The sequence below is a fragment of the Bos indicus x Bos taurus genome, chromosome 26 (genome assembly GCF_003369695.1).
Source record: "Bos indicus x Bos taurus breed Angus x Brahman F1 hybrid chromosome 26, Bos_hybrid_MaternalHap_v2.0, whole genome shotgun sequence".
In the NCBI taxonomy this organism is placed as follows: Eukaryota; Metazoa; Chordata; class Mammalia; order Artiodactyla; family Bovidae; genus Bos; species Bos indicus x Bos taurus.
In genome coordinates, this window is record NC_040101.1 from 21,435,465 (window position 1) to 21,579,643 (window position 144,179).

The 144,179-nt window shown below is 44.3% G+C and overlaps 1 protein-coding gene across 6 annotated transcripts; it reads left to right on the forward strand.

The window, feature by feature from the left end:
* Window positions 1-4,593: 4,593 nt before the first annotated feature.
* On the forward strand, window positions 4,594-56,507 carry XPNPEP1 (X-prolyl aminopeptidase 1). 6 transcript variants are annotated; one of them, XM_027528594.1, is made up of 21 exons: window positions 4,594-4,711; window positions 11,179-11,267; window positions 16,495-16,619; window positions 27,882-27,945; window positions 29,332-29,436; window positions 32,723-32,815; window positions 33,138-33,281; window positions 34,955-35,050; window positions 37,165-37,246; window positions 38,707-38,917; window positions 40,977-41,066; window positions 41,347-41,397; window positions 42,649-42,707; window positions 42,845-42,922; window positions 44,802-44,873; window positions 46,961-47,021; window positions 49,293-49,362; window positions 50,224-50,397; window positions 51,283-51,359; window positions 52,600-52,698; window positions 55,943-56,507. In XM_027528594.1, the coding sequence occupies exons 1-21, from the start codon at window positions 4,680-4,682 to the stop codon at window positions 56,069-56,071; spliced, it is 2,001 nt and encodes a 666-aa protein (XP_027384395.1). In that variant the 5' UTR covers window positions 4,594-4,679; the 3' UTR covers window positions 56,072-56,507. The 6 variants fall into 6 exon arrangements, with proteins under 6 accessions (XP_027384395.1, XP_027384396.1, XP_027384401.1 ...); XM_027528596.1 differs by having other exon boundaries at window positions 4,709-4,806; XM_027528597.1 differs by lacking the exon at window positions 4,594-4,711 and adding an exon at window positions 6,281-6,385.
* The last annotated feature ends 87,672 nt before the right edge of the window (window positions 56,508-144,179 follow it).

The window sequence follows — 144,179 nt, forward strand, 5'->3', positions numbered from 1 at the left end:
TACTTTTTATTGTAAAAAATAAATCTATATCAGTATTAAATAGGTGTGCATGCTAAGTCACTTGAGTCATGTCCGACTCTTTGTGTGACCCTATGGACTGTAGCCCAGCAGGCGCCTCTATCCATGGGATTCTCCAGGCAAGAATACTGGAGTGGGCTGCCATGTCCTCCTCTAGGGGCATGGGACCCCTTCCGACCCAGGGATTGAACCTGCATCTCTTATGTCTCCTGCATTGGTAGGCTTTTTTTTTTTTTTTAATTGTTAGTGTCACCTCGGAAGCCCAATATCTTAATTCACAATTGTCAATATTAATACAATTATACCCATTTCATACATAAAATCCAGTTGTACAGAAGGAACATAACTTACTTAAGTGATTCAGTGAGGGCTCTTTGATTGCAAGTGACAGAAAATTCATGTCAAACTGACCTAAACACAAAAGGAAACTTTCTGGCTGAGATCTAAAAAGTCCAGAGGGAGATCTGGTTTCAGGCTTTCAGGATACAGGGCACAAATGATATTATGAGGTTTCTGCTTCTCTTTCTCTCTCTGTGCTCTGCCTTCTGCTGCTTTAGTGCCATTCACATGTTGCATGGAGAGCCAGCAGCTCCAGAGTAGGTGCTTCTGGGTTCTTGCCTGGCAAAGGAGAACAAGGCTCTCTTCCAGCAATTGCCTCGGAAATTTTCTTGCATTGGTCCTGTTTCTGAGCCTGTCCCTGTGGCTTGTCCTGGAATCCAAGTGTTTCACCAAATAACTTGGACTGAGAGTAAGAGAGGGAAGGATGGAAGCAAAGATGGATCCTCAGGGGGAAATGCAAGAACGGTTACCAGAAAGATAATGGGTGAGTGCTGTGTGGCCAAAATAACAGTTCCACAGTTCATATACTTGAAACGTTTAGAACTCACTTTGTATTGTTTCCTAGGGCTTTCGTAACAAAATACCACAGACCGGGTGGCTCAAACAGAAATTTATTAACTCATAGCTCTGGAGGCTGGAAGTCCAAGACCAAGGCGCCCTCAGTATTGGTTCCTTCTGAGAACCATGATGGAAAATCTGTTCCAAGCCTCTCTCCTAGCTTCTGGTGGCTTGCTGGCAGTCTTTGGAGTTCTTTGACTTATAGAGGCATTGCTCTGATTTCTGTTCTCATCTTCACATGGCATTTTCTCTGTGTTCAAATTCTCTCTTATAAGGACATCAGTAATTTTGATTAGGGATCCACTCTACCTGAGTACAATCTCATTCTAACTAACTATATCTACACTGCTCTACTTCCAAATAATGTCACCTTTTGAGGTTTTGGGGTTGAGGCTTCAACATATGAATTTTGGTAGGACACAATTCAAGCCATAACATATATCCATAAAATGTTTCTTTGTTGTTGTTGTTTGGTCATTAAGTCGTGTCAGACTCTTTGCAACCTCAAGGACTGCAGAATGCTAGGCTTCCCTGTCCTTCACTGTCTCCCAGAGTTTGCTCAAATTCACTTCCACTGATGCAGTGATGCTATCTAACCAACTCATACTCTACTGCCCTCTTCTCCTTTTGCCTTAGATCTCTCCCAGCATCAGGGTCTTTCTTTGCTGGCTTAGATAGTAAAGAATCTGCCTGCAATGCAGGAGACTCAGTCTCAGTCCCTGGGTCAGAAAGATCCCCTGATGGAATGGCAACCCACTTCAGTATTCTTGCCTGGAGAATTTCATGGACAGAGGAGTCTGGTGTACTATAGTCCATAAGGTCGAAAAGGACTGGACACAACTGAGCGACTACAATGTTTCTGGTTACATTTAAAATCCATCCAGTCTGAGTTGGAATGATGAATCCAGTTGCTTCCTGCTTTCCACTGTATGGACTAAAAGACTGTATGAGGTGAACCCTAGTCAGTTAGTTCAGTCATTTACTTGTGTCCAACTCTTTGTGACCCCATGGACGGCAGCACACCAGGCTTCCCTGTCCATCACCAACTCTTGGAGCTTGCTCAGACTCGTGTCCATCGAGTTGGTGATGCCATTCAACCATCTCATCCTGTGTCGTCCCCTTCTCCTCCTGCCTTCAATCATTTCCCTTCTCCTCCTGCATCAAGGTCTTTTCTAATGAGTCAGTTCTTCACAACATGTGACCAAAGTATTGGAGCTTCAGCTTCAGCATCAGTCCTTCCGATGAATATTCAGGACTTATTTCCTTTAGGATTGACTGGTTTGATCTCCTTGCAGTCCAAGGGACTTTCAGAAGTCTTCTCCAACACCACAGTTCAAAAGCATCAATTCTTTGGCGTTCAGCTTTCTTTATGGTCCAACTCTCACATCCATACATGATGTGAGACTAAGAGATTGTATGAGGACTATGAGATTGTATGAGGTGACCTCTAGGGTTCCTTCCATATAACCTAGTGATGATTCAGTGTCTGAGGGCGAGGAATCCATCCTGTCGCCTGAATGTACATCTCAGTCCAACCACTTACCAGCTTGTGGACTTTGGGCAAGTGACTTAACCTCTGCAAATCTGTCTCCTCAACAGTAAGATGAGGATGACAGTCTTTTACTCCTTGGGTTGTTGTGGTCGAGGCACAAAGTAAGTATTAGTCAACGTGACTGTTCAGACATGTGCGGACTTCAGAGATGGGAGGAGAGCCTGACATAACCCCAGTGTTCTCACCCTCTGCTGGTGATTCGGCTCAACAATTTCTCCCTGAGGTTCTCCTGAAAGAAATTCAAGATGGGGAGGGATGCTTTGTTATCCTGCAAACAGAAATTCAAATCCGGTTCAGAGAACACAAAGCATTTCTCTTTCTCCCCTAAAGCCAGATGCGATAAATCTTGAGCAGACTCTAGGCGATGTGATTATGAAATACCTGCTCCCTTTAGGTTCCACTTAATCTGTCTCTCTGACATCTATTTTTTTTTTTCCCTTACAACTTGATCTTTCCCACCATCTTTCAGATGTGGGCTGGAACCAGTCATTTTATTTACAATCTTTTTTTTGGCTTCATAAATTTGGGGAAATGAAACAGACATCTGCTACTTTCCAAGGCGCCACATCTTTTAGTTCTTTTATACTTTTTCTGCAGGCCCTAATTTAGCTTGTCTAGATGCTGACTGAATAACAACTAGGACTCCAAGCTCTTGCTGCAGTGTAACTGCTTGCTACAGATGTATCAGGGCTTCACCAAGGTCAAAGGAAGAGGTGTAGATTGCTTTCATTCAGCAAATGTTTCTGAAGTGCTGACTTTGTTCCCAGTGTTGGTTTAATCACCAGGTTCATAACAATGAACAAGAGAGCCACCGTCCCTACCCTTGAGTACTGCACATTCTGGGGACATTCATTCAAGCAGAAAATATGTAAGGAGAACTTAGGACACGTCAGGTATTGTTCATCGTTAAACAACACAGACACCATTTCTGCACTAATGGCTATGATGTGTGTGTGTATAAGGTGGGGGCAGAATACAATATACACATACATATATTTTTTTATCATGTTAAAAGGTAGTAAGTGCTGTGGAAAAAAACAGAGCAGGGTAAGGGGATTAGGAATTTGGGGGGGAGTTACAATTTTAAATAGGGTGAGCATGGTAGGTCTGTTGAGAACGTGATGCTTGAGCAAAGACTTGAAGGCAAGAGGACGGGAAGGTGAGGAAGGGAGCCTGGATATTTGGGGGAAGAGCAAGTCCACGGGCTCTGGGGCATGAGTGTGCCCAACTTTTTCAAAGAAAGCAAGGAGGTCAGTTTTGCTGGAGCTGAGTGAGCAATGTGAGATCAGAAGGAAATGGTTAGGGACAAGTCAAGCAGAGTTTTTACCCTGAATGAAATGACGAACCAACAGAAAGTGCTAAGCAGAGCAAGGACATGATCTCAGACGTGAAAGGGCTGACCTGGCTGGTAAGTTTAGGCTCGGCTGTGCAGATGCCGGTGGTATTAGCGAAGCCAGAATAATCAATCACAAGGGTGAGAAGGTACGACACAGACCTGGAGGGGGGACAGGTTGGGGTAGTGAGAAGAAGAGGCTGGATTACGGATTTGTATTGAAGACAGGACCAACACGATTTTCTGACACACTGGATGTAGGGTGTGAAAGAGGAGGCAAGGATGCCTCCAACATCTATCCACTGACGGCGGGAGCACGGTTCTGTTTTGGTGCGTTGGGCCAGGAGTGCCGTTCGGACATAAGTTTGAGATGCCTATTAGCTATCCAAGTGGAGTGAGCAGCTGGCTTTTGCCTGTAAAATTGATTTTGGGAATATGCTTACGCTTCAGGAAGTGAGATCGTGTTGAGGCACTTTCAGAACTGGGCACGTCCTCCTCCTAAAAGCTAGAACGTCCCTGAAGGGCAGCTCATCGCGCCGCTGCAGCCCCTTCGGCCGACAAAGCCCTTCTTTTTCCTCTTTGGGGAATGGCGAGAAAAATGAACCGAAACCACAAGCCACGGCACGGCCTCCATTCCCTCACTAGCCGCGAGGAAACAAGCTTGGGGATCGGGATGGGAACGCAGATGGGTTCAGAGGAGTGGGGCGGTCCGGGGTGAGTGGGCGGGTTCTGGGGTAGGCGGGGCCGCGGCGCGGGCGCACGCCTCAGAGAGGGGCGTGGCCGGCCTGGCGCGCGCGCCGGCTTCCTTTGCTCCTGCAGGTCCGCCGGCGATCAGCTGGTCTGCGCTCCACTGACGTGGGCCCGGCACGTCACCGCCGAATGGCAGCCTCCAGAAAGGCACCGCGAGTAAGGTGAGGGCGCTCTGCCGGGGATCCGGCGTCCGGGCAGCGCGCGGCCCCCCGGGCCTGGGCACGCATATTGCACCCCGGAGGGCAGGGACAAGCGGGTGAGGAGCTGCGTGCGGCCCACCGCAGTCGGGCGCCGGCTGGGGCTGGCTGGAGCCCCCCGAGCGAGGCCACAGGGGAGGGAACTATGCAGCCGGGCAAGTTCCGGTTGGTTTCCAGCGGTCGCGGGCACCCCCAGGCAGCCCGAGCCAGGTCCCCGGACGTGTGTGTGTGCGGAGCTGCGGCTATCGGCCCGAGGGGGCGGTGGCCATCGCCGCCCCTTCCCCGGCCGGGTGAGAAGGCCCGCTCTGGCAGGAAGTTGACCCCTACTGGCTCTTCTCGGGGTTCGGGAAGGCGGGCGATCCCTGCCCTCGCCCCTCTACCCTGGGAATCTAATCCTCAAATTACAACCCTGACAGTATGACACCTGCAGTTCGCCTTACTGATCTGTCACCGCCACAAGGATAGGCAACCGCGGGCCCTTCCCCACCCAAGTGTTTTCAGAGGCTAGGGAATAATACTTGGGCATAATCTCCAGGGAAGTCCCACCGGTAACCTGCCCTGGGTTCTCCCTGGATTCAGGGAGGTGAGAAGGATAATCCCCTGGTCTCACATTAACAGGTTGCAGCCTGTGCTTCCCCTATACCCAGGGAATACTTATCAGAGCAGCTAACAAAATGGGAGGAGGCTGCTAACAAAATGGGGGAGAGATAAGTTGAGGGTCACAAAGGTCAGAAGCCAAGCACCCTGGCAATCCACAGGATTGCCATCCTCTAACCAGCTGAAACTTGAATGAATAGGCTTCGCAGCCTGGGCAGACTCACTTGCTGAACACAGACCAAGGCTTGTGCTTGTGTTTGTGAGTGGAGGGATCCCAAGCCGACCTTGAGTTGAACTTGGCCTTGCCACAGCGTGTTAGAGATGAGTAGAGAACCTGCCCACCCTGTGAAAGGATGTTTGATGTGTGGCTAACCTGCACAGGGAAGGAGCTGCCTGTGTGTTAAGTGCTGGAGGTGGGTTCAGACAAGTGGATCCTGAGTTAGGGCCCTAGGCTGAGAAGTAGCCTTTGAGGACCAAGTTGGTCTTTGCTGGTTTCATAGACTCACAACATTTTAGGGATAGAAGGGTTTTTAGGCATAACTGAGAGAGCCTCTTTACCTCACACAGGAGGCCACTGAGAGCTGAGAGAAGGGGGCCATTTGCCCCATGTACTTCCCCTAATGGCAGAACTTGAGTGCTATCACTGTAAACATGACTCGGTTTAGATGATGGAAACTGAACTCAAATTGACTTAGTTAAGGGGTTGAGCCAGCTTCTAGTGTAGCTGAGTCCAGGTAACCACACCAGCTTCAGCCTTGGTTTCTCTCTTGTACTTCTTGGCTCTGATTTCTTTAGTGTTGGCTTCATTGTCAGGCAGACTTTCTCCTTTGGCAGATTATGACAATTGTAGTCTGACAGCCCCAGCAGAAATAGGGTCTTTTTACCTAACGGTTGGAGCAGAAATTCCAAATTGATCCTCACTGGACCGATTTGATCCTGTGTTCATCACTGGTTTGGAAGGATGGATTGATCCTTTGTCCTTCGCTGCTTTGGAAGGATGGATTGAGCGGGCCTGGATCCCAGAACTTGGTGGGTGAACAGGTGAAACTCTTCCAACGCTGTGGGCTGAAAGTGGAGAAGAGACATTTTCAGAAGGAAAACCAAGGTGCTCTGACCAAAAGAGGGAGGGTTGGATTCTGGGTAGGCAAAAATAACATTGCCCACTTCACCCTAGAATCTGTTCCATTCTACCCTTGTCTCACCTTACAGGACATGACTGAGCATCTTGGTCCTTGTTTTGCCCCATCCTGAGTGATATACATGTGTGATTCTCATCCTAGACTGGGGGCATGGGGAGGGTAATAACACTGCTGGGATTTCTTTAAAAAGAGAGAGGGAGAAAAATGTGCCATAACCATCTTATAAATAGATTGAATAGGAAGTTCTCTGCATGCTTCTTTCCTCTTACTCACCTTATGGCACATCATGACATCGAGAACGTGTTGGCTGGAGAAGGGGCTTCCCAGGTGGCTCAGTGGTAAAGAATCTCCTGCCCAGCAGGAGACATGAGTTCGATCCCTGGGTGGGTAAGATCCCCTGGAGAAGGAAATGGCAACCTGCTCCAGTATTCTTGCCTGGGAAATCCCATGAACAAAGGAGCCTGGCAGGCTGCAGTCCATGGGATTGCAAGAGTCAGACACGATAGTGACTAAACAACAGCCACAGGCTGAAGAAGTCCTGGGCAGGAGAAGAGCACTGAAGTGAACCTTGGGAGGCCTAGACTCTAGTTCTAGACTAGCTGTTTCATCAGATAGCTCTGAGGCCTTGAGCAATTTGTTGATCTCTGTTTCTCAGTTTCTTTCTAGAGGTGGGAGCTGAGTTGGATCATCCCTGAGGTATATTCTAGCTCTAATATTTAATGATAACCTTGCTCCGAGAGCCTGAGAATGTGTCTGTCCAAGTTAGTGAAGGGTGGATGGATTTTGGACTCTGCAGAGACCAGGATATGACAGGAGCATGATTGTTTTAATGTTTAGCTGCTTTGTGGCTCCTTTGATCCTTACAGGAATATGGAGTTGGTGATGCTGACAGAGAGTGCTTGAACTCAAGTTCTCTGGGAACATCACCTGTCAGACTGATTTCTCGTCTTGTCTTTGCAGCTCCTAATGTTTATGGCCTGTGGCGAGTTGTTTCGTCTCATGTAAAGTGAATAATAGGGCTACTTTTGAATAGTTTCCCTCCAGCTCTCTTGTCCTGTGTGTGAACCAATCAGTTGAGTATGTAGAGAAATTGACTTCCTTGGCTCACCGTCTTTTAAATGTGTATATGAAGTCAAGGGAAATCAGGTAAGAATGTGACTTGTTTTCTGTCCAAGGAAAAGAGGTTTTTTACTTTGTAAAATATTATAACAACTTTATTGAGATATAATTCATGTACCACACAATTTACCTATTAAAAAGTACAATTCAGTGGTTTTGAGAATATTCCCAGAGTTGTACAACCATCACCATGATCAGTTTTTAGGACATTTTAATCCTCCCTGGAAGAAGCCCTGTACACAGTGCAGTCACTCCTTATTTCCAGCTCCATCCTACGTCTAAGCAACCACTGCCTACTCTCTCTCTATGGATTTGTTTCTTTTGGACACTGCATATGAAATCATACAATATATGATCGTCTTTGGCTTTTTTCACTTAGCATAAAATGTTTTCCAGCTTTACTACGTTGGATTACTACTGATTACTACAGCATATATCAGTTGGAGAAGGCACTGGTGACCCACTCCAGTACTCTTGCCTGGAAACTTCCATGGATGGAGGAGCCTGGTAGGCTGCAGTCCATGGGATCACTGAGTTGGCACGACTGAGCAACTTCACTTTCACTTTTCACTTTCATGCATTGGAGAAGGAAATGGCAACCCACTCCAGTGTTCTTGCCTGGAGAATCCCAAGGACGGGGAAGCCTGGTGGGCTGCTGTGTATGGGGTCACACAGAGTCGGACACGACTGACGTGACTTAGCAGCAGCAGCAGCATATATCAGTAATTATTCCTTTTTATTGCCAAATAATATTCCATTATATGTTTAGACCACTTTTATTTATCCATCAACTGATGGATGTTTGGGTTGTTTCTACTTTTTGAATATCATGAATAATGCTTCTGTGAACTTTGTTGTTAAGTTTTTAGGTGGACTTGTGTTTTCAGTTTCCTTTGGTATGTACCTAGGAGTGAAATTGCTGGGTCATACGCTAAGACTGTATTTAATCTTTTGAGGAATGCTGGACTGTTTTCCAAAGCTACTGTACTATTTTACATTCCCACCAGTGAATTTCTGGTTGTTCCAATTTTGCCATGTCCTTGCCCATACTTGTTACTGTCTTTTTTTTTTTTTTTTTCATTATAATCTTCCTAGGGGGTGTGAAGCGGTATCTCATTGTGGTTTTCATTTGCATTTCCTTTATGAATAATGATGCTGAAAATCTCATGTTGATTATTGGCCACTTCTCTATCTTCTTAGGAGAGATGTCTATTTGGAGTCTTTGACCATTTAAAAGTTTTAATATTTTTCTTTTTATTGTTGAGTTGTAATAGTCCTTTTTAAAAAAAGTTTTATTTATTTTTGGCTGTGCTGGGTCTTTGTTGCTGGGTGCCGCCTTCTCTAGTTGTGGTGAGTGGAGGCTGCTTTCTAGTTCAATGTATGGGCTTCTCATTTTAGCGGCTTCTCATTTCAGGCTCTAGGGCATGTGGGCTTCAGTAGTTGCGGCTCATGGGGTTAGTTGCCCCTTGGCTTGTGGGATCTTCCCAGACCAGGGACTGAACCCCTGTGCCCTGTATTGGCAGGTGGTTGCTTAACCACTGGACCATCAGGGAAGTCCCTATAGTAGTTCTTCATATACTCTGGATACCAGAATCTTATCATATATTTGAGTTGCAAATATTTTATTTTATGGGTTGTCTTTTCACTTTCTTCATGGTATCCTTTGAAGCATTAAAGTCTTTAATGAAGTCCTGTCTGTTTTTCTTTTGCTGCATATGCTTTTGATGTCATATCTAAGAAATCATTGCCTAATTCAAAGTCAGGCAGATTTATGTCTATGTTTTCTTCTAAGAAAACATTTATGTCTGTGATCCATTTTGAGTTAATTTTTGTATATGGTGTGAAGGTGGAAGTTCAGCTTCCTTCTTTTACATGTGGATATCCATTTGTCCCATCATCATTTGTTGAAGAGACTGTATTTTTCTCCATTAGATGTTGTTGTTGTTGCTCAGTCCCTAAGTCGTGTCCTCCTCTTTGCAACTCCATGGGGGACAGCTTCCCTGTCCTTCGCCATCTCCCAGAGTTTACTCAAACTCATGTCCATTGAGTTGGTGATACCTTCCAATCATCTCATTCTCTGTTGCCCCCTATTCCTCTTCCCCTCAGTCTTTCCCAGCATCAGAGTCTTTTCCAGTGAGTCAGCTGTTTGCATCAGGTGGCCAAAGTATTGGATCTTCAGCTTTAGCATCGGTCCTTTCAATGAATATTCAGGGTTGTTTTCCTTTAGGATTGACTGGTTTGATTTCCTTGCAGTCCAAGGAACTCTGACTCTCAAGAGTCGTCTTCAGCGGAACAGTTCAGAAACATCAGTTCTTTGGCACTCACCTTCTTTATGGTCCAGCTCTCACATCCATACATGACTACGGGAGAAACCATAGCTTTGACTATACGAACTTTTGTCGGCAAAGTGATGTCTCTGCTTTTTAATATGCTGTCTAGGTTTGTCATAGCTTTTCTTCCAAAGAGCAAGTCTCTTTTAATTTTGTGGTTATAGTCACCATCAGCAGTGTTTTGGAGCCCAAGAAAATAAAAGTCTGCCACTGTTTCCATTCCGCACACGCCCCTCCCCATCCGACCCCACCCAAACTTTTGCTATGAAGCAGTGGGATCAGATGCCGTGATCTTCGTTTTTGGAATGTTGAGTTTTAAGCCAGTTTTTTCACTCTCCTGTTTCACCCTCATCAAGAGGCTCTTTAGTTCTCTGCTTTCTGCCGTTAGAGTGGTATCATCTACATATCTGAGGTTGTTGATATTTCTCCTGGCACTATTGATTCCAGCTTGATTCATCTAGCCCAGCATTTCCTATGATGTACTCTGCATGTACGTTAAATAAGCAGGGTTACAGTATACAGCCTTGAAATACTCCTTTCCCAATTTTGAACCAGTCCATTGTTCCCTGTCTCGTTCGAATTGTTGTTTCTTGACCTGCATACAGATTCTTAGGAGGTGGATCTGGTTGTTGTTGTTTAGTCGCTAAGTTGTGTCCAACTCGTTTGTGATCCCATGGACTGTAACCACCTGCCAGGTTCCTCTGTCCGTGGGATTTCCCAGGCAAGAATACTGTGGTGGGTTGCTATTTCCTTCTCCAGGGGATCTTCCTGACCCAGTGGTTGAACCCATGTCTGTTGAACCCATGTCTCCTATATTGGCAGGCATATTCTTTACCACTGAGCCACCAGGGAAGCCCTCATTGATACATAAGGCTATCTTTATGCCAGTACCACACTGTCTTGATAACTGTAGTTTTATTAATTTTGAAATCAGGAAGGGCTGAATCCTTCAACTTTGTTCTTTTTCATGATTGTTTTGGTTATTTTGGATTATTTGCATTTCTGTATGAATTTAGGATCTGCTTATAGTGGAAGAAAATTCATGAATTAGAGACTGAGATTGAGATTTACCTGCCATGGTGATGTTTTATCTGAAACTTACTTATTTCATCACTGATATTGGGGTGAGAGATTTTCCATCTCATAAAGGAAAATTGCTTAGTCAAGTTGATGTTCCTCTCTGACTAAACCTTGCCACGTTTACTGAGGTCAAAGTCTGCAATAGCCTATTCTTTCTCTTCCTTAGGGCAAATTACCAGGATTTTCAGCTGAAAAATTTAAGAATAATTGAACCTAACGAGTTGACATACTCTGGAGACCCAGGTGTGGAAACAGGTAATAATTTTGCCTCTTACTTTAGATGGAACATCTCAGAAGGATTTTAGATTCCTCTACTTCAGCACCAAGTTGAGAGAGAAGGGAGGGTAAGCGATTAATAATTGATCATGACTAGGGCTGAGGGGATGTATGCCCAGAAATTAAAAACCATTTTGTCTTTTGGCTTCCTGAGTTGTTGCTTATTGTGTGTATGTATGTATTTTATGTATATGTATGTGTGTGTGTGTGTGTGTGTGTGTGTATGTATACACATATATATGTTACTTTTTTCAGTAGAAAGTAGAGAGAGATGGTTTTTGAATTCATTGTTCTTGGCATGGTGGTGATGGTGGTGGTAGTGGTAGAGATAGGTTGTTATTGAAAAAGTTCTAGTCTGATTTTTCTAATTTCTAATATAATTTATTGACATCCTTAGAGATTGGCTTTCAGTTTTCATCTTAAGACTATGAAATAAGTTTATAATGCATTACTGTGCTTTATAAATTGAACAGGCATTCAGGAAAATCCTCTGGGGAAAAATTTCTGGAACCATATCCTCTTCCCAGAACTGATTAGTTATATTGTTGGGTTGCCAGAAACCCAAATTCCAAAAAAAAGTGGTATATTTCTATATTTCCAGTCCCTTTTCTTTGGACTACCCAGGAGAACTACAGTGTTACCTTGTAGTTTACTGAAAAAGATCAATCCCACGAAGCACATTAGAAACTATAACTGATTTCTCTTTGGAAGATCAATGCTGTAACTATATGCAGTTTTAGGTCCTTTTTCTTTAAAAATGTAGCTGTATCCAACACATTTTGGGCCATGTTGGAGGAAGGAGAGGAAGGAATGAGAAGAAGAGGAAGTAGGAAAGGGAAAAGTGATAGAACCATTGGATTTAGAGTTTGGTGAGAATTTCTCTCTCTTTTTATTACGTATGAAGAAATAGAGCTTCAGGGAGCTTCAGTTGTCTGAGGTTGTAAATTCCAGCTGGAAACTGGAGCCCACTTGTTTTGACTCCTTTGGTTTTAGAGTTGCTTTAAGAGAGCTGCCTCTGTTATGTTCTCTAGATAAGATGATGTATCAGTGCATGGGCTTGGTATTTGAATCCTTGGGTCCTTATCCTGATGACCCACTTGACTTGGGTCATCAAGTATTTGACTTCTGTTTATTTATCTGTAAAATGGGAAGAGTTGAACCTCCCTGGGCAGGGATTATTATGAGGATTAACCACTAATGTATGTAAAGTTCTTGGCCCTTCCTCAGCAGTGGGACAGAGCAACAAACTCTAAAGCTCTGGGTGCTGGAGGAGCAGCTTGGCATCTGTGAAAATGCTAAGATGCCGAAATTGGAGTAAACCAGCCCCTTCTATTCTCGTAACAAGACGTGTAGGAATCCCAGCTGGTGCTTCAGATTCAGATTGAAGTAATATTTCTTGAGCTTCTACAGCGTATCCGTTGCCGTGTATGGTGCTTACACACAGGCTGTCATGTTAAATTCTTCTAGCCACCCAGTGAGGTAAATAGGGGGTGCTCTTCATGTAATTCCAAGCAGCGAAAAGTCTTTTGTTTGTGATAAAGGTTGAAGGCTTAGGAACTTATTTCTAAAAGCAGATCCACATATGCAAGAGACTTTCAAATGAGTCATTCTTTTTAGAGCATGATTTAAAAATACCTGGCAATGTATGCGCTAATTTTACATCATGCACTAGGTTTGTTGTTCTTGGCTCCCCACGTCTCTGCACACCCTGATTAGCTCTTGGCTGCTTCTAACGTTTCTGAAAAGTAATGGGATGTGGAATGAGCAGATGCTAAAATACGGCATCTTCTAGGATCCTAGCTTTTTTTCACAGAAGATTCATCGCTGTTATGTTGAGTCTGAAAAGATAGGCACAGAGCTGTGACACTCATTCAGCCATCTTCGAGTGAGCTTATGCGTGTATGAGATGCTGGGCTAGATACATGGATTCAGGGATGAAGATGACATGGCCCCCGCCTTAAGGAGAAGCAATATAGCCACCATTTCTCACCATTTTTCATATTGCTTTCATAGTTACTGTAGTTAATTGTGTATCTACCTCTAGTAATTGCAAACACAACATTTACTATGTGCCAGGCACTGCTTCTAAATGCTTTCCACATGGCAGTCCATTTAATCCTCATAAAAACTAGCCTATGAGGATCACAGCCATGGTTTTCGTTTCCTCCATCCTGACTGTCATTTCAGCTGCCTGCGCAGTGGTTGGGTCTCGTGATTATACCTGCTTTGTCTCCTCCGCAACTCTAGCTGCTCACCCGTTCACTCACTTGTAAGGCCTGCTGTCCTGCAGCCACCTTTTCTCATTGTGTCCATCTCCATGATAGCTGCCTCCATGGCCACAGCCCATTTGTTGCCTCAGCCACAGCCATCCTATCTTCTGGCTGTGGTATTGGGAATCTTTGCATTGAGTCTCATACAGGTGACAAAGACGTGTCTGCATCAGACCGAGGACACTGACCAAATGTGAGGGGCACGAAGGATGAGGAAGGCAGGCTCAGGGGAGATGTTAATAGTGGTGAGGGTGGCAGGGGGCATTGTGGAGGAAAGAGTGAAGATGCCCCTGTAGTGGAGTGAAACTAAGGATGCTGATGATCCTGAGGGAGGCCAGTCTGGAGGAGGAATGCATTGATGAGGCGAGAGATGGTGATGAAGGTCAGAGTGCGTGCTGAGGAAGCAGGCTGTGTTGACCAGGAAGCAGAGATGTCCTTGACTGGCTCCATCTTGCCTTTGATGGTTTTCAGCGTGTGCTTGCCGTGCTAAGTCATGTCAGTCGTGTTGGACTCTTTGTGACCCTATGGACTATAGCCAGACTCCTCTGTCTGTGGGATTCTCCAGGCATAAACACTGGAGTGGGTTGCCATTCCCCCAGGGGATCTTCTTGACCCAGGGATTGAACTCATGTCTCTTGTGTTTCCTGCATTGGCAGTCGGGTTCTCTCCCACTAGTGCCACCTATAACTGAAGACTTTGTGCTTGCCATTGGGTCTGTTGACTTTACTGATGAAGTTAGTAACTGATACTATTGATCCGTACTACAGTCAGCTCAATAAACACCTAGTCAGTGCCAGCAAAATCCTTAAATCAGGATGTGTCCAAATAGAAGTCACATTCTTCTATTTGGAAGAACAGAGGAAATTAATGATGTCAAAAGAAAATACACTGGTTTCTATCATATAGTTGCTTTCTAAAATTCCAGATGCTCAGGCTGTACTCCTCCCTAGGTAGCTCTCATGTGCCACCAAGGTTGGAACTGTTCCAAAGGATGTTTATGTTTTAGCTTGACTTTTAAAAATATTAAATTGCTCAGAAATATGATTCAGAAGCACAAATTTATTTTGAAACCCCGAAAGACATCATAATAAAGTTTTCGGATGCTAGCAAGCTTGTGAAGTCACAATAGGTTTTATTTTGAACCCATTGGAGGTATTAATATATAAGTTTAGGTCATTAGATACTTCTGATCCCTCTTTTTTATGTACATAAGAAATTATAGGCTCAGTAGGACAGACAAAAGGAAAGGATGTCCCTCTGAAAAGTATTCAGAAGGAACTGTAATGCAGGGATCATGGACATGTTTGATTCATGAACAGGACTGTTTCTGGTGTCTCTCTCTTTTGGAAACTTCTGTCTTTTGGAAACTTCTGAGTGGGAGCCCTAAGGCCAGTAACTGAAGCTGCCCTTGCAGATTATGAATAAGATGGGGCACTTTCCCAGTGAGTCCCAAGATTAGTATTATACCCTGTAGGGGAATCTATTGGAGATAACCATAGAGACTGAGGCTTTTATAGCCCAAGGTGGTGGTGGTGATGGAGAAGCACCAGATAAAACTGTTAAAGAAAAAGAACCAAAATAAAAAAAGAGATCCATACCTAGCAGACTATAAGCTACAATGAGTCAGAGTATACACTTTTTTTGGCAGATTTATTGATTTATTTTATTTTTGGCTGTGCTGAGTCTTCCTTGCTGCACTTGGGCTTTGTCTAGCTACAGCAGGAGGGGGCTGCTCTTCATTGCAGTGCGTGGGCTTCTCATAGCAGTGGTTTCTCTTGTTGCAGAGCATCGGCTCTAGGGCGTGTGAGCTTCAGTGGTTGCAGCATATGGGCTCAGTTGTTGTGGCTTCCAGGCACCAGAGCAATAGCCCAGTAGTTGTGGCACACAGGCAGGCTTAGCTGATCTGCAGCGTGTGGGAGCCTCTGCAACCAGGGTTCGAATTCATGTCTCCTGCATTGGCAAGTGGATTCTTAACCACTAGATCACCAGGGAAGCTCAGGGTATAAATTCTTAAAGATAACCTGTAGTACAATGGCCTCAATATAACTCTCCGTTATTTACAGGATGGTGCATTAGGATGTTTTTGGTTAAGCCAAGTATTTTTTGTTTGTTTGAAAAATTGGTTGGTAAAATCCCAAAGTCTGAAAACACCAAATGCTGCCTAGGATGTGGACCAGTGAATTTATTAACGGTGACAATGCAAAATGGTACAGCCACATTAGCAGACATTTGGTAGTTTCTTACAAACCAAATATCCTCTTACCATATGATCCAGCAGTCATGCTCCTTGGTATTTAGCCGAAGGAACTGAAAACTTACATCCATACAAAAACCTGCAACATGGATGTTTATAGCAGCTTTATTCAAAATTGCCAAAACTTGGGAACAACCAAGATGTCCTCCAGTTTGTGAATGGATAAATATTAATAAGCTGTGGCACATCCAGACAATGGAATAATAGTCAGCAATAAAAAGAGATGAACTATTAAGTCATGAAAAGACATGGAAGAACCTTAAATCCACATTGCTAAGTGAAAGAAGCCAATCTGAAAAGGCTTTATACTGTATGATTACAACAGTGTGACTTCCTGGAGATGGCAAAACTATGAAGGCAGTAAAAAGATTAGTCACACCAAGGGATTGGAGGAGAGAAAGGAAGGATGAATAGGCTGAGCAGAGAGGATTTTAGGGCAATGGAAACTATTAAACTCTTAAATCATAATGATAGGTACACGTCAGTATACATTTGTCAAGACCTATAGAATGTGCAGCACCAACAGTGAACTCCAGGGTAGACTATGGACTTTGGAGGATCATGGCGTTTCAGTGTAGATCATCAGTTTTTATACCACGTACCTCTCTGGAACTCGGCTGGTCATTGAGTTACGTGGGGGCAGTCTGACTGGTTTTGGAACAAATTCTTCCTGTTGTTGCAGACAGCAGAATGGCTCCAAAGATAACTTCAGAGCTGCTTCGGCAGCTGAGACAAGCCATGAGGAACTTGGAGTATGTGACGGAACCAATCCAGGCCTACATCATCCCGTCGGGAGACGCCCATCAGGTACTGACTGGAGATGGGCTGGTGATGGGATTCATCAACCCCTCCTTTGGTTTCCTCCTTTCCCCCCTCAGCGTGTTTGTACTCTAGGATTCTAGTTGTCAAACCACATCTTAAGTGTGTCCTCCAGGGCTCGGCACAGGGAACTGTGTCCATTTGAACAGTTTCTTAACCATAGGATTTCTCAGAGCCTTTGATATACTAGGGTGCACTGTGTAACTCTAAGAAGCAGATGAAATACTCAGCATTTTCCAGATTTAAATGTCTGTGGAATTTCCAGTCATCTCAGAGTGGAGTAGGGGACTCCATGTTCCAGGGAATTCCTTTGTCTGTTGATCTTCAGTAGCAGTTTCTATACAATAATGGGTTCGAACTTGCTCCTTGAAGAGGGGAGAGAAAGGGGAGAATAGTATGTAAAGAGGAGAGGCCGCTGAAGAGGAGAATCTGGCAAGTGAAAGTGGTTGAAAGGTTGAAGGAGGAGGTGGGAGAGCAGGTGTTAAGTGTAGAAGCAGAAGATCAAGCAGGACAGGGAGTTGTTGGATGTGGGAAGACGTGGTGGCCGGGTACATTAATGTTAAGTTTAGTAGGCAGTGGGGAGATAGAGAGAGACGTGGGATTTAGGGTGGGGGTTTGGTAATGGAATTCTTCCATTCGCCTCTGTTGTTTAGATGAACAGGATTCAGAGTTTCATCTTTCGTCTTGACTGAGGACTGAACGTGAGTAGGTAGCAGAGCTAGCACAAGTCGGGCCTCAGGAGTGTAGGTAGCAGAGGAGGCGGGCATCCACCATTTAAGAAGGACAGACCTTGGCCTTATCCTCAGGGAACTCCTTTCTTCTTCCCCTGCCTGGGTACTTCTGATGGGCCCTTACCTGCTTCCTGTCTGTCCCAGAGTTCAGCCTTTGGACTTGGGCTTCAGGTCACATGGATTCTCTGCCGGATTCATCAGTGGTGTTTTTCATTCTCTTGCCTTTTAAGCATCAGGCAGTTGCCCTGGACTGATATGACTGTAACTGTCCTATCTCAGTATTGGGTGGGATGGTGGAGCACATCAGGTAGCAGTTGGTATAGGGTCTTCCGTAAGTCCCTGTATCAGTAAGGTTCTCCAGAGAGACAGAACCAAACACATGCATATGGGGAGAGAGGGAGAGAAAAGAGAGAGAGATTATGATATTTTGAGCAGTGGCTCACACAACATCAGCTCCCTTGGTTCTCAGGCTTCGGTTTGAACTGGAGTTACACCTCTGGCTTTCCTGGTTCTTCAGCTTGCAGAGGGTACCAGGGATGTTTTCACATCAAAGGCCTGAGAACCAGGAATGCTGAAGTCTGAGAGCAGGAAAAGATGGATGTCTCATCTCAAACAGGAGAGAGCAAATTTGCCCTTTCTGCTCCTTTTTGTTCTTTTTAGACTCTCAACGGATTGGATGCTGCCCCTGTATATCTGAGGGTGATCTTTATTGGGTCTGCCAACTCAAATGTTAATCTTTTCCAGAAACAACCTCACAGACACACCCAGAAATAATGTTTTACCAGCTTGCTATCTGGGAATCCCTTCACCCAGTCAAGGCCACCTAATATTAACCCTCACAGCCTCGCACACTGTTGTCTGAAATCGGGTCTGTCCTTTCAGAGTCTCACAAGCTGTCATGGAGCCCCAGCCAAACTCCTAATAGCTTTGCTTTATTTGTGAACCTTCACCTCCAGGTGAGGCCTCATTGTATGGAAAGATGTGACCTGTTAGTATTACTTGCTTCAACCTTTGAAGATTTTTTCCACTTAAGAGTGTATGGAAACTTTGTGATGTTGGTGTTTCAGTTTTCTTTTGCCTAAAGTTAGGATAAAATCTGCCTGTTTACGGACAGAGGAGCCTGGCAGGCTACAGTCCATAGGGTCGCAAAGAGCCGGACACCACTTAGTGACTAAATAACAACAAATAGGCCCAAAGTAATTTCTTATTCAACTTTGGGAATGGCAGCGACACTGGCCAAACCCCAGGTGATGTTCCAGGCTTCCGCTTAGTGTTTCATCTCCTATAATGGGTCTGGAATTTCAGAATTGGATGGCCCCTCCATGGATAAGAAAGCTGAATCTCTAATCGTGGAAAAATGTCCTGAAAACAGAAAGTTAAGCTTGCTTGATATTAGCTGTGATTTTTCACTGCAGAAGTTACTGTTTAGGCTCATAAACTTATATTCTTGGACTCTTGCTGTCCTCTTCTCTTTCACCACACCCGCCCCCCATTTTTCTTTTATAATCTTTGACTATCATTTCTATTGCTGTAGCCTAGCCATCCGCCTTGCCAGGCAGGAGAAGCTATGTTTTGTGTGTCTGATGCATGTTTCCTGACTGCCATAACAGGGCTAAGTATTGGGTACTGGCTAAGTAGAGGGCCAGCAGTTGGCATATTGGTATGTGTATGGGCTCTAGAAACTGTCTGGGTTCTGGTGCCAGATGTGTCACTTAACTAGCTGCTTGATCTCAAGTTAGTTACCTCAAATTCCTAAGTGGTAGTTAAACTCTCTGGGTCTCAGTTTCCCTATCAGCAAAAAAGGGATAGTGACATACCTATCTCATAGGGCTGTTACTAGGATTAAATGAGTTAAAAGATATAAATGCTTAAAGTGTATCTGTCACCTAATAAGTCTCTTTATATTTGTTGCTATTATTACTATTATAGCGATGAATGAAGGGAAATGTTCCCTTAAAGAGTAGATAGCCCCTGTCACAAATATAACACAAAGTTCAACTAGTAAATCTCATAGGGAAGAACCCAGTCAGTCCAATAGAAATATGTGAGGCATGTATGTAGTTTAGCAATTCTAATATTTATGGTGGAAAAAAGGAAAAAGAAACAGTGAAACAATTTTTTTACCCCAGTATGTCTAACATATTGTCATTTCATCACATCATCAGTATAAAAATCATCAATGATATAATTTACATTCGTTTTTTTACACTAGGGCTTAAATTCCGGTATCTACTTTATTACAGAACATCTCAACTTAAGTGTAGAGTGTAGACTGTTCATTGGAAATATTTGATCTGTATTTAGATTTCATAAGATCTACAGTTGAAAAGTGGACTTAGGTGCCAAAGTTTTTCCAAACATAGTTAAAAAAATTTATAATAATAGAGTCTTGAGCATCAGTTTTAAAATTTAAGTTAATTGAAATGAAATAAAATTAAACATTTAGTTTCTCAGTCACATTAGCCACATTTCAGGTGCTTGGTAGCCACATGTGTCTGGGGGCTACTGTAATGGTCAGCACAGATTTAGGTAAAGTGCAGACTGAGCTCATTGGTCAGAGAGAATATTTGAAGCTGGCAGGGTAAGGAAGGCTGCATGATGGAATTGCATCATGTTCACATTCCTATTTAAAGGTAGCGGGGACCCACTGTGGGTCTTTGGACAAGAGGGTGATGCGATCAGTCAGTGGGAGCAGTGTTCAGTGTAGATTGGAGAAGGGAGACACTGGGAACTGAGAGCCCTATTTGGAGGTCATTGCGGGATCCTGGAGTGAGGGTGCAGAGGTCCTGGACTTTGGTGCTGTCCTTAGGAGCAGCGAATAAGGGAAGGATTTAGAGGAGAAGCAGTGGATAGACTCGGAGAAGGCAATGGCAACCCACTCCAGTGTTCTTGCCTGGAGAATCCCAGGGACGGGGGAGCCTGGTGGGCTGCCGTCTATGGGGTCGCACAGAGTCGGACGTGACTGAAGCGACTTAGCAGCAGCAGCAGCAGATAGACTGAGCACGAACCTTGCAGGCAGATGAATGAGGGAATGGGGAAGTTCGGAGACTGGGAGGGTTTGTGGTGCCATCCACAGAAAGAAATGAGAAGACCCACGTTCTTGTTTCGGGTCCGTGAAGAGGAAGGGCAAAGCTGGGATGACTGTGAAGTGGGGCCTGGGTCCGCGCCAGGACTTTGAGGCCAGGAAGGAGGGCTGGCTTTGCTTGTGACCTGCCGCAGCAGCCTCCTCAGTAATAGAGGGGCTGCTGTTCTCTGGGGCTCTTGTCCCCGGCTGTTTCCTTTCAGGCTGGATTCTGGGCTGATGGGATTTCTCCTCTGGGTCAGGGAGGGAGGGTGTTGGAGAAAGGAAGAAGAATCTTGAATTCTGTCCTTTGTGTACTTTCCAAACCAGAAATGCAGACACCCACACACTGTTGCTGGAGAGAATATGCATCCCAAATGCATGATTGTGCAAGGTCTGGGCGCTCCAGGGGTCTGCTCTTCTCTGTCCTCTGCAACTCTAAGGGTTTTTTCTTTTAAATTCAGAACAAGGGTTTTGGTGTTAATGAGTTTGGGCCCTGAGGGACTTTTACAGCAAGGCTGTGTCCTTTTTCTCTTGTAATCTTCTTGTACTGTCGAAGTCAAATGCTGGGATTTGTGGGCACCGCTGGCCCCAAACCAGGAGAATCATTGGTTGGGGCCAGAACTGCCCTGGCACCACCTTTGAGAAATCTGAACTCTTCATCCCCTCCTTCTGTAAGGCCCCTCATTCTGCTTTTGGGCACAGCTTAGTCAAAAGATCACGTTCTGGCAGGGCTGACTCCGCCAACTTGAGTTTTTGGCTGTGTTTATGGTTCCTCCTTCTGGAAGACATGAATCAGATTTTCCTAGACTCTTTGGATTCTACTCCCATTCCTCCCGGAGTTGGCTTCCTGTTTTTTATTTCTTAAATAGGCTCTCTCCTGGGGTGGAGGTAGTGATTTTTATCCCACAGTGATTTCAGCCACTGTCTTAATTGGAGTAATGTTTGCTGTGGGAACACATCTCAAAGTTGCAGTGACTCGGTGCTGTATATAGAGCCTTATTTCGTTCCTTTGGCAGTCCAGAGTGGGTGCTCCTGGTTGGTGGGTGACTTTCTTCCACTAGAAAGAGGGGTGATTCAGGGATCCAGGCATTTTCCATCCTATGATGCCACCATTCCAGCTGGCGGAAGGGGAGTAGTATGGACAGGGCACATCCGTCTTGCATTGCCCTGACCCAGACAGCACTTCCCAACCAATCTGCATTGGTGAGAACCAGTCACGGGACCCCACCTAGCTGCAAGGGGGTCTGGGAAATGAAGTCCTAGATGGGAAACCAACCATTTTCAGTGACTGTACAGTAGGGAAAGGGTATCTTTGACTCTTTGGACTGCTATCCAGTGTTTTTCCTGTTACCTTGACTTCAGTTCAGTCAGTTCAGTTCAGTCACTCAGTCGTGTCCGACTCTTTGCGACCCCATGAATCGCAGCACTCCAGGCCTCCCTGTCCACCAACTCCCAGAGTTCACTCAGACTCACTCAGAGTCCATCGAGTCAGTGATGCCATCCAGCCATCTCATCCTCTGTCGTCCCCTTCTCCTCCTGCCCCCAGTCCCTCCCAGCATCAGAGTCTTTTCCAATGAGTCAACTCTTCACATGAGGTGGCCAAAGTACTGGAGTTTCAGATTCAGCATCATTCCCTCCAAAGAAATCCCAGGGCTGATCTCCTTCAGAATGGACTGGTTGGATCTCCTTGCAGTCCAAGGGACTCTCAAGAGTCTTCTCCAACACCACAGTTCAAAAGCATCAATTCTTCGGCACTCAGCTTTCTTCACAGTCCAACTCTCACATCCATACATGACCACAGGAAAAACCATAGCCTTGCTTAGATGGACCTTTGTTGGCAAAGTAATGTCTCTGCTTTTCAATATGCTATCTAGGTTGGTCATAACTTTCCTTCCAAGGAGTAAGTGTCTTTTAATTTCATGGCTGCAGTCACCATCTGCAGTGATTTTGGAGCCCCCCAAAAATAAAGTCTGACACTGTTTCCACTGTTTCCCCATCTCTTGGTTTCATTTAAAAGAGACGAAAATACTGAGGACGGGATGTTACCTCAGTGTTTGGAGTTTGGTGGTTCTCATCTCTGTTCACAGTCTGAACTCGGGGACTTCCTGTGCACACACAGCCATTTAGTCTTTCGGTTTCATTTTTTTTGAAAGCCTCATATATCTGAGGCATTGTGCCAGGCTTATGGCTTATGGAGGTGAAGGGCCAGTGGGGGGCACAGATGTCACCCCGCACAGGCTCACGTAACTTGAGTCATGCTTACCATGGCACCCAGCCATTGCCTTGCTTGCCCTGTTCAGTCTGCATGTGTCCATGTTGCTCACTCTTCTTAAAACCCAGCTCTGGTCACGTCACTACCCACTCTTGAACTTTTGTTCTCTATCTAGAACTTGCAGGAGAAAGTTCAAGCCTCTAAGTGTGGTGTTTGAGGTCCTTGACCATTGTCTTCAGCCTGCCTTTCCCGGAATCTCTGCTGCCACTCCCTAGAACGTTCTGCCTCAGCAGTCAGGCTAATCGTTCACTGTCCTGCCACAAACCTCTGCTTCTGGGCCTTCTTGAACTTTCTCCCTCCCTGTGTTACCTTCCTGCTTCTCCTCACCTGTCTGTGGTGGGCCAGGTCTAACCTCTGAGCTTGGCCTGAAGGATTCAGAGCACATCTGAGTTTGAAACTATAGCAGATACCATACTGCATATGCAGCATAATTCATGTGCTGATTATTAGGGCTGATGTTTCACTGACACCTGTCTTATTTTGTTTGCTGGACTGTCCACTCTGAGAAGATATTTTCTTATGTTTCCCATAGGGTCTAGGTCATCATCTGGTAGTAATAAGTGCTGTAGTTTATCAAAAGCTTAGCATGTGCTAGTTTCTTTATGTTACACCTCAACCCTCCCACATGGGTGTTTTTATCATCCCTGCCTTACAGATGAAAAATTGAACCTTAAGGTTTACCCAGCCAGTAAGTGCGGAAGCCAGGCTTGAACACAGGTTTGATTCCTGGGTGTGGGAGTCACCTGTCACATGGTTGATGAAAGAGGTGAATTCACATAGAGGTGAATGGGGGGCATACCTGTGTTCCTGGTTCCCTCAGAGTTTATAATCCAATTGTGCAGACCAGATGTGCAGTCTCTATACAGAATAAAAGATGTTGCTTGGCAATGTGGCAAGGGCATGGACTTTGGAATGTCAGACCTGAGATCAGATCTCAGCTCTGCTTTTAGAGCAGTGGTGTCTTGGGGAGGTAAGTAGGTAATTTACTTCTCTGAGCTGCTGTTTCTTTTCTTTTTTTTTTTAACCTATAAGTAGGTAGGATGATACCTTCCAGAGCTGCTGTTAAGATTAGAATTAGGGGGAATGAAGATAGTTACTGGCAACTATGCAGTCTTAGCCAGTATTATTTGTTATCATCACCCAGGGTGGGGGGCATGGATCAATGCCAATGTGGATGGTTCTGTGAAATTCAGAGATGTGGGAGGTCTCTGAAAGCTGGGTAGGTCAGAAAGCTTGTGGAAAGGGGCAAGTGTGAGCTGGATTATGAGATACGGCTGAGGCTTTCTTTCTTTTTTTTCCTGTAGCTTACTGATACGCTTTATTTGGCTGTGTGTTATTTCATTGTTTGAATTAGATGCCAACATTTAAAAATGGGATGGTATCTCACGAACATACATCTATTTAGCCTCTCCTGAAATACTGAAGGTGGAGCCCACACAGCAGCATGACAGGAATCAGAGCTGAGTAGGAGCTGCTCTCTAGAAAAGGCAGTCCCTTGTCCTGCTTTACTCTTTTAGTTTACCTGCCGTACCCTACGGCTTATGAGTTCAGAACCCCAGTTATAATCCCTTCTGGTCTTCTTCCTGTTGGACAAAGCATTAGCTTCCTGTTGCTGCTGTAGCAAACTTAGTGGCTTATCCTGGCACACATTTATTATCTTCCAGCTGTGGAAGGCTGGAATCAGCAGGGGTTGGTGACTTCTGGAGGCTCTGGGGACAGTCCATTTCCTTGTCTTCTCCAGTTTCTAGAGGCCACCTCCATTTCTTGCCTCGGAGCTTTTCCCCCATTTTCAAAGAGGTGGCTAAAGTCTGAAGTATGAAGAAAGGTTCATCTTTCTTCCTGCTTGTTTACTTATTCCACAAGTATTGGTTGTGGGCCTGTGCCTTGTTCAGGGACAGTGACAAACAAGACAGACAAACACCCTGATCTCCTGGTGTTACATTCTGGTGGGCAGGACAGTGCAGTAACAGCATGAAGGAGCCATGAAGGAGAGCACGTGCTAAACCGAGACACAGAAGAGGCTGCGTGGCTCCTGGAGCTGGATAGTAAGCTTCTCTTTGAAGGCAACAGCTGACCTGAAATATAAGGAGCTAGCCGTGCCATGATGAGAGGGAGGCTTTGACAGGCACAAGGAAGAGCGTGTGCAGAGGCCCTGAAGGAGGAGTGAGATCGGAAAGTGCAAGGAGCAAGAAGCAGGTGGTGTGGCTGGAGTGCTGTGAATGGGTGGGTTGTCGGAGGACCGTTCTGGGAGGAGAGCAGGGCTTGATCAAGCCATGTTCTGGGGACTGTGCTGGGGTCTGAATTTTACCCCAAGTGTGTTGGGAAGTCACTGACGGGTTGTAAGTATGCTGCTAACAAGATGTGATTTCCCAGGTGCTGCCAGTGGTAAAGAATCCGCCTGCCAGTGCAGGAGATGCAAGAGACATGAGTTTGGTACCTGGGTCAGGAAGATCTGCTGGAGTAGGGAATGGCAACCCACTCCAGTATGCTTGCCTGGAAAATCCCATGGACAGAGGAGCCTGGTGGGCTACAATCCATAGGGTCACAAAGAGTCAGACATGACTAAGCATGCATCCCCTTGAAAACCATAACATATACACACACACACATGCTATTATGATGCACACACATATACACACACATGCTAATATATACACACACACACATAGACACATGCTAATATGATATATACACACACACACAGTTTGAAAAGCTCGCTGTGAGTTAAGAGTGGATTGCAGGGGCAGTGGTCCAAGTAGAGATGAGGGAGGCTTGGATGGGGGTATTAAAGATGGAGAGACATTATAGTTTTGGAGAAAAAGCCAATGGCTGTGTTTCTTTGAGCCTTTTCCCTAGTATGCTAGGGCTTTGGCGTATTTTAGGCATTTTGCTGCTCTCTAGGGAGAATGTTCCCAGGCTTTGCCAGCCTCATGGCTGAGGAAAGTGGGGGAGGCCTGGGCCAGTGCTTGTCTGGCATCTGCTTAGCCTTGTTGGTGTGAAGGTGACAGCTTCGGTCAGCGATGTCTTTCTGGCATGTTGACCACTTAGGTCATGTCTAGACATTCTTACCCCAGCCCTCATCTTGATCCCAAACCAAACTCGTCCACCTGCTGTTAATTCCACCTCTCTTCAGAGAAACTCTAGGTAAACCCCTGGGGGCCCCATGCCTCCTTCCAGGCTTCCCCAGGTTGGGAGCGGGCACTCTTCTGTCCCTGTGTGCCAGAGCCAAGCCAGATCAAGGTCAGCAGTTCTTCTCTGCCAGCCCCTCACCCCAGTCCTTGCTGTGTGTCAAGCGGGAGAGCCCCAAGCCAAGGGGACCTGTTGTCACTCACGTGTCCGTTCCGGGTCTTCTCTCTTGTGTGCTGCGTCCTCTTGTGTGCTGTGATTGTTAGCACAAGGGTTTAGTTTTCCCAGCCTCTCTCCTGCTTTTTCAGCACTCAGGAAGGAGACATTGGTATCATCTCTTCTCTTGTGTATGTGCAGTACCCTCAGGTTTCTGGTGAGTTGTGCGGAACCTGTACTTGCTATTCCTCACAACAGAACTTGGACAAGGGTGGGAACCCACTCCCCCATCTTGGCCTTTTTTTTTTTTTTTCTAGTCTTGCACTCAATAATTACTGGGTTAATAAACAAAGGACTCTACAGTTCATCATTGATGCTGGTGGCCATTTCTTTCTGTGTGCTTAGTGCTATCTGGTCAATGTTCCTTTGTGTTTCGGGGATCAAACATTTGCTTGCCGTTGCAGTCAACCATCTGAAACGACCCGTTGTGGAAGTGAGGACTGAGGCTGAGAGAGCCGGGGAGATGCATCAGAGCACGTAACTGGGCCTGCTGGAGGGCAGCTGGGGCTCAGAGATCACAGAGCTCCTTCATGCTGCCATTGTGATTCTCTGTGGCCTTTCCAGCACCTCTGTGGGTCATGGTCTGTGACTGGTCTGAGGCTGCAATTATGACTGCCTTGGTGAAAGGGGAGGCTTTCATCTACGTGGCAGGAATGAAACCCGGGAGCCAGTTTTCCCCCTATGTTGTGTTGATTGTCCCCAAATGCCCTCGGGTCCAGCCAGTGCCTACCCTCCCCGCCCTTCTCTATCCTGAGCATTCTGGTTGCACCACTGGGGGTCTTAGTTCTCCCACCAGGGATCAAACCTGAGCCGCCTCCACTGGAAGCACAGAATCTTAGCCCCTGGAGCACCCTCTCCTAAGCATTCTTAACCCTGCCAGGTCCTTTAGCTCAGGAACAACCTGCTGACAGAAGCAACAGCAGCTCTGGGCTCAAGCAGATCAGATCCTGGCCCTGCTGCTGGCCTGTTAGTTACTTAAAGATTCTGTCTTTGAACCTCAATTTTCTAATTTGCTATTGGTCTTATCCCGGAGAGTCATTTTGAGGATGCAAGATGATGTATTTAGTGGGGCAGTGTGGCACAGGGCTTGAATTGAGCTCTGGAGCTGACTGCCCAGGTTCAAATCCTGACTCTGCTCCTTTTGAGTTGTGTGATTTTGGACAAGTTCCTTGAGTCTCTGTGCCTTACTGGCACAAAAGTACACACTGTGGCCTCGTACCCTCTCCCCAGGAATGGAACCTCTTACTTTCTTCTCCCTGATCCCATTCCATTCAGAGGCTGGGGAGGACCTGGATTTGAACATGACGTTTTATTTTGCTGAAGCCTTCTGGGTTGGAGGAAGCATTTGTTCCCTAACAGGAAGGGACAGGGTCTGCGTGGGAGAGATTGGTGACACTGCCTTGGATGGGGGATACAGACAGGAAGTTCAGAAATAAGCTGATAGCTAAAGAGAGTTAAGTTAGAGAGTTATTGGCACATAAAACAGAAATTCAGGCTTTTCAGAAAAATAACAGATGCCTGAATGTCAGTGGCAAGGAAGGGAGAAGGCTATCAGATTGTTTTTGAGTAAGATCTCAGCAAGGAAAGAGCGGTTTGGATCTATTTCTCTTGCTTTGTTTTCCAGGTGAAAAAAATCGAGGTTCAAGGGAGCAGCCCTTTTAGCCCTTAATTAATTAGGGTCGCCTATAGCGTGCACTAATCTTTTTTTTTTAATGTTCAGCTTGCCTTTTCGGCTAGATTGTCAGTTCCTTGAAGGAAGGTGCCCAGCTTTTGCCAGCCTCTGTGGTCCTGCTGGGCTGTGACTGATCAAGGTCCACTTTCTTGACCTCTCTGTTTTCCAGAGTGAGTACATTGCTCCGTGTGATTGTCGGCGCGCCTTTGTCTCTGGATTTGATGGCTCTGCAGGTGAGTCACTAAATTCTCTCTCTGTCCTTGTGGTACTTGTGTTCGCCTCCCTAAAATAACTGGACCCAGTTTCAGTCTGTGATACAGAACCAAAGAGAAAATACAGACCAGACGTCCCCATTGACCCTCTGCAGAGGGGGCGTGGTCCCGGCGCCTGCAGCTCCTAAGCTTACGTGTTAGTGACTCTCTTCTCTCGTGTTAATGATGCTTCTTTTTAATGACTCTTTGCTTTTCAAGTCAAAAAATTTTATTTTAAAAACAGTCTTGGGTGATTTCCCTGGTTATCTAGTGGGAAAGAATTCGCCTTCAAAGCAGGGGATGCATGTTTGATCCCTGGTGGGGGAACTAAGATCCCACATGCCTGGGGCAGCCAAACCCTCCTGCTGCAACCAGGGAAGCCTGCAGGCTCTTGAGGCTGCCTGCCACAATGAAGACCCAGTACAGCCAAAAAAAATATTGTTGAACTTTTTATTAAATATAACATACACACAGATAAGTATATCATGAATACCCCTGCGTAACTGGCACTGCAGATAAGAAATGGGACATGAATGGCATCCTCAGGACCCCTTCCTTCGCTTTTTGGTCCTCTGTATTTCTCTAAGCGCTTAACTCTTGGTTTCTCCCCTTTCCCTTTCAACTTGAATAATAAAGATTAATGTTGAGCTACACTGGCACGCTGCATTAATTTTCCAAGAGCTGTTGCGCCCTTGAGTTTCAGGGTGGGTTTCCCCTTCAGGCTCCCATCCTCTTAAGTGGCTGGGTTTGACGGGAGCCTCTCTTCTCACAATTAGCGCACTGCTTCCATTGATGTAGGTGCATGTGTTGGTTGGCACATTCCATCTGGTTTAGGCTGACACCTCTGCTGAAAACCCTGAGTTCTTCTGGGCCTGTGGGAGCTGAGGGTGGGTAGAGGTGGAGATATAAACTCCCTGCATCTCCCTGAATGCTCACAGCGCCCAGGTGGTCTCTCTTGGGAAAGGCAAAACACCTCCCTTGGGGCGTTTGTTGGAGCAGGTGGCTGTGATTGCTGAGCAGGAACCATTTCCAGCTCACTCCTGGCCCTCTGTCCACAGACCTCTGTCCTCCTGGCCTTGACTCACGTCATGCACATGGGGTCCTTTCTATGCAGGGACCAGTACCCGGGCTGCCTCCAGACTGCTGCTTTCAGCGGTTGGGCCACAGCTGGTTGTCAGTGGTACCATCTTCTCTTGCCTGGAGGTTTCCTTGGAGTCAGAGGCCTACCTGCTCCCCTCAAAGTGGGGGTGGGTGGGGGGCCAAACGGAGTCTGGGGCCTCTCACTGTGCTCGCCTGCCTGCTGCCATTCTGGGCAGCTTCTAGGTGTTTGTCAGGAACCTCTCTCATTCCTTTGCTCCCCTCCTCCAGGCACAGCCATCGTCACAGAAGAACATGCGGCCATGTGGACTGACGGGCGCTACTTTCTCCAGGCTGCCAAGCAGATGGACAGCAACTGGACACTCATGAAGATGGGTGCGTAGAGGCACAGCCATCTCAAGCTTAGCTGGCTGGCTCAGGAGGAGACCCTGGAGCTCCTCAGGGCTTCTGGATCTTAACCCTTTTATGGGATCAGGGACCGCTTTTAGAATCCAAGGTGTCTTAGTAACAAACTACCGTAGATGGGGTGGCTCAAACAACAGAAATTTAGAGAAGGGATACGTGTATATGTATGGCTGAGTACCTTCACTCTTCACCTGAAGCTACCAAAGCATTTTTAATCGGCTGTTGTTGTTCAGTTGCCCAGTCGTACCCAACTCTTTGTGACCCCATGGACTGCAGCTATACCCCAATACAAAATAAAAAGTCTAAAGTTTTGGCGGGAGAGTTTTTTCAATGGAAATTTATCTTTTCATGGCTGGTGGTTGGAAATCTAAAAGTCTAAAGTTTTGGGGGGAAAAATTATTTTTTCAACAGAAATTTAATTTTTCATGGCTAGTGGCTGGAAGTCTGAAATGAGGGTGCTAGTGTGGTCAGACTGGTGAGAGCTGTCTTCCTGGCGTGCAGACAGCCACCTTCTCACTTATCCTTACATGGTTCTCTCTCTCTCTTCCTCTTAGAAGGTTACCAATCCTACTGGATTAGAATTCTACTGTATGACTTCATTTAACCTTCAGTATCTCCTAAGCCCCTGTCTCCAAACATTGGTCACGTTGTGAGGTAGGGTTTCAATGTATGAATTTTGAGGGGAAACAGTCCAGTTCATGGTACAAGGAAGAACAAGGAAGTGACAGGCTTCTATATACATACCATCACGCATTCAGTTTTGGAAGGCCCTGGCTCAGAACCCTCGTTTCAGTGAGGAGTAGCTGAGGGCCAGAGAGGACCTTGTGCCTTTGACTCATGCCCTGGGGGCCTTCCCACTGCTCTCTGCTGCCTCATGATTTTAAATGAGGTGAAGGTAAGGGGCCCCTGGCAGCCGAGCTAGGAAGCTCTCCCTCTGAGAATCCTGGCAGCTTAGCCACAGGGCAAGAGCATGGGTCTGCAGCTTTCTTGGGCAAGTTACTTCATCTTCAGTTTCCTCATCTATAAAGTGGAATGATAATTGTACCATAAAATGGCAAGGATTAAAGAAATAACATATGGAAAGCATGGAGCTCAGTGTTTATTGGATAAGGATAATGTGTGTGTGTGTGTGTACACGGGTTTTTCATTTAATTGCGTGCTATATTTTTCCTTGTCATCAGAGTAGTCTTTTGAAATATGGTTTTAGTGATTGTACAAAGGTGCAGCCTGCTGCATTTTGAACTTGGACAATAGAAGGAGGGGAAAGCAGCTGCCAGGGCTGAGTGAGGAAGAGGAGAAAAGGCCAAATCCCTGATGTTTCTTGTTTGTTGTTGGAAGTTATGAGGAAATCGGGTTGTTACCAGACTCACAGTTCAGGGAGCAGAGGGCTGTTGATACTGAGTTGAGCTGACCCCAGGATCTATTACTGAGGTTGTGTGTGTGTGTATGCGCGCGCGCGCACGCCTGCATGCTCCACACACTTTCCATATGCATGTATGAATGTTTGGCTTAGGGAGGAATTAAGAATGTTTTTATCCTGGCAATGGGTTTATTTTAAACTTGGGTTTCTCAAAATTCTTTTAAAATATAGAAACGTCAACACTGCAGGTTGGTGTTGTCCCAGTTGCGTTCTCTCTCACACACACGCACAGGCCTTCGGGATTGTGGGGCTGTTAGAAGTGGATAGGCCTCTAGGCCTTCGTACTTTTTGATTACATGCCTCTCTGTTGCTGGTTCATGCGCCCTTAGCATGTATGTATATTTGTTTATATGTTAGATGCATGTGCTATGTCCATGTGTATTTCAGATACAAGCAAAGTTTAATATCTTAATTTTTCAGAAGAAGTACAAATGGAAGTTCTGATACTTTCTGCTTGCACCCCAGGGTCTCTTTTAATGTGCTCCTGGGATGTGAGCATCTCTCTTTGGGGCCTATACTCCAGCTGTTAAGATATGTCAGTGCTTTGGGGGTTAGAGTGTCAGAGGAGCAAATACTATCTGCCTCTTCCCTAGACCAGCCCTGGGGGAGGAGTCCTTCTTCCCTCCAAGCCGTCTCTAGCCTCTGCCCGCAGCCCGCCTCCTCACTGGCTCTCCTGTGTAGGGAGGTTCTGGTGGGTGTGGCTGGGGAGTGGTTGATCCCTGGGGTTTTGCCCAGCATCTGTCTGCTAGGAGATGATATGACTTCACCCTGTGAAAGTTATACTAGGGGCATTCAAGGAACTTGCTTAATAATTGGCTTGTTTAGCGGTTTGAGGAAAAAATAGGAAAGAATCAGATAGGAAAATCACTCAGTGCAGTTTCTAGGCAGGCTTTTAGAATTGAGATTCGTGAGCTCATTTCTTTATAAACCTTTGACCGTCCGTTATGTGGTTATCAGTACTCAGGGAAGGTAGTAGAAGTCAGTACTGTTTTGGAATATGTGAACTTTCACTCTTTGATATTTTACCGAAATGTTTGTTAATTGTTTAGCAAAAATCTGATGAAAAAGTATACATCTGAAATGTACAAGATATACTGGGTTGGATTAAAGAAAAACTGGGATATCACAAATAATTGTAGTTCCTTTTGTGAAGCTTACTCCGTGTCCTATGACTAGTCTCTTAGAAACAGAAAGGGTTGTGTGCTCTTGGTAATTGGAAAGCCCAGGGAGCCAGTTAAAGACACGATGTTGGGTTCCTGTGCGTTCCTCTTACAGTCTTTGGATAGGTTTCTGCTGCTGAGACTTGAGCTCAGCCCTCCAGTCAGGCTGATTGTCTGGCAGGGCCTTTCCTCTGCAATGATGCCCTCCAGGTGAGGCAAGAGCCCTGCGCGTGTGTTTGCCTTACCTGGGTGGAACGTAAGGGGGACTCTGAGCTTCCGCCTGCACCGTCTCACCACTCATTCTCTCATCACCATTAGTGGGGAAGTCACAGAAGGCCGAAGAGATGATCTTCGGGATGACATCATGCACCTGTGTTGCAGTGATTCCCAGGATGCCTTTTACCAGGGGTCCAGGGAAAATCCTGCTTCTTTCTTCTGTCTCACCCTCCCCTTATATACCATCTTACTTTATGCTTTCCTTTTATAGCATCTAACTCTTCTTCTAGCCTTCCAGGATGAAGAGAAGTTCAGATTTTCCAAGTGCTGTCAATCCTTTTTAAAGAAGGTGCTTGATAAAGACCCTGTTCTCATGCTATTGGCGAATTGCACCCTTCTGGGTAGGATAGCGAGCTCAGGATCCCTGGGAGTTGTTTCTCATCAGTTCTTCCCTCTGTAGGTCTGAAGGACACACCAACTCAGGAAGACTGGCTGGTGAGTGTACTTCCTGAAGGATCCAGGGTTGGTGTAGACCCACTGATCATTCCTACAGGTGAGTAAGCCGAGGCCCTGCCAGCTTGGGTGAGGACTGGGGTTCTAGATGCCTCCCCAGCCTCCTTATTTGCTTGTGGGTGGTGGAACCTTTGGGGGCTCAGCATGACATGAGGTCACAGCGGAGGTCAGGGTGAGGAGAAGAGTTAGCAGAGGGCCGCAGGATCGCCTGTCAGAAGGTGCCAGGCTCTCAGAGCCCTGCTGCCTGTAGAGGGTGTTCAGTTCACAGCAGGATCGCCTGTCAGAAGGTGCCAGGCTCTCAGAGCCCTGCTGCCTGTAGAGGGTGTTCAGTTCACAGCTAGACCACCAGTGTTTCTCCTCAGATTACTGGAAGAAGATGGCCAAGGTTCTGAGAAGTGCTGGCCACCACCTCATTCCTGTCAAGGACAACCTAGTGGACAAGATCTGGACAGACCGCCCCGAGCGTCCCTGCAAACCGCTCATCACACTGGGCCTGGATTACACAGGTCAGAACCACGGCTACGCCCTGCAGGCCCTGGCCATCGTCCCCTCCACCTGAACGCAAGTCCTCTGGAGCCAGGTCATCGAGCTGATGGGAGGATTTGGCCCTGCTCGGGCACGTGGGGCATTGGGGCAGCAGGAGTTCAGTTTGTTTCCACTGTTGGCACCTGCTTGGGCATAGTTTAACTCTCGCAGAGCTCTTCTGGGCAGACCCATGGGTGCTGCTGAGATGGCTTTTTTTTTTACCATTCAGTTGCTCACTGCCCCTCTCATGCATCTGATATTGGACACAGAGCCTAGAGGTTTCTAGATTCCGTGTCCTTTTCTTCTGCCAGCACTTGTAGGTTTACCTTCCCAGGCCCCCTGCCCTTTATCTGTCCTCTGCCGTAGAGGCTTTGGGGAGTGGGTGGGTTTCTTTGGCTTGTGTGATAGTGGTGAGTGAGGAGCAAGTTCTGTGAACAGTCTGTGGGAGATGAAAGTGTGGATTTATGGAAGAGTGAGGAGTGCAGAGGGAAAGGCCTGGAGGTGGGGCAGAGGGGAGTGAATCTTGCTGTAGAAACAGCAGAGGAGAGGTGGAGCGGGGATGTCTGGAATGCAGGCACATTGCCCAGAGGGGTCCTGGGAAGAAAGCATTACAATCCAGACTCTCAGCCAAGTTTTAAGCAGAATTCCTGAGCTGATCGTCACAGCAGCGTTTGGTTGTGGGGACGCCCCCAGCTTGCTTCCTTGTGACACTCTCACAGAGGGTATTGCAGACTGGGGAGGGGGATGGGTCCAGTGAGGGGCCCTGGGTCAGCTAAACATTGTCCAGCAGCATGCTTTGGATTCTGTGAACTGAAGGAGAGGCTCTGACCTGTTCTTTACAGAGCAGGGAGAGCAGGTTTGGCTGGTGAGACTTTGGGTCAGTAGACACGTGAGTGCCTGCCATGTGCAGGGCGCTGCCAGGGGCTGCGTGCATGAGACAGATGCCTGCCCTGTTCACAGGTGGCTGTACCATGAGGTCCAAGTGCTGTCTCACGTCAGGTGGTGGTGAGCTTCTCTGGGGCCCACAGGAGTATGTCTGACAGTGCGTGTGTGGTTTGGAAGTGGTAGTCGCACTGAAACAGGCTGTGGAGAATTCCTAGATCTTAGCACTGAAAGGCAGGTCTTGAAGCTCTAGAATGTAAGGTAGAGGGTGATATTTGCCTGACCTCTAAAGATTCGGTGAGTTCTCTCTGCTGGTTAGCGTCTTCTCAAAGCTCCCTGTGCTTCCTCTATGGCAGCAGTCTTTATACAGAAGTGTAACTAATTGCTGGTTTAATTATCTGTCTTCCCTTCCAGATTGTAAGCCCCATGAGGACAGGGCCTGTGTGTAGCTCAGAGCTGTAACTGCAGTGACCAGTAAAGCATCTGCAGATATTGATGCCTGGGCAGGAGAGATGGTTCATAGACATTTGTTGAATGAACAAATGGATTAATTTTGTTGTGAGGCAGTCTGGGCTCTGGATAGTCAACTAGCTTAGACGGAGTCACTTCTCTTGTATGGGATTGGTATCCAGGCATTCTGTCCGCTCAGATAACATGCTCCCTGGATGTGGTGCTGGTTAAGAGTGTTTGGAATGGGCTCTTTCACTTGGCTCTCAACAGTCCCCGGGACCAGACCAGGGGCTGGAGTGGCAAGTGTGTTTGTTTCTTGCAGGCATCTCCTGGAAGGACAAGGTTGCAGACCTTCGGTTGAAAATGGCTGAGAGGAACGTCGTGTGGTTTGTGGTCACTGCCCTGGATGAGATTGCGTGTGAGTGCTCTGGTTTCACTGTTGGGGTGTGTTACCCAGTCTCTCAGTTGGTTCTCTGGGAATCTGTGTGCTCACAGAATTCAGTTTTCTGCATGGTCAGAGAATAAGCAAAAGACCATCACCAGTGGGTATATGGCATGCCAGGTGGGATGGAGAAGGGATTATTTTGGATGGAGAATTACAGGGCGTTGGGGAGGAGATTGTGGTTGGTCTGGAGCAGTATCACAGCGAGGCGCTGATGCTGAATATGCGGTGGTGTCCCCCTCTGGCCAGTCTACTCAGGACTGTGACACCTCCGAGCAGGGGCGCTTTCTCCGAACTTTTTGTGTCTGTTAACATTCGTTTGTCTCTATAGGTATGGAAGTGAGCTCATAGGAGATATTTTTTTCTTTATACTTCTCCTGTATATCCCAGATTCTTCACAATGAGGATGTTCTAGAAATACTTCTACTTCGGAAAACTCAGGAGCTGAAAGTTCACCAAACCTTTTGGTGCAATAGCAGTTTTTTAATCTTTAGATCTTAGACTATCCTCATGGAATTGTTCAATGCCTTCTAGAACCTGAATGAATAAGGTTGAACCTTCTTTTTCTATTTCCTGACTGGATTTGACCCAAGGTACCTGAGAAGAGACACTGCTTTATCTTTTTATTTTCTCACTAGAGAAAGATGGCTTACTGCACAATCTCTAATGCCTAGCCCCCAAACTTTGTCACGTGTATCAGTGATTTATATTCCTAATTAACTTAATAACATCAACATCAGAGAAAATAACATATGAAGCTAATTTCTCCCCTTGATTATTTAAATATCCCCTGTTTTCATTGTGGAAAATCTGGGAAGTACAGAGCAAGTAGAAATAAAAAAAAAAGTCACCTATAATCTTCTTGCACAAAATCAGTTAACATTTCTGTGCATATATAATTTTGTAACTTGATTTTTTCCACTCTATTTACTCTAAGCATATATAAACATAATTTTAAGTGAATATTAAATATCCCGTCATGTGGTTATAGTGGAATTTACTTAACCATTCCTCTCAGGATGACCTTTGAGTTATTTCCACATTTTCTCATGATTGTATTACAGGACTACCATCAAAGTCTTGGTGCATCGCAATCTGTGTCTTGGTTTCTGATAATTTTCTTTCAGCTTTTGGAGGTGGTGTTATGGGCTGGAGGGTGTGTGCATGGTAGGGCCTTTGACCTTATTGCCATGTACCTGCCAGAGAGGTTGCACAGCATGTATGAATACATCCCTCTTGCCACACTTTCACCGACCCCAGGTACTATCATTTAAAAAGAATGCTAGTTGGGTTTGATGGGTAAAACATGTTGCCTCCATGCTGTACTTGAAGAAGCCATGGTTTTCAAATAGAGGCAGTGCGTTTGATGCCAGGATCTTTTTTGCACTCTGATCGTCAGGAGAGCAAGTGTTAGGCTGCGGGAGGCCTGGGATGAGAGCTGTGCTCAGCACCGGTCCCTCTAGTTTCTCCAGCACGCAGTGACCTCATCAGGGCCCTGACACTGGCCATGCAGGTCCTCCACCCAGCCGTGGTTCCGGGTGGGCCGCCGGCTCGGGTTTCATTCATGGGCCCAGAGTCCCACTGACTCACTGCTTTTGTTCCTCTGCTGGGAAGCTCCGCCTCCCCGGGGCTCCTGACCCTTACACAGAGGGCCTCATCTGGCCTCCCTGGTGGGTGGGTCTCCGTTTTTCTACCCTCAGTCTCTTGCCTCAGAAGGGAGCGAGTGCTTGGCTCCCGCCCTTGTACTTCGGAGTGCCAGAGGTTTTTCTGCGGCAAGGCCAGGCCTGGCGGGTCACCGCTGGGTGGACCATTTCAACTCTTTGTCTGGAGGGCAATTCTCGGGTGTTCTGACTAATAACTCTTTCCGTTCCCTTCCCGGGATGGTGATGTGGCAGCGAAAGACACAGTTCTGGTGCCCTCATCTGGTGGATATGTGCAACTGCAGCTCAGAGGCGAGACAGGGAAGGGAGGCTCCTGGCCTCTCTGAGAGGTCTACCCTGCCCTTCCCGGCCAGTGGAAGCGCTCCCTGCATCCTCCCAGCTGCCCCTTAACTCGCAGTCAGGCGGGTGACAGGAATTTTTTTTTTCCAGGGCTATTCAATCTCCGAGGATCAGACGTAGAGCACAATCCTGTATTTTTCTCCTATGCAATCTTAGGACTAGAGACGATCATGTGAGTGCTGGCCCCGCACCTGAAAGTCTTCCCCAGCTCCTTGGAGCCCCAGTCCACCACCCTGGCCCGGGCCCACTGGTCTCCGCCTGATGTGCGCCAGGGTCCTGCTTTTCTCCTGCCCTTTCCTGCCTCCCTTTCCCTTCTGCCTTCCTTAACAATACTTATTAATTTATATCCTGCCTCTCTAATAATCCTGAAAATTATTGGTAGTGCTAGAAGATAAAAAAATAAGTGTCGAGGACATTAGAACAAAACCAGAGAGAGTAAGCTTAGTTCACAGAATTCCTGCTGCAGAGACTTGTTTAGGCAGCACATTGGACTCCTTGCAGCCAAGGCAGAGAGGGATATGGGCTTTGTTATACACAGTCCTGGGTCCACAATGCAAATAGACCTCACCATTCAGAAAGTCAGAAGTGATGCAGGAAACACCCCTGAGTCGTGCCTTGTTGAATTGTCTTTTAAACTGCTGCTTGCGGCCTTCCTGCCATTGCTCTTCTTGTTTGAGTGGCTTTCTGCATTCAGGCATGTTTATTGAGTGCCTATTATGCGCTAGAGTCTCCACTAGGTGTTGGGATGAATGAGGCAGACAGGGTCCTGGGTTAGAGTTGGGGATTCCGATGCATAGTTGGCACTCACTTGTCAGTGGGGCAGGTATGGATGTTATTGGAGGGGCCTGACCTGATCAGAGGAGACAGTAATATTGAGACAGAGATTCAGGGTACTTGGGAGTTAGCTCGGTGAGGAGGGAATGAGGAGGAAGAGAAACAGGTGATCTAAGCTGGGGAGCAGCATTCTCAGAGACTGGGCAGGAGAGAGTGCAGTGCAGGTGAAGGACCCAGAGTGGTCCAGTGTGGTTGAAACCTGGAGCGGGAGACCGGCAGGTAGTCAGGGCCACATAAGCAAGGCCTTGTGAGTCAGGTTCAGGAGCTTGGGCCCTTGTCCTGAGGATGCTGTGAGTTTCCACAGGAAACCACATGGTCAGGCTTGTAAATCATAGAGAATTTATGATCGGAGTGAAATTATGGGGTGGATTATGATGATTGGAAAATAGGGTGGATAGGGAAGACTAGTGGCAGGGAGACCAGTTAGGAGGCCATGGCACTGATCCATGGGAGTTGGTAGTGGTTAACCCTAACCCTGACCTGGGCAGCAAGTGGGCAAGGCTACAGTGAAAGCAGGAGAGGTTTGAGGGGTGCTTAGGACGTAAGTTCAAAGATCTCCATGAAGGAGGGAAAGAGGGCATCAAGGAGGACAGTGCCCAGGTCCTGGCTTGGGGGACAGGGTGGAAGGTAGCAGGCATGGGGCAGGGAGCACAGGTTTGGGAAGGGCATGGAGGGAAGAGAAGCTGCTCATTTGGGATGCTGGAAGGTAGAGCCTGTCTCTTGAGTGTGGGTCTGTGTTCTTGTCCTCTGATTCCTGCGCCCACCTTTCCTCTCACCTCTCCTCTGGCCCCTCTGCAGGCTCTTCATTGATGGTGACCGCATAGACGCCCCCATTGTGAAGGAACACCTACTGCTTGACTTGGGCCTGGAGGCCGAGTACAGAATCCAGGTGCTTCCGTACAAGTCCATCCTGAGCGAGCTCAAGATCCTGTGTGCCAGCCTTTCCCCAAGGGAGAAGGTGTGGGTCAGTGACAAGGCCAGCTATGCTGTGAGCGAGGCCATCCCCAAGGTTGGTAGCCCCAGAGCCGATCAAAACCTGCCACTCTGGCTACCAGGCCCTTCCAAGTCCTGGCATCGTGCGGCTTCTCTCTGAAGCAGAGAGAGGTTGGTTGTTCAGGCAGGTTCCCAGGACTGGGTGTCATATCAGAGGTGTCATCCCCGCAATGAGCCCTTTGGGCTCTTGGAACCCAGTGAGTCCCGTGTTTTCCAAGATGTGGCATGAGAGATGATTTTAGGTGGTGCACATTCATACTTAGGTTTATTTAAATGTATCTATTTTTAAAGCATTTTAACAGATTTAAAGAATGAATCAGTGGTTACCAATGTGGAGAGGGAAAGGAGGTGGGGCAAGATTGGGGTACCAGATTCAGAGGTACAGACTGCTATGTATAAAAAAAGAAGCTACAAGGATATATTATATAGCACAGGGAATTTAACCAATATTTGTAATAACTTTAAATGGAGTTTAACCTTTAAAAATTGTGAATCACTCTATTATACATCTAAGACATATAATATATTGTGTAGGAGAAGGCAATGGCACCCCACTCCAGTACTCTTGCCTGGAAAATCCCATGGGCAGAGGAGCCTGGTAGGCAGCAGTCCATGGAGTCGCGAAGAGTCAGACACGACTGAGCGACTTCACTTTCACTTTTCACTTTCATGCATTGGAGAAGGAAATGGCAACCCACTCCAGTGTTCTTGCCTGGAGAATCCCAGGGACGGGGGAGCCTGGTGGCTGCCGTCTGTGGGGTCGCACAGAGTTGGACACGACTGAAGTGACTTAGCAGCAGCAGCAGCAGCATACTTCAATTAAAAAAAGCATTTTAGTGTGTAGTTGAAAAAATATAATTAGCATATGAGACCATGTATTATAAAAATTATTTCTTAAGAGAGAGTTGATTTCAATAGACTGTTGATTCAAAGATCATCTAAAGAAGAGTCTTAAGTAAATAAGGGTCCAGCAAGTAGGCAACCCAGGTAAGCCCTGTGCAGATGGTGTGAGAGTGTCTGAAGTTTGGGAAACACTACTCTATATCTGCCTCCCCCACCATATTTTATAGTTAAGGAGACCTGAGGCCCAGGGATTTATCAAAGGTCAAGTGATAGTGATAGTGATGCCCTTGACCGAACCCCTGCTGGGTGGTGCTAAGCAGCTGACATGTACCCCCCTCATTTTCACTGAGGCCTGGGGCAGGAGTCCATGCCGCCTTAGTTGAGACTTTTTGATTGTCCTACTCTGGGCCTCTGGCTGCCAAGTGGCCTTTGGCAAAGCCAGCAATATCCTGTCTCCTCCACTAAGCAGGGGCCATGCTGGGAGGAGTCCAGGCCTGGCCTTCTAGCCCGGTTTTCCCATTGCACCCCTGTCACTATCACGCTGTGTGATGGAGTTCCTCAGAGCTTTGCTTCCGTTGGGGTCATGCCTGCCTTTGTTTCACGAGGGGCAGGTATGCAAGAGAGAGAGAACAAGCAGTGTGGAGAGAGGGAAGCTCCATGCAGGCGCAAGGTGATACAAAATTACTCCCTGCTCCCTGTAACACAGGGCTGGATTCTGACTTGTTCTCAGTTGGGAAGGCTCTTCCCCAGCCCTTTAAGACCTGACTTTAATGGTAGCTGATGCCTGAGCATGAGGTGGGAAGGAACAGGAGCCCCCCCCACCTCATGGGTCACATGCATCCCCAGACAGTGGGAAAGGCCTCCTTTGTGCAGCCAGGAAGGGGTTATTTCCATCAAGCTTTGATCCGTTCGTGAACCCTGACCATGACCACGGAGGTTTGAAAAGCAGCATCTTGCTGCTGGCTGGCAGCCAGCTGTCTCAGAGAGCTGAGGGGGTGGGGGGAAAGATGAGAAATAGCTTGTTTGATGTACTTTATCTTTTTGGATGAGCTCAAGCCCCTTTCTCCAGCCCAGAGTCACCACCCAAAAAGGGCAGGTCTTTGGGCCCCAGGGGACAGCAGGGAGGGTCTGAGTGGGAGCTCTCTGCGATCTGTCTAAAGTGAGGAGTCCTGGCTGGAGGGGTGATCTTGGGCTGGGGTGCGTGAGTCCCACAGTACCGCCTCCCGCCCCAGGATCATCGCTGCTGTATGCCTTACACCCCCATCTGCATCGCCAAAGCTGTGAAGAATTCTGCTGAATCAGAAGGCATGAGGCGAGCTCACGTGAGTAAAGCAGCCTGTGCAGAAGAGGGGTGTGTGCTGGTCAGAAGGCCCGACTCCCTTACCTGCTTTGTGGCTTTGACCGTGGTGCAGGTGGGTATGTCTCTGAGCCTTCCAGAGTTAATGAGAGAATGAAATAAATACTGGAGGGGTCGTGGGAATTGCTTGCATGGAAAGCCCTGACTGCTGGTGGTGTGTGGTCCTCTGCGTTAGGGCTGGGCCTTGGATCTGCCCATCTGATTTTCAGTCACAACTTTAAAAAATGTCTCTCTTATTTGCACAGATTAAAGATGCCGTTGCCTTGTGTGAACTCTTTAACTGGCTGGAAAAAGAGGTTGGTTCTTAGTTTTTGTTTAACACGTGGACATAGATTATTCAGAAATTATCTACATGTGATTCTAACTGTGACTCTGGTTGACCATGAGGTCTAAGATCTTGATCTAATTTTAGTACTCTCTTTTAAGAGTTCTTTGTGGAAATTTGTTGTGTGTGTTTTTAAAAACTGTAGAAAATAGTAACAAAGATGAAGAAAGAAATTCCTTAATAGAATGGATCCTTTCTGGGTTAAGAAATTGTCTTGTAATGAAGTGGACTTTCATTATAAGGAAAAATGACTACAGGCAAGCTGCTTGTATCAAGAGAAAAAAGGTCTTTGTGTATATTCTGAACTTTAAGCCATAAAGCTTTTTATATTAAATTGATTCTTGGTCATTAGTTTCTTGCCTTTTCACTCCTTGTAGCTGATAGGGACATGATTTCTTTGTGCTCTTACTAAACGGTATCGTATTCCCTTTAAATACTTTATGAGCAACTCTTTGAAAGTAGCTTACATTGGGAGAAGAAAATACTTTGATTCCCACAAGTTTTTCCCGTCTGGCAATTGTTCATCTGTGTATGTCATTTTTTGTTTTTTTTTCAGCGTGGGTCATTTTCACGTGTCTCTCACTGTATCGCTATCACTCTGTATTCTGTTTTATTCCCTTAGTATCATAGTGTGAGCATTTCCCATTTTCTTTGAGATTTTAAATAAATAATCAAAATGGAGACTGTGTTTAGTGGCTAGGCTGCTTTATTTACCCATTCCTCCTATTTTCAAATGTTAAGAGTGTTTTTTGAATTTTTTTTTTTTGTAATTACCAAGCACCTTGTTATAATATCTTTGCATTTATCTTTATTTAGGATCTTTTTCTTAGGATATTGTAGGTGGGAATGCTTTTGAAGTTTTAAATTTAGGTGTATTAAATTTGGGGAAGTTTTAGGATATAAAACTGAGGGAAACAGTTGGGGAAAAATTCAATGGATAGAAGTCCTTTTACTTTTACATAGCTTTGGTTAAGAGCCTTTGGGAATTCCCTCCTTGTTGAAGATGAGACATACGCTGTGTCCTGTAGGTTGGACAGTTGGAATGTGGAGATTGAGGAAAAAGTAAGCTTTTAATGTACTCCCTATAACAGAGGAGCCTAGCAGCCTAAGTCTGTGGGGTCGCAAAGAGTCAGACACGACCGAGCGACTAACACTTTTCATAGTATGTGGGAGACCCGTGAATTTATCACTCCCCAGTCATTTATAAGGAACTTTCTCGTAGGTGCCCAAAGGTGGTGTGACAGAGATCTCAGCTGCCAACAAAGCTGAGGAATTCCGCAGGTAAGGATCACTGTGGGGGCCCTGTGAGTCTTGTGCTCCTGTCCTTGGCACATTCAGGGAAGCTGGGCAGGGCCCTGATTCCTGGCACAGTAAGAACCTTTAGGCCACTCTGCTCTGTGTGTGTCTTTCTGTTCCAGGCAGCAGGCCGACTTTGTGGACCTGAGCTTCCCAACCATTTCCAGTACGGGACCCAATGGCGCCATCATTCACTACGCGTAAGGCATGCGGAGGAGCACGCTGCCTGGCTTTGCTGCTGCTTCTGCACAGGAGCCTGAGCAGGGGAGAGACATTGTTTTATCAAAGGCCCCTGCGCCCACCTCCATGTGTCTGTTGAGATTGTTCTTCTGTGTGAAATAAGATCTTTGAGGTCTTCTTGTCTCTCAGTCCGAAGCCTCTGCCTTTTGGGAGCGACTCTTTGGCACCGATGTTGCCCATCGACATTGTCCATGATGTAGTCAAATGGGTCATCCCTCTTTCCTTCTGAGACTGCAGTGTCTGTTGTCATAATCCCCGAATCTTAACCGTTAGAAGTTTTAGTGTTTTTCTTTTCTGACAGTGGCAGCCTTCTTGACACACTAGTCCAAACATCTTGTGAGCTCCATGACCTCCATACCAAACAAACTTACCATTAGGTTGTGGAGCACCCTGTTGTGTTTAAGGAGATAATCTGTACCGTCTCTTTCCTCCCCAGCCTTTGGGGATTTATTTGTACCACATGAGCCTGTGGACCCACAGAGCCAAGCTTCCTTCCACTGTGAGACCAGGAGGGCAATGATGAATTTGGGAGAGCTAGACCCACCTGTGGAGGTGGTGGGAAATGGATCTAGGCTTCTTGCATGGGCTCCAGCTTCAGCTTCGCCTGGCTCACATGGTTTTGCCTCGTGTGGGGTATCTTGAGTTCTTTGCTTCCCATCTGTGACGTGCATTGTGATGGAGCACTCTGGCTGTCTCACTGTGCTGTACTTGGGCACAAGTCCCCCCTCCACCCTTTTTACTAATCGCTTTTAGAGTTTTTAGTCTTGGGACAAATTTTGAAGCTGCTCTGTGGGAGTTAGTCACGGGTGTGGCTGTATGGTTCTCTCATATTAATGCTTCTGTTCCAACATTAAACTATCAAAAGTACTTGAGTTCTTGTCTTATATTTAGCACAGGTGATGAATTTCTTGGCTGGATATGACCCTAGAACTTAAAAAAAAAATTTCAGTCCAAGAGGGGAGGATCTCACTTTCCCTTTGTGTTTTTTCATTGTGGCTGTTGGAAGCCTGTTGAGAAGCAGGGTGCTGGGCCCATATCTGGTGGCCTTTTCTAGTCATTGGGATCGAGTGCCTACTGGCCCCCTTACTGCCTGCAAATGAAGGAGAACCTCTGTGAGACCCTCTCTGCACTGCAGGGCAGAGACTTGGAACGCTCATGTCCCATTTAGCTTTTCCCAGTGAAGTGTATTGTCTGGAAGGAGATATGGAGGAATCAAACTACTTTAAAAAATACCTCACATTCATTTGAAAATAGTGCTCTAGTATAACAGCATCATGATCTACTCCTTCCCCCAGCAAAAGTCCCTTTAGTTTTTCTCCCAAAGTGAGACACTCGCCTTCTGCCCCTCTGGTAGTCTAGGAAGCAAGTGGGGAGGCTCCCGGTGGGGTTAGGTCTGAGGGAGAGAAGTGGAGGCTTGAGGCAGGGGACTGAACCATCCTCCCCCGCCCCCGCCTTGCCAAATAAAGACAAATGACTCCAGACTGCTCTCTTCACATTTTCCAGCTTGGTCCTCTTGCTTCTGTTGATGATTATTTTTGTAGTTTTTACAGTTATCTCATGAACACTTATTTTGTTCTAGTCTCAAATGGAGGTAGATATAAAGAAATATGTTATTCCTCCTTCTCTTGAGCTCCTTATCTAGTTGGGGAGATAGGTTGACTAGTCTTGAGTAGATGGTTAATATTACTTGCAGTAATTAACCATTGGGGAAACTTGGGTTTGATATAATTTCAGGCTTACATAAGTTGTTAGACTAGTACAAAGAACTCTCGTATTCCCTCCCGGCTTCAGGAAGCATTTACATTTGTGGAATAATTACTTTGTAATTAATTTTCTTAGGCCGGTCCCTGAGACGAATAGGACCTTGTCTCTGGATGAGGTGTACCTCATTGACTCGGGTGCTCAATACAAGTAAGTGAATCGGGGCTACTGGAGAGCCTGACTCCACTAAGTCAGGGCAGTTGAGTAGGTGGACAGGCCAGGCTCCAGCCGAGATCTCTCAGCGGGTTATCTCATTCTGCGCCGGTCACTGATGGAATTGTTCCCATGTCTTGTCCTTTTCCTCACCCCTTGTTGAAATAGCCCAGTTGTGATTCTGTTCCCACAAAAGACTGTTTGTTAGAAATGTTTAGTCCTTGGCTGGAAGCTGTTAAATACTAAATAAATAACTGAAAGTAAGCTTTCAGAACCACTGGGAAGTCTTCTGCCTCAGCCCATAAACCACCTGCCAGCTCCCCAACTTGCAGTGACCTCAGGGCCTTGGGGAGTGAGGGCTTAGTTTTGAAAGGATGAATGAGAAATGAGGGTCATCCCTGAGTTTCTGAACTTCTTTCTTCATGCCCTGCTGCTTTCACAGTCATTAGCTAGAATAGTTCCCCAGAGAACCCACGATTTGATTGGGTCTTGAGGTGGAACCCATGAGGAGGAGCTGGAATAGGTGTTGTCTGCAACGAGAGAGCATGAGCCAGGCCTTTTAATCCTCCATTTTCCACTGCAGCTGGGACTTGGCCTGGTGGAGAACCTTGTTATTAAATGAGCTCAGCCAAGTATGTGGAAGCCACAATCTAGCCTGGGAAGTATGGGCTGGTGTTAATAACAGCCCAGAGCATAGAGTATTGAGATTACTTGGGTAATGGTGTAACTTTGGGTCACTTCTACATTTTAGCAGCGTTCTAGAAGTTATCGTTTTTTTGTTGGGGGTGGATTGGGGTGTTCTAAAAGATGCATTTGGGTATTTTTAGGTTCTAGTAAACTGCTTGCCATCCTGACAGGAGGAATGAGTTTGACCTTCTTTTGCCAGAAGGTCCATTTCCCTTTCATTCATGACCCCAGGAATGGTGTCCTCCATGAAACAGCGCTCACATTGTAGACTCGAGTGTGTGTGTATCAAGGCCTGACTGGGTTCACTCCCACTGCACTGGGCCGTCCTTGCTTTCACACTCTGTCTCATTTTATTTTTCATAGTAACTTTATTGAAATATAGTTCCACTTAGTAAAGTGTACACTTGGTGATGTTTAGTTTGTTCATAGAGCTGTGCAACTATCACCACCATGGATTTTAGAGGATTTTCATCACCTCCCAAAAAAGAGGATTTTAGAGGATTTTCATCACCCCCCAAAAAAGAGCCACTATTCCCGTTGGCAGTCACTTTCCATCTGCCCCCAGCCAGGGAACCACTAATGTGCTTTAGTCTGTATGCCCTTGCCTGTTCTGGACATTTCATATAAATGGAATTATGTAATATTAATATATGGCACCAGTGTCTGCCTTCTGTCACTTGGCATAATGCCTTCAAGGTTCATCCACGCTTAGCACGCATCAGTGCTTCATTCCTTTTTATTGCTGAATGCTGTTTCATTCGGAGAAGGCAATGGCACCCCACTCCAGTACTCTTGCCTGGAAAATCCCATGGATGGAGGAGCCTGGTAGGCTGCAGTCCATGGGGTCGCTAAGAGTCAGATACGACTAAGCGACGTCACTGTCACTTTTCACTTTCATGCACTGGAGAAGGAAATGGCAACCCACTCCAGTGTTCTTGCCTGGAGAATCCCAGGGATAGGGGAGCCTGGTGGGCTGCTGTCTGTGGGGTTGCACAGAGTTGGACACGACTGAAGCGACTTAGCAGCAGCGGCAGCTGTTTCACTGCATGTATATAGTGCATCTCGTTTACTCATCAGTGGTTGAACACTTAGGTTGTTTCCATGTTTGGGATGTGAAGAGCACTGCTGCCGTGAACATGAGTGGACGCCTGTTTTTGTGGACGTTCTTGTTCTCTCTGGGGTTTACTCGGGGGAGTAGAAGTGCTGGGTCATAAGGTCACTCCATGTTTAAGAAACCTTTTATGAACCAGCAAACTGTTTTCCTAAGTGGCTGTACTATTTACACGTCCACCAGTCAGCGCATGAGGGTTCACTTTTCTCCACATCTTCACCTGTCTCTTATTTGAGGAAGAGCTTCTCTGGAGTGAACACTGTAGCTTGTCCTTTCTTTTGGGCAGGGACGGAACCACAGACGTCACCCGCACCATGCATTTTGGAACTCCTACAGCTTACGAGAAGGTAAGAGAACGCTCGAGAGGCCCGCTACTTTCTCTGACCGTCCCCTCTCGTGAAAAGGGATTGTATAAATAAGTACAAGTTACACGTGGGACAGTAAAATAGCTCATTACTGTGGAGTCAGGCTTATCTGCTTTATGACATCCGCTTAATTGATTATTGGAGAGACTTTAAGAGCATTCTGTCTGCTAAGGTCAGGCTCAGATTCAAGTTTAAACAACTTTGGCCTTCTTTGGGGAAGGGAGCAGGGTAGTGAATTTTTTTTTTTTTAAATGAACGTGTCTAGATTTGATTCTGAAAGCTACCCCCCTTCTTTTTTCAATTTCAGTGTTCCTATTTATAGGCTCAGCTCTCTAGGAACCCTCTGAAATGACATGCATTGCTCGGTGTCTGGGCTTTCTGGCATATAGCTATAAGGTAGAGAGATGTATGCTAGGAGTCTAGACACTGGGCTTCAGACCTCTGCTGTTCACAGGCTCCATGACCTTGATCCTTGACACTTAGACCATCATAAAAATGGGGGCAGAGTACTCACCTCCAAGGCTGGCTGGGAAAGTTCTGTGAGCCTAGCTGGCTCCTGGATCTTAGCCACTGCTTGGCAAATACTGGTTGAATCTGAGTCTCTCTCTTTTCCCTGGGAGCTGCTTCAGGAAGCTTGTCCAGGGAGGAGGGCTCTGTGGGATGCAGCAGGGCAGATTTCCTAGTGCTGGTCCCTCGTGTCTTTCATTAGTTGGCACCAGCACCTTGGATGAATTTGACCTTGGGTCCAGATACCTTTAGTTTGGGGTTTCCTTGGTGGCTTAGACGGTAAAGAATCTGCCTGCAGTGCAGGAGACCTGGGTTCGATCCCTAGGTCAGGAACATCCTTTGGAGAAGGGAATGGCTACTCACTCCAGCATTCTTGCTTGGAAAATTCCATGGACAGAGGAGCCATGGAGTCGTAAAGAGTCAGACACGACCGAGTGACTAACACACACACCCCTTTGGTGTGTGGGGTTCCTGTGCTGTGTTCAGTCTGGACCAGATTGGACAGTGTGCGGTTTAGTGCTGATTTTGCACCTTACTGGCAAGCCACCACCCATCCAAACAGCACTTTTCTTGTCTGGGCGGTCAGGACTAAACGCTGAGTATAGGTAGTGGCGAGGTGCACAGAGTAGCAGCAAGACCACCTGGCTCCAAGGCCAGATGCTGCCACTTATGAACTGCGTGACCTGGCATGTTGATTACTTCATCCCCCTGTGAAGTGAGGATGGCAGGAGTGCCTCTGTCCTGAAGTGTGGGGTTAGACATGCAGTGCTTAATATTGTGCCTGGCACCGAGGAGTAGCTTGATAGTGTTAAGTAGTGTCATCAGGACTTCTTACTACTTTTTCTCAGTCTTTCTGAGGCTCTGATGGCAGAGAGTTCATTTCAAAGGAAAGACTAGTGGGGTCGTCTCTTGGACAGTTCTCTTTTACTACATTGAATTTCAAGATTTTCTAGAAAATTGGTCCCAAGGCCAAGTTTTTTTCCCACCATTTTTTTCCTGTTCCTCTGATTTTCTCTGTGGTATTGCTATAAACAGTGGAAATAGTGGCTGACTTTATTTTTTGGGGCTCCAAAATCACTGCAGATGGTGATTGCAGCCATGAAATTAAAAGATGCTTACTCCTTGGAAGGAAAGTTATGACCAACCTAGACAACATATTAAAAAGCAGAGACATTACTTTGTCAACATAGGTCTGTCTAGTCAAGGCTATGGTCTTTCCAGTGGTCATGTATGGATGTGTGAGTTGGACTATAAAGAAAGCTGAGCATCGAAGAATTGATGCTTTTGAACTGTGGTGTTGGAGAAGACTCTTGAGAGTCCCTTGGACTGCAAGGAGATCCAACCAGTCCATCCTAAAGGAGATCAGTCCTGGGAGTTCATTGGTAGGACTGATGTTGAAGCTGAAACTCCAATACTTTGGCCACCTGATGCGAAGAGCTGACTCATTTGAAAAGACCCTGATGCTGGGAAAGATTGAGGGCAGGAGGAGAAGGGGACGACAGAGATGGTTGGATGGCATCACTGACTCAATGGACATGGGTTTGGGTGGACTCTGGGAGTTGGTGATGGACAGGGAGGCCTGGCGTGCTGCAGTTCATGGGGTTGCAGAGTCGGACACGACTGAGTGACTGAACTGAACTGATTGCTATAAAACCTTAAGAGGCAAGGTTTTCAGAACTACCTAAAAACTGCAGGATGAAAGCATCTATGCCCATCTTGAACATGCCCCTGGGTTTTCTTTGGCAGGAATGCTTCACATACGTCCTCAAGGGCCACATAGCTGTGAGCGCAGCGGTTTTCCCGACTGGAACCAAAGGTAGGTGGTGCCTTGTGTCACATGGCAGGCTTCTTGTTCAGGCATCGAGCATGTCTAAATTTGGGTGAAAACACACGTCCTCCCCTTGCCATAACAGCCCGCAGACTACTGCAGGCCCAGCCTGGGCAAGTGGGGTTGCTGCTGCACTGAGCGGAGAGGGCCTCCAGGGAGCCAGACTTAGGATCGGGCCCAGGGTCAGCTGTACCTCCCTCCTGACCACTTGTGTTGGGTGACCTCGGGAGGGTGGCTCTCAGGAGAGGGCAGCAAGGCATGAAGGCCCCCGGGGAAGCTGGTGCAGCCTCCTGTCTGCCCCGGGTGTTGGGCCAGCGCTCCTTTTAGGACTCATGTTGGGATTTATTTTACTGGGAGCCTGACTTGAGAACTACACCTTGTTGCCTCAGGACTGGTGGGTGGACCATTGCATGGGAAGTTGATAAGACCTGGTCCTCGAATCTGCTTAGATTGCCCTGGCACTCATCTCCCCGGTACCACTTTCTTCATGCTTGCAGTCTGGTTAGGATCTCATTTTGCAGTTCCAGAACTGTAGGGTTCCAGCACTGGGAAGGGAACGTTCGTGCCATCTACTGCAGCCTTTACCTGCTGCTGGCGACGTCCCTGACCAGCATCCTTCAGCTGTAGAGTGAGCTCCAACTGGTGGGGGAGCCGTCCTACTCAGGAACTCTGGTTGTCAGAAAGTTCTTCTTTGTGCTGGACTGAAACCTGAATCCTCCAGTAACTTTTACCCTCTGGTTTCTGTTTCATCTTCTGGAGCCAAACCTAACAAATCTAATCTCTGAAGTGCTTTGCAAGTTGGAAAGTAGTGTACAGATATCACCAAGTGGTCCTTTATGTGTCTTTCAGGCCACCTCCTTGACTCCTTTGCCCGCTCAGCGTTATGGGATTCTGGCCTGGATTACCTGCATGGAACGGGGCATGGTGTTGGGTCTTTTCTGAATGTTCATGAGGGTCCATGTGGCATCAGTTATAAAACATTCTCTGATGAGCCCTTGGAGGCCGGCATGATCGTCACTGATGGTAGGTGTCCCTCACCTAGAGGCTGCGCGTGGATCCTCTGCCTTTTTGAAAGCTCTGTGTTGTTTCTTATTTTTTATTATAAAGTGGAAAAAATTTCCCCTTCCATCACTTTGGGCTTCCCTCATGGTTGAGATGGTAAAGAATCTGCCTGCAATGCAGTCGGGAAGATGCCCTGGAGAAGAGAATAGCAACCCTCTCCAGGATTCTTGCTTGGAGAATTCCATGAACAGAGGAGTCTGGTGGACTACAGTCCACGGGGTCACAAAGAGTCAGACCCAACTGAGCGACTAACACTTTGACTTCCCGTCACCTTGAATTAGACAACAACCACATTTGCTAATTATAAAAGTAATAAATATTCATTTTAGAAAATGTGAGACTGTGGAATGATATAAAGAAGAAAATGGAAATTATTTGTAATCCAATTTGTAATTCAGGGGAAACATGACTTAACATTTGTATATGTTAACTTCTTGTTTCTTTATATATGTGCATACCTTTTTTAGTATCATTGAAATTACACTGGACATATGGTCTGTATTCTGCTTTCTTACCTAATATGTCCCTATATCGTTACCAAATCTTGGTGAATGTCTTTTAACACCTGCATCATTGTGTCTTACGGCTCTGCCCCATACTTCGTTTGGCCGATGTTCTGTTATTTTACTCCCTGCCCTGCAGCCAGTTCTCAGGAATTCCAAGCCTTTCTGTCTCTGGACTTCTAGATAAAAATGCCTCATGGAAAGGGGTGTATCTGGGCTCTTGCACTGGATTGAGTGGCCCTTCCTCTGTTCTCCTTCGAAGTGTGGTCTGCCCAGCAGTGAGAGCTTCTCTGCATGTCTTCATCGCGGGCTGCTCCTCATTCAGGGGTTTGGTTTGTTTTAGAGCCAGGGTATTATGAAGATGGGGCTTTTGGAATTCGCATTGAGAATGTTGTCCTGGTGGTGCCTGTTAAGACCAAGGTGAGTAATGATGTATTTATTTTGTTTTAAAAATTCCCTTATTCCTTCATGGGGGAAGATGAAGGCTTTTGTCCTTCAAACCAAGAGCATGCCATTCTGGGGCCAAAATGGAGTTTCCTTCCCTTGGTATTGGGGTCTTTCCTGGAATTCGTTCTCTTCTGCAAAGCTAGAAAGAAAATCCTGAGTGAACGGGGACCCTGAACAGGGACCCTGAACGGGACCTCAGGGAGCCTCAGGCAGGCCCCTGCTTCATGTAACGTGGGGCTCTGAGTTTACTGGAGGCACGGTCTCATCATGAAACCTTCACTGTGTGTGTGTGTGTGGCCGTCGGGGGAGCGAGGGTGGAGGGTGCTTGTTTAAAAGCTCCCTCCAGATGTTGAAACTGAACCTCCATGACTGGGACCTGGGAACTATTTTCAACAAATGCCCCAGATGGTTGTTACCAGGTAAAACTGAGGAAGCCTGAGCTAGCCGCTGGATCAGGTACCACAGATAGGCGATAAGACAGGTGTGGTGCCGTCTCCCCATCACAGTACCAAGAGGAGGCAGGTTTTAGGTGCTGGGCTTTACCTCCAAGACCTGTTTGGTCCTCCTCCACAGTTGGAGGGAAGTGACTTCCTAGGCCTGCAGGGAGGCTGGCCACTGGGGTCTGCTCTCTGCCTGCACACTGGCATCTCTGGCGCAGCCTCACCTCTCCCCATCCCACAGGCCCTGCCAGGAAGGGAGACCCAGCATGGCCCATGTGCCCTGCTGTTCCATGCCTCGTGCACTGGACAGACCTCTTAACGTCACCTGAGGGGCCTGGCTGGGGCAAGGCAGGCCGCGTACTTGATGTTAAAAAAAAAAAAAAAGATCTACTGGGGGCTTACGGCTTAGCAGAGGCTTGAGAAGCAAACCAGAGATGCGCCTGCTTCTAGATGCCCCGCCGCCCCCCCCCCACCCCGATGCCTTCTCCCATCACAGCAGACAGGAGCCTTGTGCACCTGCTGACCAGGTCTTCAGCACTCAGTCTGGCCTTTCCTGAAGGCGCAGGCTGTGGTCTGCACAGCGGAGCAGCGCTTGGAAAGTGGCCCTGCCCTGTTCTTGTCTCCTTCATCTGTTAGAAATGGTGACCGGCTAACCACTCTTGATTTCTTGCTACACCTGGCTGAGGGGTGGTCATGTCTTGGGTGGGTGACCTCAGGGTGGATCATCGTGATGAAGAGGAATAAACGCTCCTATTGTCTTCCCTTTCCCATAGTATAACTTCAACAACCGGGGAAGCCTGACCTTTGAACCTCTGACTTTGGTTCCAATACAGACCAAAATGATAGATGTGGATTCTCTAACAGACAAAGAGGTAACAAGGGACTCCTGGGGCAGGGGGCAGAAGTGTGTGTGTGGGGTCGGGGGTGGAGAACCGCCCTCAGTCCTCCCGTCCATCCTCACTTTTAAGTCCTCTCTGCCCTGTGTCCTCCCCTCCATCCTCACTTTGAAGTCAGAGTCTAGGCCGGTTGAGTTGGAACATCCTAGGTTCCCCAAGGACTGTAGGTGCTTTTCCTGTAGTTGTTGGCTTTCGAGGTAGGTAGCAGCCGTTTGCCCCCCCTTGGAGGCTGTAGTGTTCATAGGTGGGAATGAACAGCGTGCTCTTGCCTCTCGGGAGGGCAGGAGCCATAACTGCTGGGAGGCATGTTTAGCAAACATGGACCATGTGTCTTCCCACAAAAAGCCAGGTGGGCAGGAGGACTGTTGGCTGTTGCACACACCAGATTGTTTCCTCGTGTTGCATGAAACACTAAGGAACTGAGAAGCACAGTCTATGATCATATGCGTGGTTTTCACACAGACGAGGAGGTGGGTGGTTGCTCTGGGCTCTGAAACCCTTCACAGAGCAGAAGCATGGCCGTGCTCACCTGTCAAACTCAGAGGGTGATAGGTCTTGAAACCCCTTCAGACCCTCGGGTGGGTCCCCAGGCTCAGATCCAGAATTCTGTAGGCAGACTGGAAGGGTCAGGCAGGCGATCAAGGTCAGAGTAGGGATGAGGGTCAAAAATGGTAGAAACACCATCACTCCAGCTATCTGCTGTGAAGTGATCAGGCTTGAGCCAGGAAGATAGAAGCCAAAAGGATACCAATTCCAGAGCAAAGCAGGTGGCTGGAAGCCCAGCAAAAAGCAGCCTAGCAGGAGCCAAAGGCAGGCCAGCGTGGTGGGAATAAGAGGTGTTTGTTACCAGGGGCAGCTGCTGGCCTCATCCCAGGGGCTGTGAGATGGGACTGTATCCTCAGTGGAGCCCCACGTGGGTCTTGTTCTTGGCACCAGAGGAAGGTGCCTCTGCGGGCTGAGGAGCCCCTGCTACAGGCCTGTGGGATGGGGTTCTGTCCACCAGAGGCCCCTTCTTCTGCCTCATCCAGTTCACAGATGGCTGACAGGAAGGTCATCCACTTCTCAGTCTGATGCCCTCTGTGTGTGGGCACTTCTTCTTGACCTTCAGTGCCCTTAGTTCAGCCAAACTTTCCTGCTCACAGGACTGACACAGGCCCCTGAGGCTGCTTTATTCATTCAGGTCGGAGATGGATATGGAACAGGAAGCAGCACCAGCTGTGTCTGTTCAGCAGGAAGACTCTCTCCTGTGGTCCCGGGGCTCTTCCCTGGTCCCCGCAGGGGTAGCCTAGGTGGGAGCGGATGAGAACGCAGAAGTGAGCATGGGAGCCCCCCTGCTTACAACCCTCAGCCCCAAGGAACCAGTCTCTTCTCATGGCCCCCAAATGCAGCTTCCAGGGTCTTAGCAAAAGAGTCTCCACTAAGAAGCTGCTTTGCACTCTTGGATGCTGAAGGCTGTGTCGTCTGCCAAGTAATCCCGGGTTGGAGAGGCCTTGCTGTCCATGTGAGTTGTACCGGTCAGGAGACATTTCTCCCATGTGACTTTCCATTTTATCCAGGGAAACAGCGCATGAGGAAAGTTAAGCGAGGCCAGCTTTTCCTTGAGGGAGAGTTTTGTTACCCTGTGACTCCCCCATGACATTGGCAAAGACTAGTACACTCTGTCTGGTCCAGTGTTCATGACTATATCTTATGGACTCAAATCACTGAACTATTCTTTTAGTCAGTCAGTTTTTGTAGGACAGGGAATATCTTCTTACCTTGGAATCATTAGCAAGTTTCCACAAATAACAAGTAGAGGACAGTATTTAATATAACCAAGCAGAGTACATTTATTATCTCTTGTAGAAAAAGGGTTCATTTCCCATATACCACTCAGTAAATCTGGGACTTCATTCTGTCTTTAAGCATAGAGATACCCCACAACAAGATACTGCCCACTGGGCTTTGAAACTCGCAGTCCTTGCCCTTTACTGCCTCACAGTCTTGGCAGTTTTGGGGTTGGGGCTGCATTCCCATCCATCTGTCACCAGGTGGCAGCAGAGGACTTTGGACACGAGTGGGTGCTGCAGGCTGCCAGGGCCTTTGTGGTGATGCTTTGGCTTCTGATGGGGGTCCCCTTTTCCCCCAACCAAAAGGGTCTTGGGAGTTTCTCTGTGGCCCCTCATTGCTCCTGTCTCTTGCACTGTTGAGCTGCCTTACACCCCTGCCTGGCCTTGCTGGTGACATGTAGCAGCTTGCTTGTTTTTGGTACCGCACCCCCCCCAAGGCCCCCACCTCCCAGACAGACTAGTAACTCTTATCAGTGGGAATTGGAGTCCCAATTGGGTCAAAGCCATTGGCAGCATCATGCCATCTGTCTAATGTGAAGTGGGCAGGCCCCCTTCATGGACAGTAGAGAGTGGGTTCTGCTCTAGGTAGAACTTGCTTTCTTCCATACTTCAGCCTCCCTCCCTCCTCATGAGGAGGAGATCTAACCTTTTACACATGCACAGCCTCTGTCATCAGGTCCAGCACGTCAACACTGCCCCCCCCACACACACATCCCCCAAGTCCTTCCTTTTTGCCTCCTTTTTTATCTCCTGGTGTGGTGGTCCTATTCACTTGAGCGTCTGAAAGTCAGGCTTACTCCCCACCCCACTCTGCAGCACAGCCCTTGACCACCAGAGGCTTTGGGTGCATCTGGATGGCCACACTGGCGAGACTGTCATGGACCTAGCTGATCCTCCTTTATTCAGCTTTGTAGGTGGATACAGAATAGGAAATTCAGTGCCTCGGTAGGACAGCCTCAGATGTGTCTTCACAGCGGTTGAGGCAGTAAGGGTGGGTGCAGGAGCCACGAGAAGCCCTGCCCCTCTCTCTCTCATCGTGGCTTCCAGGCAGGGGGGCTATTGAAGGGAACTCTGGTTGCAAGTCTCCCTGCACTCAGGGGAGCCCAGAGCCACAGCCTGCCATCAGGCTTTCACCGTTCCCCCAGAGTCACTGAAGCCCGTGTGCGGCAGACGGTTCTGGGAACGTTTTCACCATCAGCCCTGTGGCTCATCCTGTCTGTTTCCAGGGAGGCAGAACACAAGGAAATCGCTGTCCCTGGGCAGGGAGAGAGGGTCCTGTGCTCCTTTACTCTCAACCTGTGAGCTCTGCACGTGGGGCCCCGCTGCTCGATGGGCAGGCTTTGGTGCAGGTGTGATGGTGAAAATGCGTCTGTCTTCCCTCCCTCTTGCAGTGTGACTGGCTCAACAGCTACCACCTGACCTGCAGGGACGTGATCGGGAAGGAGCTGCAAAAGCAGGGCCGCCAGGAAGCCCTCGAGTGGCTCATCAGAGAGACGCAGCCCATCTCCAAACAGCCTTAATACCTCCTTGGTTTTTATAAAAAACAAAAAACCAAACAAAAATGCTCTGGGGAAAGGAAGAAGCCCGGCACACCCCTGACATCTCCCCCATGTCCCCTCCTCCTTCCTTACTGCCCCTTTTTACTTTTAGACTCTGAGAAGAAATGAGAATGTTCTTATCCTCTTTGATATTTTCTTGCAGACACTCAATCTTTTATGATTTTTTTTTTAATTGAATGAGCCAAGAATAAGTTGCTGTCCCAGAAGGAGGGTACCTATAAGCTGAGCGCTCGATCGGGTGGGCGCCCTGAGCGGCCACAGGGAGCCCTCCGGCCGGCGCTGGTGAAGCAGGCAGGGCTCTGCGACGGCCACGTTCCCGGTGCTAGTCCCTCATTCATGATCCCCTTCATGCACACGAGACTGTATTTATGACCTGAGATTAAAATGTCAGAATGGGCTTCGTCTCCGCTGTTTCTGTCCTCCTGGCACCGTATACTCTACTGTGTGTGGGGTAGGCTCCTCTTTAGGGCACATGTTCTAGGTCGGGGGCGGGGGTGCCTTTTGGGGAGACATCCCTGGCCTCCCTCTATCTCTTCTGACTTAATTTTCAGCTTCTTTTTCTTTTCTCTAAAAGCCCAATGTTTTTGTTGAGTATTTTTATTTTCCTTCCTTGCCTCTGGTTTTAAAATGTCATTGATATACCAAAAAAAAAAAAAACCACCAAAAAACCATGTCTACAGTGACAGCCTTCTGTGATCCAGTCTACAGTGGACAGTTTGGAAGTCCCATTGTCTCACTGTTTGTAGGAAGTGGTCTTTGGCTGGTGCCTGCGACTTCCTGTCCTTGGGCCTTCCCTGGACTTGCACACGTGGGGCAGCCTGAAAGGCTGGCAGAGCTTATGATTCTGAGGCCTCAGACTGTGAGGACTGGGTTGGGAAAATGAACCCCTCAGCCCTTAGCCGGGATGTCCGAGGTGTGGTCTACGCTGTCTACTGGGGTTTCTCAGCGGGACTGAGCCCTTCTTGCTGACGTGGGATCTTGTTCAGTGACGCACCCTTTATTTTCTTCCTTCCCTCCTGGGACTCATTTTCCTTTTCTCCCCCCAGTGTTTCCTGGAGTCATCTCCCAAGAGGCCATTTCCATGCAAATCCTTGTCTTTGGGTCTGCTTCTTTAGGAACCCAAGACATACCCTGTACATATAACCACTATTTGCAGCATATTTTTTGCCAGTTTCTTTCTTTGTATTTAGTATTCAGTAGTATGTAGAATGTGTGTGCACAGATAAAAGAATATTTTTGCACACATGCACATCATGTACAGACATCGGGCCATTCTATACATATGCAATTTCCTTTTTTAACTTGGCAATATATCCAAGTTATTTTTCCATATTGGTACACATAGATCCAGTTGTTTTTAATGACTGTAGACTATTCTGTTGCATGGCTGTATCTTTTTAAAACCAGTCTCATTGAATCTTAAATTACATCTTTGATTTGGGCGGTAAATCAAATCATCTTTGATTTGTGAGAGGTAAGTAGAAGCATATGTTGGCTTTTCACCAAAGCATGGCTGGCACGGGCCAGTGCCCATTACTTTCTCCAGCTGGGGAGCAGAAAACAAACTAATCTGTATTTACTAGGGCTTCCCTGGTGGCTCAGATGGTAAAGAATCTGCCTGCAATGCAGGAGACCCAGGTTCCATCCCTGGGTTGGGAAGATCCCCTGGAGAAGGGAATGGCTACCCACTCCTGTACTCTTGCCTGAAGAATTCCATGGACAGAGGAGCCTGGTGGGCTACAGTTCGTGGGGTCACAAAGAGTTGGACACGACTGAGCAACTAACACATTCACTTCAATCTGTATTGAACCAGGGTGGCAGCAAAGCAAACTTGACTGAGAGGGTGAACCTAAATTGCCAGAATACCTACGAATGGACTTGTCAACATTTACACCACCCCTCCTGCCTTCTTTCCTCTCAAGGATCATTGATTCCAATTTGCTGTGTGGGAGGAAGCAAGATAGACAGCCAGTTCTCGGGCTATATTTGTAACAAAGCTAGGAAAACACAGAAGCAGTGCCACACAGTGACAGGATATATTTTGATCAGCCAGAGATCAATCCTTGAATGCCTTTGGTTCACTCTTGCTCATATTTCTAATATGTTCCATAAGATTAGACTTAAAACAGGCGTTTTCCCTCTGATGATAGAACTTACTAATCACCCTCTCATCCACCTGAAAGTTGGAGCCACACCCCTACCCCCTTGAGCACCCAGACCATCTTCTCCTCTGTGACATGTGAAACTTACCCTTTCTCAGGAAATGGGAGCTGTGAACTGCAGCTGTTTTGGAGTTTAAACAGACTGTAACTCAAGTGTGACGGCAACTCCACTGTTCGTTCACCAGGCTGTTAAGCCTGTCACTTCCCAAGGCAGCCTCAGAGCAGAGTTTGATTTAATCGGCTCAAGCCCAAGAAACAAAAATTCCCTGGTGCCAAGAGCTTCCTGCCCGGACCTGCGTGTCTTGGCATGAAGTTCAAGAGACATAAACTAGGCAAGATGGCCCCAAAAAGACCGAGGACCAAAATAAAACTGTGATGTGCAAGAGCTCAGAGGAGACGATAGGGAGTTAAAAATGAGGATCAAATGAATCACTGTTCCTCACTTTAAATGATAAACAAAAGTTTGGCTGCAAAGCAGGCATTGTGCTAAATTTGTGGAAAATTTTCAGGGAAGCTGCTCTTCTGTGTCTTTGTCTTGTTTCCTTTACTGTCTCTTGAAGTTTTAGGTACAAGATGGGATTCAAAAATGGCTATGATACGGGGCCTCTGCTGTGAATAGCCCAGAGGCTGCCTTTTGGAAGCTGGCTCACCCTCTGGTTAAAAATCCATCTGGGGGGCTTCCCTGGTGGCCCAGTGGTTAGGCATCTGCCCGCCAGTGCCAGGGACGTGGGTTTGATCCCTGGTCCAGGAAGACCCCACATGCCGTGGAGGAACTAAGCTCCTGCACAACTATTGATCTCATGTGCCCTAGAGTCTGTGCCCTGCAGCAAAGGAAGCCACCGCAGTGAGAAGCCTGAGCATCACGACGAAGACCCGGTTCAGCCAAAAAAAAAAAATCTGTGTTGCTTATGCTGTGAGAGGAGCCCACCCCACCATCCTCACTCTCAGCACCTATCCAGCCTAAAGGCTGGTGCCAGCATTTAGCCACCCCGCAGTAACAACCATTTATTGTCAGGTTGGAGCAGGTATTCATGTACTCACAAGCTGAGAGCGAGGGCTTGCCCTTGGTTTTTCCTGGCAGCTGGGGATTTATACCAACAATGACACAAAGACTCACAGGCTGCCTTTGGTGACACCTTTCAGCTTGAGCCCTGCTGGCTCCTAGGGAGAGACAGAAGCGGGGAGTCAGAGGGCTGGGAGAAGACAGGAGGGGTGCTTGGTAATTTTAATGCCAGTACTGTGGCGGCTGGTTCCTGAAAGCAGATGGAGTGCAAAGAATGAGAAACTCATAGGATCAGAATTTGAAAACAAAAATTCAGATTCTGGCAAGGTGATGGCTGTTGTGTCAGAGGTTTTGAATCTCTTCAAATCATTCCCTAAAAACACAGAGAAGCTGGGATAGCACACTAAAACTCGTGGATGAGATTTATACCAAGTATATGGGACATGTATCCCTACAAACTTAAAAAAAAATTTTTTTTAATTGTAGTAAAAGTCATATATTATAAAACAGTTTTAAGCATATTTAACTGTACATTTCAGTGGCACTAAGTATATTCACATTGTTGTGCAACTGTCAACAATCATCCACGTCCTGAGTTTTTCACCTTCTTAAACTGAGTCAGTGCAGGGTAGCCAGTGTGTTGTCAGCAGCTGTGCCGAAGGACACTGAAGGAAATTATGAAGGGGTGCTCAATGGACTCGAGAACCCCAAAATAACCATCAGAAAAATTATTCTACCTTAAAGGAAAATGAATTCTTTAGTAGTCAAATGAATGATCCAGTCACACAGTAGAAAATATATGAGATTGTCATTAGCTTTTGCAGCAACATTTTGGAGAAGAAGAAATGGAGTAACACAGGGCTGTGGTTACAGGGTGTTTGTCATTGTTTATTAAGCCTCAAATTTCTTTCACGTGTTTTGTATCTGTGCTGATTTAGCAATAATTATGTTAAAACCTAACAGTGACCAGGTGGGTAAAATTAGAGCTAATGGGTTGGACCATGATGGTAGGGGTGGGGAGATGCAGATGCCTCTGTAACTGCACACATTTAGGGAAGGAAGTTCTCCTTGAATCGATCTTGATGGAAGATTCCATCACAGACACCATCGTCTCACCAGACAGTTATTTTTTGAGACCTGGGAACACTGGGATTTTCTTACTTTTTTTAGTTTCATGTTTGTCCGTTTGCCTCCATGGCTCCTTCAGGGGCGGGGAGGAGATGAGTTTTTCTTTTGAGGTTTCTCCATAGGGTGCATGTTGAATGGATGCTGGTATGCTGCTGCTGCTGCTAAGTCACTTCAGTCGTGTCCGACTCTGTGCGACCCCATAGACGGCAGCCCACCAGGCTCCCCCATCCCTGGGATTCTCCAGGCAAGAACACTGGAGTGGGTTGCCATTTCCTTTTCCAATGCATGAAAGTAAAAAGTGAAAGTGAAGTCGCTCAGTCATGTCCAACTGTTAGCAACCCCATGGACTGCAGCCTACCAGGCTCCTCTGTCCATGGGATTTTCCAGGCAAGAGTACTGGAGTGGGGTGCCATTGCCTTCTCTGGATGCTGGTACAGACAGGCTCAACTGCACCACAAATGGTATGTTTATAGCAGCCCGGACCATTTTCTTACCTTCTGCCCCAGAAGTCAGTGCAATGTCTTTTTTTTTTTTTTTTTAAACCTGAGTGCCTGTCACAAGGCACTGCCATCTCTTCAAAGTCCTGCTTTGGCTCTGAGGGCCTGAGGACACAGCCCCTGGCCCATCCTCCTCTTCCCTGAAACCCTGGGCTGAGGACTATCAGACTTGAATTGATGCTTTCTTGCTCTGTTTTCTGGTCCTGTCCTGTGAGTGGGTTACAAACTTTTTCCTTGCCTGAAGAAACCTCATCTAGTCTTTCTTCAGAATCCCTTGGACTGCAAGGAAATCAAACCAGTCAATCCTAAAGGAAATCAATCCTGAATATTCATTGGAAGGACTGATGCTGAAGCTGAAGCTCCAATACTTAGGCCACCTGAAGCGAAGAGCCAACTCATTGGAAAAGATCCTGATGCTGGGAAAGACTGAAGGCAGGAGAAGAAGGGGATGGCAGAGGATGAGATGGCTAGATAGTATCACTGACTCAGTGGACATGAGTCTGAGCAAACTCCAGGAGATAGTGAAGGACAGGGGAGTCTGGAGTGCGGCAGTTCATGGGGTCACAAAGAGTTGGACACGACTTAACGACTGAACAGGAATGAAAAGATGCTCTATCCCAAACATTTTGTCTGGGAAATGAAGAATAATCATGAGATATTATTTCATAAATACCACATTGACATAACTGAGGCTTCCCTGGTGGCTCAGACGGTAATGCGTCTGCCTACAATGCAGGAGACCCTGGTTCAGTCCCTGGGTTGGGAAGATCCCCTGGAGAAGGAAATGGCAACCCATTCCAGTACTCTTGCCTGGAAAATTCCATGGACTGAGGAGCCTGGTAGCTACAGTCCATGGGGTCGCAAAGAGTCAGACACGACCGAGCAACTTCACTTCACTTACGTTGACATAAAATTTTAGATATGATAGTTCCAACATATTGGTAAGATGTTGAAAACTGGTACCTTTATGTACTGCTTAGAGGAGATGTACTTGGTATAAAAGCTGAGGAGAGTATGGTTTATATAGTGAATCCTAAAGGAAATCAGTCCCGGATATTCATTGGAAGGACTGATGCGAAGCTGAAACTCCAATACTTTGGCCACCTGATGCTAAGAGCCAACTCATTGGAAAAGACCCTGATGCTGGGAAAGATTGAAGGTAGGAGGAGAAGGGGACGACAGGATGAGATGGTTGGATGGCATCACTGACTCAATGGTCATGAGTTTGATCAACTTTGGGAGTTGGTAATGGACAGGGAAGCCTGGTGTGCTGCAGTCTATGGGGTCGCAAAGAGTTGGACATGACTGAGCAACTGAACTGAACTGACTGAAGTTGTTAAAATATAAAACAACAGCATGAAGGACTAAGAAAGAAATGGAGGCATACTGTTTCAAAGTTCTTATAAGGACTGACATGAATTTGAGTGAACTCCAGGAGATAGTGAAGGACAGGGAGGCCTGGGGTTGCTGCAGTCCATGGGGTTGCAAAGAATTGGACATGACTTATCAACTGAACAGCAGTCTTTTTTAAAAAGAGAATTTGAAGCTATTGTTTATGGGTCACTGTGTGGACCCACTACATGGAGGCTACAAATCCCTTCCCCAATTTCTGTCTCCTTCCGAGAAAAGTCAGACGTTTTAGTTCTGCAGCTTCCCAGGCACAGCTGAAAATCTGTGGACTTCTCTCCTTTCAGAATCAGTCATCAGAGGGGGTTCCAATCAGAAAGCTGAGACTTGAAACTCTGCCCAGTACATCACAGGGCCCAGAACCCTGGAGCTCAGACCAGCAGGGCCCACCATCCTGGCCCAGTCAAATTTCAAGCCAACATAATGTAAAGAGAGAATTTGCTAAACAGAGACAAACCCCAATATACCAACCATTAAACAAAACAAAAACCAACCAAACTTCCAGGACACTATTACAAAATAGATATGCAAACATCATCTCAGAATAGAGGACAGTTAACGTAAACACATTTTAACTCATGGTAAAACTTATGATATTGGCTTCACTTTTTTTTTTTTCATTTCGGGGGATTGTTTTGTTGCAAACATCCTTATTACACACAGAACCATGGAAGATGCTAAATGGAAGAAACCAGGCACAAAATAGGGCACCCCCCAGGAGTCACATAGAGAAAGGATGAGCACAGGTGAGGCTCCCTCCAGGAGACACAGGTAAGGCTGGTCTATGTGGCCAGATCTGGTTACCTGGGCTTGGGGGTAAGTAACTGGAAGGGAGCATGAAAGGCTCTAAAGCTGCTGGTGATGCTCTGCTTCCTCATCTGGGTGCTGGTTTCATAGCATGTCCAGTTTGTGAAAATCCAGAGAACTCTGTACTTATAAAACTTGTACTTTTTTGTATGCCTTATACAGGAATTAAGTGTTAAAAACACATGCTTCATCATTGCCTACCCTGAGTCTTTAGTTCTTTGGGACCCACTGATCAAGTTCAACCTCCATGTTTGATAGAGGAGGAAACGGAGCTCCTGAGAAGGGAGGCACCCATTCTGGGTGACAAAGCAAGTCACTGGCCAAAGTGAGTCTGCAGCTTGAAGCTTAGCTCCGGGACCCCTCGCTGCTTCCGGCTTCCTTGTTTTTCAGGAACCATGGAGCTGAAGGCTGCGCTAGTGCAGGATGGGTCCTGGCTGTCTGGGGTGGTGGGTGGGGCTCAAGGAAGGTGAAGAGGCTCACCTGGTGGGGCTCAGTTGATGGTTGAAGTGTGGAGTGGGTGTTGCTGATACCCTCACCACGGGAGCTGTCCTTACCCTGAGGCTCTTCAGTTCCCCTGCTGAAGAGCTGTCTGCTTCCATCGGCAAGTCCTTTGCTCACAGCAGCTTCATTTTATTTATTTCTTAAGAGAAGAAACTTCTCCTTTTCAAGGCAAATTCTTTGCCCACTTATACACTTGAGGGTATTATTAATTTATGATAATCAAATTGTTATTGAATTATTTTGTATTTGCATGTTTTATCTCTTTCCCCCCATAGAGTCGTATCCTTCTGACTACAAATATATTCGGTATTTTTCTCTCCAACAAACAACCCCTTTCCTGGTCCTGATTAATGAATCAGTATGTACGTGGGAAGTGCCTGTGCTGGGCCCTGTACAAGGACAGGATGGACAGTGTCCCCGGTCACAGACGGCAGGTCCTGCTGCCTCGCAAGTTATTTTCAATGTTTTCAGACTCTGAGGACGCTGCAGCCCTCTGCACTCTTTCCGGCTCCTCATGCCCCTATTTCTCTTCCACTCACTGTTAACTGACTCCACCCTCACTACCATTTTGCTTTGTTGTTTAATTAATTTGTTTTTTAAAGCCAGCGTCCTTTGAGCCAGATGAACACACGCGTAGGTTGCCTGGGACGGTCCCCTCTCGCCCGCGTTCTCGTAGCACGGTTAGGACTAGCGCCCCGTGTCGCCCTCGCGGCAGCGCTCTGACGTGGGTGCTGAGCTCTCTGGCCACACTGCCTCTTGGTAGTCATGTACAGTGGCCTCTTTTGCTCGTTTGTGTTAACTTTGTGTCAGTTTTGGCCAAGTGTTGATTAAGAGCTCAGGCTTTGATAAAAAACAGGTGTGACTTTAAATCCCAGAACCTCATCTATACACAAACCCTGAGCTTCAGTGTTTTTATCAGAAATCAGAGGAACAAGAGTTACCTACTTCATAGGGCAGCTGCTGGCTTCAGAGAGGGAAGTGCTTAAAGTAGCTGGTGTGGCTCTGGGCATGAGGTAAGTGCTTGGTAAGTAGCTTCCTGAAGCTCCCTCCTCCCTCGACGCCTGGACTCCCCAGGGGCTCCTCCAGCTCTCTGAGGCTTTCTAGGTTCTTCTCTGGCTTTTCAGCCTCTCCTGCCCTAACTTGCTTGAGTTCTCAGCATCCCAATTTCTGTGATTCAGTCCAGTCTTGTTATGAAGAGTGTTGGCTGTGGCAACAGATGTTCCAGTTCGAATCCTAGTGGCGTTTCACCAGCTGAGTGTGCTCGGGCACATTGTTTAACCTCTTGGTGTCTCAGTGACCACGCCTGTGAAATGGGCAGCCTCCCTCTAGCGGGTAGTGAGGATCCTGTGGGCTGAGACTTGCGCCGAGTGCCTACCACTAGTGAACATCCCATCAGTGCTGTGCTAGTCCCAGCCTCTCAGGGGTCCCGATGGTTCCCTCCTCTCCCTTACCCCATCTTATCCATTCTGCTCCTGGGGCCCCCCAAAACCCTCTCCTCTCCCTTCCCACTGCTGCTGCCCTAACTGTTCCAGAGCCTTGTTTCTTCTTGACCTATTCATACCCATATCTCTGCTGCAAGTCCCCTCCCTTTCCAGTCCTTTTTCCATGTGAATAGCAATTGAATATTTTCTGAAGCACATTTTCGATTGCATCACTCTTCCGCTCTAAAACCTCCTACGGTCCACAGACTAGATCTCAAATCTCCAGTGTAGCTGTTTTGGCTTCACCACCTGGACCCCACCTGCCTAACCAACTTCATTCCACTGCTGTGCCCTGCCTGTGCCGGATGAACCAGCTCAATGGACTTGATCTTTCTCTCTCACATCCTCCCTGTGATACCCACCTCAGAGATTTGTCCCCGCTGGCCTCTGAGACACCCATACCCTCCCAGATGCCCAACTTCTACCATCCTTCAAAGCCCAGAGGAAATGTCACCCTCTCCTTGTAGCCTGCCCGGATTATTATTATAACCCAAAGAGGAAGTTTTCTCTAGAACTCCGAATCTCTCCGATGGCTACTGCACTTCTTACTCTGCATTTTGTCTGAATATAATTTATCCACAACAGGTCACCTGCCACTGTTCCTGTGTCTTCTTATCTCCTGCCTGTAGTCATTAGCCCTGCTGTCTCCCTCGGCGTGTCCAGGACAGAAGCGGTTTAATGCCACTATGTGCAGGGCCTGTGTGCAGGCTCCAAGGTCAGTGCTGTGAAGACCATCCTAGTCTCTCTGCCTCAAGGGGACAGAAAGCTGTTGGGGAAAGAACACGTGCACCTGCGTGCATGTATGTGCACCACACACACGCACACACACACGACTTAAGAACATTCTCAGAGAAGCCCATCACATACTCTTGGGCAGCTGAGGCAGCACCCAAGAGAACTGATGAGTTCTGAAAGGCTGCAGAGTGGGAAAGGCTTACCTCGTGGGTAACCAGGAGCCTCTGCAGAACAGAGGGTTTGCACAGAGACCAGAGGCAGGGACATGGGGGACTGGCTGGCAGGAAGTGGGACCCTGGGAGGGGGCAGTTGGATCTGTTTCCTCATTGGTCGGAGGGACAATTCCCATCCCAGCTATGAGACCTCTCTGAGTCTCTGTTTCCTTATCTGCCTACATCATGGCCTAGTGACCACAATCACAGGCTTGCTTGTCAGAGTGACTTGGGTTTAAATCCTGGATCCTCCTCATTATTGACTGAGTGACTTTGGGAAAGTCATGTGAGCCTCAGTTTTCTAAGCCTGCCAGGATGGTAGGAGGCAGAATGACACAGTGAACTGGAGTGCCAGGTGATCATATAAATGCTCAGTTCAGCCGAGGATACCATTCCAGAGCTGCAAGCTCTTTGCCGTCTCTGGGGGATGTTGCAAGCTAGGCTCTGTAAGGGCTGGGCATGCAGTGCTTAATTAAATCACAAGTTACATCCCAAAACAAGATAGGTCTAACATTAAGTGATGCAAGATGCCAGGATGTATGAGCATTATAGACACAATTATGATGAAGGTCCCCATTCTTACGGGGCTTGTAGACTGATTAGGGAGATAAAGCCACCTTGAGCCAGCCTGTTGAGCACCTTGATCTAGCGGTCAGAGAAGGCAGACCAAGAAGGTGAAGCAGCTGGAAAACCTGCCTTAGAAAAGTTTTAGCAAGAGGTCTGGGTAAGTAGTGGGGGGTTGTTCAGAACTCTGCGAAATTCAACGGAGAATTTTTATTAGCAGATATGTACCTAGGCAGAGTCTTTGATGGGGTAGCCCTTAAATGTTACGAGCAATGGGAAGAGTCTTAGCTGTTCAGATTTTCAATCACAAGGCAGAATGGACTCTGATGACTGTAGGAAAGAGCTAGAGCCTAGCTTTGTTTGTCAGCTAAGATGTATCTAGAGAAGACCGTATTTCAGAATGGAAATCAAATTCTGGTGGGGAAGAACTGTCTTTTAAGGGAAGCTTGTTTGCACTGACACAATCACTTGAGAGCATCAGTTTGAGTCTTTGTATCCAGAATTTACTGAAGCGTAGAATGAATACACTATACATCATCTGCCTTAGGCACTGCATTGTAAATATTTCACGGCTTTAAATATATGCCGTGATTAGGTGTGTGTTTTGGTAGTTAAATGAATACGGGCTTAAAGCAATGAAATGAAAATATTTCAAGTTCAGCATATTTTCATCTGAGGGCTTTAAGAATACGTCATAGAAAAAATTCTATCTTCAAACCTGAGGTTCTCCTGGCGCTTCCCTTGTTGTCCAGTGACTAAGACTCCATGCTCCCAAAGCAGGGGGCTCAGGGTTCAGTCCCTGGTCAAGAAACTCAACTAAATTGCAACTCATGTTGCAATTAACTCTGGGCACAGCCAAAAAAGAAAAAAAGCTGAGTTTCTCCTGGTGATAACACAACTGATGGCTGAAAGATCCTGGGTCTTGGACTTTAGGTTCTTATTTTTCTTTTATAGAAGAAAATTCCCTAAAATGTTCACAGATGTTCTCAGCTATTTTACAAATTTGTTTCATATTAGCTAATATTACTCCAAAAGCCAGTTTTAAAATAAATTAACCAATAAAGATGGAAGACAAGGTTTAAGTGTTGAAGTGGCTTTGAAATAAAATGAAAAAACCAAATAATGTTTAACAAATCTTTTTGAGCACGTACTATATATTGAGCTGTTTATTATCCAATTTGAGATGACACTTAGCAGCTCCTGGTACCTCAGAGATCGAGTTTAGATGGATTTGAATCCCTAAATCCATGGTCTGTGAAAGTCCATATTCCTCTAGCCTTAAAGGAATGTACCATTTAAGAGGGGAAATAAGGCAGGTTCAGGAATAAAGGAGAGAAGTCGAGTCTGTAGAGGAGAAAGAGGCAAGTGTTTAGGAGAAAGAGAGAAATTGTTACAGTTGGAAGAATCAGAGAACACTTGGAACAATGGAGATGGGTTTAGATGAACAAAAGGATACACCTTTGGACCGAGGGTTTAGTGTGAGCAAGGGCGTGGCAGAGGGACGCGTAGGCAGGTGCGTGAAGGGAAGAGTGAAGCTTAGACTAGGGATGCAAGAGAAGGCCAGACTGGGGGCATTTGGGAAGTTAAGGACTTTGTCTTTTAACCTGTAGTCCGAGAAGAAATTATCCAGATTTCCTGTTCATATCCTCTGATATTAAAGACATTCATAGATGATTTGAGCACCTATTTTCAATTCTTTTGTGCAAATACCCAGAAGTGGGCAAATTCCCTTCATCCTGATCTGATGGACAATCCCATTCCATTTTCACAGTTTGGTCCGATATCCATCCTGAGCAACTCAAAAGCACCATTTCCCTGTTTGGCTTGAATGTTCCCTTTAAATAAGACTCATCTTCTATTTGTTGAGAGGCAGTGTGGGATGGGATTAAGAGACACGTGATTAGGAGCCAGGAGACCTGCAGCCCAGGACCAGACCTGTCGCTGTTTAGCTACCTGTGTGTCCTTCAGCTTAGCTAAACGTCAGTTCACTCAGCTCAACCCTTTATTCCTCTCACGGCTGGGATTAGTATCAAGGCCACTGGTGTTTTGGAAAGTATTTCCCAAATATGAACGATTGCTCCATGGAGGTATGTACTAGGGCCTTAAAATTTCAAGCCAGAAAGGGTTTTTAGAGATTAACTGCTGCCAAATGCTGTCATCTCACAGATCTAACTAGTCTCAGAGGGGTGGGCTATTTAGGGGCTGAGATAGGGGTAAACTCCAGATCGTCTGACTCTGAGGTCTGGGCCCCTTCAGCCTCCACACAGTCAGATGTCTTTTGGAGGCTCAATTAAATCCTTTGTCCTTTCTCTTCTTCCTGGGAAAAAAACAACAGTGAAAACTGTCCCTCTGTGTTGTTCATTGAGTCACTTTAGCTCAGATTTATCCCCGAAGTCTGGCTGTTTTGTGACCTTTCTTGAATTCCATTCTCCGGGCGTGGGAGGGAAGTCGGTTCTTCCTTAGCGCCCCCACCCCTGCTGAGTATCATTGGGGATTCTCTTATTTGTATCCTTCTCAGAGCCACATTTAATGCACCAAAGCATGTGTTGAAAGCAATAACCAGCCTGAAGTTTATGAAATAAAAGATTGACATCAGCTTCATGAAACTCAGGCAAAAGCAATATCTTTTCTATATCTTGCTATGCCTTTAACTTCAGAAACCTTCATACTTGGTGGCCACTGAAAAATGAAATAGCAATAATAATAATGACAATAATAAAAAAGTGATGTCTTTTAAGAACTACAGTTTCGAGTAATGTTGTCTTTAATTTCTTTATTGATTTAATGACAAGGGAAGATTAGACTTACTGTTTTCTTCAGTTTCCAAGTACATTTCACCTTAAAAGAAAGATCATAGCATGTAGCTTGAAGGTGAACGTTTTGCTTGTCACCTGGCCTATTTATGCAAGGTGGGGGCTCAGGCAGCTAAATGCATGACTATAGCCACCCTGTTTTCTCACGAGGAAATGGAAAACCAGGAGATAGGAGAAATATTTGCTTTTCTTATGAAATAAATTATTCTGGAAAGTAAGTCAGCTTTATAGCTGTTCTCCCAGAAGGTCATTTCATTTTACAAGGTAAACTATTTATTTGCACACAGAAGGCGCGAGTATAGGTTTTTGGCCTCTATGACGCAACATAATCTGGCTTCATCAAACTTCCTAGGCTTATCTCTTGTTTCTAATCTTTCCAAATCTGATGAGTTGGTTAAACTGGACATTTGTCATTTCCCACGTGATTCTTTTGTAGTTTTATAAGAAGAAATTTTTATTTTATGTTGCTTTTTGATTTTCTTTTCCCCCCTCCTGTATCTTTATTTATTTTAATTGAAGTGTAATTGATTCAAAAAGCCTCTTGATGAAAGTGAAAGAGGAGAGTGAAAAAGTTGCTTAAAGCTCAACATTCAGAAAACGAAGATCATGGCATCCGGTCCCGTCACTTCATGGGAAATAGATGGGGAAAGAGTGGAAACAGTGTCAGACTTTATTTTTCTGGGCTCCAAAATCACTGCAGATGGTGACGGCAGCCATGAAATTAAAAGACGCTTACTCCTTGGAAGGAAAGCTTTGAACAACCTAGATAGCATATTCAAAAGTAGAGACATTACTTTGCCAACAAAGGTTCGTCTAGTCAAGGCTATGGTTTTTTCCTGTGGTTATGTATGGATGTGAGAGTTGGACTGTGAAGAAGGCTGAGCGCGGAAGAATTGATGCTTTTGAACTGTGGTGTTGGAGAAGACTCTTGAGAGTCCCTTGGACTGCAAGGAGATCCAACCAGTCCATTCTGAAGGAGATCAGCCCTGGGATTTCTTTGGAAGGAATGATGCTAAAGCTGAAACTCCAGTACTTTGACCACCTCATGCAAAGAGTTGACTCATTGGAAAAGACTCTGATGCTGGGAGGGATTGGGGGCAAGAGGAGAAGGGGATGACAGAGGATGAGATGGCTGGATGGCGTCACTGACTCGATGGACGTGAGTCTGGGTGAACTCCGGGAGTTGGTGCTGGACAGGGAGGCCTGGCGTGCTGAGATTCATGGGGTCGCAAAGAGTCAGACACGAGTAAGCGACTGATCTGATCTGATTATATAAATTACAGGAATACAATATAGTGATTTACAATTTTTAAGAGTTATGTTCCATTTATAGTTATGATAAAATATTGGCTATATTCCCTGTATTGTACAATATATCCTTGTAGCTTATTTTATACCTAATAGTTTGTGCTTCTTAATCCCCTACTCCTATAGTGCCCTCCCCCCTCACTGGTAACCGTTAAAAAAATACAAAAACATAGTGAATGTAACAAAAAAAGAAGTAGACCCACATGATTATTTCCAGTTTTACTTTTATCCAAACACCCTCTGCCCTTTAATTGGAGTGTTTGATCTACGTACGTTCAGCTGGGTTTGAGTCTAGCATCTTGCTGTTTGTTTTCTATTTGGGCCATCTATTCTTTTACCGACTGAGCAACTTCACTTTCACTTTCCACTTTCATGCATTGGAGAAAGAAATGGCAACCCACTCCAGTGTTCTTGCCTGGAGAATCCCAGGGTGGGCTGCCGTCTATGGGGTCACACAGAGTCGGACACGACTGGAGCGACTTAGCAGCAGCAGCAGCGTTCTTTTACCTCCTTTCCTGCATTCTTTAAGATTAATTGAAAATTACTTAGGGCGTTATTCTATCTCCTGTAATAATTATTTTAAAGCCCTTTCTGCTACTCCCATTATGCCTTTCATTTCTGTATTTGTTTCTATTGATTGATTTCTCTCTTGGAGACGGGTCATGCCAGGCTCCTCTGTCCATGGAATTCTCCAGGCAAGAATACTGGAGTGGGTTGGCATTCCCTTCTCCAGAGGATCTTCCCAATCCAGGGACTGAACCTGAGTTTCCTTTGTCTCCTGCTTTGCAGGCAGATTCTTTACTGTCTGAGGCACCAGGGAAGCCCTGACAAACTTAGGTAGTATTAAAAAGCAAAGACATCACTTTGCCAACAAAGGTCCGTACAGTCAAAGCTATAGTTTTTCTAGTAGTCATGTATGGATGTGAGACTTGGACGATAAAGAAAGTTGAGCACCAAAGAATTGATGCTTCTGAATTGTGGTGCTAGAGAAGACTCTTGGGAGTCCCTTGGACTGCAAGGAGATCAAACTAGTCCATCCTAAAGGAAATCAACCCTGAATATTCTTTGGAAGGACTGAAGCTGCAGCTGAAACTCCAATACTTTGGCCACCTGATGCGAAGAGCTGACTCATTGGAAAAGACCCTGATGCTGGGGAAAATTGAAGGCAGGGAGAAGGAAAAGGGGAATGGCAGAGGATGAGATGGCTAGATAGCATCAGCAACTCAATGAACATAAATCTGAGCAAACTCCAGGAGATAGTGGAAGACAGAGGAGCCTGGCCTGCTACAGTCCATGGGGTCACAAAGAATCAGACAGAACTTAGTGAATGAACAACAGAAATTTCCCAGCATTGCTTGTCTGCTGTTAGGAATAAACAAAGTGATTAAAAATAAAAGAGGAGAGGCAACTAGAACTTCTGCCCAGACTTCAAACAAAGCTTGATTTTCAAAGGACTTCCTCAGCTTACAACTCTTTTCCTTCTGGCTCAAGCCTCCTGACTCTCTCCTCTCAAGCCTGGGCTAGAAACATAGGCAAAAGTGTGTCAGGAGGAAGAATGTTTGATTTCTGAGTGAGCTGCATTCTTTCCTTGGGACCCTAACCCAGTGAGCCTCAGGTACAGGTTGGTGGTTGCAGAAACAACCTGTATATGGAGCTTCAGACTGCAGGGGTGGTGAGTAATGGATCTCTGCTGAGTAAGCAAGGGTCAAACCAAATTGTAATGACAATATAAAAAAGAATGCATATATGTATAAAGGGGGCTTCCCAGGTGGTGCTAGTGGTAAAGAATCAGCCTGCCAATGCAGGAGACTTAAGAGACCCTGGTTTGATCCCTTGGTTGGGAAAATCCCAGGCAGAGGGCACGGCAACCCACTCCATGGACAGAGGCGCCTGGAGGGCTACAGTCCATACGGTCACAAAGAGTTGGACATGACTGAAGCAACTTAGCACGGCATGTATAAAGAATATAACTGAATCACTTTTTGTACAGCAGAATTTAACAAAACAATGTACATCAACTGTACGTCAATAAAATAAGCTAAAAAAACAAACAAACAAAATCTAAATGACAATGACTTCCTTGACTAAAGCTCCTAGGATCACAGTCCTTGTGACCACCATCTTCTCCTGAATACACATGCAGAAGCAGCATCCTTTACGCTCATTGCTTCTCACATCTTCAAACTGCAGAATTACAGTGTGACATTTATACTGCAAGTTTAAAAGTCCAGTAACCTTAAAGGTAATTCTTCCATTTGGAAGTTCTTGTCTTCTCTCTCTTGTTTTCCAGTTTAGTAGTTCACAAATAGCGAGCTGAGTCAGGGACAGAGAGCAGGAATAATCTTTCTTTGAAGAGACCACTGGCCTATCTGTCTGTCTGTCTATTTATCTATATTGCATGTTTTCTTTCATTCAGTTTGACAACGTTGAACTTTACCTGAGCCCTGGGCTCCTGGAAACAGTGGCAGTTAAGAAGTTCCCCTAACCTTTGCATCCCTATAGTCAGTTTACCACAAAGAATTAGCCTTCCGCATGTGGCTTAGATGAAGCCGACAGTGCACACTTTCCCAGGACTCTCGCCAGACTTGTGGGTGGCTGCCTTATTTACCTGTGACAAGGCCAAGCACAGCTCGTGCCCCCTTTGTCTGAGCCTGCTGACAAGGCTGGACACAGCCCCTCCAGCTTCCTGGTCTTTGTCTCATGATTGATCAGCTGAGGTTAGAACCGTTTGTCCCCCGAAACTAGCTAACCACAGAGAAAAACATTTCCTGGTCTGACAACTGATTGAAACTTGCCCTGCTTGCAAAACAACCTGACTGTAAATCGCCTTATCTGTAGCTTATTTATTCTCCTTTGCTTCCCATTAAAGGGAAGCAAAACAACCCCTCTCCCCGCCCCCCGCCGTGCAGACATTCTGATCCTGAGATCTTTTTATTGCAATAGCCTGAATACGATCAGTCTTCATATTCATTTGTTTTCCTCCCTCAGCTTTACTGAGATATGATTGACTGTTTCTTGCCTTTGACAAGCTGCCCAGGCTTTACTGAACCTCTAATATACTTGCGGGGATGGGGGCAGCAGAGATAACTATGATTCTCTTCTCTCAGAGCTCATTATGGAATTGAGAAAAGATCCATAGATCAAAGGAATCCTTGTACCTGGCAGACTGTAAAAAGTGCTCAGCTAGGTGAAGAGTACCCAGATAACGTTACAGATGGAAAGAGGACTTTACCTGGGGAATATGAAATTTAAAATGGGTGTGGAAGAGCAATGGGGCCTCCTGCTAGCTGTACTGAGGCCTGAACTGGGAGAGTTCTCTTTTATTATTATTAATAAAAAGGTTTTTTTGGCCACACCATGTAGCATGTAGAATCTTAGTTCCCTGGCCAGGGATTGAACTCATGTCCTCTGCATTGGAAGTGCAGAGTCTTAACCACTGGACCACCAGGGAAGTCCCTGAGCTGTGTTTGTGTGTGCTAAGTCACTTCAGTTGTGTCCAACTCTTTGTTATCCAATGGACTGTAGCCTGCCAGGCTCCTCTGTCCATGGGATTCTCCAGACAAGAATACTGGAGTGGGTTGCCATGTCCTCCTACCCTGAGCTGGGAGAGTTCTAATTCCACCTTCCATCAGCTTTTCTCAGGTCATCCCAAGTAAACACATGATTGGAGTAAAGCTAGTGTCCTTGACACGCAAATATAGCTTCAAAAAAAGTCTTCTGGCTCCTATTGCAACCAGACTTCTTCTTTCCATAGAGCAGATTAGTGGCAGATGCTGTCTGCTTTCAAGAGTCTGAAAGCTACCAGAGTAGGCAGCATGAAACCAGCTGACATGGGGAACATAGAGTCCACCCAGCCTCAGAGAAGTGATAAAGGGACTGAGGGAAGGTAATTTACACAGACCCAGTCTGGTCCTGCTGGAGGAAAGTGGATTGAATGGAATCATCAATTAGTGGTTCATCATGGCTCCAACCTGGCCTTCCCAGGTGGTGGTAGTGGAAAAGAACCCGCCTGCCAATGTAGGAGACATAAGAGACGGTTTCAGTTCCTGGGTCAGGAAGATCTCCTGGAGGAGGGCATGGCAACCCACTCCAGTATTCTTGCCTGGAGAATCCCATGGACAGAGGAGCCTGGTGGGCTACAGTCCATCGGGTCACAGAGCATCAGACATGACAGAAGCAGCTTGGCATGCACGCACGCACATGGCTTCAGCTTCACCTTAGTATACCTGGGCTCAGATAGCAGCAAGTGGGTGGTTTCCCTCCTTTCAAGCTTGAGGATGGGGGGAAGGGGAGATAAATGGCCAAACAAAACTGGATTGCAGAGTGTAGTCTATCACAGCTTCCAGGGAATCATAAAGGGCACTCACTGTCTTTGTTATAAATCACAAATATGCATGAACTTAAATGCACATTACAGTAGCTGAAGCCTGGCCTAAATTGGTGCATTTTGTTTCAATAGCATTTGATTATTCTTGTGATGTTATTATTATGATCATAGCTGTTGCAATTTGCTAGTATATAGAGACGACTTGTCTGGAGAGAGGCAGCTTGAAATCAAGAATAACAGAGATGATTTGCCGTGAGTACCCATTTGGAGGGCAAATGGGCCGGCAGCATTCCATTTCAGGAAGCTTACTCAGTGTGTTTGGGAGAGCCTGGCATGTCCCACTAGGGATAAAGGTGCCATGGAAAGAGAATTATCCTTAAAGTCAAGCCTTGAAGAGCAGCAGGATCTTGTATCCAAGAAACTTAGCCCTGCCCCCAGGATGAAGTTTTTGAACACTGTTCATCAAACCAGTGCTGCCAGATCTCTGCATACCCTGTTCCCTCTGTAGAGAAAGCCCTCTTCTTTCTCTCTAAAGCTTCGTCCACTTGGTGAACTGTCTTCCTTCAAAAAAGAGCATCCCATCATTAGACTTTGCCCTGGTCTCTCTGGGTATAGCAGATGACTAAGGACACCATCCACATTTATTAATACCACACATAAGGTAGTCTGGTGTTAGCAGGGTTCACTTATCACAGAATTATTTACCTATTTGTGTGTGTGTTAGTTGCTCAGTTATGTCTGACCCTTTGCAGCCACGTGGAGTGTAACTTGTTTTCAGACTCCTCTGACCATCGAATTCTCTAGGCAAGAATACTGGAGTGGGTTGCCATTCTCTTCTCCAGGGGATCTTCCTGACCCAGGGATCAAACCTGAGTATCCTGCTTTGCAGGTGGATTTTTTACATCTGAGCCACCAGGGATGCTCTATTTGTTTATTTGCTGACCAAACTTTTTTTTTATTATTTTTTTCTCACACCTTCAGGAGGTGTGAGTAAAAAAGACGTTAAAAAAAAAAAAGAAGTTTGGTTAGAGTTAGGTGTGAGTAAAAAAGACATTAAAAAAAAAAAAGAAGTTTGGTTCCAAGTATGAGATAGCAGAAATTTGTGGTGATGATGAGGGGTCTTCCCCAGGACCTCAGGAGACAGGAGATGGAAGACATGGCAACAGTTCTCCATTTAGACCTAGAGCTGGACATGGGGTTTCCAGTGGATCCAGAACAACCTGTCACATTCCCTCTGCTCTGTGACTGAGTCTGCACCATGGCAGCTGTACAACCCACTGGGACATCATCATCCCTTGGGTCAGGTGCAGTGTTTCAGGTTGGATGGAAAATAATCACCTCTTCAAGCTGCCTGGAATCATTCTTGTTGCTACCGTTTCAGGGGAAAGCCATAACAGCATTTCTGAGAGGAGAGTGGTTGCTTCCTTTTGTTGTTACCAGATATTTTTTACTGACTTTTTTTTTCCAGCATGCTTTCTCACCAAACTTTCTGTTCAGTTCAGTTCAGTTCAGTCGCTCAGTCGTGTCCAACTCTGTGACTCCATGGACTTCAGCACACCAGGCTTCCCTGTCCATCACCAACTCAAACTCATGTCCATCGAGTCAGTGATGACATACAACCATCTTATCCTCTGTCTTCCCCTTCTCCTCCTGCCTTCAATCTTTCCCAGCATCAAGGTCTTTTCCAAGGAGTCAGTTCTTCACATCAGGTGGCCAAAGTATTGAAGTTTCAGTTTCAGCATCAGTCCTTCCAATGAATATTCAGGGTTGATTTCCTTTAGGATTGACTGGTTGGATCTCCTTGCAGTCCAAGGGACTCTCAAGAGCCTTTCCCAACACCACATTTCAAAAGCATCAATTCTTCGGCACTTAGCTTTCTTTATAGTCCAACTCTCACATCCATACATGACCACTGGAAAAACCAAAGCCTTGACTAGACGAACTTTGGTGGCAAAGTAATGTCTCTGCTTTTTAATTTGCTGTTTAGGTTGGTTATAGCTTTTCTTCCGAGGAGCAAGTGTCTTTTAATTTCATGGCTGCAGTCACCATCTGCAGTGATTTTGGAGCCCCCCAAAATAAAGTCTCTCACTGTTTCCATTGTTACCCCATCTATTTGCCATGAAGTGATGGGACCTAATGCCATGATCTTAGTTTTCTGAATGTTGGGTTTTAAGCCAACTTTTTCACTCTCCTCTTTCACTTTCATCAAGAAGCTCTTTAGTATTCTTCTCTTTCTGCCATAAGGGTGTTGTCATCTGCGTATCTGAGGTTATTGATATTTCTCCCAGCAATCTTGATTCCAGCTCCTGCTTCATCCACTCCAGCATTTCTCATGATGTATTTTGCATACAAGTTAAATAAGCAGGGTGATAATATACAAACTTGAAGTACTCCTTTCCCAATTTGGAACCAGTCTGTTGTTCCATGTCCAGTTCTAACTGTTGCTTCTTGACCTGCATACAGATTTCTCAGGAGGAAGGAGGCCGAAGGAAAAGTGTTGGTGGCTCCCTGGGAACCCAGGCACTTCCATCAGAGGAATCTGAGTCCAGCTCAACTGAACTCTCAGATGCGTTTTCTTTGGATACAACACAAGACAGTGAACAGGAAACTGGTGATTTTCTAAAATGGCAGAGTAGAAGCACATGCGCTCATCTTTCTGTTCAGGGAGAGACACAACTGAAGTCCATTGCTGATTAAATTTGTGTCTGATTAATAAATAACAACTATTCGGATCAAAACAAAACAAAACTGGACTTCCCTGATGGTCCAATGGTTAAGAATCCATCTTGCAGGGGACACAAGTGTGCTCCCTGGTCAGGAAATTAAGATCCAACATGCTGAGGAGCAACTAAGTCCAAGCCACAGCTACTGAGCCCACATGTCACAACTAGAGAGTCTGTGTGCTGCGACTCTCAGAGCAGCCAAATAAATAAGTAAATACATTTATTTAAAAAACAAGAGGTCTGTGTGGTTCCCCTTCATATCCACCACATAGTGTTGGCCCATGAGGACACTCGGTAAACACTGGTTGAATACATTTCTTCCTTGGTATAATAAAAATCCTCATAACTTTGTGGCAAGGATCAAGCAAAATTCTAAGTATTAAAGTTCTGGTAATGAAGTAAACACAAAACATTTCTGTAATCTCCTAACTGGATAAGAAGAATCTGGATGAGAAATCACGACACTGCTCACAAACCCAGCTGGTGTCTGTCAATCCTGCTGCTGCTGCTGCTGCTAAGTCACTTCAGTCGTGTCCGACTCTGTGCGACCCCATAGATGGCAGCCCACCAGGCTCCCCCGTCCCTGGGATTCTCCAGGCAAGAACACTGGAGTGGGTTGCCATTTCCTTCTCCAATGCATGAAAGTGAAAAGTGAAAGTGAAGTTGCTCAGTCGTGTCCGACTCTTAGCGACCCCATGGACTGCAGCCCACCAGGCTCCTCCATCCTTGGGATTTTCCAGGCAGGAGTACTGGAGTGGGGTGCCATTGCCCTCTCCGGTCTGTCAATCCTAGTCTTTGAGAATCCAGAGCTCCTACTTCACTGGATTAGCAGAAAAAGACAATCCCATCTTGTGAGTCAGAAAGGGAAAGGTGTTGCCATAAAAAAAGAGCAAAGCATGGAGATGTAGTGAATGGCAAGATAGAGTGATGCTTTGAGACGAAACCTACCCATCAAAAATTGTTTGTTGGCATTGGTTTTGCCACACTATTAGAGGCTGGTTGGCCTCTGAAATCTAGGGTCTTCTCCTTCTTGGAAGGTCCAGGGGATGAGCATAGTTGCTCCCTGGCACTCGCTCCTTCAACAGGATGGAGGGAAACACAGGGCATCAGGAAGGGCAGAGAAAGACACCCAGGGGACCAGGCGAGCCATATAAGACACAAACCTCGCTCTCAGAGGACATATCACCTGTGGAAAGATGAGAGCAGCACAGACATAGCAAGTCAAGAGGGAAAACAATTAAGTCAACCACTACGGTGCTGAGGACTGCCGAGACATGAAATGTGTGGATGTCGGGATCTTGTGGAGTGCAGTAGCTAGAGGAGGTTTTCAGCGAAGACAGTGATCAGGGAAGGCCAGGGTGACTTAAAGAGGGGGAGCAGAAGGGAGAGGGGACGTTCTCAGCAAAGGTACTATGGGTGAGCTAGGGGCAGAAAGGGCATGATGTGTATGAAGGAGCCGAGAGGCAGGCTGGCTCGAGGTGGGGCTGGACCAGTGGGTCTAGACAGGGACACCAAGTTGCGGCATGTGGAGGCGGGCAGGCAGCTAAAGGAGGGGCCTGGCTTAGCAAGGGACAGAAGAGGCAATCGTGAACTCATGCTTGGATGACTTTGACAATGTCGCTTAAAAAATGTCAGGCAAATCCCTCACTTGACTTAGTACAACTGTGTGTGTACTATTTAATACAGAATGTGTTTGCAGAAAACCTCAATGCACAGAATTATCTTGGAAGCAGAGACATATATGCCTTGGATTCCTAGCCCCCACAGGCATTACCACTTCATTCCTCTAGGGTTAGAACCTCAGAACTAGAAGGCTCTAGGTCCCTCTAGCTACCAAACTTCACAATTTTTTAAACAGAATTGAAGCAGATGGCTCCTTTGAGACTGCCCTCTCCCCCAACAAACCCACATACCCTTTCCTTGTTTCACTGTATTCTGAACCAAATGTCAGTTTTTGATGAGGAAGTTAAGTGAAAGTAGTGAAAGTGTTAGTCACTCAGTCATGTCTGGCTCTTTGCGACCCCATGGATTGTGACCCACCAGGCTCCTCTGTCCATGGAATTCTCCAGGCAAGAATACTGGAGTGGGTTGCCATTCTCTTCTCCAGGGGATCTTCCTGACCCCGGGATCAAACCTGGGTCTCCTGCATTGCAGGCAGATTCTTTACTGGCTGAGCCACTTTATTTAGTAAATCCTTGAGTTCAGTAAAGTATCCTTCATTGTCTGGTTTATTTCTTCCTGGCACTATGCTTCTCAACATCCCTGGTAAATTTAAGTGGAAAATATTCATGAAAAAGTCCTTTCAGCTATATGTATTCTCTAAAATCATACCATGACCCTTTCTGGGGATGCCAGCTAAGTTACTTGCTTCTTGATAACAACTTAGTAAAAAAAAAACTGCAAGGAGAATACTTATTCACTACTGCTTTTTTTTTTTTTTGCAGGGACATCTTAGTAATTAGTTTTATAATTGCTAGACCTCTGTTGGCTCCAGTAAACAACTGCTTGCCATTTTAAAGCATGGCTGAGTTATAGAGATGACTAGATGTCGACAAGTGCGAGAATTATGTGGCACCAGTGATATATAACACCTCTGGTTTCCCTCTGCATAATCGGCCAGCTCTTCCTGCTCCATCCTAACAAACTGGGAGAAGGTCTGCTCATGGGGCCAGAGAACAAGTCTCCCTTGATCACAGCCACTGGGAGAACACATTGGTTATGCTGACAAGGAAGTTACTCAGTCCTTAAATCAGAACGCCATCTTCATCCCCCGGGACAGGAAAGCAGAACTGCCATCCTTCCACTGTTCATAGACATAAGACCCATTTAAAGGACATCTCAAGGCATCTCTCAGGCACTGCTTGTGACAGTTGGATGTCACTAAAAGGAAGCTGTCAGTTTGGCACATGGGCTCATCAGCACATTCAGCACTCTGTCCTTTGGAAGGGCCAATATCATGTGAAAAATCTGAGTAACTGGAGGAGTAATCTGGGGAGTAATCTGAACAAGGAAGAGTATTTTTGCCCCTGCAGCTGACTCTTCTTTTTTGTTGTTGTTTTTTCTTTTTAAAAACCAACTTTATTGTGATTTGTCTACAATCAAATGCATGTGTTTTAAGTGTACGGTTTAACATTTTGGCAAATATATGCATCCATGTAACCATCACCATGATCAAGATACAGAACATTTTTATCACCCTTCCAAATGTTTTCATGTCCCTTTCCACTCAATGCCCCTCACTCCTAGCTCCAGGAAACCTCTGGGTTTTGTTACTATGGATTAGGTGTACCTACTCAAAATTTGTAAATGAATGGAACAATATGGCACACACTCTTTTGTTTCTGGCTTCTTTTAATCAGCCTGTGGTTTCTGAGATTCTTCCATATTGTGCGTTTCAGTAGTCTTTTCCTTTTGTTTTTGAGTGGTATTCCATTGTATAAATGGAGAAGGCAATGGCACCCCACTCCAGTACTCTTGCCTGGAAAATCCCATGGAGGGAGGAGACTGGTGGGCTGCAATCCATGGGGTCGCTGCGAGTTGGACACGACTCAGTGACTTCACTTTCACTTTTCACTTTCATGCATTGGAGAAGGAGATGGCAACCCACTCCAGTGTTCTTGCCTGGAGAATCCCAGGGAAGGCAGAGCCTGGTGGGCTGCTGTCTGTGGGGTTGCACAGTCAGACACAATTGTATAAATCTAGCACAATGTATCCATTTACCTGTTGAGGGACATTTGCATTGTTTTCAGTTTTGGACTGCTATAGATGAAGTTTCTGTGAACAAATGTCTTTTTTCTAGACATACATTTTCATTTCTCCTAGGTGAGTATCTAGGAGAAGAACTACAAGATCATATGGTAAATGTAGATTTAAATTTTTAGCATATTGCCAAATGATCTCTAAAGCAATTGTACTAATTTATGTTTCCATTAGCAACACACAATGTTCCAGTTGCTCTGTATCCTCACCAACACATGGTATCATTAGCCTTTTAACTTTAGTCATTTTAGTGTATGTGAAGTGGTAATTGTGTTTCTATTTTCATGGTGACTAATAATGTTGAGCATCTTTTCATATGCTTATTGCCCATTCATGTAACTTCTTTTGTGAAATGTCTGCTTCCACTTGATCATAATTTCTTGGCTTCTTAATATATTTCTGGATTTACCTTATAAATAAAAAAAATAATTAAAAAATCCATGTTCAGAAGGGATGTCTGCCTGTAGTTTTCTTTTCTTATAATATCTTTGTCATACACTGATTTTTATATGTTTATCATTTAAAAATGCAATCAAAGTTATACGTTTTCCTGCAGACACTTCTTCTTATTTTATTATTTATTTAAATTGAAGTATAGTTGAGCCACAACATTACATGTTTCAGGTGTACAACATAGTGAGTTGCAATTTTTAAAGGTTGTACTCCATTTATAGGCTTCCCTGGTGGCAAGATGGTAAAGAATCTGCCGGCAACGCAGGAGATGCAGGTTCGATCCCTGGGTTGGGAAGATCCTCTGGAGGAGGGAATGGCTACCCACTCCAGTATTAATTCCTTGGCTACCCACTCCAGTATTAATTCCTTGGACTGAGGAGCCTGGTAGGCTACAGTCTATGGGGTTGCAAAGAGTTGGACATGACTGAGCAACTGACACATATGCACTCCACTTATAGTTATCACAAAATATTGGTTATATTCCTTGTGCTGCGCATGGATTCATTGCAGATTCTTGTTTGTTTGCGTCATACATATTTTGACATGCTATTTTAATTTTCATGAATGCAACATGTTTCTCATGTTTCTCATTTCTTCTGTGATTTCTGTGACACATAGGCTATTTAGATGTATGTTATTTAATTTTTAAATACATGGAGATTTTTAAAGATATCTTTTTGCTATTAATATCTAATTTAATTGTATTTTGGTCAGAGAACATATTTTCCTTGATTTCAATTTTTCAAATGTGTTGATTCTTATTTTATGGCCTAGCATCTGATCTATTATGGTGAGTATCAGATGTGAAATTGAAAACAACGTACATTCTGCAGTTTAGGGTAGGATGTTCTGTAGATATCCATTAGGACAAGCTGGCTACAGAACAGAATAAAAGATAGGATGCTATAGCTATTCTGTTACAGCCAGAAGCAAAATCTCTTTCCTTTACATTTGAATGTACATCCCATAATTAAACCAGATTGAAACAGGTCCCCAAAGCCCTCTTGAAGCAGATGTAATACTAATCCATATTTAGAGATGATTCCTGATCCAGTGCTTTTAGCTGGTTCCTTTCTAAAAAGAATAGTTTCTTGGTATCAACATAATTTTTTTCCCACTGAAAACAAGTAAAATAGGAGGTTCAAATGATCACTTCTGGCTCCAGCACCATGTAGAACTGTGTATTAAAAAAAAAATGACCAAAGAAAAGTTTACAATTTCTAGATAATATTACATTTTGTGGATAGATAATTTAATTTTATTAATAGCTATAATTCAGAAATTACTTATTACATGACAAAGGAATTGAAAATTATGGTCAAATAGGGAGTTTCTTACCTTCACCCTATATCCAGAATCCCATTAAAAATAGCTCTATTAAAATAAATTTTAAGAACCTGTCAATTAAATTAGACTGTGATCAAGTTCATTGACTAAAATATATCTTGCAATAAATGATATGGTGGCTGAGAAAAGGGAAGAAGAGACAGGAGAGAGAGGATAATACCCTATTTTTAATAAAAAGTTACTTAAGTTTAACTGGTCTAAATGATACATGCTTGTTTAAAGCAAATATAGTAACAATATTTTGTGTGTTTATAGCACACGTAAAAGATAAAATACATGACAATGATAGCAGGAAGGAAACGAGGGAGTAATTGCAAATACATAGTCCAGTTCAGTCGCTCAGTTGTGTCTGACTCTTTGTGACCCCATGGACTGCAGCATGCCAGGCTTCCCTGTCCATCACCAACTCCTGGAGCTTACTCAAACTCATGTCCATCAAGTTGATGATGCCATCCAATCATTTCATCCTCCATCGTCCCCTTCTCCTTCCACCTTCGATCTTTTCTAGCATCAGGGTCTTTTCCAATGAGTCAGTTCTTTGCATCAGGTGGCCAAAGTATTGGAGTTAAACACATAGTTAAGAGGTCCTTAACAAGTGTAGTTCAGCTAGATTTCTACTCACTACTTTTATTATGAATACTATGCTATGTGTATTTTACCACAGTAAAAAAATGGAAAAAATAAGAAAATTAGATGTGGGTAAATATAAGTCCCACAAAATCTTATATCATCTTAGAGTGTTGGAGGGGGCACAGAATTTTTATTGCTATTTTCTTGGTTGCACAGATGTTCGTATGTCTTTCTTTGATTTTTCCAAAGGGCAGTATTTCTCAATATTGTCTTTTTAAAGTGAGAGCAGAAATCTGAGCACATAGTTGATTATCAAATATCACTATCTAAAAGATTCTTAATGTATTATTGAAGTAGTGTGGAGTAGTCGAAAAAGTTCATTTGACTTCAGGTCAAGAAATTTGGTCTTGATATATAGTTTGTCACCTACTTGAGGGTTCTTTTCCAAACACTGTAGACTTTATTAATTCATAAAGAAAGTGTGCTGGACTAGAAACCCAATGGGTTCTTTTCAGCCCTTAAAAATCTATAATTCTGATTGATCTGTGTTGCTGTGGAGATCAACCTGGGAAACCAGACTTCTGAGTTTGCCAGTGGTATAATATCAGTGAGGATAACTCCTGTTGCGAGCAACAGAAAACTAAAAACAATGCCCCACACCATCATCTTAATCTTAAGAGATGAGCTCTGTGAACATGGATGTTTACTTCACCAAGCCCAGCTGGGAATAGTATCCCACCACCTTTGCAATATTCTATTAGTTAGAAGCACGTGTCAGGTCCTGCCTGCACTCAGGGATAGTGATGAACCTTGTTAATATTTTTACTGAGGTTCCCTTCAGTAGGGCTTCCCTCGTGGCTCAGGTGGTAAAGAATCTGCCTGATATCCAGGAGACTCAGGTTCGATCCCTGGGTTGGGAAAATCCCCTGGAGAAGGGAACAGCAACCCAACTGCAGTATTCTTGCCTGGAAAATCCCATGGTTGGAGGAGCCTGAAAGGCTATAGTCCACAGGGTTGCACAGTCAGACATGACTGAGTGACTAACACTCCCTTCAGTAAGGCATTAATTCTACATTCATAAGATTGCTTCCTTTACTCTTTGCAACACTTAGGGTCAAGTTTTGGCCATTTTTGATGGTCCCTGGAAATGGCAAGAGAACCAATCAGCTGGAGGAGACAGGAAGTTCCTGCTCAAGGCATTGTGTGGGTTTACATTTCTTGATCTCCCCTTTAAATCTAATCAGCAGTAAGCTACTGTTACTCCAACACACAGTGTTCTCAGTACTAGGGGAACACTTGTAGGTGCCCTGGGGGTGTAAAGAGGCCAGGAGGAGAGGGTTCTGAAAAGGGAACAGAATGGATCTTGTTTTCAGGGACCAGGTGAGTTCCTTCAACCCAGAGACACAAGTTCAAATTAATTTTCATACTTGATTCCCCATGAATGAAAAATACTTGAAAGCAGATAAGCAGCTATTTCATCTGGGTCAGTGATTAGAACGCTGTTTTTATTGATACAACCAGTCTATTGGAGGGTGTAGGTTTTTGGTTTGATGTATAGAAAGGATGCATTCAGCATCTAAAACTCATCATCTGGATGTTTCTAGGCTGAGGCTCCCTTAACTCCCCAAGAAGGGCAAGATGGTAGAATGGGAAGAACCCAGGGTTTTGGAGACAGATCCAGGATTTTGTTCCAATCTGCCCTTGCTCTCTCTGTATCATTCACTGAGCAAGTTATTTCCCTGTGTTTGAGCTTCAGATCCTTCATTTGTAAGCTGGACTTAATAACATTCAAACTGAAGATCAAAAGAGTGGATACTAGTGAAAGAGTTTATAAAGTACAAGTGCTTCAAGTATGAGGTACTATCTGATTATCCAATCATGGTAGATTTTTCACTGATGTCTTGGGTCGAGTAAAGGGATATGTTTATCTGTTGATGCTAAGATAGAAAACCATAACATCTTTGCTTGGATCGTAGAGTGCTAGGTGGTAGGACATTGATCTGCCCCAATATAGAAATGCTCATATTTCATACATTTTAAGTCTGAAAGTTTTCTGCAGTGTTCTGCAAAGCTGTATAAAAAAACAAATGGATTTCAGAGAAATTGCCATAAACATGTAATGGGAGAACACATGCTGTTTGGGGGATAAAATTTTACTTGTTGATGGACAAAAATTATATGCAAACACTGCAGGAAGCTATGTATAACATAGAAGTTTTTAACCGTGAAATGTTAGCAGAATTTACCCTCTTGATTCCAGAAAGTTTTTCCTTTGATCACAGAAGCAAGACAGGCCAAGAATGAGAGCTCTACTGATTTTCTCCCATGGGACCACGGTGTTTCTTGATAGTTGAAAAAGGGAATCTTGTGACTTCCCTGGAGGTCCAATGGTTAAGACTCCATGCTTCCAATGCAAGGGAATTCCATGTATTTGATCCCTAGTTGGGGAACTAGGATATTTGATGCTATGCAGTATGGCCAAGGTAAAAGAAAATAAAAGAAAAAGGGATTCTTTAATATCCCCCCTCCTTGCTTTTGTTCTAGTTTCTGATGAATTTGGCCACAGAAAAGTAGTGTATCTTGCTGTCTTTGGATAGAACTGATTTCAGCACGAGTTAAAGAATTCACCCTAGAGAAAAAGTAAGATGACGAGAGAAGAATCCGATTAGGATAATTTTCTTCATTCCAGTGCGGCTGAGACTAGGGCCTTCCTGCCAGCACATCCTCTGTGTCTTTGTCCAGTTGATTTTTAAATAACTCGGGTGATTGGTCTCATTAATTTTCTTGGAAGCTCAATCTACCATGTACTGGACCTGATGCTGAGGAAGTTCTTCTTGACATAGTATAGTTGTGTACAGTTTCTTCATACATTTTTCCCTTTTCGGTTCCATTCTGTAAGGAAATCATTGAGAGTTAAAAAAAAAGAAAAGAAAGTAGTTAGGAGACAGAATGGGTAGTTGAGCAAGAGTTGCTGGCTGGGAAGAGGAGGAGAGGAAGTGGGTTGTGCCAGGAGGTGCCTGAAGAAAGGGCAAGAGGAGGGAGACGGTCCTCAGGGATGAACCAAAAAAGGCAGCAGGGGTTCAGAAGCAGCAGCAAAGTTTCCTTCTTAATTTTGAGCTCTCTCTAAGCTGAGGTGTGCCTCAAGACACCGCTTTCACTTATCTTTTTGGATTTGCTCGATTTTTAGGTTGCTAACTTTAAATGGATACTGAATTATTGCCCAAACTCCATAGCTGTCCATGTTAGCTGGCATAACCCAAGGTTCGAACACCTGTCCCTGAAGAGCTGGGAGTGAGGGTAAGGAAGTACCAGCTACCCTCTTCCACATGGGAACTTGACCTGACCCACGCCCCGCTCCCTAGGTCACCTCCCCGGTTACTCCATGATCGAGCTCCAGCTTACGGGGTAGATCTCTGAAGGAAGCACAGGAAGGCAGGCGTACAGCACACAAGAGAGCTCTACTTTCTCCAGAGCCAAAGCAGAGCCGGGTTCACCCCATCTGGGCAGTCAAGGGCAGAGATTCCAGGAAGATGTTGAGAGTATAAAAGCCTCCCCTGACAGTTTTAAGGTTCTCCTGTAGAAAGACATACACACCTTTGAGAGATATTCAAAGAACTATTTTGTATCGGTCAGATGCAAGCCTACTTTGAACATTCATGCCTTGCTCCACTCTTCGTAGATACTGCCCCACAAATCCAATCGTTTCACATACCTCAGTGACTCACCATTGTTCCTGAAATAAAATTCAAGATTGTCCATGTGAGCCACAAGACCTGCCTGACCTGGTCCTGGTTTGGCTCCTGGGACCCGTATCTGACCAGTCTTGCCTGCATTCTAGTTACACTGATCAGCATTGTTCGGTTTTCTCAAATGTGTCACCTTTCTTGTGCTAATGGACGTCCAGATGCTCTCTCCCCATCTCCACCTCTCACACCATTGCTTAATCACCCATTTTTAAAGAAAACTCTGGCCACTTCCATTCCTGGACTAGTTTGTATCCCTGTCCCTCACCTGAGCTCTCCTAGGACTCTACCTCCAGAGCAGGTATAATTTGACACACAATCACACATGTGCACAAGCGAACGTGTCCACTGCACTGCACTGTAAACTCAAAGAAGACAGAGACCTTGTCTGCTTTGCTCACCACTGTATCCCCTGGACCTTTGAATTTTTGTCCTTTCTGGAATCTTACTCCTTCCTGTAGGAAGAATGTGTAGGTTACAGCCCATGCTCAGTGACAAGCCTACTTGTAGAAAGGTATGACCCTTCTGGAAATGGCCAGAGATTAACCACCAGGATCCAGAGACCTGTGGGTGGACTGGTCAAAGTAATTAGAACAATTAACACCAACTGTTTAAACTGAGTAAAGGAAACCTTTTCCATTTGGAAACTAATTTGCTGCTGGTTTAAGTCATCAAAGCAACACTCCAAGAGTCTCAAAAGTACCTTCTGGTGGGTTCCCAGGTTTATTAAACACATGCCCAGAAACACACACCACTCCATGCATCTCAATCATTCTTACAAAGTAATTAACAGTCTCTCAGTATTTTATTTCCTTTCCTGTTGTGCTTTCCCTGACTTCCTAGAAATATGTATATGTATATACATATATGCATGTGTATTTTCTTTCTCTGATTTAAATTGTTAACTCATTGAAACACACCTTTGTTTCTTCCCAGAAGCCAGTGCATTGTTAAATAATACAATAATACTTAAGGATAACAACCTTGGAGTATGTCTTGGGGAAACTAAGAAGCTTTTAGATAACTTTTAATTTTTCTTATATTGTGGGTAGCTCACTGGAATATTTAAGTCCAAGTTAACTCTGTATTAGAACAGTGAAGAGATTCACTGATGTTATACAGATAAGCACAAATCATCAATTACCCAGAAGCTGCATCATTCAAAGATATGAATAAAGGGAACTAGGGAGTAGAAACCCCCAGTGGTTGCAGGGGTCCATGAGGCACATCAATAAGCTAATAATTTGGGGAAGGAAGGAGACTGTTTCAGAGGTGTTTTGGGGAAAGGGGTCATGAAGATTTGGAGAAATGGGGATGAAAACTGTTAGGGGCCTTGCGAGGAAGACATGTGGCTTGAAGAGTGTGTTAGCAGGACCATGATACCATCATCACCATATGGTGTTAAGGTTGAGCTGGTAAAGAGCCTCCCAGGCAGCCTTGGCCAGTGCTGGGAACACGAGGAAGTGGCAGGAGAGCTGGAGCTTATGTTCCCAACTTTTCTATCAGTCCTGAGTAGGAACAAGGAGGGCAGTAATGGATGATACTACAGTGGCCCTAAATGAACTATCAAGGTGAAGTTCCACAGGCCCAGGAGCAGGTGGTCAGGAAGGCGAGAGAGTGAGGACCTCCTGTCTAATTAAAGTTCTCCTTCAGCTCCACTCCAGGGGGTCTTTGCTCAGCCGGACTCCTCCTGCTGTCACTGCTGTTTCACTCACCGGGCACTGGGGTTTGATGTTCCTGGCAGTTAGTATCATTAGTGTGGGGCTGCCTTGTCCCTCTCCAGTTAGATCAAGGAGACCATGGTCTACCTCCCGCCACTGTCTTGGCCACCTTAGGGCATGGTACAGAGATGGATGCCACACAAGTCTATCAGGGGTAAACAGCCTTGCCCTGCATCCAAGTCACACGTGTAGAAATCACCGGGTCCCTCCCATTGAGCTTTCCTGACATCGTTTGGTCTTAATGCTAAACCTTCCCACCGAAGAGCTCTGTATTCTCAAGCCTGGCTGCTTGTTGCAGATCCACTCCGGTAGAATATCAAAGAAACTGTAGCATGCCTCTCTCTGAATCAACTACAATAGTGGAATTTTCTTCTCTCAGGGCTACAGTTGTTCAAACAAACCCTAGTTATTGAGGATGCAGGTGTGCCAGCTTCATTCCCTGCTGCGTGCTTTAATTTGCCTTCTCTCTGGGTCACATTGTTGGCCTCCTTCTGGATGTTTCTGAACGCACAACCATGTGGGTGGTCTGGGAGGGCTCTTGTGCTTCCTTACTGGATTCTGCAAAGATTATCTTCTTTTTTAAAAAGTATTTTGAGTTCCATGGAGTTGTTTTGCTCTTGCTGCTCTCTGAATACATCCATAATCATGTCTATTCCATTGTCCTCTGCTTTAAAAACTTAGGTGCCTGATCTGGAGCCAAGATGAAGTGGGAAGAGAAATCAGATTCTTTTCCCTTTTTCAAGCTAAAAGTTTAGCAGGAGAAAATCCTGGTGTCTTCAGTTTCAGCTATTAGGATAACAGAGAGGAAGATGAACTAGAACAAATTGTAATCTGTGCTTTGCTCCCACCTGGCCAAATGACTTTGAATTAGTTATTTCAACTTTTGTGGACACTATTTTTTCATTTAAAAAATAAAGAGCTTTCATTAAATAGACCAATTTGAAGACCCATTTTGGTTCTAACATTCTAGAAAGATGGTACACAAACCTCGAAGGCTTAAGGAATGTATCTGTTCAGTGGGGGAATTTGATCATTACTAATATAAGGATTACTGGAAACTGGAAAGTACAAGGTTATGCCTTTCATTTTCCCCTGTGAAAATGAATCCCACCCTTGGGGTTCCTGTGTGCAGTGATATTACACAAGGCAAGTGAAAGAGATAAGAGAAAGTGTAAGTCGCTCAGTCATGTCCGACTCTTTGCGACCCCATGGACTATACAGTCTGCGGAATTCTCCAGGCCAGAATACTGGAGTGGGTAGCCTTTCTCTTCTCCAGGGGATCTTCCCAATCCAGAGATCAAACCCAGGTCTCCCCCATTGCAGGCGGATTCTTTCCCAGCTGAGCCAGAAGGGAAGCCCAGGAGTACTGGAGTGGGTAGCCTATTCCTTCTCCAGCAGATCTTCCTGACCCAGGAATCAAACTGGGGCCTCCTGCATTGCAGGTGGATTCTTTACCAACTGAGCTATCAGGGAAGCCCCAAAAGAGATAAAAGAAGAGACAAAAAAGTACTTACTCTATTAGTAAGCATAAGCAATTTTATTATAATTTTCACAATAATGCTATAAGGCAGATATTATTATCTCCACTAAACAGATGAGAAAACTAAGACTTAGAAGGGTTAAGTAAAGCTAAGTCAACTGCTTAAGACAACAAGATATACAATAAGTAAGTTGCCTCAGATTCAAGCTCAAATTTTTCTGATTCCAAAGTTTCTACTTCAAAATGTTATTTAAAAAAGAATACTATACAACAATAAGAACAAAATCCATGCCTCCAGCTTAGATTTATTTCAAACATTTATGCCAGTGATTCTACAAGGGATTTTGAGTGATGGGCAAGAGGAGAAAAATGTTGCCTCCTTTCGTAGTAGGGAAGATTCTTGGAGGAGATGGTCTTTTGAGCCCTTCCGTAAGCCTCCACAGCACATCCGTCTCATTATTTTAGAAGGACAAATCTGTCACCATCATCATCACCATCACCATCATAAACAGCAGCAGTAGGAACAGAATCACCATCATCTCTTATGAAGTGGGATGTAGGAGAGCAGTCCCCCTCCTCTGCCCCCAGAACCACGTTTAGCACCAAGACCAAAGCCAGAGCATGACCCCAAGACAAAATTGCAGAGCAAACAAATGTCACGGTCTTTGTTAACATTTCCGAAAACACTAAGATGTTACTGAGTAGGCTCCAAAATCACTGCAGATGGTGACTGCAGTCATGAAATCGAAAGACCCTTGCTCCTTGGAAGAAAAGCTATGAAAAACTAGACAGCATATTAAAAAGCAGAGACATTACTTTGCCAACAAATGTCTGTCTAGTCAAGGCTATGGTTTTTCCAGTGGTCATGTATAGATGTGAGAGTTGGATTATAAAGAAAGCTGAGCACCAAAGAATTGATGCTTTTGAATTGTGGTGTTGGGGACGACTCTTGAGAGTCCCTTGATCTGCAAGGAGATCCAACCAGTTCCTCCTAAAGGAAATCAGTCCTGAATATTCATTGGAAGGACTGATGTTGAAGCTGAAACTCCAATCCTTTGGCTACCTGATGTGAAGAACTGACTCTCTAGAAAAGATTCTGATGCTGGGAAAGATTGAAGGCAGAAGGAGAAGGGGACAACAGAGGATGAGATGGTTGGATGGCATTGCCGACTCCATGGACATGACTGTGAGCAAGCTCCAGGAGTTGGTGATGGTCTGGGAAGTCTGGGGTGCTGCAGTCCATGGGGTCACAAAGAGTTGGACACAACTGAGTGACTGAACTGACTGATTACTGAGTAGATCTCTTTATAACCAGACCAAAGTGTTCTTGGAAATATTAAGGCAGTGGTGCCACCTAAGCCCAGGTGGTGGGTGCTCCTGGTGCCTCACCCAGATTGCCTTGGTCGGGTTGGTGCCCACCTCCCCCCGCTGCTGCTAGTGACTCACACTTGCAGTCTCTTCCACATGATAACCCCTGGCTGACTAGACCTGTCTCAATCTTCCTTCAGCTTATGGCCTTTGTCTGTTCATTCAGTGGCCTTTCCACAGAGAATTCCCAAAGACTGCAGACTTAAAACAAGAAGGCAGGGTTTCAAGTAGAAACCCAGAGCAGCTCTAGAAGTAGACTCATCAGCAAGGGTATAGAAAAGGGAGTCTGCTTTATCTGTTTACTGCATAGTGACCTCCAAGAAAAATAATCCCACCACATTTAAGCATCTTTCCTCCATGAGATGTAGATAAAAATAATACCCATGTCATAGGCATCATCCTTTTTTTTTTTCATTTTCCCTGATACTTTTGTGAAGTTTAAAGAAGAATAGGAAAATGCCGCATATATTTTGTGAAGAACACTTCTCACAAAGGCAGCTCACAAAGCCTCAGTGACTGTAACAAAAGGCAACTGATGTGAACAGCAAGAAAGGGAGTCATTACTACCCAAAATATCTCAACAGGGGAGTGTGGTTGACCTTCTGAGGCAGAGTCTAGAAGGCTGTAAAAGTGGAAGCAGCCTCCTGAAAAAACGCACTGCTCTCTTCAGTGTAAAGCAGCGGTTCTCTTTAGTTCTGACTGTGTCACAGGTTCTGTGGCTCTGTCACCACACTTCTCCCAAAAGCAATTGGTGTGAAGAAAGGCCATTGCTCCCAGGAACCCATTGAGTAAGGACTTGCCCAGGGCCTTCTCAGTCTGGCCCCTAGACAAGCTCTCTAGCCTCCTCTCTCATGATGCTTCCCCTTCTGGTGGTCATGTATGGACGTGAGAGTTGGACCATAAAGAAGGCTGAGCCCCGAAGAATTGATAATTTCAAACTGTGGTGCTGGAGAAGACTCTTGAGAGTCCCTTGGACAGCAAGGAGATCAAACCAGCCAATCTCAAAGGACATTAACCTTGAATATTCATTGGAAGGACTGATGCTGAAGCTGAAGCTCCAGTACTTTGGCCACCTGATTTGAAGAGCCGACTCACTGGAAAAGACCTGATGCTGGGAAAGACTGAAGGCAGGAGGAGAAGGGGACGACAGAGGGTGAGATGGTTGGATGGCATTGCCAACTCAACGGATGTGAGTTTGAGCAAATTCCAGGAGACAGTGAAGGACAGGGAAGCCTGGTGTGCTGCTGGACACAACTTAGTGACTGAACAACAACACAATTCATCTTGTCTGTGGCCTAATCATTTTTTAGGTTCAAAGATACCTAATTCAGAGGTGTGGGGGTGAGAGGATGAGTGGATAGATGGGGGAATTAAGAGGCACAAACTTCCAGTTACAAAATAAGGAGTAATGGGGATGAAAAGTGCAGTGTGAGGGATACAGTCCATAATTATGCAGTCTCTTTGGTGACGAAGGCAGCCGGCGGATACAAACTTCCAGTTATAAGTACTAGGGATATAACGTACAACATGGTTAATAAAATTAATGCTGCTAAATGTTATATATGAAAGCTGTTAAGAGAATAAGTCCTCAAGTTCTCATCACAAGGAAAAGTATTTTTCCTTTTTCTTTTCTTTTTTATCTATATGAGGTGATGAATGTTCACTAGGCCTACTGTGGTAACCATTTCTTGATGTATGTAAGTCAAATCATTATATTGTACACCTTAAACTTACACAGCGCTGTATGTCAATTATACATCAATAAAACTGGAAGGATAAAACAGCAAAGATACCTAACTCCGTTCTTTAAGTGGAGCAGAGTGATCCTTCCTCCAAGCTCTTTTGGAATGCTGCAGGCAGCCTTGTTAATGACTTTGCATTGCATATAGAATAAAATCCAAAATCTCTTCCTGTCTTGCAGTGTCCTGAATAATCTACATTGATTCCTGTTCACGCACCACCTTGTGTCTCAGAAAGTCTGTAGCCACGCTGGCGTCTAATTCCTCAGAAGCAGGAAGGCCTCAGGGCTTTCGTCTATTTTATTCTTTCAACCCAGAACAGGTTTCTCCCTATTGATCATTTGTCCAATTTCTACTTATTCCTCTGGTGGTGTAATGGCACTTTCTTATCTGATTTCTATTGCTTATAGTATTTGACCTTGGGAAATCTGCTTAACTTCCCTAGGCTCTGGTCTTCTCATCTATATAATGAGAATAATGATGGTAAGTACTTAAGAGGATTGTTAAAAGGCTTAAACAGGTAACCCAAGGGAGTCTGGGAAAACAGCAGTGGTGGCATAATTTTGTCATTTCTCTGGAAGGAAATGGCAACCCACTCCAGTATTTTTGCCTGGAAAATCCCGTGGACAGAGGAGCCTGGTGGGCTACCGTTCATGGGGCCGCAAAGAGTTGGACATGACTGAGTGACTGAACACAAGTATACCCATAAAGTTAAACAGACCAATTAGGTAGGAAAAACCCCAACTCCTCCAAATTTATAGTCAACATCTATAAAAAAGCTAGCTGACAAAGTATCTGCATGAACAGTAAATATGAGTAGGTGGAGTCAAACCATCAAAATTCCAAAACTGGAATTATAGCCACACGAGTGTTGGGAAAGCGAAGGAAAGCAGTGGGCATCTGATGGGTACCACAAGCAGACAGGTATGCAGTGGAGGTTGGAGGGCCAACCTGAGAACAGCTGCTGAAACCAGGAGATTTTCAGACTCTGCCAGCCTGTGTGCCTCTGCTGAGTTCCCAGGACCCTTGCGTCCTGGCATTCAGGACCCGGTGAACTTTCAATGCTAACCAGACGAAGTTCCTTCTAAGATGACACCCCTCACTGAATTGAATCTGCCGGGAATAAGATTCAAAGTGAGCAGCAGGGGTCAACAGAGGCAAGGAAGGAAGAAAGTTCCGAAGGAATGAGGAGAGACCAGGGTGAAATTTTCAGAAAGAACATGTTCTGAACATTTCACAAAAACAGCAGAAGAGGGAGCTCGAGAGCCATGAAGCGAGGAAGGAAAACAACCAGTTCCATGTAAAAATGAATGACAAAAAGATCAAGATCAAATTTCATATAAAAGTGTTTAAAAAAAAAAGGGAATAAGGAGCAGCATAAGATTCCTACAGGCAAAGCAGGCCAGAGGAATATGTTTACACAGCTGATGGGAACGTATTCTTAGGCGTGGAGAGAAAACAGGAAGAGGAGCTCATCAGTGTGGCATCTGTGAGGGAAGGCTGTGGGGAAGGGAGGATGGAGGAAGTCGTGGGTGTTTTCTCATCCTCTCCCTCTTGGAGAACCAGGCGGAGCCTGCGGGGGTGCCTTGTCAGCCAGAGGCAGAGTTCCAAAAAGCAAACTGCAGCAGTAGTTCCGAGAGGATCCAGAGCTGGAGGTATGATGTCGCATGGAAAAAGGAACCGAGGCTCCAGACCAGAGCAAAGATGATAAGAGCCCCACAGAGTTCTGCAGGGTGAGGAATCAGGCAGAGCCACAGCAGCAGGAGTGATGTGGGAAGGTGGTCACTGATGGAGCTGTTCAGTGCCTACTTCATGGTCAATGTGTAGGCGGCTTAATGGGCATCAAGCTGGTTTAAAGCTACAGAGTGGGTAACAACATCCATGGAGGGGCTGATGCTGAAAAAGGAGGGAAGATGTTTTGGAGCAGGGCAACACCACCAGCACCATAGCAAAGGCTTGGGATCTGGAATGTGTAAGGTCTCTGTCTCTTAAATCCACTCTCTGACAACCATCTTCTGTGCTTCCATCTTGCCTACTCTGGATCTGCTTCATGAGCCAACCTCATTGTTGCTTTTTGATTTCTTTCTTTTTTTGCACTGGGGTCTTTGTTGCTGCATGTAGGGTAGGCTTTTTCTAGTTGCAGAGAGTGGGGGCTACTCTCTAGCTATGGTGCACAAGCTTCTTGTCGAAGTGGCTTTTCTTGTTTCGGAGCATGGGCTTTGGTGTGTGGGTTTCAGGAGTTGTGGCACGCAGGCTCAGTGGTTGCTCAAGGGACCCAGAATGTGGGCTCAATAGTTGTGGTACAGGGGCTTAGTCTCCCCGGGGCATGTGGAATCTTCCTGGCCCAGGGATCGAACCTGTGACCCCTGCATTGGCAGATGGATTCTTAACCACTGGACCCCCAGAGAAGTCCCTCACTGATGCTTTCAAATCTCTTATGCTATTAACGTTTCCCCTGTTCTCACTGCTCTTGTGTCCTTTCTTCGCTTCTCACTCAGTCAGGCTCCAAGGTTCTAACTTGCAAACACTGATGTCAGTCCCTTTCTCCACTGTACTTAAGTAGGAACCTTGGCCCTGGTAAACCAATCTATAAATCAATAATTGTGCAATATCTTTTTCCCGCTCTGACCTTTCCTAGCAATTCCATCTGCTTTCTTGACATTTCCACTTGGAGGTCTAACAGACTTGAAATTTAACTTCCCGAAACATCATCGATTTCCCTCACTTTCCTACTCCTATCAGTCTTCCTCGTATCAATAAACAATGCTGCATTTACTAGGTATTCAAGTAAAAAACTAGTTGTTCTCTTTCCCTCAAACACCACATTCAATCTATGAATACATCTTTGGTGTCTTCTTCCCAAACATGCACTGAATCCATTTGCTCCTTTGCACCTCCACTAAATACCTCTGGTACAATTCACTGGGCTTCCCTAGTGGCTCAGTGGTAAAGAATCTGCCTGAAATTCAGGGGATGCAGGAGATGCGGGTTCAATTCCTGGGCCAGGAAGATCCCCTGGAGAAGGAAATGGCAACCCGCTCCAGTATTCTTGCCTAGAGAATCCCATGGAAGCAAGCCTGGCAGGCTACAGTCCATAGGGTCACAAAGAGTCAGACACAACTGAAGTGACTTAGCACATAGCACAGCAGTGTTCCAACTGACCTCCTTGCCTCTAAGGTTGTCTCCTACCTCCATCCATTTCCACACAGTAGCTGGAGCAATTATTTACAATATAAATCCACTCCACTGCCCTAAAACCCCAGTGTTTTCTGATTGTCCTTAGAATAAAATCCTGAATTAAGCTTTCCCGGGCCTGGCTAATTTGCCTCTCTGACCTACTGAGCCCTCCTGCCCACTATACCCCAGTCGCACTGATATTTTATAAGGTATCCAGAGATTGTCAAGCTTGTTGTGATCTGAGGCCTTTAGGACAAAGAAGGAATGGAGGTGTGGTGCACAGTCCTGGGGAGCCTCCACTGGGGAGCCTCCACTAGGGAGCAGGACCTTGTCTTGGGAGGCAGGGAGGATTTCCCTGAAGGAGTGACATTTGTCCTGGGATAAATAGTCGTGGACTATTAACTATGTGAAGGGCTGAGGAAGACAGCTACAGATAGATACAAGAGCAAGTGCAAAGGCCCTGGGGCTGATGACAGGGTGGTGTGTTTGTGAAGGGAGACAAGTATCACAGGTGGACATAAGTCAGCCTGGGCAGAGGCTGGATCCTTGTGGCTAACAGGCCATATCAAGAGTGATTTGCCTGGAACCAGCCTACTCATGGGGCTTCCCAGGTCATGCAGTGGTAAAGAATCCACCTGCCAATGCAAGAGACTCAGGAGGTGTATGTTCGATCCCTGGGTTGGGAAGATCCCCTGGAGGAGGAACTGGCAACCCACTTCAGTATTCTTGCCTGGGAAATCCCATGGACAGAGGAATCTGGCAGGCTGTAGTCCGTGAGGTTGCAAAGAGTTGGACATGACTGAGCAAGAGCATGCACGCATGCACAGCCTGTTCATAAGGCTGGCTATTACTAATATCCGATTCTTGGCAATTCATTCTTTTAGTTTTAGGTCTTGGTCTCCATTAAAATGTGAAAACACAGAGAAGAGGAAATTCCACTGATATCTTGGTATAAATGATGTCTCTGTGAGCAGGCTGTGTTAGGGCAAGAGTGGGAGTCCTGAATGAAGAACAAAGAACATGGGGCGGGGGGCCATTGCTTCTTACTTCCGCCCATAGAGGCCCTTATAGCATTGCCTCAATGGAACCAGGAGGAAAATATCTTCTGGCTGCTCCTATTGGTCAAAGCCTCCTCCTCTCCAGAGGGCCTGATGGGTGTGTGTGGTCTGAAGAAACAGCAGGAGCTCAGGCCAGTGGGTTGTGAAAGTCTGCTGAATTGCTCTGGTGTCTGGGTTTTTCCATTTTGGTAAATTCTAGGGACCCAAAACAGGTACCTCTTAAAGTTCCTGAGCTTTTGAAAATGAGAATAATATTAGATCTGGGCCAAATTTGCCACACTGTTGAGCAATTCTAGACATATTATGGTTCTAGGTTTCAACTTTTTGTTCCCTTTGGTTCTTCAATGAGTAAAGAGTTCATTTTCATTTTTCTTCTGTGGTTATTTCTGTCTTTCACATGTTCCCTTGCTTTCCCTTCAGTGTCCCTCTTGCCCCTTCCTCTTATTTTGCAAGTGGATTAGATAAGCCAACGCTCATTGTGTGTCTCTGTATCCTCAGCTTGACCACCAGCTTTCAATCTCTAAATCTCATTTCTGGCCACATATAGAAGACTTGATTCCTGCATGCTTCCCCATCACCTGCAGGAAGAGCTGAACCTTGTGGCTCAGACGGTAAAGCATCTGCCTACAATGCGGGAGACCCAGGTTCGATCCCTGGGTGGGAAGATCCTCTGGAGAAGGAAATGGCAACCCACTCCAGTACTCTTGCCTGGAAAATCCCATGGATGGAGGAGCCTGGTAGGCTACAGTCTGCTGCTGCTAAGTTGTTTCAGTCATGTCCGACTCTGTGCGACCCCATAGACGGCAGCCCACGAGGCTCCCCCATCCCTGGGATTCTCCAGGCCCAAGAACACTGGAATGGGTTGCCATTTCCTTCTCCAATCCATGAAAGTGAAAAGTGAAAGTGAAGTCGCTCAGTTGTGTCCGACTCTCGGCAACCCCATGGACTGCAGCCTACCAGGCTCCTCTGTCCATGGGATTTTCCAGGCAAGAGTGCTGGAGTGGGTTGCCATTGCCTTCTCTGAGGCTACATTCTATAGGGTCACAAAGAGTCGGACATGACTGAGTGACTTCACTTTCAGTTTCTCTCTCCCTTTAAGGTCGACCTGATGAAGTATAGATCCCTCTGCTTCTCCTAGTTTCCCTTATATGAACCTATTTTCCAAACCTGGACTCCATTAGAGGTTGTTAAGCCTCTGAAAAGTGAAAATGTTAGTTGCTCAGTTGTGTCTGACTCTTTGTGATCCCATGGACTGTAGCCTGCCAGGCTCCTCTATCTACGGAATTCTCCAGGCAAGAATATTGGAGTGGGTAGCTATTCCCTTCTCCAGGGGATCTTCCCAACCCAGGGATAGAACCTGGGGTCTCCCACATTACAGATAGATTCTTTACCATCTGAGCCACCAGGGAAGCCCCTGAAGCCTCTGAGACAATGACAAAATTCCTGTCTGTGCCCTAAATACCAGTGGCAGAGAAAGGTAGTATCATGTCCTTGGCCCAGACCCTTCAGTTCAGCGTGATGGGCTGACAGGAGTCCCGAGGCCAGCAGCTCTCTTTAATGGGCAGGATGTATTTTCTAGTGATTCATCACTTCCTCCATAAATTATGGATATGCATCTCTGCCGAGGGTGGTGACTTATGGAGGGGCCCTTTAAGCAGTAAATCCTATCTCCCTCCATCCTCTGGGCAGTAACGACATTGCTCAAGTCACAGAGAAATACAGGGCTGCCCTTTGCAGGGCACTCTTTTAAAAAGGAAATTTTCACTTGGTAAAGCCTCAGCCAGGAAGCTTTGGGGGAAGATGCACAACCTGAGTCTGGAGAGCCTTGTTTGCCTCCATTCTCACTTAGCAAGGAGGCCTGGCTGGAAGCAGGGCACAGATTGGTAGGAATCAAAACACATGGCTTGGGTTCGATCCTTGGTCCGGGAAGATCCACATGCCGTGGAGCAACTAAGTCGCTGCGCCGCAGCTGCTGAAGCCTGTGTGCGCTAGAGCCCGTGTTGCACGGCAAGAGAAGCCACCGCAATGAGTGCCCACACACTACCACTAGAGGGCAGTCCCCACTCGCCATGACTAGAGAAAAGCCCCTGCATAGCAACGAGGATTCAGTGCCGCCAAAAATAAATAAATAAATAAAATAAAAGTTCTTGAAAAAAATGCATGGCTTTGGGGTCGTTGTTGTTATCTGGAGGCAAAAGAATATCTATTTGTGGGCTGATACAGGAAGAGAAAGAATGTATCAGAGGGAACGGAATGCCTCCCGCCCCACCCAGAGAAGGGACCGTGGCAGAGAACGGCCAGGAAGGTCTCTGTTTCATCCACCAGAGCCATCTGCCTGTTCCCCTGCAAAGCTCCATGGGACCAACCTCATTCATTTCTCTTAAGTCAACATCTCCCCCTGGGCTAGTCCAGATATCATACCAAAGATGTGCAGACACCCAATCATTTGATTTAAAATCTCCCATGAGTGGTTGAGCAGATCTCACACTGGTGCACACTCTCTCCAGGTCACACTCCTTGAAGCCCATCACCTCCTCTCTCAGTATTCTGTCCTCATCCTCCTCAGAGGTCACGTTCCCTTTTCTCAACCACTGACTTTCTCTACTTTCTATGCCTGACTCACGCCTCATTGACTTTATCCAGCTGCATGAATTTATCAAGTGGATATATTCTCTGTGGATCCTATTTTTCCTCTCTTTTCATATCTTCCTATTCTCTATTAGTCTTCTTATACAAGTCAATGAGGTTTTACTACAGAGGAGATATGCAGATACCACTCAATGAAATCAGAAGCTTCACAAGGAAATAGTCCTAGGGTCAAGGAATTAATTTATCACCAAAGGCTCTAGGATTATGACTCTGTCCTAGGAAAAGAGATCAACCAGAACTTTGAAGGAGATGTTTCTGGAATTTATTGCATAGAGCAAGTAAATCCCATCAGCTCATAAATGTATCCGTGATACTAAAATTTCATTTGTTGTTGTCGTTCAGTCAGTCTTGTCCGACTCTTTGCAACCCCAGTCTTGTCCGACTCTTTGCAACCCCATGGACTTCAGCATGCCAGGCTTTCCTGTCCTCCACTATCTCCTGGAGTTTGCTCAAACTCATGTCCATTGAGTCGATGGTACTATCTAGACATCTCATCCTCTGCTGCCCTCTTCTCCTTTTGCCTTCAATCTTTCCCAGCATCATGGTCTTTTCCAATGAGTCAGCTCTTCGCATCAGGTGGCCAAAGTATTGGAGCTTCAGCTTCGGCATCAGTCCTTCCAGTGAATTTCATTAAAGGAGGGTAATTAGTAAAAATTGTCTGAAAGGGCTCTTTGGGGGGATAATAATGGAAAAAATGTTTGAAAACACTGTTGTAAAGGAAGTAGGCTTGAGCTTAGGATTAGAGCAAAGATATAGGTTTCCCACTTGCCTTTCAGTTTGACTAATTCATACAGATGCCACATTGAGTTGTGAGAAAGAAAAACACCTAATTGATAGTCTAGAGATCAAGAAAAAGAGCCTTAAGAAATCTAAATATATCTGTGGGTGAAGGTTTAAACTAGACTCTTCATATTTGAGAATTGTTTGGTTTTTCTTTGTCTTTTTGTTTTTTAAGCCTGATCATTCTTCTGCTCTTTTTGTCACCTGATTGCCATGAGTGTGATCAAGAAAGCAGGAGTGACATAGGAAGCAAAGAAACCTCAAAACCAGAGAAAATAGTACTTCCTCCGGGACCATGTATTAGAGTTTACAGAAGCGAGCTGCAGAGAGGTTGAGCACAGATGATGCAGGAAATGCTCATTAATCAAGACCCGATTGCCTGTTTTTCAAACAGTTCAGTGACAATATAGTCGGAATTTTCTTTTTCCACCAGAGTCTCTCACACTAAGCGTCTTGAATGAGACTTTATGGGCATCTCTCCTGTAGATTTACTGCTTTTCCTGCGAGAACATCTTCCTCCTTAAACGCTGGGCAGAGGGAACTTATTCTGTGAACAGCTGTGCCTGCTTGTCAAGGATCGTGGCAAAGGCAGAACCAAATGCCACATGTCTTGTTCTCTGGAAACCACTTTGGTCAGACTGTGCTTCATGTCAGCATATGAACTCTGAATTTTCACAGTGCACATATTTATTTTAGAATGTTTCCATTCCTTTCATCCCACTTCTAAAATTAATACATGCAGAAATACACACACCACCTTTAATGAAGTAAAAAGTAAGTAATAAATGGAAAAATATTTGCAAATTCTATTAAGAGGAAATAGTTACTGTTATTAATGTTCATAAAAATTATAAATGTTCAAAAATGTGGACTCATAAATCACAACCAAAGAAATGCCAAGACCTATAAAATTATTCTAAATGTCACTCCTCGCTAAAAAATTTAAGATAAATAAATTGAAAAATTAAAATATATTCAACTATTTATTCACTCAAAAAGTTAAAAACAGAGTTACAATGCAATATAGCAATTCTACTTGTTGGAGTATTCCCGAAAGAGTTGATAGCAGGGGCTTAAACAGGTATATGATACCCATGTTCACTGCAGCATTATTTACCATAGCCAAGAAATAAAAGCTACCAAGTGTTCACTGTTGGATGAACGGATAAACAAAATATGGTAAATGCTTACAATGGACTGTACACATTAAAAATGTGTACTTCTTTGTACATCAATGATGCTAAATAAATACATAAGGGACTCACAGAAATCAAAAGCAAAAAAACTCAAAAAATTCCTCAAAAAATTAAAAAACTAACTACCAAAATAATCCAATTAGAAATAAGCAAAAGAACTGAATATTTTCCAAAAGCAGATGTACAAATGACAAATAGGTTTACAAAAAAGTGCTTAACATCACTAATAATTAGGAGAATCCAGATCCATTGAGATACTGCCCCACATCTGTCAGAATGGTTGTCGTCAACAGGGAACTCTGTGCAATGTTACGAGGCAGCCTGGATGTTGAGGGGAGTCTGGGGGAGAATGGATGCATGTACATGTATGGTTGAGTCCCTTTGCTGTTCACCTGAAACTTCTACAACATTGTTAATTGGTTATACCCCAGTACACAATAAAAAATGCAAAAGTCAAAAAGGAGTACACGGTTGCTATGAACTGTAAATAAAATAAAACACAGATTTATAAAAAAGATAAGAGATAACAAATACTGGTGAGGATGTTGAGAAAAATGAACCCTTATACACTGATGGTGGGAATGTAAGTTGATGCAGTCAGCTGGAAATCGGTATGGTGGTTCTTCAAAAAATTAAGAAAATAACTACCATACGATCCAGCAATTACTTCTGAATATATATCCAGAGGAATTGTAATCAGCATCTTGAAGGGATATCTGCACCCCCACATTCACTGTGGCATCATTCAAATTAGCCAAGACATGGAGGCAACCTAAATGTCCATCAATGGATGGCGGGATGGATATGGATAAAGAAAATATGGTATATATGTACCCTGGAATGCAATTCAGCCTGAAAAGCTGAAAATCTTGCCATTTGGGGCAAGGTGGTTGAATCTGGACTGGAGTGCATTATCAGATCAGATCAGATCAGTCGCTCAGTCGTGTCCGACTCTCTGCGACCCCATGAATCACAGCACGCCAGGCCTCCCTGTCCATCACCAACTCCTGGAGTTCACTGAGACTCACATCCATTGAGTCAGTGATGCCATCCGGCCATCTCATCCTCTGTCGTCCCCTTCTCCTCTTGCCCCCAATCCTTCCCAGCATCAGAGTCTTTTCCAACGAATCAAGTCTTCGCATGAGGTGGCCAAAGTACTGGAGTTTCAGCGTTAGCATCATTCCTTCCAAAGAAATCCCAGGGCTGATCTCCTTCAGAATGGACTGGTTGGATCTCCTTGCAGTCCAAGGGACTCTCAAGAGACTTATACTAAGTGAAATAAGCCGTCCATAGAAGGGAAAATGCTATGTGATACCATCATGAAGAATCTGAAGTATTTAAAGTCATAGAAGCTGTGAACAGAGTGGTGGTTGCCAGAGGCTGGAGGAAAGAGTAAGTGGGGAAGTATTAGTCAAAGGATTCAAAGTTTCAGGTATATAAGATGAATAAGTCCTAGAGAGCGATGGTATAGTATAGAGCCTATAGTCAACAATACTGTACTGTATACTTAACAATTTGCTAAGAGTATGGATCTCATGTTAAATGTTCTTTTCACATGCACAAAAATAAAGAGAACAGGAGGAAAAAACAAGAAATAAGCCCAATTTCAGCTATTAAATCATGAAAAGTTAAAGCTCACTAACTTTATGAATTTTCTTTTAAATACGGAAAAGATTTAAATCTTTTTCAGCTTGTTTGTTATGTTTTCTTTCCAGCAGAGTCCAGTGTATGGCTAACCTAAAAATAAAAGTAATAAAAGGAAAAGTATAAGAGGCAAACAGTAACATTTACTTTGAAAGACATTTCAGGATAGAATTTTTCAGTAAACCATAGGGTCATCTGCTCTAGGAGAAGATGCAACACTATATATTTATACGTAAACTGGATATTTGCAGTTTAATAGTGGAGAAGGACATGGAAACCCACTCCAATATTCTTGCCTAGAGAATCCCGTGGACAGAGAAGCCTGGTGGGCTGTTGTCCATGGGATCGCACGGAGCTGGACATGACTGAAGTGACTTAGCAGTAGCAGCAGTTTAATAGATACCTCCTGGCAGTATCTGATGTGAGAAGACTTGCCTCTTTGTTTAAAGAATGATGGGATGAGATAAAGAGTAAATATCTGATTCTTTCATAACACCATTCCATAGCCATATTATATTAGTAACTAGTATTTGTGAAAACCTGAAGCTACCTTTACAGTAAATGGAAATAGAACCAGGTAATTCACGCATGCCCTGAAATGCTACACTCTGTGCCATGAGGGTTAATTTCAGCAGATCTGGAATCAGGGTGAGCTGTTTTGCATGGCACTAGCCCCTGATCAAGGCATGAAGTGTAACTGATTAATAGTGTTGCTTTGCAATCTTGGGTCTGAGGAGTTTCAGGGCTGACTGCCAGTGTTCTTTAACAGTGAGACTGATGAGTTGCAACTGGTCTCAGTGAGCCCCCTGGAGGGCTCTGCTGTGGAGGCTGGTTACTTAGCAGAAAGAGGCCTATGTGACCAGGAAAATATGAAAGTTCCCAGCTGAGACTGCATTTTAGATTTCCTGGCTCTGGGGTGTTCTCTGCACACATCGGTGATTACTGATCTTTCTGAGAAAGTATATTCTGCCGGGGCCTTACGGTGGGGGCACGAGCAGCTTTCACCTGGGTGCTCCAGACTCTGGCTGTGATGCACGTCTTTATTCAATGCCCTTGCTATCCTGAGTGTGCATTTTCTGTAGCGAACTGGGGATCTGCAAGCATCATCATTTTGGGTTCTATTCTTCAGCAATCCAACCTTGTTTAACTACCACCATAACGCACAATCATACACAGTAATATGCACCAAAGTTCCTTAATACAACTGTAAAAGCCTGATGACTCCTTTATAGTTTCTTCAAATATATAATTCAGAGGTTAGAAAAATTTATTTGTTATACTTTGGTTCAGAATTCTACATTACTTAGTAGCGATTCAGATAAACAATATGAGGAACTAAATTAAAATAATATGTTATCAAAAAAGGGACTTCCCTGGGGGTTTAGTGCTAAGACTCCATGCTCCCAATACAGGTGGGATGGGTTTGGTCCCTGATCAGGGAATTAAGATCCCTCATGTCACACTGCGTGATCAAAAAAAAAAAAAAAAAAGAGGAAAGAAATTCTGACATGGCATAACATGAACGAAACTTGAAGATGTTACGCTAAGTGAAATCAGTCACAAAAAGACAATGTTTGACTCTATTTATATAAGGTAAGTAATATAGTCAAATTCACGGAGATAGAAAATAGAATGGTGGTTGACAGAGACTGACGGGGAAGGGAATGGGTAGTGAGTGTTTGATAGGTATACAGTTTCATTTGGAAAGATGAACATTCTGGAGATGGATGGTGGTAATGCTTGTACAAAGTGAATGTCTTTAAGACCTCTGAACAGTGCAATTAAAAATAATTGAAATAAGTTTTATGTTACGTATATTTTACCACAATTAAAAAAAAATGTTTTCACTTATATTAGCAAAGTTGCTTTTTTCCCCCCTAATGATTACACACTGTGAGTTTGCTAATGTACTTCTGACAGGACAATGAAAGTGAAAGGTGAAAGTGAAGTCTCTCAGTCATCTCCGACTCTTTGTGATCCCATGGACTGGAGCCTACCAGGCTCCTCCATCCATGGGATTCTCCAGGAAAGAATACTGGAGTGGGTTGCTATTTCCTTCTCCAGGGGATCTTCCCGATCCAGGAATCGAACCCGGGTCTCCCGCATTGCAGGCAGACGCTTTAACCTCTGAGCCACCAGGGACAGGACAAAAAGTTGGTATAATCTTTTGAGAAAGCAGTGATCCTTAAAATGCGTGTGTGTGTGTTTGTCCATTTGCTCAGTTGTGTCTGAATCTTTGCAACCCCATGGACTGTAGCCTTCCTGACTCTTCTGTCCATGGAATTTTTCAGGCAAGAATCCTGGAGTGGGTTGCCATTTCTTCCTCCAGGATTTATATATATACAATGACCTAATTTTCTCTCCTAGGAGATTATCATAGTTATCAGTCAGTTCAGTCGCTCAGTTGTGTCTGACTCTTTGCGACCCCATAGACTACAGCATGCCAGGCTTCCCTGACCATCACCAACACCCAGAGCTTATATAAACTTATGTCCATCAAATTGATGATGCCATCAAACCATCTCATCCTCTATTGTCCCCTTCTCCTCCCACCTTCAATCTTTCCCAGCCTCAGGGTCTTTTCTAGTGAGTCAGTTCCTTGCATCAGGTGGCTAAAGTATTAGAGTTTCAGCTCAGCATCAGTCCTTCCAATGAATATTCAGGACTGATTTCCTTTAGGATTGACTGGTTGTACCTCCTTGCAGTCCAAGGGACTCTCAAGAGTCTTCTCCAACACCACAGTTCAAAAGCATCAATTCTTCAGCGCTCAGCTTTCTTTACAGACCAACTCTCACATCCATACATGACTACTGGAAAAACCATAGCTTTAACTAGACAGACCTTTGTTGGCAAAGTAATGTCTCTGCTTTTTGTGTTGTGTAGGTTGGTCATAACTTTCCTTCCAAGGAGTAAGCGTCTTTTAATTTCATGGCTGCAGTCACCATCTGCAGTGATTTTGGAGCCTCCAAAATAAAGTCTGTCACTATTTCCATTGTTTCCTCATCTATTTGCCATGAAGTGATGGGACCGGATGCCATGATATTCGTTTTCTGAATGTTGAGCTTTAAGCCAACTTTTTCACTCTCCTCTTTCACTTTCATCAAGAGGCTCTTTAGTTCTTCTTCACTTTCTGCCATGAGGATGGTGTCATCTGCATATCTGAGGTTATTGATATTTCTCCCGGCAATCTTGATTCCAGCTTCATCCAGTCCAGCATTTCACATGATGTACTCTGCATATAAGTTAACTAATCAGGGTGACAATATACAGCCTTGACGTACTCCTTTTCCTATTTGGAACCAGTCTGTTGTTCCATGTCCAGTTCTAACTGTTGCTTCGTGACCTGCATACAGATTTCTCAGGAGGCAGGTCAGGTGGTCTGGTATTCCCATCTCTTTCAGAATTTTCCACAGTTTGTTATGATCCACACAGTCAAAGCCTTTGGTGTAGTCAATAAAGCAGAAGTAGATGTTTTTCTGGAACTCTCTTGCTTTTTCAATGATCCAACGGATGTTGGCAATTTGGTCTCTGGTTCCTCTGCCTTATAAAACCAGCTTGAACATCTGGAAGTTCATGGTTCATGTATTGTTGAAGCCTGGCTCGGAGAATTTTGAGTATTACTTGGCTAGCATGTAAGATGAGTGCAATTGTGTGGTAGTTTGAATATTCTTTGGCATTGCCTTATCATAGCTATACTTATAGACTATTCTATTAAGAAATGTACTGAAGCATTTTTTTTTAACAGAAAATGCTCTAAAGTTTCCAAAATTGGTTAAGTAAATAATGATGCATTATGGGACACACTAATGCTTGCTAAGCAAGCATTAATATTATTTATGTGAATATTAATGACATAGAAAAAAGTTGCCAGGATATAAATTAGTAAAAAAGTCTACAAACAATTATGAAACTCTAGTAAGCTCCATTTGTTTTGTTAAAAAAGCAGCAGGTTAGCAGCTAGAAAAAAATATTATCTATTGTTATATATGTACATACAGAGATTTAGAAGAGCAAATACTTATGCTTTTGTGACAGGATTGCAGCTCATTTTTATTTTCATTTGAGAGCTTTTTTGCTCATGTAGTTTCCAAATATTCTTCCCTAAATGTCTATTCCCTTGCTAAAATCGTGATAAAGTAATGAGAGTTGTTAAACATACAAACTACTTTTCCAGGCCAGTTTTTCCTAGCCCAAGTTTCCCGATCTCTTTCTTTTGTCAAGGTGAAAGGCAGAGCACAGTCGAGCTTTAGTTTGGGATAAACAGAGGCATTGGACAAAACTTCCAAGGATACTCTGGGTCAACCAATGATTGTTCTTGGCAGAAGAGAAACGTGGCTCTTGTAAGGCACCCGGCTGGGTGGCAGGATGGTGTGGGAAACTCTACTGTCCTGGGCAGTGAAAAAGCTCTCTCCTTCCAATTTTATCACTGACTCAAGAGGGACTTCACTTCACAATTTGGGATATCCTGGTTCTCACTATAAAACAAATTTGGGTCTTTTAGGCCTTCTAGCTTGATTGCTTTGCAATTTAATGAGCATTGTTTGAGGCTGGCTTGTGTCCAGGCTGGAAAGGGTTAAGCCCTGCTTCTTGTGAACAGTTTGGAACGTTGTTACTCATTTTTTTTTGGACATCAGTTCAGTTCAGTTGCTCAGTTGTGTCCGACTCTTTGAGACCCCACGGACTGTAGCATGTCAGGCTTCCCTGTCCATCACCAACTCCAGGAGCTTACTCAAACTCATGTCCGAGTCAATATTGCCATCCAACCATCTCATCCTGCCGTCCCCTTCTCCTCCTGCCTTCAATCTTCCCCAGCATCAGGGTCTTTTCCAATGAGTCATTTGTGTGCATCAGGGGGCCAAAATATTGGAGTTTCAGCTTTAGCATCAGTCCTTTCAATGAATATTCAGGACTGATTTCCTTTAGGATGGACTGGTTGGATCTCCTTGCAGTCCAAGGGACTCTCAAGAGTCTTCTCCAATACCACAGTTCAAAAGAATCAATTCTTTGGCGCTCAGCTTTTTTTATAGTCCAACTCTCACATCCATACATGACTACTGGAAAAACCATAGCCTTGACTAGATGGACCTTTGCTGGCAAAGTAGTGTCTCTGCTTTTTAATATGCTGTCTAGGTTGGTCATAGCTTTTCTTCCAGGGAGCAAGCGTCTTTTAATTTTATGGCTGCAGTCACCATCTGCAGTGATTTTGGAGCCCCAAAAGTAAAGTCTGTCACTGTTTCCATTGTTTCCCCATCTATTTGCCATAAAGTGATGGGACTGGATGCCATGATTTTAGTTTTCTGAATGTTGAGTTTTTTAATTATTTATTTCTTATTGAAGGATAATTGCTTTACAGAATTTGTTGTTTTCTGTCAAATTTATTTACAAAGCAGCAATGAAGACACAGACAGAGAGAACAGACTTATGGACATGGGGAGAGGGGAAGATGTATGGAAGAGTAACATGAATGTTGAGTTTTAAGCCAACTTTTTCAGTCTCCTCTTTCACTTTCATCAAGAGGCTCTTTAGTTCTTCTTCGCTTTCTGCCATTAGGGTGGTGTCATCTGCATATCTGATGTTAATGATATTTCTCCTGGCAATCTTGATTCCAGCCTGTTATTATCCCAATCTGGTATTTTGCATGATGTACTCTGTCTGCATAGAAGTAAAAAAGCAAGGTGACAATATACACCCTTGATGTACTCCTTTCCCGATTTGGAACCAGTCTGTTGTTCCATGTCCAGTTCTAACTGTTGCTTCTTGACCTGCATGCAGATTTCTCAGGAGGCAGGTCAGGTGTTCTGGTATTCCCATCTCTTTCAGAATTTTCCAGTTTCCTGTGATCCACACAGTCAAAGGCTTTGGTATAGTCAACAAAGCAGAAGTAGATGTTTTTCTGGAATTCTTTTGCTTTTTCAGTGACCTAACGGATGTTTGCAATTTGATCTCTGGTTCCTCTGCCTTTTCTAAATCCAGCTTGAACATCTGGAAGTTCACGGTTCACATACAGTTGAAGCCTGGCTTGGAGAATTTTGAGTCTTACTTGGCTAGTGTGAGATGAGTGCAATTGTGTGGTAGTTTGAACATTCTTTGGCATTGCCTTTCTTTGGGATTGGAATGAAAACTGACCTCTTCCAGTCCTGTGGCCAATGCTGAGTTTTCCAAATTTGCTGGCATATTGAATACAGCACTTTCACAGCATCCTTTTAGGATTTGAAATAGCTCAACTGGAATTCCATGACCTCTACTAGATTTGTTCGTAGTGATGCTTCCTAAGACCCCCTTAACTTTGCATTCCAGGATGTCTGGTTCTAGGTGAGTGATAACACCATTGTGGTTATCTGGGTCATGAAGAAATTTTTTGTATAGTTCTTCTGTGTATTTTTGCCATTTCTTCTTAATATCTTCTGCTTCTGTTAGGTCCATACCATTTCCATCTTTTATTGTGCTCATCTTTGCATGAAATATTCCCTTGGTATCTTATTTTCTTCAAGAAATCTCTAGTATTTCCCATTCTATTGTTTTCCTCTATTTCTTTGGATTGATCACTGAGGAAGGCTTTCTTATCTCTCCTTGCTATTAAAATATTATTATTGTTATATATCATTACAAAAATAGAGAACCAAAAGTTTATAGAAGTAGTCAGAGGAGAAAGTCTGGCCACCTGTTTCGGAAGAGAAGCACTAGAGACTGACATCACAGAAAACACAGAAGTGAGTCTCACACAGGAAGGGTCAAAATGTCAAATGCTACTAAAATGTCAAATAAGATGAAGATAAAGATCTATCCATTGATTTTAATGACAAGGTAATGAGGTAAGTCAGACTCTTCTATTAATCTATTTGAATTATTTAAATAATCCTCACTCTTTGTTTAAAACCATGACAGTCAGCTATCTCCTGAGAATAAGGGAACACTTTTTACACCAGATAGGAAGACATTTCATGATTTCAGAACTGAAGATTCCTGAGACATGACTTCAAGTAAGTACAACATATTTATCAGTTAACTCTACAAAGGGGAAATCTGGCTGGCACCAGAACAAGGGATGAAAGTTCACAGCTGTCATGACAAGGCTCATGGATATGATGCCCCTGCTACGTGCCTCTTGATATGATGCACTGAGACCAGCAAAGCATAATTTCTATGGGATTTCTATTTAAAACGCAAAAATCATGACGGAACAGTAGAAAAACTTAAAGGACTTTCTAAATGGTGAGGTCATGAGAGGCAAGGAAAAACCGGGGAACTGTTACACACAGAGACCAAAGAGATATGTTGTTATTTAGTTGCTAAGTCAAATCTGACTCTTTTGTGACCCTATGGACTATAGCCCCACCAGACTCCTCTGTCCATGGGATTTCCCAGACAAGAATACTGGAATGGGTTGCCATTTCCTTCTCCAGGGAATCTTCCTGACAGGGGTCAAACCTGCATCTCCTACATTGGCAGGCAGATTCTTTACCACTGTGACACAAGGAAAGCCAAACAAATATGATGCGACATTAAAATGCGATACATGATTCTGATTTGTGCATCATGTATAACTGAAGGATATTATTGTAATGACAGGTATTTATAAATCTTGAATAGGTACACATAATTATTTTCTGATATAAAGAGAAAATAAGCTCTTAGCAGCAAATATTCATATTGCTTTCCATTTTGAAATTTTGCCTATCCTTTCTTGAAAGACAGATCCTACAGATTCCGCCAGTGCTATGCTGGTTTATACTGGTTTACCTTCCATAAACATGTACTTTGGAAAGAGTGGGCTGTTTTAAAAGGCTTTGACTATTATATAATCATGTGAATTGAGATTTGGGGAATATTTTTTCCCCTTTATTTTCACACTGGGGTGATAAACTGATTTTTAAAATGACTGCAAAAAGTTCATTAGGAAGAAATATAATAGTAGCATTATTATTACTTAACAGTGATGACTATTCTTTACTTGCTTGATAAAAACCAGGTACTGTACTAAGTGCTTTGCATACATTCTGTTACGTAGTTTTCAAAATTATGCTTGTTACTATGGCCCTAGATTTATATATGAAGATTATAAACTTGGCGTGGTTGAATAATTCTTAACGTCACAAAACTATTAAGGTGACAAAGCCAAGACTGAACTCCAGCCCTTTTGTCACAGAGGAATCAAGGGAATGCCGTGGAACTGACCCCAAACTCTGCTCCCTGAGAATCAATGTCATTGAATACCCCTCTGTAGCTCCTAGTATGTAGCACATACCATCAAAATCAAGTTCTGATGGTAGCCCAGAGAATGGGCAAGCAAATTGTCATTTTTTCCCTTCTATTAAACTTGTTTGGCTGCACTCACCCTTGCCCTCTCTCCTTATGTAGCTTATGGAAATGTTTCAGACTATATTTCATTCCTAAGAAAGATTCGAATGACTCAGCTGGTGATCGATAGTTAAGTACAGTGAGAACAAAAGGTAAGATTCTGAGCACATTTCTGTCCTGATGTTTCTGGATGGTAAAACCACAACATGACATTTATGAATCTCATACTAAATTTCATCTCACGCTGAATTTTACTCTCATATAGAAGAGAGAGGAAGAGGTGATCTAAAAGTCAAGAACAGGTCTCTAAATAAGATGGCCGTGTCAGCAATATGGGCAGAGAGGTTACTGGCACTTTTACCTCCTAATTCATACCTAAGGAAGCTGTCGGCAGCCAGACACTGATAACCCTCAAGGAGGCCACCAAGCTGAGAAAGGAAGCTCCGGCTGATGAATGGTACAACAGAATAATGGCAAATAAACTTCTTGGCTTTTTGCTGAGTGAGCCAATGGAGATGGATTTTGTCATCACAGTAATTTTGCACCTGCAACGTGGATATCTTCACAATAGTGTTCTGGACCCCTGGAAATATCCTTGCACTTTTGGGACACCTTTGCAATGGGGCACTTCAAGGGAGAAGAGGGGCTCGGATGTCATTCCCCAGGATGATTTATGCTTACAAGTTTAATTTCCAATGCTAGGTTTCTCTGACATAAATCATACTGTTCCAGGGAGAGAACAAGTTATATACTCTTTTCATATATGTTTTCCCAACTAATGATCTTATGTGGCTTAAATTATACTGACAGAAAAACAACTGCAGTGGCTTTTAAACTGATGATACAATCCATGGATAATTTCCTCTAAAATAGCTCAGAGATGTGAATGAATGAATCATATATCATTGCAGGAAGCAATTTCCCTCAATGGATTCTACCTGATGGAATCTTAATACATATCAGATTGGGTAAAAGTTTTCAATTGAAATAAGTCTTTGAAACTGGCTCTGGAGCAAAACTCAAACCCTGAGGGGAGACAGCTGTGAATATATTTAGAACTGCCCACTTTCCAGGAAGTCTTGTGTTACAAATATCTCTTTTCCATGCACAGCAACATGTTTTGGGAAGGAATCTAATGACATAGGTGGCTTCAACAATTCTTCCCAAATTTCATTCCCCTTAATGTGGGCTGCCTTTCTTAATGGGTCACCATCCTGCAATGTCTTAACTCTATTTACCCAGAGCTTTATTTCTGTCTGATGTGAAGATGTTCATCCGGAAGCTAAGGCACTTTGACAAACCCAATGGCAGCTCCTAGGACATTGTCATCAGAAGTAAAGTGATGCCTCCCAGGCCTAGACAGGTTCAAAAATAATGGAATACCTTTTGCTTCCAGTTCTATCATGCCAATACTCTTGGTGTGTGTGTGTGTGTGTGTGTTGTGTGTGTGTGTGTGTGTGTGTATGTGAGAGAGAGAGAGAGAGAGAGAGAGAGGGAGAGGAGAGGAGAGGAGAGGAATTTTTTTCTCCAACCTAGGGAAGATTTTCAGTCAGCAATCCTATTAATCTCTGTTTGCCTAAGAGTTCCTTTTGCTCATTTTGTTTCTAGGTCTCTTCTAGGAGAGGAATAGCCAAAACCCTTTTGTGAGTAATTTGCTATCAGAGAATACTAATGAATTATACAAAATCAAGCACCTGATCTACATGGATTAGGTTCTAATACAAGTCTTCTAATGCTTCTTAACATAGTGGCTACAAAATTATATCTAGCCTAGGCTGCTGTCATCACAGTCATTCTGTCCCCTCAAAGACATGACAGACATAGCATGAACAGAGGTGACTCAGGGTCACCCTGTCCCCTACACAGAGTTAATGTTTGATGCCCTGCAGAATGGCTTTGTTCAATACAGACTTATGACAGATGAAAGGGGTTACAGGTGACATAGTTACTTTTAACTCTCTGATATCAGGTTTTGGGAAAATGTGGAACATATAATAGACTCAGCCTGTAATATGGAACCACAGTTTGTTGTGAGAAATCTTAAAATCTGGGCTCTGGTTTCTTTTCTGATACTTAACTGGTTAGATGCTGTTTGATGACCTTGTCGACTGAAAGGGGACAGCACCTGTTCAAATGCACCACCTGGCTGTTGTAAGGATGCAGGAGATGTGGATGAAAACACTGTTCAGTGCCATGCAAATGCTAACATGATGCTGTGCTTTCTGGGCTCTAAAAACCATAGGGATAATTACATGGTGCAGGAAAGCAAAGACAAGTAAAGGTAGGAGTCAGTGAAAGGATTGATGGGCACCTGCTTTTCCATATCTGTAAGGAGATATATTTTTTTAAATGCCTTGAAATAAGCCAACATCTTTCTACAAATACCTGTTTGTCAACTACTATATTCCGGGCATTTTCACATGTTCCACTAATCAGAGTAATAATGATAAGAGCCACCATTTATTAAAAATTCTTTAAGTACTAGCCACTCCCCCCAGCAGGAAACATTAGGTGTAATTCCCACTGAATTGAGTTGGTATTGTTATTCCCATTTTACAAATGATGAAATTAAGGCTGAGGAAGTAACTGCCCTACACCATCCAGCTAATAAGGGACAAAAAGAGGTAAAGTCACAAGGGATCAACACCTGCCTCTGTGACATCTTGGCTGCCTTCCTGTTCTGGTGGCTTTGTGGTTTATGTGACAGGGGGTCATTTCCACATTGAACCATTTGGTTCTTTACAGCATGTGGTGCTATGGGTACCGGCTCAGAGGCCCTGTTGGTGCAGCTCATGGTGTGTCAGATCAGGGCAGGGTTTGACCCTGCTGCTAGTTCTCTGAAAGATGTATGGCTTGAGATGTGCCTAACCCTGGGAAAAACAGCAAGTTCAAGATTGATACCACCTTTCAGCCAATTCCCAGAGACTGTAAACCACGGATGGTAAGGTGATTAGAGCCAGAGTAACAAGACAAACACAGGAGAATCTCAAGTCTGGAGACTAGTGCATTGGGAAAATAAGTACTGCGTGGTCAACAGAGGGCGCTTGTGCTAAATCCAGAGCCTTCTTGAGAGGCTGCCAAATGAGCCCTATGATCGCTGCTTGCTGGGTAAGATGGGGCAGTCAGGGGCATCTAGGTGACCCCTATCTCTGATTTGGAAAAAGCTGGACCCTCCAAAAGCCCTCACATGGAGAACTCAGGTTAGATATGCAAGTGGCAGGCATTTCTATGACTGCATGGACCTCTCTTGGACTCCAGAGAGTTTTATACCCCAGAGCAATTCAGACATCAGCACTCAGACCTGAAGGACCTAATGGAAAGTATTAATAAAATGAATGACTTGCTTCCAATGTGAGTGGTAAGATGCCAGGGCTTCTGTGGTGACACCAAAGTTTGCCCACAGACACATGGTCCAGGCCCAGGGAAAATCTTACATCTCCTTTCCTCCTAGAGCTAAAAGTAACACGAACAAACCAACCAAGCTGCACCCAGTGATTCACTTCACCTTATATTTCAAGGAAAGTTAAAGCCCTTGCTTTTTATTTTGGGCTTGATACACTTCATGTTTCTTGCACTCAACACTCTGATTTTTTTGCAGCATGGATGCCACCCTTGACAGAGGAGAGACGTCATCTTTATTAAGTATTTCTAAACAAGGGAGCCTCATGGGTAATGAATCCTGCATACAGCAGGCAGCTACTTCCCCACCCTACTACTCGGAAGGGAAACAATCTTCATTGTTTACAGCCCCTGGGTGCCCAGGAATAAAAGGCCAAGTTATTTCAGAATTATCCGTTTCTTGTTCCAGCTCTCACAAATCATTAGATTTTGCTGTTTAACCCATCTGCACAAGTGTGTGTGTGAGAGACTTAATCCTCCTGCAAAAGGCTATAAAGCTATAAAATACAAATTAACACACAGGCATATTTTAAAAGCATTTAGAACTGCGGATGTTGAAAATGTTAGTAATATTTAGCCATCATTTTTTCGTTCCAGATGTCTAATAGGCTCTGAATGCAAGAGTAATATTATTTCTACCACAAACTACTTCTGGACTTTCTGTGTGTCATTTAATGATAATGGATATCCTTGGAATTATGACTCAAGTAGTATGTATGTATATCATTTCCTATTTAGTTTATTGCCGTCATCAGCATCATACAGGTTGTAAAAGAAGATTGGAAGTTATTTTTATCTTGGATGTGATAGAACACTGACCCATCCTCCTGACTTGCTCAGTTTCTGATAACATGTAACGACCAGTGACATCCCACCAGCTCCCCACAAATAGTTGTAACAAAGACGACAGGGCCTTCCTTCAGTGCATTCCTTGGTTTGTTTGTGAGGGACAGCAGAAAAGAGGGCTGTAGTCTGAACCAATATGTTCTGATATAAAGTACTCTTGGGGGGAAAAATAGCTTCAAAGAGCTCTTCCAACACAAGGCATTAAAATGACTGATGAATGTACTGCTATCATTGTTACACCTCTCTGCCAAGGATTGTGACACTTATACTGAAAAAGAAGCACAACACAGCATGAAATCACCCTCTGTGCAGAATTTCAGCGGTCGTGCAAATTGTCTGAAACAGCCTAGGCCTGCATTGGTGCACCTGCCAGGATGATGGGAAGCAATGCATCCTGGGAGGGAAAGGGGAGGATCCCATGTGTCCCGTGACCCTGGAGCTGGGGTGGCTTCCCTCCTTCATCTTTAGCCACACTCCTGGAAGCCGGGTTCTGTGCCTATTTTGCCCCAAGCTGTGTCTTTTTCCACACAGATTCCTTCACTGTGAATGGTTACACTGTTGTCTAAGCTCCTTGTGTCTCTTTAATCCTGAAGAGAACTTTGAGGTCAGTGACTTATCCTTTTTATTTTCCTCATTTTCCTCTATGGCTCTAGGGAGGTGCCTGGCACAGAGTAGATGTTCATAAATACATATTGAATAAATGAACATACAGATGGATGAAAATGAACAAGTAAATCTTACTCTTATTTTTTATATTAAATTAAAAAAAACTGCATAAAAGTCTGGATATGCAAAAAGATATATAAAGACTAATAGGATGAATTATATTATAGTGATTCATATCGGGAATGTCTCATGTGGTTCCCTGTACCAATCTGCCCCCATCCTTCTCAGGGAAGCTATTGAACTTACTGTTTATCATTTATATCTTTACTACATATGCATGGATCTCTAACAAAAATTATGGTATTTTTTGACCTGTTCTAAAAATTTACAAGATATTATCATACTGTATCTGAGAAGGCAATGGCACCGCACTCCTGTACTCTTGCCTGGAAAATCCCATGGATTGAGGAGCCTGGTTGGCTGCAGTCCATGGGGTCAGAAGAGTTGGACATGACTGAGTGACTTCACTTTCACTTTTCCCTTTTCACTTTCATGCATTGGAGAAAGAAATGGCAACCCACTCCAGTGTTCTTGCTTGGAGAATCCCAGGGACAGGGGGTCCTGGTGGGCTGCTGCCTATGGGGTCGCACAGAGTCAGACATGACTGAAGTGACTTAGCAGCAGCAGCAACCATACTGTATTCTTCTGAAACTTGCATTTACAAAAAAAAGTAGATCTGTGAGACAAATGCATGTAATACACACCTTTTTTTGTCCAGGTATCTTCTCCTTTGTGCGAATGTATTACAATTTATGCACCCATTCTTGCGTTGATGGAATGACAGACAATGCTGCTAGCACAGTCTTGCCCGTGTCTCCATGGGCACCTGTGGGCTGGATTCTATTGGGCCCATTCCGAGAAGAAGGATTTCTGGGTCACAAGAGGTGCATGTCCTCAACTTTACCCAGACTGTTGGAAAATGATTCAAAGTGGTTGTACTAATTCACATGCCCATGAATCCATATTTCTAAGACTTCAGTTTTCTAACACTAACGTGTGTCTTTTTAGGTGCTGACTTCTGCTGGAGGATGTGCTTTGTTGCCAAGTCTGCCTGAGGGTTAGCTCTGGCTATGCTGATTCAAGGGCTGGGGCTGTGACCTACAGTGGTTCAAGAGATTTCCCCTCTCCCCCACTCTGGAGCTGTTTCTAAGCTAAGGCTGTTGTGCTGTCTCAGTGTCTGTAGTATTGAGTTTCTTCCTCCTAACCATCAACTGTGTTCTGACAAAATGTGGTCCATTGGAGAAGGGAATGGCAAATCACTTCAGTATTCTTGCCTTGAGAACCCCATGAACAGTATGAAAAGGAAAAAAGATAGGACACTAAAAGATGAACTCCCCAGGTTGGTAGGTGCCCAATATGCTACTGGAGATCAGTGGAGAAATAACTCCAAAAAGAATGAAGAGATGGAGCCAAAGCAAAAACAATACCCAGTTGTGGATGTGACTGGTGATAGAAGCAAAGTCCGATGCTGTAAAGAGCAATATTGCATAGGAACCTGGAATGTTAGGTCCATGAATCAAGGCAAATTGGAAGTGGTCAAACAGAATATAGTAAGAGTGAACGTCAACATTTTAGGAATCAGCGAACTAAAATGGACTGGAATGGGTGAATTTAACTCAGATGACAATTATATCTACTACTGTGGGCAAGAATCCCTTAGAAGAAATGGAGTAGCCATCATAGCCAACAAGAGTTTGAAATGCAGTACTTGGATGGAATCTCAAAAACGACAGAATGATCTCTGTTCGTTTCCAAGGCAAACCATTCAATATCACAGTAATCCAAGTCTATGCCCCGACCAGTAATGCTGAAGAAGCTGAAGTTGAATGGGTCTATGAGGCCCTACAAGACCTTCTAGAACTAACACCCAAAAAAGATGTCTTTTTCATTATAGGGGACTAGAATGCAAATGTAGGAAGTCAAGAAACACCTGGAATAACAGGCAAATTTGGCCTTGGAGTACAGAATGAAGCAGGGCAAATGCGAATACAGTTCTGCCAAAAGAACGCACTGGTCATAGCAAACACCCTCTTTCAACAACACAAGAGAAGACTGTACACATGGACATCACCAGATGGTCAACACCGAAATTAGACTGATTACATTCTTTGCAGCCAAAGATGGAGAAGCTCTATACAGTCAGCAAAAACAAGACCGGGAGCTGACTGTGGCTCAGATCATGAACTCCTTATTTCTTCCTTATTGAAGAAAGTGGAGAAAACCACTAGACCATTCAGGTATGACCTAAATCAAATCCCTTATTACTATACAGTAGAAGTGAGAAATAGATTTAAGGGACTAGATCTGATAGACAGAGTGCCCCATGAACTATGGATGGAGGTTCATGACATTGTACAGGAGACAGGAATCAAGACCATCCTAAGAAAAAGAAATGCAAAAAAGAAAAATGGCTGTCTGAGGAGGCCTTACAAATAGCTGTGAAAACAAAGGAAGTGAAAAGCAAAGGAGAAAAGGAAAGATATACCCATTTGAACGCAGAGTTCCAAAGAATAGAAAGGAGAGATAAGAAAGCCTTCCTCAGCAATCAATGCAAAGAAATGGAGGAAACAATAGAATGGGAAAGACTAGAGATCTCTTCAAGAAAATTAGAGATACCAAGGGAAAATTTCATGCAAAGATGGGCTCAATATAGGACAGAAGTGGTATGGACCTAACAGAAGCAGAAGATATTAAGAAGAGGTGGCAAGAATACACAGAAGAACTGTACAAAAAAGATCTTCATGACTCAGATAGTCACAATGGTATGATCACTCACCTAGAGCCAGACATCCTGGAATACAAAGTCAAATGGGCCTTAGGAAGCATCAGTTCAGTTCAGGTACTCAGTTGTGCTTCCTAAGGCCCACTTGACTCCACTTTCCAGGATGTCTGGCTCTACATGAGTGTGAGTGATCACACCATTGTGATTATCGGGTCATGAAGATCTTTTTTAGGAAGCTTCCACTATGAACAAAGCTAGTGGAGGTCATGGAATTGCAGTTGAGCTATTTCAAGTCCTAAAAGATGATGTTGTTAAAGTGCTTTATTCAATATGCCAGTAAATTTGGAAAACTCAGCAGTGGCCACAGGATGGGAAAAGGTCAGTTTTCATTCCAATCCCAAAGAAAGGCAATGCCAAAGAATGTTCAAACTACCACACAATTGCACTCATCTCATACACTAGTAGGCAATGGCAACCCACTCCAGTATTCTTGCCTGGAAAATCCCATGGATGGAGGAGCCTTGTTAGGCTGCAGTCCATGGGGTTGCTAGGAGTCAGACACGACTGAGCAACTTCACTTTCATGCATTGGAGAAGGAAATGGCAACCCACTCCAGTGTTCTTGCCTGGAGAATCCCAGGGACGGGGGAGCCTGGTGGGCTGTCGTCTATGGGGTCACACAGAGTTGGACACGACTGAAGTGACTTAGCAGCAGCAGCAGCATACACTAGTAAAATAATGCTCAAAATTTTCCAAGCCAGGTTTCAACAGTAAGAGAACTGTGAACCTCCAAATGTTCAAGCTGGATTTAGAAAAGGCAGAGGAACCAGAGATCAAATTGCCAACACGTATTGGATCATTGAAAAAGCAAGAGAGTTCCAGAAAAACATCTACTTCCACTTTACTGACTATGCCAAAGCCTTTGACTGTGTGGATCACAACAAACTGTGGAAAATTCTTAAAGAGTTGGGAATACCAGACCACCTGAACTGCCTCTTGAGAAATCCAGGTCAGGAAGCAACAGTTAGAACTGGACATGGTACAAAAGACTGGTCCAAATCGGGAAATGAGTATGTCAAGGTTGTATATGGTCACCATGCTTATTTAACTTATATGCAGAGTATATCATGAGAAAGGCTGGGCTGGATGAAGCACAAGCTGGAATCAAGATTGCAGGGAGAAATATCATTATCCTCAGATATGCAGATGATACCACCCTTATGGCAGAAAGTGAAGAAGAACTAAAGAGCCTCTTGAAGGTGAAAGAGGAGAGTGAAACAGTTGGCTTAAAACTCAATATTCAGAAGACTAAGAACACGGCATCTGGTCCCATCACTTCATGGCAAATAGATGGAGAAACAGTGGAAACCATGACAGACTTTATTTTTTGGCTTCCAAAATCACTGCAGATGGTGACTGCAGCCATGAAATTAAAAGACGCTTACTCCTTGGGAGAAAAGAGATGACCAACCTAGACAGCATATTAAAAAGCAGAGACATTACTTTGCCAACAAAGGTCCGTCTAGTCAAGGCCATGGTTTTTCCTGTAGTCATGTATGGATGTGAGAGTTGGACTATAAAGAAGGCTGAGCGCCGAAGAATTGATGCTTTTGAACTGTGGTGTTGGAGAAGACTCTTTAGAGTCCCTTGGACTGCAAGGAGATCCAACCAGTCCATCCTAAAGGAAATCAGTCCTGAATATTCATTGGAAAGACTGATGCTGAAGCTGAAACTCCAATACTTAGGTCACCTGATGCGAAGAGCTGATTCATTGGAAAAGTCCCCGATGCTGGGAAAGATTGAAGGTGGGAGGAGAAGGGGATGACAGAGAATGAGATGGTTGGATGGTATCACCAACTCAATGGACATGAGTTTGAGTAAACTCCGGAAGTTGGTGATGGATATGGAGGCCTGGTATGCTGCATCCATGTAGTCACAAGGAGTTGGACATGACTGAGTGACTGAACTGAACTGAACCCTCAAGTGTCTACACCCCATTCATTGCAAACTTAGGCTGCACCAAAATAGAAGGTGAGCCCTGTGGGAACTTGAGATGGAAACAGAACACCTGCCTTCTAGCAGTCAACTGCTGCAGTCACCCCTCAACAGTGCATGCTGAGGAGACTCAGGATGAGACTCAGGATGAGTAAACACCAGACACTGGCCCCAGATAGCTGTGGTGCATGTCAAAGGCATGATTTCAATGAGCCCAGGCTTTGCATCTTTCCATACGTAGAAAAGCACTAATTTTATTAACCTGAGATGTCTGGTTTTCTTTAATTAACAGTAATTATTTGCTATTTCAACTACCTGATTTTTGTTGTAAAAACTCTCATATATCCTGGCCCCTCCACCTGCTCCTGCCCCTGTGCATCTTTGGAGCAGTTCCTCAGAGCAATCTGAGATTTCTGTCTCCCAGTTTTGAAGTCCTCAGAATATCCACTAAAAAAAACATATCTCTCAACTTTTAGGTCACACATTTGTTTTTTCAGTCGATGAGAGTTACTATTAGTGCCCAGGGCTCTGTATTTGTTTCATCAGATGACCTGAAGAGCACAGGCAGAAGCTGCCCATCCTGTCCAGGCAAGAAAGTAACACTTGCATGAGTTAACTTAAGCCAAGAGGTCCTGGTAAGGCATGTGGAACTAACAAGATACCACCAACCAGAAGAATTTGGGAAAAGTCAAAAGGAAAGAGGAAACACCAGTTCATATGTCCTACCAACCTCCCAGAATCCTTGCTGGAATCCATCTTGGCTGAGCAACGAGAATGTTACCAGGAAGGACTTGGAGTCAGAATGATTGGCCAGAGACAATATGGAAACTAACTCCATCACCATAAAACCCCAGACTGTGAGCCATGTGGCAGAGCAGTTCTCCCGGGTTCCCTTACTCTGCTGCTGTCTGCCCGGGCACCCCTTCCCAACAAGGTCTCTCGGTTTGTCAGCATGCACGTCTTCTCTGACAAGTTATTTCCAAGTGTTCGACAACAGCCGACTCTCGGACGCTGGAAGGGACTCCCCGCCCTCAACCCCACTTCCTGCAGCACAGAGTATTTGATAATTATACTTCCATGGACACATTAAGTAGCTAACTGAAATATCCTCTACCACCTTTCTAGGGAGTTAGCTACAAAACACACATTTCAACTGCTGTCCTAGAGAAAGAGAGAGGAACCTTTCAGGGGAGTGGGTGGAGATTTGCCACATAGGCACTTACTTCAACTTCTAGCCACTGGGGCTGAAAATGAAGCTCTTGTTTAAAGACACCTATTCCTTAATGATCATTCATGGGTACACACATATGCATGTGCACAGGCAATACACTTATGTGAAAACACACACACACACACACTTTCCACAGAAAACCAGGGCCTCAATCATGGAGGCTCATCAATCCTCATTGCATGGTAACAAATTCTCTCAATTTCTTTCAGGTAGATCAGGTCTAAGGTTACATACTTGAGCTTTCAGCCCAATTTGTTTTCTTTCCAACCGTTAGATAATTATTTAAGAGAAAATTATAATATGCATTAAGTAAATAATTTATTTTCTGGGCACATCTCAGGCTTGAAGCATTTTTAAGTAGGGAATTTTAAGAAAGTAACTGTGGAATCAGGGAAACATTCTCACTAGTCAGTGATTATTTTTACTTAGAACATATAAAATTGATTTAAAAAGAGGGACATAAAAGAGGTTATTAAGAATTTTACTGGATCAAATGAATTTTTCAAGTTTTGTTGGAGAAAAATAAAGACTCTAATAGGACTTGGTTTTATGTACCTGCATGCTCATTTTAGGAGAAGGAAATGGCAACCCACTCCAGTGTTCTTGCCTGGAGAATCCCAGGGACAGGGGAGCCTGGTGGGCTGCCGTCTATGGGGTCGCACAGAGTCAGACACGGCTGAAGCGACTTAGCAGCAGCAGCAGCAGCATGCTCATTTTAAACAGGGGCAGAGAATGAATTTGGGGAAAAGCCTCATCTAGTTGGAATCTCACTAACTTGTGCTTGAACTGCCTTTCAACAACAGGTGACTGTACTCACATTAGAGTTTGAGAAGCAGCTTTTTATACCAGGATGACTTGGCTCATGCCATTCCCACTAGCTGCAGGTGACCTCCAGCCATACCTACCTGTGGAGCTCTACATGCTTCATACAAAAAGGCAACAGAGAAGACTAGTACAGCCTTCTGCCTCCATGAAGGCTTCTTTAATCAACCATGTACCTTTTCTGAAGCACATAGTTACAAAGCACTTGGGTAACACTCAGCAAAGGGTGTGATCATGCCTATGCCTGTCCTGTCCCCTCTGCCATAGGAGAGGTGGTAGAGTGCAGTCGTTGGTCTCATGAGCACTGAATCCAGATTCAGTTTAGTCACTCAGTTGTGTCCGACTCTTTGCAACCCCATGGACTACAGCATGCCAGGCCTCCCCATCCATCACCAACTCCCGGAGTTTACTCAAACTCATGTCCATTGAGTCGGTGATGCCATCCAACCATCTCATCCTCTGTCGTCCCCTTCTCCTCCAGGCTTCAGTCTTTCCCAGCATCAAGGTCTTTTCAAATGAGTCAGTTCTTGGCATCAGGTGGCCAGACTACTGGAGTTTCAGCTTCAACATCAGTCCTTCCAATGAACACTCAGGACTGATCTCCTTTAGGATGGACTGGTTGGATCTCCTTGTAGTCCAAGGGACTCTCAACAGTCTTCTCCAACACCACAGTTCAAAAGCATCAATTCTTCCATGCTCAGCTTTTTTTTTATAGTCCAACTCTCATATCCATACATGACTACTGGAAAAACCATAGCCTTGACTAGATGAAACTTTTTTGGCAAAGTAATGTTTCTGCTTTTTAATATGGTGTCTAGGAATCCAGATTGCTGGGACTCAAAGCCCAGCAATGCCAATCACTAGCCAATGACCTTGAGTAAGTTACTTACCCTCTCTGTGTCTCAGTTTCCTCATATGTATAGTAGTGATAATAACAGCATCTACCTCATTAAAAAAATTAAAGTACAGTTGATTTAAAATAATGAGTTAGTTTCAGGTGTACAACAAAGTGGTTCAGTTATGTATATATATTTTTTCATATTTTTTTCCATTACAGTACTACAAGATGTTGAATATACAGTATTCAACATATACAGTTTCCTGTGCTGTACAGTAAACCCTTGTCGAATATCTATTTTAGGTATAGTAAATTGTATCTGTTAATCCCATACTCCTAATTTATCTCTCACCACCTCCCTTTACTCTTTGGTAACCATAAGTTTGCTTTCTATGACTGAATCTGTTTCTGTTTTTAAATAAATCATTTGTATTATTTTTCAGATCCCACATACAAGTGATGTATCTTCATCTGACTTATTGCACTTAGTATGACAATCTCTAGGTCCAAGCATGTTGGTGCAAATGAAAATATTTCATTCCTTTTTCAGGCTAAGTAATTTTTCAGTATATATATACATAGCCACAGTTCCTTCAGCTCCTCACGCCAGGTGCCCTGCTGCTCCTCACAGGACTTCATCTGCTAGGCAGTCTCCATTTTCTTTTAGTTCTGAAGTTGTTCCCACCAATGAGCAACAAGACTGCACATCCTTTTGACCCCAGCCATGCTCCATCCCTTTTAGAAGTTGTTAATGGGTGTTTGTCTTGGAGAAACTTCCAATTGTTACACAGCAAATATTACCTTCTGCAAAAAGAAAACAATGACAACAGTGATAGCAACACAAAGAGGGTTTATTTAGCTCCTGCGGCTGGAAGTCAGCATTTTAAATCTTCTCTTTGTGGACACATCAGTTCAGCAGCCACAGAGGAGCCTGGGCAACAGTGCATGGGGTCTCAAAAGAGTGGATCACGATTGAGCGACTGAACAACAACAGTTCAGCAGTAGTCGAACAAAGTCATTCAATCCTCTGGGTCTTTAAATAACTACCATGTCATTACACTTCTGTCCCCTGAGAACTCTGAAGTCCTTTGAAATACCCACAGATGGGATGAAATGTGCATTTTTAAGTTATCTTTTTATCTATGGGGTTTACAACTGAGGCTCACACCATAATCCTGGCATGGGCATTGTATCAGAAGGAGAGCAAACAGTTTCACTCTCTTCCCCTTTCCCTGTGGGAAAGGCTATTTTTCCATCCACTAAACTGAGGACTTTAGGTCAGGCGCCAGTCACTCAAGGCTCTGTAGGGGTGGAATGGTCTGCACAGATTTTCCTACAGATTGCAGAAGGCTCCTTGACTCTTCTACTTCCTGTCCTATAACTGAGACACAGCTGTGTATGTGGATAGAGCTGAAAAGTGCTGACGCTCTGCTTTATCCATATGGATAAATTTCTATTAAATGTACTGTTTATTGCTATTACTAGTCAATAGTGTTTATTTTATGTAAAGTGCTTAGAATGGTGTCTGGCACAAAATACTTTTACATATTGGCTAGTTTTTCTCTATATTATACAATTACCTGGGATGTACTTTATTCTTTTTAAACATCCCACGTTGATCATAACTGTTATTTTGTTTTTCATTTTCTTCTCAAAACCCTTTATAAGGAGGAAAAAAAATATATTGGCTCCATGTATTTAAGGAGAAAACAAACCCAGAATGGTGTTTGGGGAATTTGGAACATAAAGCAGAAACTGGATTTCTGATTTTGAAGCTGGCACTTTCCATAAGTAAATCCTCTCCCAAGAGCTGGAAGGATAGGGGGCTGGATGGGTTCAATGATTCAATTTCCTATTTTTCTGAGAATAGTATTTTCCTCAACTAAGGAAACAGCATGTCCATAGCAGACCAGGAAATCAACCATTTGGAGGCACAAACCTCTCTCTCAAAAATGCAAATACTAATCCTATGCTAATAATGATTCTAACAAAATAATAATAATACATCCAATGCCTTAGAGAAGCCTGGTGTGTTGCAGCCCATGGGGTTGCAAAGAGTCGGACACGACTTGGAGACTGAACAGCAACAGCATCTGAACATAAAAAGTCAGTTTGTTCCAAAGTCAGGTCCCAGGTGGGAGCTCTAATGACACACTTATGGCTCATAAAGGAGCCCTTGGTGTGTCACATTAGTGATAGCAGTGGTGGCTGATGCCTTCTGGGGGTGAGCTGCTTATCTGATAACATCCACTTGTGTTTTGTACACAAATCTTTATATCAATTGCTTCTAGAATTATTAACAAATCTTCTAAGGTATAATCTAGTTTTAGAAAACATTTTTTTTTACGGATACCACAGAGGCGATTTGGCTGCCACACATTTAATGGACAAAGATCCTGATGGACTTGGGTGAAGTGTATCTTTCATGATTTACTATGGCTATTGTTTCTACAATGATTCCAGCGGTTTGCAAGGATGTAGCACTGTTGAGTTGAAAAGCTCCTTTGTCTGACCAGTGACCTGCATTCTGTTTGCACGACAGCATTATACATTAGACATCTGGCCTCTTGCAGCTGCGGGCGCTGAGGCCACAGGAGTTAAGTGATTTGGCTGCACAGTGGACTGGGGAGAGAGCACGGACTCCCCACTGGACCATGAGGACCAAGTGACCTGGATGGTGGAACACTGGCAGCGTGCTGGTGTCAGAAGGTGCATGCCACTGCAAGGCTAGTGGTGCGTGTTTTGGCCCTAGACTGACTCCTTTTTGCTGTGGGGTCTTAATCAAGTTACTTTGCTCCCTTTTTTTTTAGGTTATTTCCCTGAAAAGTGAAGAGGTTGGATAAAGAATCCCTAAGATGCACACTCCTCCTCCTCACTCTCACTTTCAGAAAAAACACATGGAGAGTGCCAGGCATGTGCTTTCCTTTCTCTAACCAGTATATAGCAGAGATTTAGAAAAGTGAAGGGAGAATGGAAAAATAAAAGCCAGGATGCTCAGTGAAACCACCCCCAATGACACAGTCTTATCCGCTTCCAAACTCCCCAGAGGCGTTTCCTAGAAATCCAGATATATATATGTTGCTGAGAAGCATGGCTGCCAATCAGCAGGTCATGTGTGTTTGGAGGCCACAAGAAACAATGGTTTAGATCCTGGAGACCATCTGGTCTAAAGCCTAGATAAGGAACCTGAGTCTCAGAGGGCAAGAGAATTTCCCAAGGTCATGAGGTAAAACAGAGACAGAGTTGGTGACTTTATCCACTGTCCTAGGATGGATGACATTTTCCAATGAAGTTCAGCCTTAGCCTGCTACCAGGTCTTATCTCCATGAGCCCAGGATCTGGACTGTCTTTCTTGCTCCTATATCTCTAGTCTCTAGCACAGGGTCCAGAATAGGTGGTATTGAGGAAATAACTGCTGAATAGTTGAATAAAGGAATGAACTGATGAAAAAAATGGTTGCACAGAAGGATGCACAATTTAGATCATTCTTCTTATTATGTGGGCACCGATGGTCTACATTTCAGTCCCTATTCCGGCCTCTTTATATGGACTTTGATGTTGAGGTGTTCCAAAAAAATAGAGTGTGGCTAGGTTTATATACACCCATTCTTGTTATTCAAAAACTAACTCACAAGGCTGGGTGAATGTTCCACATTATTAGAAACCTCATTCTCATAACATAAAGAAAATCAACTTCTGCAGCATTGGGTTGGGCCAAGACAAGCCTTGGAGAAGCCTATACAAGTGGGCAGAAATAAAGCCCAAGTTTAATATATGGTTTGGTTAGGAGTAAGGGCTGGCCTCTGCCAAGTTATAAAACTGAAAATCTATGTATACCTGTGGTGGATTCATTTTGATGTTTGGCAAAACTAATACAATTATGTAAAGTTTAAAAAAAAAATACAAAACTGAAAATCTGGTCTTTGGTTGCTGTTCTCAAGAAATAGAATAACAGTGTCTAGTATCCAAGATACTTCTATCGTGGTGTCTAAAAGTGCCAGGTCCCAATTTATGATTTCAACATATCTTCCATCAAAACTCCCAGGGCCTCAATGCTTTATTCTTAGCTGTTGGAGAAGATATGTAAGTTTCCATTGAGTCATTAATAGCTGATCAAAGTTTCCTATTTCACCTCTCTGAGGGGTATATGCCTTTAACATTTAGAAGTTTCAGGCTCTTTTAAAAAAAATAATTTTATTTATTTTTGGCCGTACTGGGTCTTCACTGCTGCATGGGCAGAGGCGAGAGCAGAGGCTACCCTATGTTGCAAGTGCTCAGACTTCTCATTGCCGTGGCTCCTCTTGTTGTCCAGCACAGGCCCTGGAGAATTTGGGCTTCAGAAGTCGCTGCATGAAGGCTCAGAGGTTGTGGCTCCCAGGCTCAAGAGCACAGGATCAATGGTTGTGGCGCACAGGCTTAGTTGCTCTGCATATGGGATTTTCCAGGACCAGGGATTGAATCCGTGTCCCCTGCATTTGCAGGTGGATTCTTTACCACTGAGCCACGAGGGAAGCTGTCAGGCCCTTTTTTTGACATAGAAATTTCAGAGGAATGTTTTAGTGATGGAGGTAGGAGAGGATTCATATCACATAGACATTTCTTATATTTCACGGGAAATTGCCCTGTATACCCATACATACAGGGTTCCCTGGTGGCTCAGATGGTAAAGGATTTGCCAATAATGCAGGAGACCTGGGTTAGGTCCCTGGGTTGGGAAGATCCTCTGGAGAAGGGAAAAGCTACCCATTCATACCCTGTTGCCTGGATAATTCCATGGAGAGAGGAGCCTGGCAGGCTAGAGTCCAGAGTGTTGAAAAGAGTTAGACATGACTGAGTGACTAAACACACACACACACACACACACACACACACAGACACACACACATACACACATATGAACAATCGCTCACGTACAAATATAGGCAGGCAGAGTAATACTTTGAAGAAAACAGGAACCCCAGCCATAGAACCTAATAAATCCTGCCTCATCTTATCCAGGTCATTTCTGACTCATTTATACCAGGAAGATCAGGTCTCTCATATCAATTCCTATAAATAAAATAATATATTTCCTGACAGATCTCAGGCTTTAAACATTTTTAGGCTGAAAATGTGTAAGAAAACAGTTATTTAATTAGGAATGTATTTGTCACTACTAAATAACTGTTATATTTAGACCATGTAAAAATAGTGTTTTAAAGAAGGAAATAAAAAATAAATAAAAGAATTTTACTGAATCGAAAGTTTTAAGTTTTATTGGTGAAGAATAAAGAGCCCTAACAGGAATTGGTTTTATGGGCCTCTCAGTCCAATTGAAATAGGGGCAGGAGATGGATTTGAGGCAAAGGTAATCTCACTGGATTCTCACTATCTGCCCTCGTGCAGCACTAGGTTGGGTCAGTGCCTGTCCTGCCTCCCCCGACTCTTCCCACAGCACCCCCTGGCTTCAGCTTGTCCTCAATGGTTTGCAAATCCCCATCTCCATGTCGTGAGTGCGTGCTAAGTCACTTCAGTTGTGTCTGATTCTGTGCGACCCTATGGGCTGTAGCCGGCCAGGCTCCTCTGTCCATGGGATTCTCCAGGCAAGAACACTGGAGTGGATTGCCATGCCCTCCTCCAGGGGATCTTCCCCACCCAGGGATCAAATCTGCATCTCTTATGTCTCCTGCACTGGCAGGTGGATTCTTTGCCACTAGAACCACCTGGGAATCTCCATGTCAACTCTAGTCAAAGCCACTCCTGTCTCCTGCTTGGGCTAGTCCTCTAGCCTCTGTGCCATTTCCCATACCTGCTCTTATACCACCCTACTTATTCTCCACACTGCGGTTCCAGTTTCAGAGAAAGAGCTCTTCTAAGGCCTTTCAATGACTGGTGTATTTCTTAGGATCAAATCTCACGCCATTATGGATCCATAGATCATATGGATCCATTATGTCTATGGATGTGTGTATGTGTGTGTGTGTTAGTTGCTTAGTTGTATCTGACTCTTTGCAACCCCATGGACTGTAGCTCTCCAAGCTCCTCTGTTCATGGAATTCTCCAGGCAAGAATACTGGAATGGGCGGCCATTCTGTTCTTCAGGGGATTGAATCCGGGTCTTCTACATTGCAGGCAGATTCTTTACCTTCTGAGCCACCAGGAAGCTTCCAAGTTGGACGTGGCCAATAATTAATCTCGCACTTTCCTGAAAACAGTTTGTCTTCCTTGGCTAATGTCTATGCCCAGAGTACATGGCAGGGGAAAACTACTGAGAGGCACTAATTTCCTTCTCAAAAATGCCAGTGAGGGGTAGGGGAGGGTGGGACAAATTGAGAGAGTAGCATTGATATATATACACTAGCCTATGTAGAACTGGAGAAGGAAATGGCAACCCACTCCAGTATTTTTGCCTGGAAAATCCCATGGATAGAGGAGCCTAGCAGGCTTCAGCCCATGGGGTCACAAAAAGTCAGACACGACTAAAGTGACTAAATAAAAAAATATGTAAAATAGATATCTAGTGGGAAGCTGCTGCATAGCACAGGGAGCTCAGCTCGGTGCTCTGTGATGACCTAAATGGGTGGAATGGAGAGGTGGGAAGGAGCTTCAAGAGGGAGGGGATATATGTGTACATATAGCTGATTCACTTCATTGTATAGCAGAAACTAACACAACATTGTAAAGCAATTAGACTCCAAAAAAACAACCCTGCCAATGAAAAAGCTTAATACATTTAGAGACACAGAATCAGTTGTCAAAGGTCAGTGTGTGTCATCAGTATTTCCAGGTGAATGTCAATTTCGTTACATGGTACTTGTGACACAGGATGGTGTGCACCAAGTGAGCCAGATTAGTGATGAAAATGAGGGCAGATGCCCTCCACGGGTGACCTGCTATTCTTCTGAAAACACTGGTTTTATATTTTATATACAAGCATTCTAATTATTTCTGAAATATTCCTGGATCTGTTAAAGTTGTCACTTGGTTCTGGAAAAACTCATTATGATGAACAATACGGAGGTGAGGCAACCTCTAATCAAGCAATACTGTCATTAGACGACACCTAGTAACAAAGAGAATTTTTTGATATTGATATTTCACAATTTACTATTGCTACTATTGTTGTCAATGGCAATGATTTTTTAAAGGTGGGCTTAGCCCTTTGCAGGTGCAAATAATCTTTGCATACACTATTAAACTGTATTAGATTCATACAACTGTACCATATAACAGGTTAGATTGAGAGCCAATATTTTTTTTTTCTGCAAAAGGCCAAACAGTAAATATGGTCTTGTGGATTATATGGCCTCTGTGTTCACTATTACTCAACTTTGGCATTACAGGTGTTTACAATAGGTAAATAAATGGATAAGCCAGTAAAATTTTATTTACCAAAACAGGTGTGTACTGGATTTGGCTTGTAGGCTGTAGTATGCTGAACTTTGAGGTAAGATTGTGCAGAATTATCATCCTTCATCTTGCAGCTGTGGAGCCTGAGGCCAAAGGGCTAAATGATTTTCCCAAGGCCACACAATGAATTAGTGAAGGAACAAGGATGTGGCCCCATGTCAGCTAGCTCCCAGTCTTTCTTTACTGAACTGTGATGGTCAATTTACAAGTATTGTAACTGAAACTATTAAACATTGTTGATCAGCTATCATGCTCAGTTTCTCAGTTGTGTCTGACTCTTTGCAGGTCCATGGACTATACCTCACCAAGCTCCTGTGCCCATGGAATTTCCCAGGGAAGAATACTGGAGTGGGTTGCCTACTTCCTACTCCAGGGGATCTTTCCAATATCTTAATATAAAATAAAAAGTTCAAAAAATTTTACAAGTAGAGTGTAACCCTGGGGCATCGTGCTGTGTTATCAAAAAAGGTACATCTCTAGAAGTCTGCAGATTTGGGCTGTGGCCCTAACTGGCTTCTATTTAGATGTGTGACCTTAATCAAGTCACTGCACCTTCCTTACCTTCAGTTGATTCATCTAAAGAATGAGGAGATGGGTTGAGACTCTTATCTCTGGCTTTAAAATGCTATATTCTTAAGATGAGAGCTGGGGAAAAATATTTTACTGTCAAGTATTTGAACTGATCATTTGTTACAAATTTGGCAGCATTAACCAACCAACCAACAAATATTTACTGAGCCTGTTATGCTGTGAAAAGATGGAAAAAACACCTCACATAGTTTTTGTCTTTAAATAATTACTAGTTGTGAAGAAAAGCAATTGTTAGCATTTACAGAAAATGAGTAAATGGTATAAGGTATAAGAAATGCTGCTCAGAAGGGATGGTAAGCTCCTTTGGGTTTCTGAGGACAGACATCAGTGAGAGCAGCAGGTGGCAGAGAAAACCACGTGGAAGGGATAGAGGATGCTCTAGGGTTAGAGGATGAATAGCGGGGTGGAAGTGAAGAGAAGCATTCTGCATGTGTACAAAGGTACGAAGACCCGTGTATACAAAGTTCTTGTGTGGTGGCAGCAAGTTAATGGGTTTGATCAGGTTAGATGGTGTGCACTGGGGAAAGGTAGGAATTACTACTGATTTTGTTATTAGTTGGAATATAGAAACATTTAAAAGAATCCAGCACACAAACTTTAGCTCTGCCATTTGTTACAGAAAAGGTTTTGCTTCAGTTAGTGGACATCTGGGAGGCTGGACTGGATTTAATTGTAATTTGAGTCTCATCGTGAGGCATCTCTTGTGGAACAGCTGACCATTCAGAACCATTCACTCAGGTTTCTTTTGTCAAATTCCCAGAAGAAAACTGGCCATTCCAGTTTCCTTTTAGGTGGTGTGGTGAGAGGTGGGCTTTATTCCTTCCACCTCTGAAGATCTGAAGATAGGAAAGAAGTGGTTTTCTTCAATCCCTTTCAAGCTCATTTTCTCAAACAGAGAGGCAATTTAGACAAGGGTATTTTGGTAATTAAAGCCAATTCTCTTCAACCATCAATGTATTTGGATTTCAGTGTGTGAGGATGGCTGTTTCCTAACCTATGTTTCACCACAGGTTTCTCTAATCTGGATGTCCCCAATTTTTTTCCACCAGGCTTCTGAGATGAGCCACAGACTAATTTCAACTGGGAAATGTAATTGACTTATTGCACTGTGGGAGGCGCTATCAATATCTTCAAAAAGAAGAGGATTTGGAAACCTTTGAGAGTAAAAGTGGAGAAGCCAATGGCAACCCACTCCAGTACTCTTGCCTGGAAAATCTCATGGACGGAGAAGCCTGGTACACTGCAGTCCATGAGGTTGCGAAGACTCGGACACAACTGAGCGACTTCACTTTCACTTTCCACTTTCATGCACTGGAGAAGGAAATGGCAACCCACTCCAGTGTTCTTGCCTGGAGAATCCCAGGGACAGGGGAGCCTGGTGGGCTGCCGTCTATGGGATCGCACAGAGTCGGACACGACTGAAGCGACTTAGCAGCAGCAGCAGCAGCAGCAGCAGCAGAGAGTTGCCTGGGACACACCTGCCATGCCCATTAAATCACATTATACAGCTAAAGGGATGCTCTCCAATGATGGAGCTGACATTTTTGGAGCACTCCTAAAGACCAATTATGATCCTAGGTTTTATTTTCACATGTTACGAAAAATCCATCCAATCCTCCTAATATTCTTATATTTCTATCCTCACTGTACACATGAGAAAGGAGGCTGAGTGTCACTGAGGCTAACTTGCTCACAGTTAACAAACTGCATCTCATGGGTTTGAAAAAGGGCAGCTTGATTCCCAGGATTTCATAATGTATCACTAAGTTAATTCAAAAGTGCGCTGGAAACCATTCATGTTTTGACACACTTAGGTTAACAAAGTTAACCCCAAGAAAGGCAGAAAGGCAGATAGATATATCCTCAAGGTTGTGGATGCATTCCTGGTTGCCATGGAGATAATCCCAAGAGTGAGAGATGTACTGGAGAGAGATAGGATATAGCCCAGAGTTATCACTCTGAGGTTTCAAAAAAAAACAAAGGCTTCATTGACTGTGTCAAGGTACCCTTGGTCCTCTCTCCCTCTACACATAGCTGTAAACTGGGCAACTGCGTGGAAAAACTGGAGCCCCAGTGAAGACACCCACAATGCTATAGTCTCACCCAGCCTCTACATCCCCTATGTTAATGATGCCGACTGACGCAATCACACAAAACTCACAGGTTATGCATCTCATGCATTTGTTGTATGAGCCCTTTATAAAAGATATGTAAAAGTTCCTAAATTATTAACTTTTACCAAAGTGATATTTGATGGCAAAAGTAATATCTGTGTGGAATATTATGTGACTTTTAAGAAAAAAGCTGAATAATTTGACAGGGTTAAAATTATGCTGTCAAAGATTCCATTTTCTCCGAGCCATCTCTATCCTGGCTTCAACTGCACATTCTATCATCATGATGGTGAGATTTACTTTTCCTCAAATTGCAACATGGTAGCCAGTTTTATAGGGAGTAGAGCTGTGGTGCCCACTTTTCAGAAAGGCAAAAAATCCATGACATCACTTAATTAGGCGATGATGCTCATGGTTAGGAGAAGGCTTGAAGCAAAGAGATCAGAGAAACCCAGGCTTTATGGATCCTGTTTAGATGTTTTAAAATATTTAATGATCAGTGATTCATTTATTGGTGCGAAGATAGAAAGATCTCTTGTTGCAAGGAATGGGAGTTTGACCTCTCGTGCAATTTTCTGCATGTTGCATTCTCATGCATTAAATATAGAGCATTCATTATTCACCCTTGAAAGCTATTTCAAGGACTGTGTGTGGTTTCCCCTTATAACCTCAGGAATTTCACACATAATTCATTAGAGACAGATAATGATCTAGTGCTTAGGACCAGGAGATAGAGTTGGCCCTGGCTTTTCTCCTTCAAACTGCTACTCGTGTGTTGCAAAGCAGGGTGATCAATAGGTATTTAGTTGGGCTCCCCAAATGTTCATTTGTGTTTCATATTATTTATTGAATGATTTTAAAACATGCTTGTTTTCTGCTAGGCCCTGGGGCCCATGCTCAGGACACATAAGATATGTCTCAACTATTACAAGGCATTGGAGAATTAAGCCTTGTATGTATGAAAGCTGAGAGGCCTAGACAAAACTCTGCTATCAGGTGTGAATGGAATACAATTAGATGCATCAGTCAGTGGCCTGCAGAGATGGTTACTAAGAGTGCAGACTTTGAGCATGAACAATTTTAGGCCTGAATCTCAGCTCCACCACTCACTAGCTGTGACCTTGGCAGCTATGAGAGATGATACCAAGGACCGCAAACTTGGTCTGGTGTTCAGGAGAGGCCTCTGTAGAGAACTGACATTTTAGCTGAAACTTCAAGGTTAAATAGGGGTTTTTGCTTTTGCAAATGATGCTGCATGCCTTCCCTCTTATGCTGCCAGTATATCTGGGCTGTTTCTTTATATTTACTCTCACAGTTTTTATTTATTTATTTTTTTCCCTTTTTTTTAATTTTTATTTTTTAAATTTTATTTTATTTTTACACTTTACAATATTGTATTCGTTTTGCCAAATATCAAAATGAATCCGCCACAGGTAGTACCATCTACTCCTTATTATGAACTGCAGTGAAATCAGTACACTTCATCTTCCTCTCAACTTGCCCCCTTTTCATCTGCTTTCTGATTATAATGATTATAGGCAGGAGAAAGATTTATTTGCTGCCCACAACACTAAAGATAATGTCTCCCTTGGGGGCAAAGTTTCGGCAGGTTTTCCAGCAGACCCCTTATAAAAGATTGGGGTTCCCTACACCCTGGGTTTCTCAGCTGTGATGCAGACCCGATGCATGCACAGCATCAATTCAGGCAGTTCTGCATTGTCCCCATAGAGTTTGGGGGACAGGGGAACTGAAGTGAGCTTGAGATTCATGTTGCTTTGCCTCCGACCCAGGAGTCTCAGGCTTTCTGTAAGCATCAGTGGAACCGTGGAAGAATAACTTGTTAGCTTGCATGCAAAGAAAAAGCTTTTCTTCACGGTTCTTGATATAGAATTCTGTTACTTGGTTTACCTGCTTTGAAGGTGTTTACACTATTTCCGGCAATGGCACCCCACTCCAGTACTCTTGCCTGGAAAATCCCATGGACGGAGGAGCCTGGTGGGCTGCAGTCCATGGGGTCGCTAAGAGTCGGACATGACTGAGCGACTTCACTTTCACTTCTCACTTTCATGCATTGGAGAAGGAAATGGCAACCCACTCCAGTGTTCTTGCCTGGAGAATCCCAGGGACTGGGGAGCCTGCTGGGCTGCTGTTTATGGGGTCGCACAGAGTCGGACACGACTGAAGTGACTTAGCAGCAGCACACTATTTCCCAATTTTTTCCTCTTCTTTTCTATCCCAACTTTGTTCTATCATTTCCACTTTGTCAGAGCTTATTAAACATTTACATTCTGTTCTGTAACTATAACCCCATATTTATTTCAGTTTTACACCCTACCTAATCAGATTAAGTTTATCCAGAGTTTCTCTATTCAGGTTGAATTTTGCTCTTGAGAATCTTCTAGAAAGTTCTAGAAGTCTCAGAGGGATTACATTCCCAGAGTTCATGCATGCTCAGAGATGTTTCTTATCTTTAGACTAGAATGTTGATTTGGCTGGGGATAAAAGTTCTGGTCTCATTCTTTATTTCTGTGGAGACTTTTAGGCTTTGTTCTATTGTTTTCTAGATTGACTCTTACTGGGGAAGAGAGTCTGAGATGAGTTGATTTATATAATCATTTTGCCTGGTTGTGTAGAGAATTCTTAATTTTTGAAATCCAGTATTTTGTTTGAATTTCATTTTTTATAATTGACATATAAGTTTAAGGTGTACAATGTGTTGATTTGATGCACTTATAAACCATAGTATAATTACCATGGTAGCATTAGCTAGCACTTCTATCACATCACATAGAAGTATTTCTTTTTTGTAGTGAGAATAATTAAGATCTAATCTCTTAGCAACTTTGAAGTTTCTAATATAGTATTGTTGACTATAACCACTATGCTGTGCATTACAGTTCTAGAACTTATTTATCTACTAGTTGCATGTTTGAACCATCAAACAACATTTTTCCAGTTTCTCCTTCCCCCAGCCTCTGGTAATGACCATCCTACTCTGTTTTTATGAGTTCAGCTTTTTAGGATTCCACATAAAAGGTATATTACATAGTAGTATTTGTCTTTGTCTGACATCTCGGACTTCTCAGATGGTGCTAGCAGTAAAGAATCTGCCTACCAATGCAGGTGACGTAAGAGACTGGGGTTAGATCCCTGGATTGGAAAGATCCTCTGGAGGAGGGCATGGCAACCCACTCCATTATTCTTGCCTGGAGAATCCCATGGACAGGGGAGCCAGGTGGGCTACAGTCCATAGGGTTGCAGGGTCTGACATGACTGAAGTGACTTAGCACACAAGCATGTCTGACATCTCACTTAGCATAATGCCCTCAAGGTCCATCCCTATTATCACACATGGCAGGAGTCCCTTCTTTCTCATGGATAATATTCCATTTGTGTGTATGTATACATACATACACACACACACATATGTATCACACATATACTTTATCCATTCATACCTTGGCAGACACTTGTTTGAATTTCATTTTGGTGATGACCACTCTGCATCAAAATTTCCAGGGACATGGGATGACTTTTTGATCTATATATGCAATGCTTCTTCTGTTTCTAAAAAAATTGTGTACACATATCTGTATCTAATTAAATATTATTTGTATGTCACATGTGTAAGAATAATTTTATTTTCTGTTCTTTAGGAGCACTAATTTTAAATATGTTGGATTTATTTAGTCTTTCCATTTTAAATTGTATCCATATCTTGTTAATTATTTTGTGGATTTCTATTTATATTTGCTTGTTTTTTCCTTAAGTCTATTGCCTATGTTTCTAGTGAACTTTCAGCCATGTCTAGTCTCCTTTATGCTGCTCCCAACATGACCTTCCTTTTGTAATGGTGTGCTATTTCTCTCTACTTCTCTCCTGAGGACAGCATTTCAACTCTTTCTGTGGTCTCATCTTCCATGAGCCCTTTCAGCTGTCTGTTTTGAGTTTTTGTTTTATTGAACAATTGCTTTTATATTTTAAATTCCAGGCAATATGCTTATTAAAATGTTCTAAATTTGATCCATGGTAACATTAATCTGCTGAGTCAACTTCTATCTTTTACTTGTTTCTTCGTGTCCCTGTCTTCCTTTTATTCTTTCCTTTTGATATACCCAATTGTAGCTCCATCTGCAAGGTCACTGAACACTTTTATTTTTCCCAGAGACACTGAGTGGTCCCCCAAATGGGTCAAACTTAGTGAACATAGTTTTCTAATAAAAAAGAAGACATTTGTTTTAATGAGGAGGACATAAGTCTTCATCAGAGAGTTGCACAACTTCAGGCAAAAAATCACAGCTGAAAGGCAAAAAGGGAAATACATCAATTTCTTTTTTTCCAAATATATGTTTTCATGTATTATTGTGGAACCAAACTAGTGAAGAAGCATAAAGAGAAAGAGAAAAATCATTTTCCTAAGAAAACGTGCAAATTTCCAGATAGTGGTGACATTTTCAGCTTGATATGGTAAGGCATTAGTGAATTGGATACAGCATAAATATGCATGCCATTGAATATGCAATTCCTCATAGACCCAGCTTGGTTCTTCTTCAATGTCTCTTCTTGGAATGGAACCTGATTTTATTATTAGTTTCATCTGAATCCATCTGAGAATGGGACAATTATGCTTTTGCATGTTGGCCAGGAATCGCTTGATCCTAAAAGTCCTGTAGAAGATGACAAGGAAGAGTCAACTGCACATATCACGATGGGAGAGAAAGGGTGAGAAGGTACCAATTTATAAATTTCTTTTTTTTTTGTCTTTCCCTCACTCGCTTTCATTCAGAAGTATAGAACATGGTCTAGCAACTCCTTTTTCTCCAGTTATTTCACATTTGTGTCCCATTCTATAACAGCCTATAAGTCGCTTGAGTGCCAGGACAATGCCCTCTTTTGTATCATCTCTCTTATCACAAAGTCTGCCACAGTCTAGACACATAATAATCATTTCAACAGCTCATCAAATGAACACATCGGTGGTAGCATATCTTTCTGAAAGGGTGGCAAGATTTGAAGTTAGATAGGTCTGGGTTTATTCCATCATTTCTCTGCCATCACTAACTGGATGTCATATATTTTTTGTATTTTATCTTTTATTATTTAAAGTTATTTTTAGTTTACAAATTTATGATAATGGATATTTAAAGTACAATATAAACATATTTGGTCTACCATAGTGGCTGACTTAGAGCAGATATTCACATACATATGATACAAGCACCGTTTTCATGTCAAGTTTAGGAATTACAAAAATGTGTTAAGAATTTCACCACTCGTATTTTGCTCTACTGTAATACAGCTATTCCTAACTATGCTATATTAAAAGTAGTCACTTTCAGCTTGGAGAGGATAACAGGGACTGGATTTATGAAAACAAAAAGACTGAGCACAATATTTAAGGCAGTAGTTTTCAAGACACTGGATGCTGGAGAGTGAAGATGAATGATCCCTAAGAGACAGGAAACAAGTAAGATGAGCCCCGCAATTGTCCCAGGTTATTGCCTGGAGAGTTTCCAGGCATTGTAGGCAGAGGAGACCCCCAGATGGGGCACTGTGGCCTGAATTTAGAAGACAGAGTTGAGAAATCAGGAGGGCCAAGGTGACTAGAGTTCACAGAGCAGAGGGCTAGGTTAGAGAGAACTTCACAGAGAAGGAATTCCAGAAGTTCTAGAGTTCTGTAGGGAACTCTAGAGACCCCTGGCTTCTTCACCTGAGCCCCAGTCAGCATGTGTGTAAAGAAACTATTAGAGACCAGGGCAAAAAAGTGTTAAAAAAGATTAGAGGTAATACTGTCCAGAGCTCATGCAGAGCCAGGAATAGTTCTCGCTCTTATCAGACAAATGGAAAAACATTGTAATTTATAGGGCAATGGTTAGTGTACTCAGGAGTTTTGCCCTAGTAGCAGGGCAAAATGAGTCCCAGATTAAACATTGCCATGGTCGTACCTAATAAAGATTAATAGCAAGATCCAAAAGGCTCAAACTGATTCCAAGTAATGTCACTGTTATCTCAGAACAAAGCTCAGGAATATTTTAAGCAATATGAAACTATCTGGCACCCAGTAAGGTGAAATTCATAAGGTCAGCATGCAGCCAACCACTGCTAGATATAGGAAGAAGCTGGAAAGTAAAACTCAGAGTGAGGATGAAATCCAATCTATCAAAACCAACTTAGAAGTGACTAGATGAAGGAATTAGCAGTCAAGATCATTAAAACAGTTATTGTAACTGTACTCTACAAGAAGCCAGAGAAAAGATTAATCATGTTATGTCATGATGGAAAAGATATAAAAAGATCTAAATCAAATTTCTAGAGATGAAAACTACAATATCTGAGATGAAAAATACATTGGGCAAGTTAACAGTGGATTTTATACCTCAGAAATAATGATTTGTAAACTGGAAGACATAGGAAAGTATCCAAAATAAAATACAGAGAAGCATTTTAAAGCAAATAAAAAGAGTATGAGCGAGCTGTGTGATAACTTCAAGTGGCAGAAAATACATGTAATTGGATTCTTTGAAATAAGGGGAGAAATGGACAAAAAATATTTGAAGAAATAATGACTAATTTTTTCCAAATTTGATAAAAATGTACATCAACAGATACAAGTTCAATAAATCCCAAGTGCAAATGATATGAAGAAAACAATACCATGGCACATTATAATCACATTTCTCAAAACCAACGACAAAGGGAAAAATCTTAAAAGCAGCCAGAGGATTAACGAAGTGGATAAAGTGGGTATGGAGGGAATGTACCTCGAGACAATACAGACAATAAAGTCAACATCATACTCAACGGTGAAAAGCTGAAAGCCTTTCCTCTAGGATCAGGAACAAGACAAAGGTGCATGCACTCTTTACTTTCATTTGACTCAGGACTGAAAACACTAGCCAGAGCAAGCAGGAAAAAAGAGAACTGTTAGGACTAATTAATTCAGTGAAGTTGTAGGATACAAAATCCACATACAAAAATCTGTTGCATTTTTTGTCACTTATTATGTCCTATCAGAAAGAGAAATTAAGAAAACAATCTCATTTACAATTGCATTAAAAAGAATAAAATACACAGAGATAAATTTAACAAGGATGCGAAAGACTTGTACACTGAAAACTATTAGACAGTGATGAAAGAAACTGAAGACAGAAAAGGAAAGATTTTGTGCTCATTGAAAGAGTTAATATTATTAAAATGTTCATATCAACCAAAGAAATCTATAGATTCAATGCAATCCTCATAAAAATTCCAATGGCATTTTTTTCATAGAAAAATGAAACTCTTCGTTTTGTAGATGTGAAACTCAAAAAAATTATTGTACTTTTCTGATCCTGAGCCACACAGTTCATTTGTAGCCAGGTGTGATAAAAACTGGCTTCCGTGGTGGCTCAGTGATAGAGAATTTGTCTGCAATGCAGGGGCCACAGGAGATGTGGTTCGATCCCTGGGTGGGGAAGATTCACTGGAGGAGGGCATGGCAACCCACTCTAGTACCTTTGCCTGGAGAATCGCATGGACAGAGGAGCCTGGCGGGCTATAGTCCATAGGGTTGTACAGAGTTGGACACGACTGAAGAGACTTAGCATGCATGCACTATGGTGAAAATTCCAGATCTCTTTATTTCTTGTCCAGTCCCTGACACAATGTTGAAAAGCTTTGTTCTCCTGAGTCAGATGCACCTGAGTTCAAAATCTGTCTCTAAAACTTGTTAGCTTTGTGATCTGTCATCATTATAATTTCTGTTTTGAGGATTTCTAAACTGAAGTTCGGAGCTGTCGGATTCTTTGAACAGTTCATGAGATTACTGTAATGACCCAAAGAGATCATCTGGCAAAGCCCTTGGCACAGTGCATGGGACACAGTATGTGGCACTTGATAAATGAGGGCTATATCAATATTATGATTATTACTTTATTCTTATCACTCCTGTGGCATTAGCTGCCCCTTTTAAGTTTAATATGCATCAGTGACCCACCTTTAAAGTTTCTTTCTTGCATTTGCTCCCCAGACACACTCAAGTGCTTGTTTTCTTAGCCTGATTTCCATGTCTGAGCCACACTTATTTCCTTTGTAAAGTCTCCCATTTGTACCCCCAGCAGTAGTTCCTGAGCTTTTGCACTGCCTGGGGCAGGAGTTGCAAGTTTTGCTCATTAGATGCTAAATTATTGCCACCAAAAAGTGACAAATGACAGTTTGCAACTTTTTACCACCTTAAAGCTCGTGCATTAAAACAAAAAGGAGCTATAGAGAAGTACTGTTTGTGAGATCACAAGGAATACCCATCTGCTTCAGGCAGTTTATCTGAGTGGCAGAATTCAGTGAGTTAATGCTTAAGGAAGGAGACAGCTTCAGTTAGTGAAATGGAGTGTTTAGGAACACAGATCTGTCACCATTGCTTGCCATGTCAAACAGTGGATTTGTTACTGGCGAATGTACTGCATTAGCAGAAACACTTGCTCCTATTGAAACCTTACCCAGAGCGGCAATTTTCTTAATACAGATATAGGCTGTCAAATGTTTTCTTCTCACGCTTGGAACCCTTCCAAATAGCTTCCTGACTGTGGGCCATGGCTTTCCTGGGGCCTTATTTCATGGGATGATTTGACAAATGCAGTGTGTTCACCTACAGTTAGAGCCAGAGCGGATGCTCTGAGCTGATCCCTAGGGATTCCCCTATGACACTTGAGGTCCGAGTGTATGTGCTTTTTGTGAAACAGGGAATATAGAGGTAGAAATCTTGGAGCATCAGAGGCAAAGCAGAACAGTGCATTGTGGGAAAATCATCCAGTTAACCACTCGTGTCTTCT

Bases quoted from the DNA above. Each gene is read 5' to 3' on its own strand.
- XPNPEP1 (XM_027528594.1), top strand. From the start codon at position 4,680: ATGGCAGCCTCCAGAAAGGCACCGCGAGTAAG. The intron at 11,268-16,494 runs GTAATAATTTTG...CTGTTGTTGCAG, and splicing joins AGACCCAGGTGTGGAAACAG to ACAGCAGAATGGCTCCAAAG. The intron at 27,946-29,331 runs GTGAGTCACTAA...CCCCTCCTCCAG, and splicing joins TGGATTTGATGGCTCTGCAG to GCACAGCCATCGTCACAGAA.